The sequence below is a fragment of the Microchirus variegatus genome, assembly GCF_963457635.1.
Source record: "Microchirus variegatus genome assembly, chromosome: 2".
In the NCBI taxonomy this organism is placed as follows: Eukaryota; Metazoa; Chordata; class Actinopteri; order Pleuronectiformes; family Soleidae; genus Microchirus; species Microchirus variegatus.
This window is the reverse complement of record NC_139803.1, coordinates 8,895,882-9,028,951: the sequence shown is the minus strand read 5'-3', so window position 1 is coordinate 9,028,951 and position 133,070 is coordinate 8,895,882. Positions and strand designations below refer to the sequence as shown.

Here is a 133,070-nt window from a genome sequence, read left to right as displayed (position 1 = left end):
TGTCTGTGGAGGAGTCGTACACTGTCGGGGTAATGAGGCCCCAGAGGTTGCCGGAGAGGTCAGAGGTCGATGGCGTCAGCGGCGCGCGATGAGAGTGTTTGTGAGTGAGGAACACTTAACCTGAACCTCCAGTGTAGATTACTGTCATTGTTTTGGCGTACACGTCCCTCAGGTTTGTTTTCTCAGTCAAACGTGTGTTTTTTTTTCCCCCTCCTCTGATACGAGGAAACACTGTTTGACAGAAATAATCGCCGTCTAATCACGTGTGTGGTCCGTGTTTCGGCCGCACAGCGACGAGGATATGATACGCACGTATCTCTGCTCACATAGCTGACATAGCTCACTCTGCTCTCAGGCAGATACACGGGGGAAATACCTGTTTCTGCTGAGGGTCCTCTTGTTTTTCTGACCATTCACATATTTGTCATGTCTTTCTATTATTCATGCGAGAGTATGTGCGTAAGTACATAAGTGTTATCTTCATCTTTGTGAGGTGACCTCCATCGTTGCAGTGACATCATCCCTCTCTGCACAAATATGATGATTATGGCTGTTTGATCTGTTGAATAACTAACCTGTCCTACACTGAGAGAACCTCATTAGTTCCACATTAACTCCTAATTTGAACACTCCCAAATGCTGTGTTATGATCCAGCTGTGATAATGGAAATAAATAGCTTATCTTATCAAACCAAAGCAAAGTCAAAACAAACTTAAATTATACATGTGTCATTTATTAAACGAAGACCTTTAAAGCAAATTTTCTTATAATAATTTGAAATTACTATTAAGTTGATGGGTCTAAGGAGATTGTTTAACCTCAGGGCGAAGCCTCATCATCATGATCTCTCTCATTTATATGATAATAAGTTTATTCACGACGTAATAGAAAAAGAACCACTTCACCAAACGTTTTTTTTTTTTCACTTACTGCTGCATTTCTGTGCAAATGTGTTCATAAATAATATTCTGTCCATAACGTCATCTCCATGGGGAGGTTAATGAGTAGAATATGAGGGTTAAAACGTGTTGTGGGGGAGCCGTGAGTCGTCTTTCAGCTCAAAGGTTGTAAATACGCTGTATGAAAGTGTGAGTGAATGCAAACAAACTGCTCTTTTTTGCTCAGGTTTGATCGATTTTTAAAGTATCACTCCTCGTCTATCTGGATATTTGAAACCAGCTCGTGAATATTGTTCGATTAACTCCTGTTACGCGATCTCAGATATGCTGAATGAGTAAACCTTACAGTGTAAACATTATAGCTGTTATTTTAGAGCAGCTGTAAATGCACACTCTCTCTGCAGTTTTTAACCAAAAGTCCAGGGTTATAAAATCATATTTTCCATCAGAAAATGCATGTTGGATGCATGGATTCAGTGTGTGTATGTATGTGATCTGAAGTGGAAAACCTTCACTGCTGCTGCTGCTACTGTGTGTTGTTGTCGTTGTTGTGCTTCACAAACCTCACACAGAAAAGCAGTCAGCTCAGCAATTAACTGGCAATAAATCTGGATCACTTAATGATGGTGACTCACTGTGTGTGCGTGTGTGTGTGTGTGTGTGTGTGTTAAATATTGTGCAGCACTGCTTTGCTTTAACAAGTCTGGAAGTAGTTTTGGCTTCAGTCCCAGTCTCTCTCCTTTTTCTTCTCTCCGTCATCTCTCTCTTTTGTCTCCTCTGTTCATTCAAACTGTGATATATTTATATATATATATATATATGTGTATATATATATATATACACATATATATATATATATATATATATATACATATATATATATATATATATATATATATATACATATATATATATATATATATATATATATATATATTATTCCATGCCTATATTCCACCTCTTAATGGACCTGTTTGTTTTATTCTCGTCTGCGTGATGCTGTCTGTCTCTGTAAACCTCATTAATTATGAATTCTTTGTATATCTGGCGTTCCTTTTGCACTTGAACCCTTGAGTTATGTCCTTAAGTTTATTTTATCATTTCTTCTTTAAAGGGGAAATAAGTAGTTTATAGTGCCATCTAGAGGAGAGGCTTAAATTTACAACAAAGACCTGCTGCTCTGCTCACCCCCTCCCTTCCCTGAGCGCTACGGTATCCGCAGCTGGTCAAATGTCGTCCTCGTTGTCTTTCTCCGTGTCAGCAGATGAGGTTCGTGAGGCGAGGGAGAGGGCGAGCTACCACGGCCGTAGAAGACGAAGCGGAAAGAGAGGAGGCGGGACTTCCGCTACAAGTAAAGAGACGCTTGTTTTGTTCTCTCGCGTTTGTCCTTACAGGCTCCGGTAGAAACATGGCGTCTCGCTGCAAACAGTGGCTATGCAACCGCGGTCCGCGGTCATGTTATTTTACATGACTTTTTGAAACACTACGAAAATGAAACAAAAACTATTATACAGCGACTAGACAATGCAGGAGCACATAATATGTATAAAAAAGTGGATTTTGGGTTATATAAACCCATAAATACTACACATTGTACCTTTAAAGCGGCACTAATGTCTATTTTGTTAATTATTATTATATAGGCAATAAGGCAGGGTGTCTATGTTGTTATTGACAGCACTTTAAACTAAAATAAAAAATCAATGACTCTGTCCATCACAATCATTGAAGCTTCGCTATCACATTTTTAATCAAATATTTTCCAGCCCTATTTTTTGTATTTAAAGGACCAGTATGTGAGAAATAGTGACACCTAATGGTCAGAGTGCAGATTGTAATGAACCCTTGACCCTTGCTTAAAAAAACTAAATGACAAAACCAAAACACTTTCCATTTATTTTACACTTTATCCTAAACAGACATGATGTTTCTACAAATATTGAGTTAACCAGTATATTAGAGGATCGTAATAGTGGTTTATTTGTAATAAAAATACCTCTCGGCTGAGCCCTCACATGAGTCTCTAGTACTTTGCGTTTATTTGTATTTGTTGTGTTTGTTTCACGCTGAAGTGCATGTGTGTGGTCCTGCAACTCTACACTAGCTCCAAGAAGAAAGTCATGAGAAAGGAAGTCGTGTTTTTTTTTTTTTTGCTTATTTGAACAACTTAAAACCCTCACAATATGTATATTTCGCTCCTAAGTGCCGTTTAAAAATGAGACGCTCAGCAGCAGGAGCTCCTATCAGCGTGTGATCTGCACTCTGGTGACCTGTGGAGTTTCCTCCTCGTCCATTAGCTATTGTTTCCCCTCCTCGCAGTCCTGCTCCAGGTCTTCCTAATTCCATACCACAGTCTGGACCCCGTGGCCCTCTCTGCACTCTCTTTCAGTCCAATACTTTTATACCTCAGGGCTGTGTCTGCTTCACTTTCCTCTGCTTCATCATCATCATCTCCCCTCGTCTTCTGATTGGCTGTGACCTTTGCTTTGTGTGCTCTTGCCCTCACTGATAACCATCTCCTGCCGAAGGTGAAGCCCGTCTTGTGAGGAGGTGGTGGACAATGTCAACACAGGCTGGACAAGGAAGGTTGTGTTGTTGTTGTCGTTGGCGAGACGGACGCTCCCATTTCGCTCCTCCTGACCCACTTTCCTCCTTTTCTGGGTCTCACAGGAGCTGAATTCCTTGACGGCTTGTGCAGAAATATCCATATTACACACTGGTACGATCTCTGCGCTCCGTGATGTTGCTGTTTTCGGTGATGTGATGACACATGAGGAGCATGTGGGTGCTAAAAATATGAGAAATATGTATTATTTCTTCACTCTGCTGTGTCAAAATCAAACGTCAGACGGGGAAAATATTTATATCCGCTCGGGTCGTTCTCTCCATCTTCCACTGAAAAAATCTAAACTTTTTTAGTACTTTTAGTTTCTCTTTTAGTCTGCATTGTTCCATAACCTCAAACTTCCTCGTCTCCTTCCTTTGTTGAGTCTTTCTTCTGCTTAATCACCTGTCAATCAAGATTCTCTCTGATGTGTTAAAGTCAAGGGTCAAACGTCGTGTTTGACAGCTTTATTTGTCTCACACAAATCTGCTCATGATGCTTTTTATGTTATATATATATAGATATATGTATGCTGTTTTCAGTTGAATCTAAAGAGTGTGATCTTGGGTAAACTCATGAACAGATGTTGTAATCTGAATCCTTTTTGGCGAAAGTGAGCAGCATATGGAATTGCTATGCGATCCATACGTTTGTGTGTGAGATAGTATGAGCTGGGAATTTAGGTCACATTCAATGGTTCATAGGAAGATGGCTTTCTGCCTTGATTCGTCATTTGTTTTAAATTTGAAGAGAGGTGACATATTGTAGAGCAGAAGGAAAGGCGGAGTTATGTTTTGCGTGTGCTTGGCCTGAATGACTGAGTGTTGCTGAAAATAGAAGACAGTGGCAGGGATGAAGAGGAGTAAAAAAAAAATGAGAAGGAGCAGGAGGACGAGAACAGGGGAAGGGAGGATACTCTGTTGCTATGCAGACATTAGAGTACGGAAGATGGGATTATCATGTGATCTGTTAAATCATTGATTCTTCCTCTCAACTCCCAAATGCAGACATTGGAAGCACATGGAGCTATTGACTTTTTACAGTATAATGATGAAGGAGAGTCTTTTGGTGGAGAACATTATAAGATCAATAAAGAAGTCGGGATGAACTGAATATATTATATAATTAATTAGTGTCATTGTGTTTTAGGAATACATAAACTTCAGGGTTATATAGCGTGTGTTTTGTGTGTATTTTTAAATATCTTTAAATTAAATAATTATGGGCAATGGCTTTAGAGCAGTGGTTCTCCAATAGTTTATACCAATATTGAGCTCTCAAAGAGTCTGTGTGTCATTTGTTCATTCTTTTTTCAAAATAAAACAAAAACTGAAAAAATGCATAATCATAATTTTTTAATTTCCAATATTATGCTCTAATGAAAAATGAAATAAACCGATAACGAGTGTTTCCCGTTTTTTCCCCATCTAATGCAAGTTATGGGACACAACATTTGCATAAACCTGGGGTTAGTGACCTGTGATCGACAACAAAAATCAACAAAAAATTAAATTTTTATGCTTTTTGCTGGAAGTAAGAGGGTAACTCATTTTATTTTGAAAATCAAATATACAGTTTATCCTTTTTTTGTTAATTTTGAAAAACAAATGAATGAACGATATACGGATATCAAAGTTACGTTTAAATACGGTTGTGTAAATAGGCCAAGCAAAAACTTTTCACAGTAGGCAGATTTAATCCCAATAAGATCATTTACTCTCTCCTCATCCTCATCCTCATCCTCACATATACTTCACACGCTGGTGTAGAGAAATTAGATTAAGATGGAGCGAGCGATAAGGTAAAAATTCCTCTTTAGCTTCAGAAAACCTCAGGTAGAAGCATGAGAAACTCCACCATCTCCTCCTCTGTCATCTCCAAACATCTCCAAAGTCTGTTTTTGTAGCCACCGTAAAATGTGATTACTCTCCCTGTGGAGACTCCCGTGGTCTGCCGTGTGTGTGTGTGTTTGCTCTGAAAGATCAGATCTCAGATCTGTGTCCATGTCCACCACGTTTCATCTCGCTGCTTTGATTGGCCGTTTAAGCCCTGGAATGTGTGAGGTTGGTATTTTGATTGGCCAATGCTGTGAGACCGTTTTCCCGCGGTGTTTGCTCTCTCTCTCTCTCCTTCGGCTCAGAGTGGAGGTCGAACCTCCAGGGCCGGCTTACCCCTCTGCAGATCATAGTCGTCAACACAGAACTGACCCCGGATCAAAGTCGAGCCACTGTTTTCCCACAGAAGTGATTTCTGACATGTGGCCCCTTTTCTTCTCCACATCCCTGCCCATCTTTACTGTGGAGCAGTCACTGTAAGAGTGGTAGAATTAGTTTGCTAAGACATTCGGGGAATTCATATGATCTTTGTACATGCTTTATAGCGTCTGGGTTCTCTCGTCTCCTGCCGCTGCTTCCTTCCATCTCCAGTCTGTTTTCTTCGTCTTCTGCTTCTTCTCTTAGCGATGATGAACTCTCCGACTCGCGATCTGAGCCCGCACACCTGCTTTCAATACCTTACGCTTTTCTTTAAAGGGAACGTTGACATCATTGCTCACAAATCACTGTCACGAGCCTCGCAGATGCACATTCTTGCCAACTGGTGGATTTGCACGACTCCAACTGCATAAATCAGGTTGTTTCGAGTGATTTCAGCAGTTGTTACTCTGGAATCAATAATTACACTTGAAGAAATAACAAGTTAATGACTGGAGACGAAACCACAACCATTGATTGGTTCATGAAATAATTGCAAATGAATGGTTAAAACAGCTTTATACATGTGTAAGGTTATATATGAAGCGCATTTAAGAATCTGAACTCCCATTTAGAAGGCTTGAGATTTGACCGTTGTGAAGATAACATAAGAAAAGATAAGATAGTCCTTTATTAATCCAGCAGTGGGGAGATTTACATCACAGCAGCAAAGACAGTAAAGATGGAGGTCTGTCCAGCCTCTTCCTGTCTGCATCTGAGATGCTAATCCCCCTAAAAAGATGGCTGATGCCACGACGGAGTCATAGAAGGTCTTGTAGATTGCTTCCTGCACTCGTCTCGGTTTTGCAAGTGGAAATCCACAGAAAAGCTATTGTATTTATCGTCTATATTCCTGTAAATGGGAAGATAATTTAGAAACTTGACATCATATTCTATTGAAGAAGAACTGGAATGGAACCGTGTGCCCTCTGGTGGCTATTCAGTATATTGTTACTTCCTGGTTAGCTCCAATAATTATTTGTTTTTGAATTCAGAAAGATGCGTTTCAATATTTTCAATATTTTCTATTGTCTATATGCTTGTGAAAATAGGCATCACTCCTTTAAAACATTCTTTATTTGTTATATTTTCCCTCTCGGCGTTGCTGACTGACAGTAGCAGCCATGGCTCTCTCTCTCCCTTGTATTGCAGGGTTAGGGTTAACATACATACATCACCACCACCCTCCACACATCGTTATTGGACACCAGGCCTTTGCCCTGCGTGCAACTCCCATGCCCCTAAATAACCCTTCCCTTCAGAATAGTTTCCTATACGTTTAATGAGAAATCAGTCAAACGTATAGCAAGGTGGGTGAAGGCTGGATTTTTTTACCTTCTCCCACGATCAATGACCCAGACGAGCACATTAGTGAAGTGGTATTGGGTGTCCAGATAACTCCAGGATCGTGCTGACTGCTCAGGGATGTCGGGCGTGTCTCAGCAGGGCTGAAATGTTGAATCAGGTATCTGCTCATGCATGGATCCATGCTGACCTGGAACTCAACACCACAAACAAACAGGAGGACGTCCAACGACGGTGTCGGGGGGGCCAGACGGCAGCTGAGGAGCATTCCTGGGATGACACCACTTTCACTTTAGGAGTTAAACAGCAGTCGCATATTCAGATTGTGAGGAGCACGTTATAAGAAAAAGCAGTTTATTTTATGATGTGCAGGAGGCTGCAGGGACACCATGGAAACCTTAGACCCAGAGCTACCAGTTTTCGGTCTCTGAACCCTCTTTGTTTAATGTCATTGCTTCTTTAATAAGATTTAAAACAGTCAAAAACAGGGAGTGAAGTATTGTTTTTAGTGCCTCTGTTTGTGCTTCCACACTTGCACTTGCTAATATGACCAACAGAGGCCGGCAGAGGCTTGTTGCGTGAATGGGGGGAAGTCTGCCATCTCTGATTGCCTTGTTGTTGATTATGGAGTTGAAGGTTGCTCATTTAGTGCATAATTTGCTCAATTCAAGTTCAGTATCACCTCACTTCCCTTTGAAAATGAAAGTGCAAATTGATTCAAGGCCACTTTTGTGATTTTACAGCCCTCTACGGTAATAAAAAACTAAAGTGACACTGGTTTGGTTTGGTGTAAATACCGCAACTATAATTAACACAGTTTATAGTGTCACATTTTTATCAATAATAGTTGAGCATCGGCTTCTCTGAGACGGTCAGAGTGGGGGCCCAATCAAGGCAAAATAAAGAATATTATCAAGTAATTTGCTGATGAAATCCCAATATTTCTGTTGAGACAATTTGTTGAGTTTTAAGGTCAGATTTGTGAGGAGAGAGACGCCAAGAAAAGATTTTACAACACAGGCTCAGTTTCACACACACACTGTTTCTGTGTGTGAGTGTGTGTGAGTGTGTGTGTGTGTGTGAGTGTGTGTGAGTGTGTATCAGGGGATTGAAAGAGATCCTTGTTTGGGTGAGTGGGTGGGTTTGGGTCATGGAGAATGTGTGTGTGTGTGTGAGGGGAAGAGAGAGAGAGTGTGTTGCACATGGGGAGTGAGTGAGGGGGAAACCGCCTCTCACATCTGGCTCTCCTTGTCAGAGTTCCAGCTTCCTCCTAATGAAGAAGTTGTGATGAAAATAATCCTGCACCTTCACACACACACACACACACATACAGAGGGAGATGAGGGGATTATAAAGAGGAAATACCGGCTGTATCAGTGAGATCAGGAACAAGAATCAGTGGCTAAAACTCCAGTCAGGCAGACGCTGCTGCAGGGACGCCAGTGACGCAGCGCAGAGGAGCTTCAGACCAGGTGAAGCGGTGACGACCACTGCGGCAGCTGAGCCGGGACAGCCGCTCTGCTCCTCCTTCTCCTCACACTGGATTATAACCGAGAACGCCGCTGAAGGAGGGGGGGGAATAAGGTGTGCGTTTGGCTGGCGGTAACCGCTGGTTTCAGTGCGGGGAAATGCGTCCCCAGGCGCCGCCGCAATGACAACCCGGCGCAAGTCTGCCAGGCTACAGCTGCGGCGGTCGATCAGCGAGCAGCTGCGGGACTCCACGTCCCGAGCTTGGGATCTGCTGTGGAGGAATGTCCGGGAGCGACGGCTGTCAGGTCAGAGAGCCAAAACTTACTTTAGTTACTTACATTATTATAGTCTGTAATTACATCAGGACTTAATTTATAGGGATCTTTGGTGTATTTTTAATTTTTACGCGTCCCTGTGTGAGGTCATAATTTATTAATTATTCATAAACAGAAGTTTGATGACTATAATTAGAAGCGTATGAAAGACAAAAAGCGCTATAGAGACTGCTGTGTTGGCTCGTGCGCGCAGAGGCATGCGCGCTGCGCGCTCACTGATATTTTTGGGAAGGTCATTGTCAAATTTAGTGCTCACAACAGCGCGGGCATGTGCACTGGACACAGTCCCAGGCTTTACCCTGCAGCAGGGTTCTTGTCCCGGTTCCATTCATTCATTCAGATTAAGATTTCCTATAATATCTGGTTTAAAAAGTGTGGATGGAGTCAGTTTTCTGTGCGCATCCATCTCTTACCAGTGCGTCAGAGAAGCAGCAGGAGGAGGAGGAGGAGGATTTTGGGGGAAAGTGAGGAAAGAGAAGAGACAGATATGCAGAGAGAGATGCAGCTGTCTACTCACTTTAATATAATTACCAAGATGCCCACCACCACTTAGACAAATTAAGACTCTAACATTTCCAAACGCACAATCCACCATTGAGCTCCGAGTACAGGAAACTGTTTCAAGTTATTTCCAGTGTTGTAATTTGTGATGACTGTTGCTTTGGTGATGCTTTTTTACACACAATTACCACAGGACACCTGCTGCCCTCGCTAATCCTAGTGCCCCCAAACCCCGTTAAACTCACAGCTCCATCACCTCTCACTGACTGCTTAACCCATCAGCTCAGAAGGCACAGGGTTCAACATCTGGAGATGGGGTCTGGATCCTTAAAGTGTGCACATCTGGCCATGTTGAATTTAGTCAACTGTAATAGTTAATTCACGGTAGATATTCAAATGTGTGATATCGGTATCGATTTCGGACACAAAAAATCAGACTGATACCACTTTTGTGTGTCCGATACTGATATCACAACCTCAAGTATCTACCGATATTGGTCATTTTTTCCACTTTTTTGTGTCCGATACCAATACCGATATCACAAACTTGAGTATCAGCAGATATTAGTCCGATACAGTCAGTTTTTCCACTTTTTTGTGTCTGATACCGATATCACAACCTCGAGTATCTACCGATATTGGTCCGATACTGTCAGTTTTTCCACTTTTTTGTGTCCGATACCAATACCAATATCACAAACTACAGTCATTTTTTGACCATTTATGAACGTATGAAACTGTTCACAACACATTTGTGCTGAGTCGTGTCAAAGACACAATTTTTCTCACCAAAAGAGGAACGTAACAGCCCAAACATGACTCAGCTAAAATGCTTCTGCTGATTTTTATTGACATTTTTACAGTTTGTGAATATAGTGAATCATTATCAATCATCATTTTTATCTGTCCTATATCGGATCAGGTGATTTTTATCAGTATTGGACCGATACTGATTCCCATCCCTAGTCCCATCCACAGTTGGCATGTGTGTGTGTGTGTTGAAAGAGAGAGAGAGTTGATGATAGCACCTGGATTTAGCTCCAATCTCACATATTTTTAATTCAGCAAGCGGTGGGGGTCGGATCTCTCATGTGTGGGGGTTGTGGATTTTAGTTGCTGTGTCTGTGGTTGTTAGAAAGCAGAGATGTGGGCATTTACCCACATCTCTGCTGAGTCACCTTCTTCCAATACGTCACTGTGTTACTGAGGAAATATCTTCCACTGCCTTTGTGAAAATACTCCACTATCACTGTAAATGAAACCTGATGAATTATATGCAGAGCCGTGCGTCTCAGGGTTTACATCTCCTCGTGCTTTCATAGATCATTCACCAGATTGAGATGTGTCATTGTGGTTTAAGCTTGTACAAGAGGCTGCTTCATGCTTTTCTGTGTAGGATTAAAGGTCCAGTGTGTGACATTTAACAGGGCTTATGCAGGCATGCATGTCTTGAATATATATATAAGTATTTTCTGGATAAACAGCATCCCTCTGGTATGTGAAAGCCACCGTTGTTCCCTGATGAGAAGCTCTCTGTTTTGTATAATCTGTAGTCTCACCACTTTAAGAAATGTGCATTGGATTTTGTCTATTAGTTTTTTTGGTTTCGTAGTTGACCAATCTTTGACAGTCATGACTCGGACGTTTGGAAATACCCTGAACGTGGAGTTTAGATTAGTTCCAAAATGAAAACTAATTTTGTAATGCTCAGAGATCTTTGTTTAGTGCTTAATATTATTTTCTTCTGTCAGAGATTGCCTGAAGAGGGCAGTCTCCTCAAATCAGGTCATATAACGGTTTAATATTTCACATCTCTGCCTTTGTTTGACTGAGCACTGAATAACCAGCAGACTCAAAGCTTCTGTGTAATCCCGCTCTTCTGTAACATCTAGTTTGTGTGTGTGATATGAGAGATGCTACTGACCTCAGACTGACTTTGCTATGACCTACTTTCCAACTGCCCTTAAAATGAATTAAAATGACCTCCTATATCCTCGACTCCTTGAAAATCACTCATCTCCTAAACTAGGTCAAAGTATAAACCTGCCTCCTCCTCCTTTCACTGCATTCCATAGATTTATCTCCTAACTCACTAAGTGTATGGCAGCGTTCAGTCATAGCACAGATGTTTTTCCACATCTGTTATGATGCGTTGTCACGTGTGACGCTTGACGCCATGAGTTCGGAGAGCGTTTCTCAATGACGTTTACAGTCCTACGCAGGCATGAGCCACAATAGCGACGGTCAAACGTACAGTACATTCCTCTCCCACTCCCACTTACTCTCTATTGTTCTGCCCTTTCCCTTTATCCACTTTTTCCACGACCCGTCCTCGCTCGTCTTTCCCACACTCTCACAGATACACGAACGCAGATGCACGCCCTAGGCATGTACCAAGTGGTCAGGAAGTTGGGCGCTGTTCATGAAACTTGCTCGCCATTGGCTAAAAATGAGGAGGGAAGGAAGCAAGCGTGTGAGTCTTCCTCTCTTCTACAGATGTGAAGTGAGTGGAAAGAATAAGTTTTCTGCACCAGGTGGTGCATGTGATGAAGCCCTGTGTGTTTGTTTGAGTGTGATGATGAGCAGAGGGGGAGGAGGCAGCCGGGTGTGGAGCTGACTCGGCTTCCAGTGAGGGCATGTTAGAGGCAGGAATTCACACAAGGAGTGTTCACAAACAAACTTCATCAGGGAACGAGGGAGGAAGACTCGTTCATTAGTGAGGATTGTATCGTACTGTAATGTTAGGGAGTTGTTGTGGACAGCAGTGTGAGCGTCATGGACAGTGTGGACACAGCAAGTGCTGCAGGGACTGAAGGGGCAGTGAATTCCAGTCTGGACAATGCAAACACAGTAGGAGCAGGCAAAGATAAAGACGTTATCTGTCGTATGGACGATATACAGAGTGCTCAGGAGGACAGTAGTGTGGATCAAAGAGCCAAGGGCGGCAGTAATGACGGTGAGAGTGACTGTGACGGTGACAGCACCAATGAGGGCACCTGCCTGGAGGCCATGACGCCTGACTGTCAGGACCACTACCTGAGGCTGGGCGACAGCCCCCGACGGCGCTCTGCCCTGCGCCTCTCGCGCATCATTGCTCGGCAGCTTCTGCTGCGGCGACTGGCACAAGGTAGAAATGCATATTATTGTGTTTATATAGCAAAGAGGCTGTTTATGACCTGAATTTGACTTGATTAGTCTCTTCTATATCCAACTATACATCCATCTGTCTATCTTCTTATCCACCTACCCTCCTATCTTCTTACCTACTTACTTACCTACCTTCTTAACCACCTATCCTCCTATGTTATTACCTACTTACCTTCCTATATTCTTTCCTCTCTACCCTCCTACCTTCCCATCTTCTTACCTACTTCCTATCTTCTTACCTACCTACCTACCTACCTACCTACCTACCTACCTACCTACCTACCTACCTACCTACCTACCTACCTACCTACCTTCCCATCTTCTTACCTACCTAGTGACTGAGACACTCTCATGCTTTTGTTGTAAGTTTTATTATTTATTTAATTAGTTAAATTACCAACCATTGCCTTACAAACTTTACAGATACTAATTTCAAACAATGTAAGATAATACCTTCCATCTTAGGAAGGAAGGATTATTTACCATCTCTGTCTCTGACTGAGCATTATTTTTTTCTTTACCACTATAATTGAATACTATATGACTTCTCAAAGTAAAATACTGTGTTTATATCTTCTGTTTCAACACTTTATTGGCAAGAGCTCGCACACATGAAGTTGTCAGAACTCCTACTTCTTTTCTCTGTTGGACATAATATGAGGAGAAGAATGTGAAAGAAATCACAACAAGCCCTGCAGGAGTTGTGGTATTATTGTTTTTGACTTGTGTCTCCAAGCAAAACCTCATCAGCTTTGTATCCCATAGTTGACTTCCTCAACTTCCTGTCACATGATGCGTGTTTCCCGGGGCGTAAACGGAACATCCGAGTGTTCATGAAACACAGCAGAGGAGTGTGGGTGTGATTCTGGCCTAGAATATTAACTACTTAATCTCTTATCTTCCTTTGGTTGGAGACTTTTTTGTGTTATTGTAATAGAAGAAATTGTATTGTTTGCTTTTCCTCTTGAATAACCACGATGAAACATGTAAAGTCTTGTGGCAGGCATGTGCTGCCTCCTCACAAATTTCACAGTGATGGAGACGAGACAGTTATGGCAGGTGTGGAATGTGAATAGAGGAGCAAGTTTATGCCTGTGCTGTGTGATTGTATCACTTATTTAACTTTCACTCACACTCTCCTCCTCCTCCTCTTCTCCTGCTGTTATTTCATCCACACCCAGGTTTGCACAGTTCTTCTTCTTCTAAGGACTCATTTGGACAACCTAAACTAACTTTAACCACAACCACAATTTAACCTCAGTCCTAGACTTAACTAGTCCATCAGAAATGAGGTTGATGATGTCTGCCGATGGCTGACAATTAAAAGCTATATTCAATATGATTAACTTAAAATTACATTTTAAACCTGTGATTCCCAACACCAAAAGGCAAAATAACACAGTTATACAACTGACTAATGAATGATGCCGCATGTAGATAAACATAAAGGTCATATTTGCCCCTAAGGAAGCGAAGGAGACAAAAACTTATTCAAGTTTTAGTAGAAATTGCAACTTAGGAACACAAAAAAGTCACAACAATAAACATACATCATATAAAACAACTGAAAAGATTGTCTTAATAACAGTGTCTTCAGCTGTCTTTTTCCAGTCTTTGAATCAGGCCACATCTGTCTGTCTGATGAATTCTTCCTTTGGCTGAGGACCAACTTTGTCCCCAATTTGCTGGAGGGAAATTTTGGAAAGTTGCTGGACATTAAGCTCCTGGGAAATTAAAGCTGCTGGAATATTTGGTGGAAATGGGGCCAAATGTGTCACGTTAAGGACTCAAAACACTCATAATACAAGGTGAAAAACCCCTGTTATATCTTGTTGATCAACACTATTCTTCCATAATGAAATGCATAAAGTAGACATTTTGACTTGTATTAGTAGGGAAATTGTATGTGATTCTGTTTGCATTGTTCACATAGTACCTGCTATATTGTAAACATAATCAGTGTGTATGGAATCAGGAAACAACCATGTTAGTGTTGGTTTCAGTGTCGACTTAAGCTCTCTGAAAGCTTAATCTGGAATAAAAAAAATTTCATTCAACCATCAATGAACACTCAAGTCAAAAAGTGGAAAAATAACCTCTTAATTTAACCATATTCATGTTAGAATTCAACAAAAATGTCAAAGTATTACTGTCACGTGTTACTTTAACATCCTCTGCTGGAGAAATCGCAGCATAACAAGACACAGACCTAATCCAATCATATGTATCGTCAATCATATATAAAATCCCAGTGATGTTAGTTATTAAGGTCAATTGTTAAGTTACTCTTAAACTCCCAGAGTCTGTGTTTGAGGGAAAAACAGGATTGTGGACTACACGAGACAGCACATGCTGCAACATCCTCTAACATCCTCCCTCTGTCTCTCACATCACTTCCTCTGACTTTTCCACAACCTTTTTTTTTCTTTGTGACCTTTAAGCATGAAGAACTGAGTACTTGAGCTTATGTGGGAATATGGCTGCTTTCCAGACTTCCTGTGTGAGTGTGTGTGTGAGTGTGTGTGTGTGTGTGTGTGTCCGTGTGTGTCCGTGTGTCCATGTCTACACAGTCTTTTAACTGTTATCTCTTCAAGTTATCTAACTGTTTCTGACAGAAAGGACTCAGTCAAACAAATAAGTTTCAAACACGACGTAATGACGGTGAAATTAACTTAATAATACGTCTGATAAACACTGTCATTATTCTTTAGCGCGGGCCTCCGACCACAATTACGCCAGCTTTGTTCTCGTCCGAGCACTTCCTGTTGCTGTTCTTAGCTCACATGCCGCTCTGGACACATGGGAAATCCAAGAGCAGAGCAGGAACTGATGTCATCCGAGGCACTTTAGGGTCCTTGAGAGCCAGAACTTACACACAGACAAAATATGAGGGGGAAAAAGGGTTGTCAGAGAGTCAAGGTTGGGTTTATCTAGTCAAATGAAAGACGTGGTCATGAAAAAGAAAGGATAGTAGGGTATTTGTGTTACATGTTCACCTTACAACCCCTTTATTCCACACATGGACGTCCACATTCACATACACAGTGATGCACATACCAACTGTGGACCTTCCCTGCTGATGTTCCAGTTGTTGTCATATTATATCCTACACAGCGTGACTGAAAGAGACCCGAAGCAAAAGCCCAGTGTGCAGCAGCTCGGATTAGTTTCTGTCTGACTGTGTGTGTGTGTTGTGGTCCACTCATAATAATAATAGTGGTGTTTGTGTACTAATTAATCTCTTGATTAAATTCTGCACAGACAGAACAGTGGCGCTTTGTTCCCACAGTGACCCAGGATTTGCCGCTTTGGCACAAACATAAAGACACAGTGGCATTTTACACACACACACAAACAACAATGTTCTTATGCTGTAACGTAATCCAGGAAAGTCCATTTGTAGATTAGGGTGTACAGTATGGGTTTACAGTTTATTATAATCCATCTATGCATCAGATTGTATTACCAGTCTGTACCAGCGCTTAATCTTAATCATTCAGCAACAAAAACAGTGAAAAGACCAAACCCAACTGTGTCTTAACTCATTTTTAAAGACTCTGTGGCTCTCAAAAAATAATAATTATTATTCATTAATGCATCCCAATTTAATCCTTTGTACAATTTGTACATTTCAGAATCAGAATTTGTGATTCAAATTCTGATCTGTGACAGAAATCTGGAATAGTTTGTGTCGTCGACGTTGTGCTGTGTTTAGAAAAAATGTGATGTGATGAGGTTTGGCTTCCTCCCTGTGGTTTTCTCACAGCTCTGTCCCTCCCCAGCTGTGTCTGCCTGTCTCATCCCCCTTTTTTTTTGCATTTCTCTGACTCACTGGGGGCAACATCTGGATTTGGTTGGTTTTTGCTTCAGTCGTAACATTATGGAAGAGGACGAGGGCAGTTGAGATGAAGCATTAACGTCATGGGTGAGAGTGAGCAGCAGCAGGATGTGGATGTGGAGTTATGTTGGATCTGGGGATGTAGAAGCAAAGAAAGCAGGTGAATGAACGTGTGAGGATTTAAGGAATAGGTGAGAGAGAGAGAGAGCTGTAAAAATAAAGAGATATTGTATGTGGAAAGTGCACGAGAGGAGGCTGTGGAGGGAAAATTAGAGGGAAGAGAAACCCTGCATGGGGCAGGCTGCTGAAGGGAGGCACAGTTGTAAACACAAGGATCTGAGAGAGCTGATGGAGAGCTGGCTTTGTAGAGAATGGATGTGCGACTGGGATGCAGAGGAAACTTCAGTCTGAGTAAAGGACATAGACGCAGCAGCAGCAGCGTGTCCTCGTCTGCACCATGAGGGCTTCAAGTAAGTTCTCTCTTCTCTCCGCGTGTGCCTTTTCCTCGTGAAATTCCTCGTCTATTTTCGGCCTCTCGGAGAAAACAAAAATGTATTTTTGGCGTTTGAAACCATTGATGATGATTTTTAGACGGTGCAGCTATGCAGGGAATGTTGTAATTGCCGGACTGTGGCGACGCGGGATCGTTTCCTGTCACCGTTCTCATCTGTGATGGTGAAAGTGGAGGCTTTTATTTTTGAAACATTTTTATTACCGTGCTGAACTTTGTCCCCTGTGTTTCTGCGGTGTCGCTCCCATTCACTGCCACTGCAGCACCTTTTTAACCCAATGAATGAGAGCAGTGAAAGTGAGTGTTTTTAAAGAGCAGCGACTGAATGTGTTATATAATAACTTTGTGTGCAAGTTGATATTTTCTCTTATTCTTTATCCCAATAATAGCTTTTCTTTCAAAGTCAAAAATGACTTCTTAAGTCAAATAAAAGAGGATTATGGTTGTATAATTTTAGCTTCATGTGAATATGTTGCTCCTCTCTGATATTACAATTTGGTTTGAGGACAACAGGCTGTTCATAAAGCTGATAGTTTGAATTTTGGGGATCACTATTTGACATAATTCACTATTTTTCTGGTGAAGATCATTCACATATAATGAAAAAAATGGCTGAAAATAAATTTTTTATGGCTTCATTCAAATGGCAGCTCTACAACAGCATTATAATCAGTGTTGTGTCAAGTAAACACTACTTATATACGACATACATTCATATGCAAGTGGAAAAAAGTCGTAAAACAAAATGCCCGTAAAACATGTCAAGATGCCGGCGCCGGCAGCAGCTAATGGGGGCGTGGTGCCGCGTTCAAGGCCTGTTAAATTTATATTTGCATCTGTGTCGTTTCAAAGTGCAGGTTTTTTTTTTTACTTTGACAGACAATGTTTGACTCATTTCCAGGTTTTTGGGAACTCATCATTCCTCTGACTTCCCAGAGGAAGTTTAATTCCCTTCCACAAATTCTAAAAATGATACATTGGGGGAATAATATGTTTTTTGGGTTGTTTTTGTCCTTCACTCTTAATTTAGTGTTTTCATGTTAGAACCACAAATACCCACCATCTACTTTATGTGTGTAATCATGTATTAACTGCTTTATTTGTTTGATTTACAGAGATTGAGGCCAAGGAGGCTTGCGATTGGCTTAGAGCTGCAGGATTTCCACAATATGCCCAGCTTTATCAAGGTAACACACTCATATTGAGCGAGAGTTATTTTGCTGCCTTGCTTCCATTGTTTCTCCCTCGCTGTCTTATTTTTTCCATCCTCTTTCTCTCTCTCTCTCATCCCTCCGTCTTCGTATCCCTGTCGTCTCGGCCGCTGCGTTCTATTTCCAGTCCTCAGTTCCTGTCCAAAGGGAGGGGTCATGAGAAAGGCCTTGTTATCACTGCTGGGACTCTCACAGCTTCTCTCTCTCTTTCTCTGTCTTCCACCTTTCTTCCGTTAACTCCGTTTTCACCTCGCCCACCACTTTTCTTCTTCCTTCAGCATGTTCTGAGCTTTTCTTTCTTTCGTTCTTCTTACTCTGACTTCTCTCTGTGTCTTTCTGGACAAATCTACAGCCATTCATTCATTCATTCATTCATGTGATGACCATCATGCCATTGAAGCACAAACAGGAAATGGCCCCAGTAATCTCCAAAGTAGCTCTTAAAATCTAGCAGTTACACACACACACACACACACACACACACACACACACACACACACACACACACACACACACACACACACACACACACACACACACACACACACCACTGCTCAGAGAAAGTGCCATGAGCTCCAGTAATGTCGGGTTACAGATGCCGGGCCTCTGCGACTCTGTGGCGGCTGTATCTCCACTCTGCCACTAGATACACAGAGGATCGCCAAAATAAAAGGCTTGAGTCATTTTTTTTGGTGTTTGTGAAAAAAAAAAAATGTTTGTTTATGTGTTCTGTAAACTGCAGATGCAGATGACAGGTGTTGTTCACTGCAGCGCAGCATCGGTTGTGTCATAAACGTCACACTATATTATTAGATAGATGGAAAACACAGTATCTCATTGACTTTGTTTCTTCTTTTTCTTCTTCTCTAAATATTCTACAGATTCCCAGTTTCCAATTGACATTTCTTCAGTGAAAAGGGACCATGACTTCTTGGACCGGGATCTGGTGGAGCCCTTATGCCGGTGAGGACACTGGCAGAACCTCTATCTATCGTCCTATGGTTCCATCATCCCATCGACCTGTGGTTCTATCTATCATTCTACCTATCGTTCTTTCATTCTATCGTTCTATCTATCGTCCTCGTGTTCTATCAATCTAGCGATCTATCATTCTAGCGACCTATGGTTCTGTCGCTCTAACTATCTATCTATCTATCGTTCTATCGTTCTACCTATTGATAATTCTATCGATCTATCTATTGTCCTATTGTTCAATCAATCTATTGACCTGGTTCTATCTATCTATTGCTCTATCTATTGTTCTATCATTCCATTGTTCTATCAACTGTTCTATCTTTCTATCCATCTATCTCCCATCGTTCTATCGTCCTATGGTTCCATCATTCTAGTGACCTGTGGTTCTATATGTCGTTCTATCTATCTATCTATCTATCTATCTATCTATCTATCTATCTATCTATCTATCTATCTATCTATCTATCTATCTATCTATCTATCTATCTATCTATCTATCTATCTATCTATCTATCTATCGATCGATCGTTCTATCGATCGTTCTATCTATCTATCTATCTATCTATCTATCTATCTATCTATCTATCTATCTATCTATCTATCTATCTATCTATCTATCTATCTATCTATCTATCTATCTATCTATCTATCTATCTATCTATCTATCTATCTATCTATCTACAAAATACATCACACATTTCTCACATAATGTAAATTTAAACACTCACACTCACACACACATACAGAGACCGGCTCATCCCCGTGGCTTGCTGCTAACCACTAATCATTAGTGTTCTGACCGTGAACCTTAATGAACTCCCTCATCCCTGTCTGACACTCAGACGGCCAGCCTTTGATCCTGTCACCTCCCTCCCCACTGCCACGCTCTGATCTCCACAGTCAAAGAGCAGAGACCCTCAGGGGGGCAGCAGGGAGGGGGATGAAGGGTGAGGGAGTTAGAGGGGGAAAGTCAGCGTACTCCACCAGATGTGTGTTTTCAGTATCTCTGCACACATCTACCATCTCACAAAAATCTCACTGAAATTCCCCCTGCTTACACCCCTTTTTTTCCTCATTCATCTCCATCTCCCCAGTGTCTATGCCAGAGCAGCGTGTGGTAATTATAGAGAGAAAACACTTCACATCCCCTTAGATTTGTCTCACAAAAACACGTCTCACTTGTTCATGTTTTCAAGAATTGCAGACATTTATACTTCACGTTGTGTAATATATAGCGTGTGTAGCACAGAAGTCTAAATTTGTAAGAACAAAATCATTGTTTGTGCCGTGCTGCATAAGAAATACAGGGTTTTTAGAGACAATAATGGCTTCCTCTGTGTACTTTCAACAGTTGACATTATAGCTTGCTGCTTTCTCCTGGTGTGTTTATGGTTTATATGTAGCAACAAGCAACCTCTGCTCTACCAGTTTGTATGACAGCTCAGAAAAGAAGGTGTATACGAGAAAAGATGTATATTATTGTGCAAATGAGAGAGGTGGCAAACCCTCAAACGTGGTGTGTAAAGATCCCATCAGCTCTCCTTATCCAGCTGCTGCTCACATCCCTTGAGATGTCGTGTCAGATGAAGTGTGGGTTCAGACTGAAGAGAGAGACACTGCCCCCAGCACTCCAGGGTATGGAAGTGAAAGATGGAGTGGGGGAGGATGAAGCCTAAAAATAAAGGATGGGAGGAGAAATTTAAGTTTTGGAGAAAACGTGATAGACATTTAGTGTCAGAATAGATGAAAGAGGTGGGAATAAAGAGAGCTTGTGTGAGCGTGAATTAGACAGGAAAGAGAAAGTGTGATAAGAGAGTGAACAGACCATCAACCTATGTGGCTTTGTTTGTGTGTTTGCAGGCGTCTAAATACTTTGAACAAGTGTGCATCAATGAAACTGGACGTCAGCCACCCCAGGAGGAAAGTAAGTTCATCTGCTTTCATTTTAGTGACTTCACAAGTAGTGCTGATCCAGGTTAGAAGGCCAGTTCTGATGAGAAAAACCTTGATTACTGTCTTAAAGTGAGTAAATCAGGACATTTTTTACACTCTTAGAAATAAGGGTTCCAAAATGGTCCTTCTACAAGGGCTGAGGTTCTTGGTAACACTAATGGTTCCAGTAAGAACCATTTAAAACACCCTTTAAAATCCCTTTCCTGAATAAAAGGTTTTGAAATGGTTCTTAGTGGAACCCTCCAAAAGGGTTCTCCTATGAGGACAAGCCAAAGAACCTTATATTGTTCTACTTAGCACTTTTATTTCTAAGAGTGTAGTACTGACTCCTTAGATTTTTTTTAGATCAAGCCCTCTGCTTGTCATTCTTGACATAATCCCACCCTTAAAGAAGTTGATACGTGGATTAAGAGAAAGAAATCAATAAAAGAACCAAAGTATGGATGGAACTCAATGGAAGTAGAAAATGCTAATTCCTGATTCGTCCACACTCAGGGCGATGACTCTGATGAAGATGACCCTCTGGCCATCAGCAAGCGGTGGACGTTCGAGTGGAGCAGCCGACGATGGTCTCGCCTGCAGGACTTCCTGTTGGACGGCACCTGCGGCGAAAGCAGCCCGACGGGCCAGGAGGAGGGGCTGCGCAGCACGGTGAGCAGCGAGAGCGTGCTGACCGACCTCAGCGAGCAGGAGATCGCGGAAATATCCTCGCTGCACAGCGAGGACTCCGCCTCGGCCATGCCCGACTCCATATCCATGGCGTCCCTGTCCGCTTCCTATCAGCCGCCGCGGGATCTTCCGCACTACAACTCCCTGCCAATCAAAAGCAGCCGGCCGGGCCAAGGGGGGCGGAGCAAAGCCAAAGAGTTCCTGCGACGGATGGAAGTTATGCGCACGTGGGGGCCGTCCACGAGGCGGAAGAGCTCAAGTCGCAGGCCGCCGTTGGTCATCAGCGAGCCTGTGTTACAAGGGGAGGAGCCTCAGGCGTTACAGGTGCTCCAGTGTACGCCCATCAACCAATTAGAACTCAGCCCTAAACAGACTGATGGCGACACTTCTCCTGTCACCATTACTGGTGATTGTAAAGACGAGTCCACAGTGATTGTGAGTCCCAGCAGTGAGTTAGCGGCGCCCGATAAGATGGAGGCGGGGCCTACGAAACCGCGCACTGCCAGCAAGAGAAGCAGCATGTACCTGGAGGACATGGAGCTGCCGTCGCAGGGAAAGAGGACCGACGGGCAGAGCCAGTTTGGCAGGAACCAGTTTCACTCGTACGAAAACCTTCTCATTCACATCCCCAAAGACCACAAACCAGGCACCTTTCCAAAAGCTCTGTCCATAGAGAGCCTGACGCCCTCCCCTGGTGACTTGAACAATAGCAATCAAACTCAAACCCACTCGTTTCCACCCAGCAACAACGGCCTGGGTGAGCCGTGGTCGGATAAACCGCTCTCCAAGCCCCCGTGTCCTGGGGCGCCGCGTGGCAGCCGGGTGAGCGTGTACGACAACGTGCCGGGCTCACACCTGTACGCCAGCACCGGCGACCTGCTGGACCTGGAGAAGGAAGACAACCTGTTCCCTCACCTGGACGACATCATACAGCACGTCAGCGGTCTGCAGCAGATCGTGGACCACTGGAGCCGCAGCGTTCTGCCAGAGGGCGAGACGGAGGGGGAGGGGGAGGAGGAGGAAGGGGAGGGCCGGACCACTCCCAGCGAAGGGGAGCGAGACGGTGTCTCCTTGAATGACACTGACTCAACAGGGACCAGCCGGGAGAGGCGGGATTCTGGAGTCGGGGCCTCGCTGACGAGACCACGGTGAGCAGCTCTGATCATGAACACAGTGCAGTTATCAAAGGACGTGTATTTTCTTTTTTGTCCAGTTTGGGACCAGGATGATGGTTGTGTCTCAGCAGTTAGTGATCACAGAAAGGACAGATGGCGATGATAATAGCAATGAGAAGCCAGAACTATGTTTTCTTTTTTCACCTTGTCTTATATTTAATTCATCCTCTCCACACCCGCAGACTACGATGGCCCAGTTTCAGAACCTCTGATCATCTCAACCAGCCGGCGTCTTCACTGCAGATCAGCAGCCAGTCAGCAGGTCAGCTCAGTCTGCTGCAGAAGTTCTCTTTGCTGAGGCTCACCGCCATCATGGAGAAATACTCCATGTCCAACAAGCACGGCTGGACATGGTGAGTACAGTAGGTTACTTACGCCTCTAAAGTTTGGAACACACCTTAGATATCAGGAGAGCCAGCTCAATAGATCTTTTTACTCCAGCTTTCAACTATAGCTCCTTTTATTCCAGCCTGTGTTGTGTTTTATTTGCATTTTTAGTTGATTTTAAAGTTAAAACAGGGTTTCAACCTCTTGACTCATACTTTTTTAGCAGTCACATAATTGAAGTACGTTTCTGCGAGTATTCTCATTGATACAACATGAATAAACCTCCTGTCTCACTCTCACTGCCTTGTTGTTTCCAGTCGTCCATTAAAACTCAGGAAACTGAGGCAAACACAAGCACATCCTTGTTTGGTGAACAAACAAAAAGGCCTGTTTGACTTTTTATTATCCCCAGTGGGGAAATCCTGACCAGCATCGACATGAAGCCACAGTTAACAGTGAAAGCACACGCCACGCTTTCCTCCCACACCCTTTCCTCATTTTATTTTTTTCTATCTCCTCGCCCCCAGGTCTGTGCCCAAGTTTATGAAGCGCATCAAGGTGCCGGACTACAAAGAGAAGAGTGTGTTCGGCGTTCCCCTCATCGTGCACGTCCAGCGCTGTGGTTTCCCTCTCCCTCTGTGTTTACAGCAGGCCTTCAGCCACCTCAGAGCTCACTGTCTGGACCAGGTTAGAAAACAGCGGCCATTCTCCTCCTCATCGGGGCTGACATGAAGCCTTGTTCTTTTATTGTTATCGAAATCATTCTTGTTATATTTCATCTCTCCTCTGGCTCGGTCTTTCCCCTCTCTCTCAGGTCGGACTGTTCCGCAAATCCGGCGTCAAGTCTCGCATCCAGGCTCTGAGACAGCAGTGCGAGCTGTCGCCCGACGCCGTCAGCTACGAGGATCAGTCGGCTTATGACGTGGCCGACATGGTCAAACAGTTCTTCAGAGACTTGCCTGAGCCTCTGCTAACGAGCAAGCTCGGAGAGACCTTCCTGCATATTTACCAGTGTGAGTCGCCCGTGGGCAAGTGTGAACACACACTGGGTCTTTCTGCTTTTAAGACACAAGATTATATTTGAAGAAGTGTCAGTGTACCACAGTGTGTGTGTGTGTGTGTGTGTGTGTGTGTGTGTGTGTGTGTGTATATACTGTCTCTGTATACACAATATTTTTTTAAGGAACTGAACATTCTCTTCTCACTCTGTTGATTTAATATTTTTAATGTTAATGTGTGCATTTAAAGACTACACTAAAATGTGGTGCTGTTGGATTTGGACGCATAATTCCTTAATTCCTTTCAAAATGATCTATTAAATCCATTAAAAACTAAAAAGGCCATCCAAAGATTGATGTAAATAAAACTCAAACTTAACAACAAAAATATATAATTCAGCACAGAATAACAGGAAGTATGCTCAAAACCTGTCTAGAGCAAAGTCTAGAGAAGGTAACGATTCTCTTAATCATTCAATGACATTATACACTTATAATCATTTCATTTTCTGCAAATAAACTGTCCAAAAATGTTACACACTGCACCTTTAAGGTTCATGAAGTCCATGGTTTGATTCCCTGCCTGGAAACCAGTCCTTGTTTCCGTCTGGACTGTCAGCTGTCAGATATCTTTCTTTGATCCATCATTCCTCTTCAATACCCCCTCCTTCTTTCTCCTTAGACGTCCCAAAGGAGCAGAGGCTGCAGGCCGTCAGAGCGGCCATCCTGCTGATGCCGGACGAGAACAGGGAGGTTCTGCAGATGTTGCTCTGCTTCCTGTGCGACGTCACCTCTGTGGTGGAGGAGAACCAGATGACCCCGATGAACCTGGCTGTTTGTCTGGGACCTTCGCTCTTCCACCTCAGCATCCTGAAGAACGACGCGCTGTCGCCAAGGTGGACATTAGAAAAACTGGGTTTTTATTGTGTATAAGTCTGTGTTGGCAATATATAAAGATTGCATTAATCATATTCTGTTAAATTTCTATTCCTGAAGGTCGATCCAGAGGAAATACACCACAGGGCGTCCAGATCAGAAAGACCTGAATGAGAACTTGGCTGCAACTCAGGGTCTGGCACACATGATCACAGAGTGCCAGCATCTGTTTCAGGTCAGGATTTTCCCATTTAATTTGCAGCAGTTTGTTGTTGTTTGTGTGATAAAGTCTGATAAAGATAAATGATAAATAACAGAAGTTGTAGAATACATTTTGTTTCAAACAAACACTGATGTGTGGTCTGATTTAACACCAGATCCCAGAGGAGATGGTGACGCAGTCCCGTAACTCCTACATGGAGGCTGAGCTGATGGTGCCCCCGCTGGACGAGCTGTGCAAGTCTCACGAGGAGGACGTGGACGAGTGTGAGGAGGAGGAGGAGGACGAGGAAGGCTCCTACCATGCTCACATAGAACGCCTGGTGCAGAAACTGCTGAAAGAAGCCAAAGATAAGAGCAAAGGCTGGGTGTCGCGCTCCGCTACTGACAACACGGAGCTGGCCTTTAAAAAGGTAATAGACACAGAATGTGGAATAGAACATGATTTATTTTAGTAAGAGAATCTTCATGACATTTTTACACAAAATTACCTTTTTACAGACAGTAAACAAGTAATTTATGTGTGTGTACATTCAAACAGTTTGGATCATGAAATCAAGAGAAGAGGAAGTATTATACAGTTTAGGAAAATGCTTAAAAATACTATATATATACTATAATTGTATAGTAGTAGTATAGTATAGTATAGTATACTATAGTATAGTACAGTACAGTACAGTATAGTATATTATAGTATGTTATAGTATAGTATGTTATAGTATATTATGTTATAGTATAGTACAGTATAGTATAGTATGTTATAGTATAGTATAGTATGTTGTATTATGTTATAGTACAGTACAGTATAGTATGTTATGTTATAATATGTTATAGTACAGTACAGTATGGTATGTTTTGTTATGTTATAGTATAGTACAGTACAGTATATTATAGTATGTTATGTTATAGTATAGTTATAGTATAATATGGTATAGTTATAGTGTAGTATGTTTGTTTTTATTGAAGTTCAATTTACGTAGGAAAAGAATAATCAGGTTAGGACTGAATAAACATGGACTTCATCCTTTTTTTGTTGCATTGTTATTTTATGTGTTTTTTTGTTATGATGGTCAAAATAAACATTAATAAATCCATTCAAATTATACATAATACAAAAGATGAAGCTCTTTATGGTATGATGACCACATGTCGGTTTCTCAGGTGGGAGACGGTAACCCTCTAAGACGGTGGCGAGTGTCCACCGAAGTGCCCGCGGCGCCCGGCGAGGTGCTGCAGCGGCTGCTGAGAGAGCGCCCCCTGTGGCACGCCGACCAAGACAAGGAGAAGGTTCTGGAGATACTGGACAAGCAGACAGACGTGTACCAGTACTCCTGTCAAAACATGGCGCCTCAACCCGACTGTGACTATGTGGTACTAAGGTCAGGATCACACAAATAAAACATAAACTACTAATAGTTTAAACAAAACAGGAAAACTAAAAGCCTTTTAGTGTCTTTGAGAGTGCCTTCTTATTTAAACAAGTAAAATTAAATAAATAACTAAATAATATATCACATTGCTTCATCATATCTGACAAATCTTGCATGTTTTCCCCCCCCAGATCGTGGCGTACAGACCTGTGCAGAGGCTGCTGCGCGCTGGTCTGCGTCTCCATCGAACACGACGACAGCCCCCGTATGGGAGCCGTGCGGGGGGTCGTGCTGGAGTCGCAGTACCTCCTGGAGCCCTGCGGGACGGAGAGGACCAGGCTCACGCATGTCTCCAGAGTGGACCTGAGGTGTGGAGGGCAGAAGTGTTCTCATCATGTGGATGTTGTCATCCACAGCTGCTGTTTATTAATGTGTTCTCTGTTGTCGTTACAGGGGGAAATCTCCAGAATGGTACAACAAAGCTTATGGTCACCTGTGCGTGAACGAAGCCCAGAGGATCCGCTCCTCTTTTTCTTTACAGGCGCTGGATCACACGAGCACTGAGGCCAAGGTGTGAACCCACAAACTGAGACTGAGGGAGGGGAGGGGGGAGATCATCCACTGACTTTGGTGTCTTCATGCTGCTGAGCCTCTGTACTGAGTTACACAGAGAGGAGCATCTTTTCTTTTGTAATGTACTGTAAGTCTGTGTCATCATCGTTAAAAACAACAGGTCACTAATTAATTTCGTTCCATAGAGCAAACAGTTGCTCTCTTATGTCATTTCATGGGATTGGCTCTGAATTATATGCATTTTTAAAGTTTATACAGTCAGTATTTGAGATTATTTATTACTCCAAAACACCCGATATCTTGCAAAAGTAGAAAATAGTTCATTATTTTGAGAAACCTAAAGAACCACATTCATCTCAGATGTTTTCCTGAAACAGCTAGGTTTACAAAACACAACCTTTATTTTGTGATTACAGCTTAGATTAAACGCCACTTTTGACAGATTATGTAAACTGCACTTAATAACTCTACAGATTGACTGTAAAGACACTTATCGGTGCTCTAAAAGCAAAGCTCTTTCCATAGAAAAATGCCCAAACACTAGTACATTACTGGTACATGACAGCACTACAGTTGTTCACGTTGTGATAAAGTGCGCTAGTATTTGGGAAAATCGCAAAAGTACACAAGGGATCCGGATCACAGGAAGCAGAGTTTTTGGATGTCACTGTTTGACATAGTTCTATTTTCAGTGTTAATCTTATCTAAATTAAGTGTTATTATTATTATTATTATTATTATTGTCATTATATTTCTGTATTATGGCATCACTGTTTTTTTAATACAATGTCTAAGACATGTGACCATTTCACTGCTTCTGGGAAGCTTGTTGTTGAAACTTTGCATGCGTGGGTGCGAGCGTGGATGTACGCGTGTATCTGTGTTTTTAGATATACGACGTACAGCGACGTGTACAGTATGTATATATACATATATGTGTGTATATATATATATATATATATAATGTAGAGTATGTATGACGCTTTCTGTGCCAGCAGATCCAGACTTCATAGCTTTTCAGAGTGTTATTATCATATTGATATTGCTGAAAATGTGAACTTTCAAAAACACACAGCGGCCGACTCGAGCAGAGGCTTCTTTTTTTTTGTTATGTTTGTTTGTTGTTGTTGTTTTTTGTTCCAGCAGTGAGCCGCGTCGTTGCTACGGTGTTGCTATGATACAGTTTCTCGACTGGTGCCGCCACAATCCTTTGTGGATGCTGCTTTGCTGGAGAACAGAGTGAGCGAACAGGTGTGTGTGTGTGTGTGTGTGTGTGTGTGTGAGAGAGAGAGAGAGAGAGAGACTTTGACATGAGCCCTCGGCTTGAATGGAGAGGAGTTGATGATTTTGTGCTTGACAAAGTGACAGGAAATAGAATCATTGTAAACAAGAAAATAAAAAAAGCTTTAAAAAGTGCAACATAGACACATGGTCTTTTTTTTTATTGTTACAATGCTACTTAATATCATAATACCAACCTTAATATGGTGATATCATCTTATCTCTCAGGCAATTTCCAGCATTACAGTCATATTATGTTATTTTCATAGTAATATCTAGGTCAGGTGAATTGCTATTGTCTGACATAATTTTAATACTATTTTATAAAGTTGAAATTCATCTTCCTTTTATGTCCCACACACATCTTAACATTCTGATTCATTCTGTCTCTAGAAATAAGACGTTATAATATGCTTCCATTGTTTTGGATTAAAACGGATAAACTACATAACTGATGTTCTCCCATAAGCTGTTTAAAGACAGACTATAATACTAATAATGATTCTTAGTTATAGTCATGAACACTGAGTAATATTTTTATAATAACACCACCTACGGTTGAATGAATCACACTTTTAGATGTATTTAATGAGCATGTTTAGTGTTTTTATGACAGTTTTTCATGTGCTACCATGCCATTTTTTTATTTCAATGTTGTTTTTATATTTTGCTGTCTATTTTCAACACTTTCACTTTTTGATGGAATATCATGACAAACATTGTCATTTTTTAATTTCACAGTTGAGCTTCTTCATGATTGTCCCCTTGGTGACCGGGTAGTTCTTTTATGAACAAATTTTAATGAGACGTAAGTAGAAAATAACTGGTGATCATCACTTTTCTGGGGTTTTCTGGTGTTTAAATCAAACATTGCACTATGGTAAACACTGGATGTCCTTCACTCTTTTGTCCACCGAGTGGTGCTGTTGCTCCTCTGGAGTCTGAAGGTCATGAATGAATGAATGAATGTGGAAAAGTGTGCCATGGAATATATTTTTAGATAATTGAGTGAATGAGAAGTCATCAAAGCGTCAGGGGGTTCTCTCCGAGGACGGTTAAACTCTTCTGTCTCTGTGTCGTCCTCCACTCAGACGACCAATGGGCTAAAACTAAACCAGTGCAGCTCAGATCAATACTCAATCACATTTACCTACTTAGCCGTGTGAGATGGGGACTCTGGCAGAGGACGATGAAGGTGTTTGGACTCTGCCTGTCGCCTGTAAGCTGTTAGGTTTGTAACAACGCAGAGACGACCGTAAGACTGCGTTAACGTCTCCCTCATTTAACATGTCAGTGGTTTTAATGAGAAGTGGTGCACACTGGGCCCCATGAATGTCAATGATCCTGTGCACCGCGGGGACACTTCATCTCCACTACTGCGCGGGTTGTGACAAACAAGGGGACATGATGTTACTAATGACTCTGTGGAGAAAAGAAAGAGGCTTTGTGGTCGGGCGAAGACGACCATTGATTTTCTTCCCCCAACTCTGTACGATATAGATGTTAACAGTGGTCACTGTAAAGAGTGGATGTGTGATCATCAGTGTCCTTTCATAAACTGATGAGTGGTCCTGCAAAATCCTTTGAGGGTGACCTCTTCTGGAGAAAACAGGAAGAACATGTCGAAGAAATGTATGTCTATGTTTTCATTTAGACTGTTTTTCCCCCCAGAAATACAAGTATATTAATGTATAGATAATGAGAGTCAGTGCACCAGGACTATCACAGGGATATGAGATCCATGGGGATACGATAGGATGCCATGCCATAGTATAGCATACCATAGAATAACATACGATACTATACTATACCATAGCATACAATAGAATACCATACCATTCCATAACATATCATAGCATAGCATACCACACCATAGAATAACACACCATAGCATAATATGCAAAGTATGGTAATCTATATTATAGATTACCATACTTTACCATACCATAGGATACTATACCATAACATACCATAGAATACCATAACATACTATAGAATACAATAATTAACCATACCATAACATACCATAGAATACAATAATTTACCATACCATAGAATACCATAACATGCCATAGAATACCATACAAGAGCATAGCATACCATAGAATACTATAGAATACCATAGAATACTATAGAATACCATAGAATACTATAGAATACCATAGCATAGCATAGAATGCCATGCGATAATAATGCATTTTTTTCTGTTTATTGTGTTAAAATATGGGGATTCTGAATCATGTGTTTGAGGGGATGAGCTGGTGTTCACTGTTGGATGAGACATCTGCTCTTCAAAGGTGAAGATATTGATGATATTTAGAGTTTGACTTAAAATTGTTGGTGCAATTATCACAGATCACTTCCTGTTCCTTGACAGAGTTATTGAGTGAGTCGTAGAAAAACCTCCTGGTCCTAGAAGAGACCAAATGAGAGCAATATCATTGACATTATATGGAGACGTCTTTTTGAAGGACGTCGTTATTATTGAAGCTGCAGCACAGAGACAGAAGGGTGTGTGTGTGTGGGGGGGGGGATGTGTGTGTGTGTGTGTGTGTGTGTGTGTGTGTGTGTATCCACCGTCTTCATCCAGACAACCCTGATAAGGTCATAAATGAATAAATTATCCGATAAATGAATTATTGATAAGACTACAGTATGGTGTGTGTACTGCCTGGTATTAATACTAAAAAAAATATGTGAAATAAAGAAAGCCACATTTCCTGATTAGTTTAGCAAATGGAGTTTAAAAACAAACATCGTTAGATGAGGTTTAAGGACATAGATATAGCTATGACTCAGCATTATTACAGTTCAACTGTACATATTCCATGACTGTGCAGTTATACTTTCCTTTACTTTCCCCATTTTCCCACATTAAACTCAACAAAGTAGTGCATTTGCATTTGTAGATGTTGTTAAGGACTTTAAAGTTGCATAAATTAAATGTATAGTTGCTGAAAGTCAACATTTATTTATACTCCTTTCTGGCTAAAGTTTTTTATTTTAATTTATAAGCAAATTTAAAATAAGGGATTAAGTTGACAGATCTGAACGAAGCTTAGCTCCATAATTCAAATGTAAAATTACAGAAGAAGCACACATTGGGATTACAGTATCAATCTGGGTTCAAGGACGGGGTATATTTTTAAGCTGTATATAAAAACACTTCAAATTAGATAATTATACTGAGTCATAAATGACTGTTTACTTGTTGTGCAGAGGAATCGTCTCCCGTGGTCCATGGTCATCACTTTATGTATTCTTATGTAATCTAAGAGGCCTATAATTTCTCCCGTGTGCAGCTTTAAAAATGAACGCCTTCTTCACACGGATCAGCAAAAGTGCACATTGTGCCAACAGCCACATTCTACTGTGTGTCGTGGCCTCAGGGTGAAACACCTTAAGTTTTTCATCAGACTCAAGAGCCTGTTTTCATCTCACCTGGTGATTTTTTTTTTGATTCAGGGTTCAGGAGCTCAGTCAAAGAGCCGAGTCCTTGATCTCAGAGAGTGACCCCCCCCCCCGACCATCTTTGTCAAAGAACTGGCTCCTTCATCTCCCGTGTGACAAATGGAGTGGCATCGCTGATGGATAATGAAAAATTGAGGGGAAAAGAGACAGGTTTTCTTTAGTTTTTCTGGGTTAAAGAGAAAAAGTGTTGCTCCCTTCATATAGATTTAATCATCCTTAAATCGTGCGTCCTGTGCAGTTCCACCCGTGTGGACGTAATATAACTGAGTGACTGTGACAGGGAATGTGACCCACTTGTTGAAACTACTTATTCCCATGATTGGAGACAAAGGAGCGACAGAGAAAATGTCGTCTAAAGCCATCAGAGGGTGGACTTTCTTGAGGGTTTTTGAAGAATATGTGGCTTTGAATTCTGCACAGGGCCACACGGTTGGTGTAGTGGTTAACACTCTTTGCCCTTGCAGCAAGATGGTTGCCCTTCTTACGGTCGGAACAAGGGTCTTTCTGCATGGAGTTTGCATGTTATCCTCCGGGTTCTCCAGCCTACAGTCCAAAAAACATGCAATATGGGGATTAGGTAAATTAGACACTGTCCAGGGTGTGACCCCGCCTATCGCCCTATGTCAGCTGACTCCTGTTACCTTATTGTGGAGGATGAAGCGGTACAAAATGGATGGAATTCTGCACATTTAACCCCCAATAGAAGGAAATGACACGTAGGACCACAACGACTTTTTGTAGTTTATTATAAAGTCAAATTTTGGCAGGATGGTAGAGATGGTGGTTGTTTTTTGAACAATATATTTATTGACATTTTCTGATATATACACACAATTACATCAATATGTAGACCTGTGTCTAATTAACGATAACAACACACATCACAAATGTCAACTTCTCAGCCCATAAAACATTTTGTTCATAATTTAATGACCTCATATAATGGGTTATGTGAACTGTTATAATAAGGTTTACACCTCGTTCCTCTTCATCATCATCTGCTAAATCAATACTTTTAACCCCAAAAACATACATAAAGCATGCACATCTCTGACTATTTGTTCACTTTTATTATACCATTTTCACACCTACAGGCATTTTAGAGCTGCACGAGCACAGGAAGCTGCTGCAGAAAACCAAAACACAACCATGGAGGGAGAGAACATGGCCAAAGGCTGTGAGGCCGTAATGACCACTGTGCTGTGGAGGGTCGAAGAATACGTGAGTGGAAACAAACAGGATGAATTGTGTTTTTTTTAAAGAAACAAAACAATGTGATAAGAACAGACGTGAGATGTAATATGAAATTCACAAAGGTTTGTTATCAACTTCTCTCTCTACCGTACGTGCACTATCATGGCCTCGTACATGGATGCACACAGGCCCACGCACGGCCATCTTGGCGATGACTCACGTCTGTCTGTGAAAACAGGAAGCCATTACCTGTGTCTCTATCACTGTCTGAGGTCAGTGCTTCATCTGATTTCCAGTTGTCCCTAGTAACAATGGTGCAGAGCAGAGCTGAACTGTGCTGTGCAGACAAAAAGGGGGAAAAACATCTGTCTGTAAAAATATCCTGAACAAACTAACTGATCAAATAAGAGATAGTAGTAGATTTTTGCACAGAGAGAGAGAGAGAGAGAGAAAAAGCCAGCTCCACTTTCCCTCAGTTTGCACTCATCACCTGACAGGTGTCACCTCTGTTGCACTGTCGCTGCCTGATCCTGTTCCCTTCTTATGCTCTGGCTCTGTGATCATCAGCCCACACATGACACTGGCACTACCTTCACACATCCTTCTCCACAGCAGTGTACACAGAACACAACAGAGAGGAAAGAGAGAGAGGGGGGGGGGGTGACTGTCTGTCTGTGAGTGAGTGCAGCATCCTCTCCTGGATGAGAGAAAGAGAAAGACACAGAGGGAGGAGAGGGAGGTGAGGAGGGGGGGGAGGAAAAAAAGAGCAGAACAATGTTAGTTCTTTTACCCAATCACCAAGGACATTCCAGTTAAGACCTCTCTCGCTGCTAAAGGAGTCTTTTGTGGAATCACGACAAAGCCGCAGAATCGAGGCCTTTGTCTGGAAACAATGGGGAGTGTGTTTGTGTGTGTGTGTGTGTGTGAGAGAGAGAGAGAGCCTGCCATTGTGTGTGTGTGTGTGTGTGTGTGTGTGTGTGTGTGTGTGTGTGTGTGTGTGACCTCTTTAGGACCTTTACTACAGGATAAAACATTGACCTTGTCAGGACCAGTGGTCCTCATTGGTGATAGGTTATGGAACATGCTTTGGTTTCAAGTGAATGAAAGTCAGTGAGAGAGTCCTTATAAGAATAGCTGTACAAACCTATGTGTTTGGATGTGTTTGTGTGTGTGTGTGTGTCAGAAAGTGTGCCAGTGTGCTGTGTAAGAGAATGTCTCTTTCGTTCCCTTTGTGCCGACGATTGGGTCGAGAGAAAACACGAGATGGCCTCTGCTCGTCTGTACAATTCTCTAATGATCTCTTGTGTGAACATGCGCCGCACACAAACACACACACCCACACACACACACACACACACACACACACACACACACACACACACACACACACACACACACACACACACACACACACACACACACACACACACACACACACACACACACACAGGGTGTGCAGCATTCATAGTCAGGACATATTTAATTCTCTGGCCACTTACCCTAACCTTAACCATCACAAACCTACACCTAATTCTAACCCTAACTCTAAAACCAGGTCTTTAAAGATACTAAAATGTCCTCACTCCCTCTGGTTTCTTCATCTTTCTTGGTCCTCACAAAGCTACACACACATACACAGACACACACACTCAGAAACTGTCATGTCTCCCCTCCTCCTCCTCATCACCCCCCTGTCAACAGTGGCCATCTCGAGAAGTAAGGAGCGAGACATCAGAGAGACACACACTGCCATTTCTTATATGAAAACACATTTTGACAGAAACACACACACAGACACACACACAGACGAGCGTGACAAATCATCGTCTGTGACGTCCTTTCCTAATGGAAACCCTGGCCCTCCAGATGTGTCCACATACGAGTGGTGAAACAGACTTTTGTGTGTGTGTGTGTGTGCATACAGGTAGAGATCGAGCCGCAGGAGGAAAGTGTGGCTGCATGAGTGAGTATATGTGTTTATGAGAGACACCAGGTGGACCTGTGTGTGTGTGTGTGTATGTGTGTGTGTGTTTACACAGTCAAACCTGGAGTGTATCACCTAAAGATAATGTGTAAGAAGCCATAACCAAAGGGGTCAGCGTGCAAAAACTCCACAGATGACAAAGATTTTGTCATGAACATGTTCACACAAAATAAATTCCATCTAAATTTTAAATAAAAAAATAAACATTTATTATATACTTATTTTTTTGGGGGTTTTGTATTTTATTTTATTTTATTTTATTATTTAAAATCTCACATACGCCCTGGAGTAAGTCCAAAGAGTGCTGTAAAGGATGAGTGCCTATACTTTTGAAAAGTTGCTGCACATTTCTGCTGTCAAACCCCAGCTTTAGTCTTTTATGATCTTTATGTATTTGTATTTCTTTGCATACTTATTTGAACACATATTTTATGTCAGGACCATTCAATTAGAAATCATTTATCTGGGCCACACATTTCATGCAGCCAGTAATTAAACAGCAGGTGAGGACACATTTAACCTGTCCCTAAATAAAAAAAATAAACACGTTTATCATCTCGGCTGCATCTCAGAGTGCATAAAATCAAACGTGTGCACAGTAATAGCATTTGTTTCTCTTTGAAATAAGACAAATGTGTGTCATATACGACCCACAAACATCGCACAGTGCCTTTAACAGAATACAGAAACTAGAAAATCTGGCTTTATGTGGATTTATGTTTTGTACTCGTGAAAATAATCACAATTTATTAATCCGCCAATCAGTGTTTCAGTGGATGAATGTTCCACTCAATCACAGATAATTGGCCCACGCCTGTGCAGGTGGAGTGGGCGGAGCCTGATCTACTCTACTGTTTTTTTTGTGTATGTTTGACAGGAGTTCTTGACAAAGAGAAGAGTGGTGCACTGCATCTTTTGACAGAATGTGGATTTATGACGATACAGAACTGAAATACAAAACCCAGGAGTGAAACAGACCTCATGATCAGGTAGAGAAATAACACATCTGTGTTTGACAGGAATATGTGTAAGAAACTGGGATTATGTGCTGTGTAAAACAGGAGGATGATAAAGGAGAGGAAGAGAGAGAAGAGGGAAAAGTAAAGAGGAATGAGGAAACAACGGTTAGCAGGGTTATTATTAGGGGTGGGGGAAAGTTTCTATTTTGAAAAAACAATCAAAACACCAGTTTGTGTTATTTTTGTACAGTTTATTTTTGTAACTTCTGGGCGAAAAAGGCAGCTAGCCTCAGCTTTTATTTATGCAAGTTATATTTTGTACAGTCAGTAAGTATTATTTGTTTTGAATGAATAAATGTTAACTTTTTTTTTTTTTTTGCCTTTGTGTGATCACATTATCACGTTATCTGATATAAACTGTATTGTTTTGATGCCATAATTTGCCTTAACACACTGCACTGTATCAATTCTTGAATCGAGAATCGAATCGGTTGAATCGAGAATTGATTTTGGATTTTCGAATCCTGATCCTAAGAATCGGAATCGAATCGTGAGCCACCCAAAGATTCACATCCCTAGTTATTATAGTTAAGGAAAACTAACTAAACTATATTTTTTGAAACTATAAGGACAAGGATTGAGGAACACTGCAACTCCAACCTGCACATTTTTAATTAAAATACCATCTTTTGTTGGGTTTTTATGACACACAATACTTATTATGCCATCCATTCATCTTCTACCGCTTTATCCTCCACATGAGGGTCACTGTGCCAATCTCAGCTGACATAGGGCGATAGGCGTGGGGTCACAGCCTGCACAGGGACACACATGGAGACAAACCAACACCTATGTGTCCAATTTACCTACCTCGTACTAAACAACTGTGTGGCCTCTTTTTGCATCTTGCATCTGGCAAAAAAAAAATCCATATTACGAAAAACTAAACAAAAAAATAAGCATTTGCAAAAAATACAAACCAGCAAACCCACTCGAAAAACTAATTAAAACTAACTAATTTCAAAAACCACAAAGTCAAACCCATTATAACCTTGGCTTGTGCCTGTATAAACAGACTGTGTGTGACAAGCACGCTCTTTAATCTGCATGAATTCACTCAAGTACCCCTGCACTGCACCCAAAACATGTCCCCCCCCCTCTCTCTCTCTTATGTTTATTCATCCTTTTTAATCTTTAATTTCACTCTGATTCTTCATTATTACAATAACATAGCAGATAAAACATAACATGATTTTTAAAGTCAAATTAAAGGTGCAGATGTTTGGGAGGTGCTGTTCTCTGTCATATATGGATGGATCCACGTTCTTCTGCTTCAGCAGCCTTCCAGAAAATCCCCCCCCCCCCTTACACAGTGCGCATGCGCGGCTATAGCGCACCACGGCAGACAGGGGGCGTCATGATGGCGCTGTGCGCTCGACGACTGACCGCACTGACTGCAACCTGCCAGAGAGAGAGAGAGAGAGAGAGGGAGGCAGCTCAGTCAGACCTCCATCCTTTTTCCACCCTTATGAATCCATACGTTTTCCGGAGGATAGGATGGTGATATAAGCGGATTTTTTTTTGTGTGTGCAAAAATACTAAACTATTTCCCTGTTTTTCTTGTTGTTTCCCACCCTCCCACCCTGCGCACATCGATGGTATTTGTGCGGCAGCTTGCAGAGCAGGTGTGAGAGACAGCGGCGGCCGCTCCTCTCCTCCCTTTTTCTGAGGGGAAATGTCGAGCGAGAAGCCGGCGGCTTCAGCACCACCGGGCTCTGCTTCTTTGCTCACGGACACGGAGCCGCATCTTCCGCCGGGCTCCTCCTCCTCCTCCGCCGCCGCCGCTCAGGAGCAGCAGCAGCAGCAGCTGCAGGTCACCGCAGGATCCAGCTCCGGCGCCGCCGCCGCCACCACCACCGGGGAAAGGATGGTGTCTGCAGCCGGCTCTATGGTCCTCCCGGCCGGGGTGATCAACCCCGCCGTCCCGATCAGGAATATCCAGATGAAATTCGCCGTGCTGGTGGGCCTGATCCAGGTCGGCGAGGTTAGCAACCGGGACATCGTGGAGACCGTGCTGAACCTGGTGAGTGGGGAGCAGGGAGCAGGTTCCACGCAGAGGTTAGAAAACACAGAAAAGGCAGAATCACTGCGCCCTCAGCCGCCGCGCTATGTTTTATTTACGAGGCTTCTTCTTCTTCTTCTTCTTCTACGTCTTCACTCTCCTGGCTTTTTCAGAGGATGATGTCATGTGTTTGTTCACGGCGGAGATCCATGTTTTCTTTCCCCTTTTATTAAAATTCCCTGTGTTTTACTGGAGGATGAGATAAAGCAGTGATGTTGGAGCATGTGACCCCACCAAGGCACGCAGGGTTAGACCATAATCACCGGCCATTGTTGACTAAATGACTCCGCTTGCGGTGCAACAACAAGGGAGAGAGAGAGAGGGGGGAGAAATAAACACGCATTTACATGGAAGCAGCAGTGAATAATCAGAGGAAAGTGTTTGACCTCGTTCCGTTATCACTGTGATGATGATGGTGATGTTGTTTCTGGAACACGGAGCGGTCACAATGTTGCGCACAACACGCGACATCCACGCGAAACGTTTGTTGTCCTCTCGCGTTGTGTCACACATCAGTCAGGACAAAGGCCGACGAGCTTTACGCGGAATCAGTCGACATATTATTACATGTGTATGAGAATTACGCACGGGCCTATTGTTGAGGGCAGGCCGCTGCAGCCCGTGCGCAGAGGTGGAGATGCTTGTAGGGCTATAGATATTTATTTATATACACTTATACATATATAAATGCATGTGTATGTGTAAGATGTGTAGCTGTGGAACGGTCAGTGCTTTGTAGCAGGGCTGCTTTTATCTATGGATCATATACATGCGCTGCATCTTTACGCGTCTGCATCAGAGGTTGTGTCGGTGATGTTGGGCCTAGGATTTAATCCTAAAGCCGGGGGATTTTTGTGTGTTTTTGTGTGTGAGAGTGTGTTTTTGACGTGACTTGTGTTTCCCGTTACGAAACAGATGAACATAATTTACAGCACAGACACAGGTCTGGAGAGCCTTATAGGAGGATATGATGATGATGATGTGTGTGTGTGGATGCTGCCCCCCTTCCCTTCCCTTCCCGCCCCCCATGCATCAGGCGATGGCGTTTACTGCATGATATTAAATACCTGCCACACAGAAAAGGATGGAGGGAGGGAGGGTTGATGTTCCTGATGATTATTAATTTTCTTTAAGGTAGAGGATGATAATTCATTCCCAGCTGCAGTGCTTGCATGTTGGCCTATTTTACTCACTGGACAGTCTCAACCATTTCCCCCTCAGTCAGACTGATGTGCTCTCCGGATTCGGGTCGCCCCTCATCCCCCTTTATCGATTATTGGTACTACACAGAGGAGCAGGGGGTCTCTGCCGCCGCACACCGACCTTGTCTACCTGCCTTTTATACGCCATCATCATCGCCTCCTCCTCCTCCTCCTCCTCCTCGCCATGGCTTCACAGGAAGTGTGATAACTATCCATCCTCTGGAGAAGGAGGCCGCCGAGCAGGGCAGCGCCATGCATTTAAAAGCAGGTGGAAAAGAGGAGGAGGAGGAGGAGAAGGGGTTGTGAGGGAAGGTGGGGGAGGAGAAGAGAGAGTGGAGGAGGATGAGGTGGTAGGATGCTGCAGTGGCTATGTGCTCAGAAATCACCAGCTGATGCAGCGGAAGAGGTAAAGGACTTGGGGAACGGTGTAAACGTCACTTCAGAGCCTGAAATGTTCTCTCTCTCTTACTTATTTAAGAGCATTTATTTTTAAATAACCCCCGGAATTAAAGCACTATGTGTTTTTCTTTGCGTTCACCTCTTGCACCAAACCAAATTGAACAATCACTGCTCGTCAATAAGCTAAGTCTGCTGGGGGAATTGGGCCTCCTTTAATTAAAAGAGTTGAAACAAAGAGGTGTGGAGGCAGGGAAACCTCAGTGGTCATGCTGCCGCTGTACAATGAGTCCACCGTGACCCAGAAGCTGATCTATTATTCCAGTCGATGTGGGAAGAGACCACAGCGGCCACATTCTCCGTCCAACGCTGGCCGGTATTGATCCGATTCCCCGCTGTGGCTTTGGAAGAAACAGATGGTTTGTTGGCTGGATCAGATCTGCTCCCTGGACTATAAGGCATGATCCTGGCCGTTGGCAAGTGATGAACCATAGTGTGTGTGTGTGTGTGTGTGTGTGTGTGTGTGTGCATGAAGGACAATGGAAATAAGCTTGGGCCAGAACTGGTGGCTGCACTGATGCTGATACTGTGGCAAACTGAGGTTAATAATAGTAATGTTTAAATAAACATGAAGCAGGAGATAAACGTGTACATTTTGTCATCTGTGTGTGTGTGTGTGTGTGTGTTGGGGGTTGCTGGTGGTGATGTGCTAAGCTATTAACATCAACAAGGCATCACAGTTGTCAAGGCAACACTGCTCTTTGACTGCCTGCCTCCAGACTCTCCACCACCTGCTGTTGCTGCTCTTCACTTCCGGGCTTCTGTTACTGTACTCTCTCTGTGCCACAGCGCTTATCTCTCACTCTCTATCGCCGTGCCTTTGTTTGTCCTATTCCGTGTTTCCTACTTTTTTTTACTCTTTTTTTTTTCTAATGTTTGAGGAAGTCACAGAGGAACTGAACACCAGTAGCTAGATTTTAGTGGGATCACCAGTGGGAACAGACCATTTATTTACACAATATTTTCTCATTTAGTCTTTGAAGACCACTCAAAAATGTCTAATTTGTCCGTATATTTTTTTGATTAGTTGATAACACCCCAAGATGGGTTAGTAACCCTAACCCTAACCCTTGTATTTATTGACCGAATACTGCTTCACGGTGTCTTTCTCAGCCTCTTCCCACACGTGGAGCAATGTTAGGTTTTAAAAAAGAAAAAATCACTTTAACACCAGAGATAAATACCAATCATCGTATAAATGGAGGCCAAACAAACTTTCAAACATCCAAACTTTCGTGATTATAGTTCAGGTTTGGGACGATGCTTTTGCGGCACATAGTACATTCTGATTTGATTGATTGATCCTTTATTTAGCCGTAGGAATGTCCCATTGAGATACAAGAGCTCTTCTTCCAGGAAGTCCTGGTCAAGGTAGCAGCACAGATATTAAAACGAGTCAATTTCAGATATAAAACGTTAAAAGGAGGTTATTAAAAGAGCATAAAAAAGAAAGAAAGAAAGAGTGATATAATAAAGTAAAAGTGCAGAAGTGTAGAGGCCCTACAAAGAAGAGCCTTTAATCTGAACCCCTCAAAAAGGTGATGGAAAACAACAACAGGTTTCTTTTTAATGACGGTAACATAAAATAATCCCCAATTCTGTTAAAGTTAATAGTGAAATCACTTCTACACAAAGGCTGTGGTTTGTTGTGGTGATGAACATGTGTGTGATCGTCTCTCTGAACTGTATCGTCCCGTCCTCTTAGAATTGAGAGTTCTATTTCAAATGCACTGTACAGTGCAGTGCTGTCAGTCCGTCTGGCTGAGCACCATCACCAGCTGTGCTTATTTACACACAGCTTTATGTCGTTGCTTTTTTCCCCTTTATTTTTGGGGGATCAGAACTGTTTATCTGGCAGCGAGGTCTGGTCTGATCTGGTACAGTCTGTCGTTTCCCCCTCTGAAAAACCCTTTTAGAGGTCCCACTGAGTCTTTGTTGGCCAAACGTCTCGTTATCCTCGTCCACGCGTTTCACAATCGCCAAGGTCATGTCACGTCCCAAATATAGACACGTGCTATCCATTGTTTTTATTTTAATATGATGTATTTAACACTTTAAAAGGAATAGCCCCCTCCCCTCTCTCCCTCCTCTTCCTCATTTCAACACACATTGTGTAACTATTTGTTATTCTGCCCTGAGGTGAGTTTAAATGTCAGTGCAACGCTGTTTAATTCCACTGTTAAACCAGCGCTATGGCGACGGCAAAGCAGGAGGATTCACGCTCAAACTGCGTTATCTGCACTTGGAACACAACGCACTGCACAATTCTGTTGTTTTACCTTTCGTTTGTGTTGTTTTCGTGAGCTTATTAAGACGAAACTATGAATCAATTCATTGTTTCACACTCTAAAGATGTTCTAATCTAGTATTTAATGACATTTTTTTTTCGACTTGTCAATTAACCTAGGGAAAATAAAGAGGAGAATAATCAATAATGAAAATATTTGTTGTTCCTGGTACTGGTGTGTACATATAAGTCTCATTATAGAGTATACTCTCTGCACAGATATTACATGAAACCTTAACTTATTATGTCAATTTATATCCAATTTCTCCTCCAGTGTGCAGTAAAATAGTATTTGAGTCTTAGTTTTATAATTTTTTTAGCCCTAAATATGATTTTAGCTGTATTATAACTATATATTCTGTGTTATTCTGTGGGGAGGAGAAGGGTGGAAACATTAGCCTGAGGCCAACACACTGAGGGCAACATTGTTTTGGTGACGCCGTGAAATTTCCAGACAACCCGTCTCAGACAGACGATGCACACTTCACTGAGCGATCGGGCTCCACTCTGTGAAATCATGTCGGGGAGGAGATTATCTGTGGTGAGGCTGCAGAGGAGCTGCTACTGACCCGTGGAATAAATAATAAATAAATAAATAAGTGGCATTCTGGAGGACAGAGGGTGTGGTTTCCTTCAGCAAGGTCACCCATGACTTTGCGATCTATCACGCAGCTGGGCTGTCTTCACCTCTGCATGAGCCTGAGGGAGAGAGGGGGACAGGGATTGTTGGAAAAGGATGATGAAGCGTCCAGAAAGTCTCTGATTGTCATTCAGGTGCTGTTGTCCTTCTCTACGGCGTCACAGGTCCAGCTGTATGGTGTTCTGTGGGGGTTTGATGAGCTCCCAGCTTCCTGTGGAGCGTCATCCTGCTCTCGGTGTCACTGTTATCCTCCCATCTGCTGCCAGGCAGAGTCCTGTAGGTGCACCATACAGTAGGACGTGTGTTTGGTTAGGAATTGCTTTTTTTAATTGTCAAAATGACCACAAAAACTGAGTTTTGATGATAAGAGACTGTTGTGGTATGATAACCTTCAAAAAAATATCAGGTTCAATCAGTATTTTGATTACAGCTCTAAAATATGAATTCCTTTGGTCATTAAAAATCCCACCTGCCCGGAGGGGGAGGAACTCATGTTACTAGGCATGCACGATGTTGGACTTTTTGTCGCTATATCAGGAATTATTGGGCCGATAATCGACATATATACATCTTCCTTTTGCCCAAATGCAGAGCTCATTTAGTCTCTTCTGTAGTCAAATTAACATATTTTGCACATGTGGATATAAAACATCTTTATTGTGCAAAATAAACATGTTTAACTGTATTTATATTAGTTTATGATGCACTTTTTCAATTGCACATAATTACTAAGTAAGTAAGTAAGTAAGTAAATTATATAATAGTTCTGTGCATTGCATATCATATAGAACATATTAAATATATAATATCTTGACTAGTAAACTGTTATAAATAACATGGGTGATTATAATAATGTGAATTTATGTTTTTTTTAACCCCCTCTTTTGTGTTTTTGGTTCCTTCCTGCCTGTGTTGTCATGGTGGGACAGATTTCGCTGACGGAGTGAACCACCTATTTCACCTTTTTCAGCCTACTATTTTAGTCATTAGTCAGATTGGCGGCTCTCAGCATCTTTTCAGATAGCCGATAATTCACGCTAAAGCCAATATCTGCTGATACCGATATTGTGCATCCCTACATGTTACTCGATTCCTGCCGTTTTGTTATGGGTTGACAGAGAATAACCACTGCTGTGCAACCACGAGACTTGATTGGAACTTATTTGTGGGTTAAAAGCTGTGTTGTGCTTACTGACGCAGCTTCCTGTTACTTAGCCCTCAGTCGGAATGCGAGCCAATGTCGGGGTTCACCATTCCAAATTGTACCGTCACGAGCCGAGCTGAACTGCACTGTAAGGCTCGGTGAAAACCTCAGTGTAGTGGGAAAGAGTGATATTTTGAGGTTTAATGGGTCATTTTTCTTCATCAGTCCCTTGTGTCACTCTGGGATTAGCTTCTGCAGGCTCTCACTAGTACATGGTAAATGTTCCGTGTGGTTTTCGTGTTCTGAGGCACGCTGGACAATTCGTCCCTTAGTATGAGAAATATGTGTTTTCGTCCTCGAATTCTCGTGAAAACCTTTAACCCTTTGACAACTCAGCCTCAAATTGTCCGTCTGGACTTTTTTTTGCTTAATTTAACCATAAAAGGGTCAGAAAATGTCCCTTTCGCCAATTCCAGAATAACTTTCAATATCTGTCAGTTATTTACAATTTAATACTGTTTTAACAATTCAAACACCAGATTTTGCGTGTTGAGTTTTTGTCTCAATGTCCAAAAACTTATGTACAGGTGTTTTTCCAACTCTCTCCTCTCTTGTAACAAAGTCTCTGATTCGCCGGCTTCCTGCAACAGCGCGAGTGAAAATACCGTAATAACCACATGTTGGTTTGGACGTGCAACTTCTCAGCTTTCAGAAACCCTTGGAGTTTTTCCAATCGCACAAACCGGCGCGTAATTACGATAATGCAAATTGCGGCTTGCATTGAGGAGTTTTGGGCTTAAATTAGAAAGTAACTTGTCTGAACTGTGTGTGTGTGTGACTTGTAAAGCATCTTGGGTAATTTGTTCACATCTCTGCATCTCCGAGAGAGAGAGAGAGAGAGAGAGAGCCTCAACTCTGCTCCACTTCTCTAAATTCCTCCTCATCCATCGTCAGCTGCTATTTCCAGGTGCTGGGATTTCTCAGAGGGATGAGTTGTGTCAGGTTTCAGGTGAGGGCACCTTCTGGGAATGGGAGAAAACAGAAGAAGAAGAAGGAGAAGAAATGGTTCTGTTCTTGCTTGACACATTTTTTCTTCTTCTCCATCACCTCCTCCTCCTCCCTCTCCCTCGTCTTTATCTTTGTCGAGCAACATCCATCTCTTTAACCTCTCGGTGTAATCCCAGTCCTCCCTGGTTGGGATGAAAAGATGATCCCTGTTGTAAGGAGGTAATGGAGCCGTCTGTTGTTCCCTTTATCCTCCTTTCTCACTGTAACCCTCCACTCAACTCCATATTTTTACCTGAATCAGTGACTCTTTTCTGTAGTTCTATATATTAATACGTATGGACATCGCATCACAGCGATGAACCTGTGTGTGAATGAATTGTGGAGAGTGGAGTAAGACGACACCTGCGGGGGCTTTTCTCTGCCCTACATTCTCATATGAAAATGTTTTTGACCTGAAATGAAATATTATATCGGCCATTTTCTTCATCTTGCTTTAAGAAATCTGTTTGCGTTCATGCAGAAATGATATATATGTAAATGTAGGTTATGTTAAACCATTATTCCTGCCCATATACTGACATTATAATTATGCTAATTGATTTTCAGAATCTATGTTTAAATAAGGCCTTTTTGTAATATTTAATCAAGTTTTTTTAGTAAAAAAAATTACCCTCAAATCTCTCAATAATTGTTGCTAAAAACTAAACAAAGCAGTGGAATTAAGCACTTGACAAGAGTATTTAAACTGCATTCTGCTGATCATTGTTGGATTTTTTACTCAATAAATGAACTATTACATTACTTTCCTATTATTCTACTAGGTTTTGGTATAGGTATAGGAGTCCAGTGTTGATAATTCTTCTCTTATTCTTATTTTCTCCATCTGTGCTCCTGTGTGTCTGCTGGGGCAGGCTATTGTGGTCTGGAGTGATTTATTTTTAATCGTTCAAGTGTGAAAGGATGGATCGATTGGTCATATCTGCAGAATCTTCAATCTTGGTTTATCACATTTGGATTAAAAACACAGCTCTGGTAGGCATTTTGTGAGGACATTTTTGACCTTGTGAGGACATTATTTGGCCTTTTAGACAACTTTAACTGGCTTTTTCTTAGGATTAAGGTTGGTTTTAGGGAGTGTATTATGTCTGAGAGTCCACACACAGACTGTAAAACCAGCATGTGTGTGAGTGAGAGTCTAGCACCCATGCAAAGCACCGATCTCCAACCTGTTACAAGCTGCTTTGTTTAAATTAGCTGCAGTTTGTGTCCCGGTGAGCGTCGACACGCCCGTGAGCTGATAAACGACTGTTCCTGCAAAAACCTTTTTCTTCAGTCTCCTACATCTTCATCTGCACATTCGTTTTCTCCAGAAACATCTCACACACACACACACACAGTGCTCCCTTCCTTCTTGTAGCCCACATTATTGCCTGGCAGGCGTGATTTTATATTCATGCTGGCCTACTTCGCCTCTGTCCCTTGGCTCCTCACACACACACACACATCTGCTTCACTGTGAAGTATAGCTAACTGTGTAGCTATTCATCATGCTGTACTGCAGTGGCTGAAGGTTGTGTTGTGTTTTATGTGTGTGTGTAACGTCAGTCTTTGTGTTATTTTAGACATCTTGCAGCTTGCATCTCAGCATTGTTAATACGCTGTTTTTTAACATGCAGTAAACTGTAAATTACTGCCAGATATTTAAAGTTATTCTGGAAAAATTTATAATTTTATGGTTTAACTTAGTCCAGACCGTGGACATTTTGAGGCTTAGGTGTGAAACGGTGAACACTACATTAAAGTGGTTTGTGGATCCACGCTGAGCGAACATTGTGTCAGGACTGCATGTTCTCTCCATCCGCCAAACAAGCCTTAACTGTGGAATAGCAGATGAGAGTTATGATCCCTCTCAAGGATTTGGTCTCATAAATCCACTTCAGTCTGTGTCAGGCGGCTGCAAGACCGACCGCAGAGTTAAACAAGGATGTTTGGACTTCCTGGCTGGGCTTTTTCAAAAGATGACACGGACTGATCGGAGAAGGGAACGGGCCTTGGTTACTGCTCTGTGTGTGTGTTGTTCTCCGAAGACAAGTCGTTAAACAGAGCAGACAGTGACACAGTCGGCTCCTTCACTGTGCTCCTTCGCTTTTTACTTGGACGTGGTCATGTCTCATCTATCTCTGCAGCAGCATTGGACCTAGCCAGTCTTCTTAAAGCACCTTAAAGGGGGATATTTGAGTAAAAGTTAGGGATGGCACGATACTGATATCAAACACTTGAGTATCTACCGATATTATGATGATTTCCAGTCAGTTTAGACCATTTCTGAATGTTTGTGCTGAGTCATAATTCTCCAGCTGTGTCACAAATATACACAAACATGACTCAGCTAAAATGGTTTTGCTGGATTTTTCGATTGTATTGGAAAGTATGTGACCAGAAAAAGACTTTTTATAATATTACTTCAGTAAAAGTACAGTATAATGTGCAAGTATAAGTATTAAAGTGAGGAGTTACCTTCAACTGGAAGGTTGTGGGTTCAATTCCTGGCTCTGTTGATCTACACGAGTCCTTGAGCAAAGACACTTAACCCTCATGTTTAAGCGTGTAAATGGGTGCAAACTCTATATAAATACAGACCATAATACCAGATTTTATCTGGTAGTAACAAAGATTTAACTCCATAATAACGTTCTGTACGAGTGCTGGCTGTCGTTTAGTCGTGTCAGCATATTTAACTACAGTACCTCCATGTTAAAAAAGTGACTGCTGACTGTTTACCGTTGTACGAACAGAGCCAGAGGCAGGAAGAATAAAAAAAAAAACACCTTGATTTTATCCTGGCAGGATGTTCTGGGAAAATGTCAGAGATGCAATAAAAGTGAGCGTGACAGTTTTCAGAGCAGTGTTTGTGTCGAGGTGTTCATCAATCAAAAAAAAGAGAGGTCGCATTGTCAAAATATCAACAGCAGCTTTTCAAAAACGCAGCTCGGTTTGTGGGTTTTACCGAAGACGAGGTCAAATGAGTTTGGAGGTCTTAAAAAAGACGGAATATAAAAGGGGAATTTAAGTGATAAGTGAGAAAAATGTGCTGGTCATATACGGGCTTGGACAGAAATCAGGTTTTTAGAGCGATGATGAATAATAATGTTTATTTTTAATATTGATTATGTGTCACTGGTTAGAAATAAACATTTTCTTACACTGAAGAATCTTAAATGGCGATTAATTTAGTCGTTGATTAGAAATCCATCACTGTTGCAAATACACAACCAAAAGGTTAAAAATATTGTTTTTTTGCCCCTTGAAAATCACAAATTTCTGCCTTTTAATCATGAATCTCACCTTTTCCTGATTTCATCTTTATAATAAAAGTAATAATAATAATTGAAAATTATCACAATAAAGCTCTAGGACAAGTTTGTTCAAATACCATTGGTGCAAAATCACCAAAAATCGTTGTTCAATCCAAGATGGCGGCCTTCCTGTTGGGTTTAGAGCATATGTCATCATCGACTTTTTTGACCGCCGCAACCTAATAAACATGCATGCCAAGTTTCGTTCACGTACGTTAAACTTGTCACCAGATGACCTGACGGAAGGTCAGTTTTTAGCCCCTCCCACTTCCGATTTCGAGTTTAAAGGCATGGGAAAGCCCTCAAAAACACGATTCATTCATAATAATAACTTTATTCATGTAGAACCTTTTTAAAAACAGAGTTTACAGTGTGATTTCAAACAAAAGGAATAAAAAGTACAAAACAAATAATGTAATAAAAGAAAATATATAAAAATACTGTAAAATGGGTGACTCAGCGAGCCTTATCTCTTCAGACAGGTCGCTCCAAAGTCGACTGGCCCTGATGGCAAAGGTCAAATCTTATCAAATCTAAAATGAACAGGGACCCAGTGAAAGTCGTTATGGAGCGGGCTGATGTGACGGTGTCTTTGGCACCGTGTCACCACACCTGAGGAGAGGTTTTCTCACAGTTGTGCAGCCAGTACCTGTCAGCAGCAGCAGCAGCAGCAGCAGCAGCAGCAGCAGCAGCAGCAGCAGCAGCAGCAGCAGCAGCAGCAGCAGCAGCAGCAGCAGCAGCAGCAGCAGCAGCAGCAGCAGCAGCAGTGACTCACTGTGCAGAACCACCTGACATCACACTGCTCTCCTTCACGTCCCCCCTGCTGTGCTCAGGCTCAGTTTCCTGAAAAAAAAATGGGTTGAAATCCAGATTATGGCCTGTAATCAGGCCAATGTATGGAGGTAAAAGTGTCTCCTCCTCACCTGATCAGGTTAACACAGAGTCAGTCATGCAAGGAGATGAAAGAATGAGTCACTGCTGTTTTAAAACATTATGAAACTGATGATGGTCTATATTTAAATTCAGAATATACTCGTTAACCTTCCTCCTCCATCATCTGATGTGGCAAAAGCTCTTTCTTTTTAAATTAGAATCTTGTAATCCTTTGTGAAATCAAAGTTGGTTTTGTTTTCCAAGGTCACACACGAGCTGCAACACTTATTACAAGTGTTGATGTGAGCATTTGATAGGAAGCAGTCGTTTGAGAAGCCTTTATTTTTCAGTATATATCTTGATAAATGTCTACATTTACAGGAAGGCTTGGGTGGTGTTGTTTATTGCGTCAGTTGAAATGCAGCCTGCTGTTGCACACTTTTTTAGAGTCTGACAACTCTTTATCATCAGATAAAACTTTATTTTGATTTTAACCCTTAGAACACAGAGCATTTCAGCTGCTTTCCCCCCCATTACTAATGTTAACGTTAAAAATTAACAACTAAGAAAGTAGGCTGAAGTGTTGTTCGTTGTTTCGTTACCTTTTGTTAACTCTAATGACTTTGGTGTGGAGGATTTCGTGATGAATAATACATATTTGTTGCATTTTGATCATGAACTTGTTCACCAGTAACCAATTTAAAGTCACACTCTGCGACTTCAGACCCATTTGTTATCCATTAGCATCCGTGAAACCGTCTTCCAGGACAACGACGCTGCCGTTTGTGAATTATACCAATTAAATAGAAGCTGCATGATAAATAATTAATGTATTATATATTATTCGCCCCCTCAGGGTTTTACAAATAAGGCAAACTTCAGTGGAAACGGTATCAGAATGAACTGGGGGAGTGCAAACTTCAAATGACTCCTTCAAGGTGCAGCTTCCAAAGCTTTTGAAGACTACTTCATGTCCACTGCTGTGTCTTCTGTACTTCAAACGAGTGCGTCCTCTGAACTGTCCCCGCGTGGACAACGCAGTCTGCAGAAGAAACAGAATCATGTTTTAAATACGATTGAAAGGATAATAACACAGAGAGCCAAGTTTGTCTGACTTTACTGGACTGTGTTGTCCAATATGTGGTCTTTTTTTTGGACAATAACATGCTCCACTAACGTTTTCAACCCTGCATACTGTGTGTGTGTGTGTGTGTGTGCGCGCGCGCACGCGTGTGTGATTTGTGATCCTGTCTCATGATGATGGATTACTGCGTCTCATTGGTGCTGCACGCTGCCCCTTTATCCTGCATCAGTTGTGACTCAAAGCAACAGAGCTCGCCATTGTGCGACTGGTGAACACACACACACACACACACACACAAGTGTGTTTATCTATTGCAGAATATATAATCAACCGGACAGAACAAACAGATTAGTGATACTGAATTGGACTGAGCAGCAAAGGCTCTACTCATTTATGATGTACTGTATATATGTAGATACACAGTTGGAATAATGAAGGGTTTGATTTAGTTTTAGTTCTAGGCTTAGGACAAAAACACATTTTAGTTTTAGTTATGTTATTTAGTAATCTGAGATGCAGCTCCCATGCTGCTTCAGGTTTGTTATTCTTTTTCATTTTTAATGTTTGTCTCCACGTTGTTTACAAAGAGTTTTGTCTTCTGAAAACATCGTACATGAAATTTATCACTCTTTCTAAAAAAAAAATACCATCATTTCTGCCGTTTTCCTCACGTATCCTCCTCTACCATCCATCCGGGTAGATTAACCTGATCTCTGTACCTCGCAAAGACTAGATTAGTCTCATTGGATCATCTCTCTTCTGATTCAGTTTCACTAGTTTTTGTCACATCAACTTTATTTTTATTTACTTAACGTCTCATTTTTAAATCAGGGAAAAAGGGTCATAATCAAACCTTTTTTCATCATAGTTTTCATTAAAGAAATTGACGCCGTACAGTTAAATACGCCTCTATTCTCTACTGAATGCCAGGAATAATCCGTATGGAGTCGCACGTTCCTCCAATCAACATGAAGCCCAGCATCGACTCTGAGAGAAGCTGAGCTTCCCTGGAAGTGAAATTTTTGAGTCTCACCTATTCTGTGTCGTCGCCCTACAGTTTTGTTGATCCATGTGACCTCGAAATGACAATAAAGACGCTTACCTTCCTTCCTTCAAGTGGTTTTAACACGTAGGCTGCTCCGGGAATATTAAAATCACGTAAGATGGTCCGTCATCCGTGATAAACCGCAGATTCTGAACAAACTATCACGTTTTACTGCACATTTAGTCCTGAAATGTAAATACAACACATTTTACGTTGAAATCCTCGAGATCTGTGTCTCTCTGCTGCCCTACTTTCATTCCTGATACGCCCACTCATGTTTGGAGGCCCTGCAGGAGTTCACTTCCTGTCAGCTTCTTTTGAAACGAGCGTGTTTGAGCGGAGACAGGAGAGCGGAGACCAGGAGGTTGTTAAAAGCACCTTATCTCAGCCTCCGAGTCCTTCCTTCCAAGGGTCCCCGTGACATAACACACAAGGACGCCCTCGTTCCTGCTCATCTTGAGGAAAGAAAGATGGAAAAACATATGAAGAGAGAGCAAAAATTGAGCTGCCTCTTGTCCTCAATAACACCTTGACACCTCACTCCTACACTTCACCATTCAACTTCTGCTTTCTCCCGCTGCCGTGGCTCTTAAAAATTCGGCACCACGTCTCATTTGTTTTGTGCCGTCCTGTGAACGATGGCCTCTCCGTCACCGCCTCTCACCGGTGTCGTTTTTCTTTTTTTGCCCCTTCAGTTCGTCTCATTCCCTCTGTGCGGTGACAATTTAGATGTTGTTGTTCTCTCACTCGGCTCCTCTGGACCTCTTTGTTCCCAGCTGACAGAAGTTGTTGCCTTTTTGGACTGTTTTCAATTTAAAAACAGAAATTGTGCGTTGGGGTTCCTACACAATAAGTCGTAACAGTTGCTGACCTGGTGAAGCGTAGACCTCTGCCTGATAAATGCGTAGCTGCTGTCGTCATCTCCTTGATTGATTAATGGCATAATATTGTTGAAATGGCACCTAATTCTATTTAATTAAATGTAAAACAAAGGGAAACATTTGGAGTTTATAGACTATTATGGCATTATTTCATTATTTCAGCCAACTTGAGATCAAATTGTGCCGTTTGTGGCCCCTGAACTAAGTGAGAAGAACATTTTTATGAATACAAAATTGTTATTTTTTACCATAAGAGTTAGGATTTTTTTCTGAAAATGTACTATTTTTGGAGGAAAAATTACAATATCTCATCATATTACATTGCCAGATTCTTGAATATAGAGCTCTAGTAGAGTACGTGCATGTGAATGACAATAAATGCAGCTTCCGCTGTATGACTGACATCCATGACAATCGCTGCTATTAATAGAACAGTCAACGTCAAAGCTCTACGTATATAATTAGCTCTTATTGTCGTCCTCTTCTGAAAAGAAAATCTTACGTGAGGCGACCGGTTGAACTAAATTTGAAAGGTCTGAGTCGGTGTCGTGTCACGTCGGGAAAGACGCAAATTTATTCATGGGGAATTTATTCAGTCGTTTGTTATGTTAGCTCGGAGGCATGATTCGTAGAAATCCGTTAATGCACTTTTACTACAATACTGTTTTTCCTGCAGTGGATACACACTTAACGACACACAATTAATAGAAATGGTAAAGATTACACTAGATGACCACCAGAGTCCAGTCAGTTTTGATTCTGCCTCTTTGTTTTCATATTTCAAACATAAAAAACTATTAGAATCATTGACCATATTAGTATTTTTTACTCAGTGTAAACCACTACAGCAACCGTGTGTGGCCCCCTGGTGGTCATAAGAGGGTTAAATGTCAATTTTTGGTGTTTGTGTGACAGGGGAAAAAAACAATTTTTTTTGTTTGTTGTCCAAAAGCATGTGACGAGGCTTAAGCGCTCGATCCGCCGCTAAGCCTCTTTGTCCAATCAGGTGGTGGACGTTTTTAAATGACTGTTTGGATGTGGTCAGAGTTGTGCTGATCACCTGCCTGCAATCCCACAATCCCTGCAGTGCAGTGCACATGCCAGTGTTTGTGTTTCGTCTGAACAATACGCTTCTGTTCTGCAGTGTCACCGTGGAGCTGCTCTCACAGTGTGCGACACTCACATTTTTTGCTGCCTCAGATATTGTTATTATTAATAGTGATGTTGTTTCAGTTGTAGTTTGGTTTGACGATTGCATTTTTGTCATTCTCCCGAAGCATACACACTGACGGTGACTCAGTTTGTGACCTCTGACTCTGACCTCACTCTCTCTGGTTATCTTTCTAATCCCGGAGGCTGCATCCTTGAAATATAACATTATTACATGACTGTGCATAGACCCTGTCCTTGACAGGATGCATCCCCTCTGAATCTTCTTCTTCTTCTTTCGCCTCCCACTCTCCCGTAAACAACCTTTTTTTTTTTTTTTAAATCCTCTCATATGCAAATGCAGTGCTGCCTCATTATTATGATTATTGGATTATTTTGGGACAGTTCACCGTCTTCTGTTCTCCTTTGTGTGCACTCGTTGTGTTATTAATGTAATTGCTGCTGCTGCTGTAAGCGTGCATGAGTGAGTTAGTGATGAACCGACACAAATGACTAAGAACTACGAGACCTTTTTTTTGCGATGAATTGGTAGAAAGCTTTTGCCATTTGGATGCTGAGTGTACGGGAGTGTGCGGTTTGTTTTAAGCTTGCACAGCACAGGACATGCTTTGAGTGAGATGACGGAGGCGTGGAAAAGGCACACTTTAATTGGTTTGTGATGAAGTGGAGAGAGAGACGGATCTCAGCAGGTGTTACTGACTTATCTCACCTTCACTCACTCCCCTTTAATCCAGCTCTCTCCACTCCTTTGGTTTATGGCAGTGGTTAAAAACCTGACAAGTCAATCCACTGGAACGCTCCTTTTTCTTTGATGTGTGCTGATGCTGATGTTCATGGTGCTTTCATACTTTTTTGGGGGGGGGGAAGAGAATGTGCCCAGGGTGCAGCCGAGAACACAAACGTCTGCTTCCAACTGAAGAGTTTTACACTTTCTTGCTAAATTGGTGCCAGTGGATGGCTGATTAATTGGAATTTTTCATCTTTCCCGACACGGCAGCATCGACAGGATCACTCAAGCTGATTGAAAGTGAAACCGTCTTTGCCCATAGGCCACACTTTTTATGCACACATTTTCATTTTGCCTTGAACAAATTCAGCCCCCCCCCCCACGTTGATGACTCACTCTTTAGTTCAATACGTTTGGCTGGTGCATTAAGATACTGTATATTCTTAGCGTTGACCTGATTTGCAAGAGGAAAACATTTACAAAGCCAACAAGGAGTCTGAATTCATTTTCTTTGCATTTATGCAAATCAGAATATGAAATAAATGACACTTGGGATGTTGGTGAGTACAAAAAAAAAAACTGTAGTCCAGCTTATTTTTCTCACGTTCTTTGAATGGGCTCCGTGTTTGTGTGTGTGAGTAATGAGAGCTGTCAGAGGGAAGTAAGTTTGCTGTGTGTGTGTGTGTGGAGCTGACAAATCAGCTCGTAATTAAGTGCCATCTGCACTCTTGTGATCCATATATTATGATAAGAATACGCCGCTTGTTCTTCTTGTTTTTCTTGTTTTTGTTGCCCTTTGGTGATTTTTAATCCTTTGATAGTTGTTGTTGTCGTCGTTGATGAAAATCTATGCAACACAACGTCTCCGTCTAATCACAGGAAGTGCTTGGATGTACAGTAAGATACATCGGTTTCCCGTAATGCATTAGATTGCTGTCATACATCCAGGTAGAGGGGTGTAATTATTGGAAAATTGTGTTTCAATTACAGTTTTGGCCCCAAACAAAATGATTATCGCTAAAGGGAGGCTTTTATTCTGAAAATAGCATTCAGTGGAATCCCTGTGAGCAAAGATATAAACAACATAATAATAAAAAACAATAATTTATACTTATTTTAAGGTAAATTCAAAAGGTTAATTCAAAATGTCATGTTTTTGTTACGTTCCATTTGCATTAACTTATGTTATTTTTAGCTGTATAATACTGTTTGACATGATTTGCATGTAGGTGATAATCAATTAATGTGTGTTTTTTAAATAATGAAAACGATAGTTTCTGATTTTTCAGATTTGTAAATGTGGAATATGTTCTGGTTCCTTTGCTCCGTACAACAAAGAAAAAGAGATAAAACTTAGCCTTGATAATAAAAATATCCTCCAAGTAAGTCATGATAAGATGAAGTCAGGATTATGAGATAAAAGGTCCAAATGATAATTTAATCGAGACAATAATCCACATGTTCATCGATTAAGGCTGCAACTAACAATTATTTTCATAGAGTGCAGCAAACTTTTTCTGCGTGTAACCAAAAATATCTCCCATTGTCAGAGTAAGTATTTCTTTTGTATTCTAACCTAATTATTCTGTGGTAGTTGTGATAATGACGTGCACTGAGGAGGCGGAGGCCCTTTCAACTGCTGGTTGCACTTAAGGCCGTGATTATAACCTAATTGATCTAATTGATTCGTCACCTTATCCATAATGAACGTAACGTCGCCTGCAGTATGGATCTGTAATGTGCTCTCTGTCTTACCGACTGCACGTTTTATGATGTGATGACTCATTTAGTTTGAGGATTACTCACAAATCTGAGCGGCCGTCAACATTTTGGCCTTGCATTGTTGGTGCATTAGTGTTATTATTATTATATTATATTATTATAGTTCATATTTCAAATTTAACACACAAAATCTGGTGTTTTTCTTCATTGTTAATTGTTAATATACTATTTTAACATGCAGTAACTGCCAGATATTGAAAGTTATTCTGGAAAAATAGGTTAAAATAATTTCAAAAATATATATATTTTGCCGCTTAAGTGATCAAGGGTTAAATTCGAGCCTATAGACGAGCACAAAAACCTGCTTCTGCTTACCTAAACAACCCTGAGCGTACAGTTTATTCCCTCGTGAGGTTTTATATAATCACTGCATTTTTGCAGTTGTCTAATGTGTGGGTGCACACGTGTTTGCAGTGCACCTCACTTCTCCTCCTCTAAAGTCTACACTTCACGCTGAACTCCATCCTCTTGCTTGTTTTACTCTCTCGTGGCTGATTGTGTTGGTTTTTGCTGACTCTCACTCGCTCACGTCTTTTGTTTGATTGTGACATTGGGGGGTTGTGTCTGCCATCTGTGCAGACACTGGTACAAAGGCCCATGGGAAATGCAGTCCCAGGGGCGCCGCCCCCCCCTTCCCTCTTCACCAGTGTGTCTGCAGGCTACAGTCACTCAACATGTCAGTTCAGATCACAGTCACAGAGCCAGAAATACAGACTCAGTCATACGCTGCAGCCTGTACACGAACCTAGATTCTACTCTTATTTCTTCAGCCAGTGATTATTCCACCGATTATTCAGGTTTAAAAAAATGTCAAAACATGTCAATTTTGTGGAAAAAGTCCACTTAATATGACAAAGACTGAATTAATGTTCAGCTTGCTTGTTGTCTCTGACCAGAATTTGACCAAATTCAGTAGAAAGTGATGTAAAATGTATTATAATAATTAACAATAATAATAATACAATTGTTTCAGTGCCTTAAATGAATAATCTTTGCTTTAAATACTTTCATCGCCCTTGTGATGTGAGGCCAGAGCTCACATCAATCCTCATCCTAAAGCCTTGAAATACACAGCGATTACAAGAATTTAACCCTGAGTCTGAATTAACTGAATTCTGTTTACCAAAAAATAAATAAAAATGAGGCCGTGCAGGAACGAGAATGTGGATTGTTGAGCATTTTGCGGCCCCCATATTTTATGAGATGACTTTGCGGCTCTGATAAGAAAAGTACATTAAAGGTACATTCAACCTCTTTCTCGCTCCATCTCTTACGCAAACACTTCCTAATCCCTGTTTTCTCTTCTGTTCGTCGTGCTTCCCTCCCGTCCCCCTTTTGCAGTTTACACCGTTCATTCTCTTTGTTTGTTTTTCGTCCTTTTCGTCTCTCTCCGGATCCCCCCTTTATTTCTCCCCTCTCTCTCTCTCTCTCTCTCGCTCAGCTTCAATTTTCGCTCTCCTGTGCTCGGCTGAGCCCTCTCGGCGAAGCGTTAAGTGTATAATCTGTGATCTCATGTCTAGATGGGCCTCTCGTCTCCTCTCTGGCTCGGCACACAAAGGGACTGAATAGCCACGACTCACTCAGGGGACACAAATGAGTAATGAGCCCACCCCAACCACACACACACACATGCTCGCACCTCTCCAGCAGCACACTCCCAGAGGCTTTGAAGTTGCATATTGATGACGCCGGCTCCAAAGGCTCGGTCTGAATGTGCAGAGGCAGAGAAGACGGCTATTGACCGTCCACTCGTCTCTCTCTGACCTGTCATCTCTGATGACTGTAACGTGCAACAGGTGCCTCTTTTGCCAGCTTTCAGGGCCTTGATAGTCATCCAATATTCAGCAGTCAGTCAGTCACAGCAATCAGCTGGCGTAATTGCTCGTTTGATGCAGCATCACAGCTTTACATAATGGGCTGCTGCGTCGGGTCTGCCACAGATCGATCGCTATTAAATAAGAATAATTAGAATAATCGCGCTAATAATTTGTAATTGATGCCGCACTTCTCACTAATTCAAAAACAAAAACAACATTCGCGTGGTTACAGTAAGGAGAAGGAGAACGCGAGTCACGATTTTCCGGCTTAAAGTTCAGATAATGATAAAGTTTAAACACAACTACATTACACGTTATATATTTCACCAATTACCAGGGATGTGCAATTTATTTCCTAACTGCTGACGGACGCTCGGTCAATCATTAATGACTGGATAACGAGATTCAGGTTAGAGTTATCGTGTGTAAAGAGCAGTATAACACAGTGAGGATGTTGTCATCCCTGAACCTTCTGTCTCTGTCTGTCACGGTTGACTATCACCTGACTTTCATGGCTCACTTATGGTTTCTCAAACTGTGGCACGTGTGCCGCAAGTGGTACGCAAGCTTCCTCCGGTGGTACTTGGAGGAAAAGCCAATTGTAGCTTGACTATGCCGTTTAATCGGCCTATAGTGTCCCAGTATACAAGAACTATTGGGGAATTGTCCACCTCTATGCCCTCTTTCAACTTGTTGTTATTATTCAGCCGTTTCTAGTTTAGATTGTGGCTTTACTGTTAGTATGTCGGGCACTGTTCGGAGTCTTCCATTCATGACATTTCTAAATGTTCAATTCCTGAAGCTGACAGAGCATCAGTCTGAGCTACAGTCCAGCAAATGTACTGCTCTGAAATTGGCCGTGTTATGGCCACATGTGCAGAGCAGAGAGCCCAGGAAAGGCTCTTTATTGCCATTATATATATATATATATATATGTATATATATATATATATATATGTGTGTGTGTATATATATATATATATATATATATATATATATGTATATGTAACTGAAATTGCACAACGATATTACAAGGTCAGACGGAGGAGGGGTTGAGCGACTGCTACAATGGAACAACCTGACTGACTGTGTCTCCCATTCATACCTGCTTCAATGTAGACTCCCTATTGCATTATTAAGGTGTGAGTCAGACTGTGAGAGATTCTATTTTAGCTGCACTGACTGTTAACATATTCTTTTAAAGTCTGGTTTTAGTTGGACAAAGACAGAAAACAGCAATAGTTATTTTTTCTCCGATCATAAAGTCATTTACAGGATGTTACAGGAGATGTCTGTATCTATCCTATCCAGCCTTATATCCATCTACACATATATACATATATACTCTTTGTATGTACTTTTGCATGGTTACGTTGTAATCGAAGAGTAAACTCATATTCCATGTCATAGTAAAAAAAATGTTCTGCTGCTGCTTCATTGACACATGATGGTGTAATGGGACGTTCAAGAAGCATGTTGTTATCTTTAGCAGCGCTTTTCACACTGGCCCCAACACCTGTAACATCTGTAAAAGTTGTGACATATCACCTGGTGAGAAAATAATACTAACTGTATTGCACGGTCAGATGTCTGCTCATCTCTGACCATCACTACTTACACTAACCAAACTGCACAGTGGGAAGAATTCATATTTTTCAATCATCAAATGATGATGTTAATAACTCCATTGATTAATAATTCAGCTCGATGAAGCTTTTAAAAAAAACAAAACAAAAAAAAACAATTTCATGCTTGTTACTTAGCAACCTGGCCCAAAACCTTTTTGCTGCAGCTGAGGTGGCGATTGTGAGCCGAGCTGCTCTCTGCACGTTTCTGTCAGCATCTGTAGATGTAGAGACTGATGTATTACACACCATCACCTCCATCGTGTCCTTGTCTTTGCAGGCGTCCTTCACTTGTCTTTGAACCTGCAGCTATTTAATGTATTAAAATGCAGAAAGCCGTTTGAAGGGGAAAGGCTTTAAAATCCAAAGTACATTACCTGCTTTAAATGACACGGGCGTGAAGTAGAAAAAGAGCTGTATTTGGTACCTTCAGCTAAGTGTCCTGAAATTCAACTTTTTTGAACGATTATGGCACGGTTCTGCTCGGCTCGACTCTACTCAGTTTATTATGCTTTTCCATCAGGGATAATATCTGGTAGCTTCTCCAAGCGAGCTGAGCCGACACTAAAATGTGACGTCACAACACTGATAGTGTCGTCAGTGGAAGAGTCATGAGTGCGACGTCCAACACAAGAACCAAACAGAACAATGCTGAACTGTACACTCTTAGAAATAAAAGAGTGTAAGTAGGACCATAGAAGGTTCTTCGGCTTGTCCTCATAGGAGAACCCTTTTGGAGCGTTCCACCAAGAACCCTTTTATAACCCTTTATTCAGGAAAGGGGTTTTAAAGGGTTCTCTGGATCAAAATAGTTCTTATTGGAACCATTAGTCGATTGTTTTCTCGAAAACGTTGCTCATTGTTTGTCAAACCAGGAAATTACGATGTTCTCAAATGTCCACAAACCAAAATGATTCAGTTTTAATGATTTCTTTGTTATATGGAGCAAAGAAATTGAGAAAATATTCACATTTAAGAAGCTAAAACAATCAGAAATCTTGATTTGTTTTAATCATGAAAAAAGCTTCAAACCGATTAAATAATAATCAAGTTATTGTTTCAACTCTTAACATAATGGTCTATTGCTCTATCATTCACACTTGGTTTGAAGGATCACTGTAATTTCCAACAAAACATTTGGTTTCTCATCTGAAGAACAAGCTTTTTGGGGTTATTCTGATGCTATTTTGTTACTTTTTTTTTTTTTTGAATCTTTGTCAAATAATTGTCTTGATTTCAGAAATTGTGATTTTTCATTATTTTGTGCCTCACTGAGCAGCCCTAGTATCTGTGATGTTGTCCCTGCTTCTCTTCTGTTGCTCAGGTGTGACAACTTCCTGGAGACGCCTCTGTTGACACGCTGCTGTGAAATGGTCTTTTGTCCTCCGAGTAACTCGAGGCTTTTTGTCCCGAGCAGTATGGCTGGTGAGAAAGGGTCAGCTGGACAGAGGAAGTGTTTGTTTTTTCAGCCTCTTATGTGAGCTGGTTTTGGCTGGATGAGGTGGCCCCGGTCAAATAAGCTCTTTTTTTGCGGTGTGAATACGGCTTTGGCACTGACCCCTGCGGCACCCTCCTTCCCTCTCACCCTCTCCAACACATCCAGAACGTTGCCAAGATGAACACCAGCTTCCTTCAGGGTGTGAATGAGCAGAAACACTGCAAAGCTGCTCAGGACAGAATTAGGAGCAGGAGAGGAGAGGCTGCACAGAAAGTCTGCGTCCACACAACAGATTGTTTTTGTGCGATACAAAGCCTGACGGACACATTTTTGCTCAAGCTGATAAATAATGCACAATATGAGGAGGCTTAGTCATCAGTGAGGAGTCCACTGAGATATTATAGGCTGTTACTCAAAGTAGAAACATAAAATACTCAATAGGTTTCATTTCTATTAATAATAATAAACAGAAGGGCAAATTCTCCAGAAAGAAATCAGCAGAAAAACACAACCCAGCCTGGATTAATGAGGCTTTTTTGTACTTTAACTCAACTGAATTTGTATCAAACGCTATATTATACATAATTATGACACAAATGTTGAATTTAAGAAGTAGGAGATTGGTTTGCACCAACGTTTCAGTGATCGAATGTGAGTAAATGTACTTTTGAGTGTGCTTAAATTCAGCTGAAGAGAATGTCGTTAATTACTGTGACTGTTGGCCTGTTGTTTTGATGTAGGAGCTCAAAGGGCTGGTTCTCTAAAACTGGCACATTTCATGTCATTGCACTGTTTTTGTTTGTAATTATTCTTATTCTTAAGAAAAACAAAACAGCAAAGCTTTAATACAACAACATCCGTCGACGTGTTGATACACGACAGTGGTCACGATGATGCTCGTCTCCGAGAAGACGGTGAGGTCAGCGCCTCACAGGAGACGCCGTGTCACTGCTAAGCTCTTTTATCCTGAGGCCTCTGACATCGTCAGTGTCCTTTACCACCAGCAAAGATCTTCTGGTATTAAAGCGTCCTTGTGTGTGTGTGTGTGTGCTCAGTGATGTGATTACAGCTCTCCCAGTAACATCAGAACGGAGGTTAAAAAGAGAGATCGGAGGTCACGGGTTTATGCAAAAGGAATCATGTCCCCGTCGTAAAACCTAATTAGTTACCTTTTGTCCGTGTGCTCGGCAGCGGCGACGGCGACACTCCAGTGCTCGCCGGTGATCGCCCTCATTGCCGTTTATGCATCATGTTTATTTATACGTCAATTAAAAGCCCGAGTGGAGCAAAGGATGGGCACAGAGATGCTGAGAGCACTTATCATTTTTTATGGAAGTCGCATTAAATGGAGGGAATAAATTAGATTTCTGTCTGAATGTCCTTCCCCGTGTTTGTTTCCCTGATGTTCTTGGTCCAGCCCAGTTCTTGGCAGCGTCTCCCAGGTTTAGTTTAGCCTCTTCCTTTTTTCCAGATGCTGCTTTTGCTGGAGGAGAGATAATACCCCTCTTCCTCCTCCTCCTCCTCCCTCCTTTTCTGTCTATTGTTGGTCACAAGACTCAATTTGTTGCCGTTGTTTGCATCACCCTCCTCAGCCTGCTGTGATGCTCTGTGCATGGGTGGGAAGTGTAAGCAAGGAGAGAGAGAGAAATTCAAACTTAGATATTTCATCTCCTCTTAAACCAAGCATCTCCAAAATGGCAGGTTGTGTACGTATTGTAGGACACAGCGGGTTCTATAATGGGAAGCCTCAGAGGAGAAGGGAGAAAGTCGATGTAGAATGAATTCATTCTTGCCTCTTTTATTCCGCACCTTGTTCAGCGGTCCACTCTAATCTGAGCGCTAATGCGTTCACAGAGAGCACTGGATCAATCCATTTTTACCAAGAGAGAGAAAGTGAGAAATGAGAGTGTGTTTAACGACTGAGAGGACGATCGGATGAGAAGGGATTTGTCGTCTCAATGACGGAGACGCAAATCTAAAACCCTGATGAGTCACATGCTGACATTGTCGCAGCAGGAGAAAGAAAGAAAGAAAGAAGGGTGTCGTGGCTTTAAAATGACCCGACCTTTAACCTTAAAGGTCAAACTGGAGCTGAGAACAAGTCTGTCAAGTTGTGCAGCATGTCATGTTTTTATAAAAACCAGAAGAAACCATGTTTGTGTCCGAGTATTCCTAAAAAGTGAGGAGCACGAGGTCAGTCTCCATGACGACTGCTGTCAATCACACCAGAGCCTAATCCTGAAGTAGTAACTTGCTTTAACAGAGCCGTCATTTACGAAAGGGACCTCATATTGTACTGAAGAAGACCTAAATGTTGACATTTTGCACAGTGGTATCTGGTTTATTTTAGATTATTTATTTGGTCTATTTATTTTGTATCTTTTTAAAATTATTTTGTTTATTCTGTTATTTTATTCCATGATTTATGACTGACTGTCATCTCTGTTATGCTGTGCATTGTTTTGCATCTGCTCCCAAGACGCAATCTGCAGGAACAATAGTACAATAACAATAGTAATAGAGTCATTTTCTGTCAGATTTCTGATCAGCATTTTATTGTTTCTGACCATATGTGGCCATTCAAGAGAGTACATGTTTATGGAAGTTCCACATATGGCTTTACTCGGGGGAACTATGTCCATAACATGAACTAAAACTCCGGAGTTTCTTTAACCTCTGCATGTTTGCAATAACAAACCTGTGTGTTTTTGTTCTCTGCCGTGTGGCCCTGAACTGAATCAGAAAATTCTATGGTGCTTCATAGTAATAATGGTTAAGTATGAAATCTCCCAAGGCTGTGCGTATGTATGAATAGTATAGTAAAAGTTTCATAAAAAGGTCTTCAAACCTGAAAGTGAATAACATGATTGTAATTATATACATGCATGAATGTGTTTCAAGGTTTTTCTCTCTCCTTTACATTCTCTTACTGACTCTGTTTGGATTCTACATTCATTTCATTCTTTCAAAACACAGCCACAGTCATCCAGACACAGATTATCACATTCCTTTGTCTCAATTTTAACGTGTAATCTCACAGCTTTTTGTCTCCGTGCATTCCAATTCAGTGACCTCAGTGGTTTTGTTGGTTGTTATGGATACCGTTTATTTTCCTGGAGAGTGACTATGCTGGTGTGATGACTGACTGAGTGTTACAGTGATACTAAGACTGTACTTTCACCAGTAATTACAGCGCGTTGGCCATTAAACGGCAGAGCGTTTGCACTCGACTTTGAAAGAGTTGTGCGTCGTCTCTGACTAATGCTGTCGGAAATGACAGAGACTGAGAGGTGTGTTAATCATTACCTGTGTGTGTCAAAATGATTGTAGTTCACAGAGGAGAGTGCTGCATTTCACACATTGGGCACAGAGAGAGAAGAGTGGGTTGTGTGTGTGTGTGTGTGTGTGTGTGTGTGTGTGTGTGTGTGTGTGTCCAGATGAAGGACGTTTATTTGTTGCTGTATGTGCGGCCCCTGGCAGAAGAAACTCATGTTGGACCAAAATCAGCATCCATCAGAAGCCAGGCTTACCTCTCTGAGAGACAAAAGGTTAAATGCTTTACTAAATCATTCTCTTTTTGTTCCCCCCTTCCTTTTTTTCCCTTCATGTCAACCTGGTTCCCTTCCCAAATGATGTCCTCTATCATCTCCATCCTCCGTCCTCCTCCGTCTCCAGCTGGTGGGCGGCGAGTTTGACCTGGAGATGAACTTCATCATCCAGGAGGCGGAGAGCATCGGCTGCATGGTGGAGCTGCTGTCCCACTGCGAGGTGACGTGCCAGGCCGAGATCTGGAGCATGTTCACCGCCATCCTGCGCAAGAGCGTGCGCAACCTGCAGACCAGCACCGAGGTGGGCCTCATTCAGCAGGTGCTGCTCAAGATGAGCACCGTGGACGACATGATCGCAGGTGAGCATGATGAGCAGGTAGTTATATAGATATGATATGATGGGCACATAATGACAAAAGAAAGGAACGTAGATATTTACAGTGTCAGTATACATTCATTATGACTCAGAAAACTGTAGATCACTTAAAAAGACTTAATAATCCTAAAAAATGTGGGTTAATCTCCAACAATTACCAGGGGAAATGTCTAAAATCCCTGTATTCTAACAGAGGAGTCTGGTGTATTTAGCGACAGCGCAGCTGGAGAACCTGGAGAAAACCCACGTACACAGGGACAGAACATGCAAACTCCATGCAGAAAGGAAACTAATCCATTTATCATCTGGATAAAACACCTCTTGATAGATTTAGCTCTTTTACAACCCTTAAAATAGTATTTATATGCTGTATTTAACCGGGTAAAAAAATAAAAAATAAAAAAAGCCTCGTTGAGATTCAAAAATCTCTTTTTCCAAGAGTGGAGTCAAGGTCACTCTTATATCAGAAATAGATATTTATGATGTTCAATACAAATAAAGACAAGTTTAATTGCAGCTGTTACTGCTATAATAATATTATACGCTCAGTCTGATTAGTGGAACGACTTCAGCCAGGTACTGATTTTCCATCAAAGAGGAATCGGCTCCGATGTGTGGGCTGTGTGGAGGAGGAAAAACTATTTAAAGTGCATTGTCCTTACTTTACCTCCTAACCTCATGCTACCTCATACAAGTGGTGTAGAAGTTAAATAAAAAGGAGCAGAGACTACACTGCATTACCAATCATTTAAAAAGAAGAAGAATGATGCTTTTGGAGTGTGTTCCCCTCTCCATGTCCTCTCTGTCCTACAGTACTGTACCTGCCACTCCTGGATGATGTTTAACACCTTCTACGATCTCTCACTACTCGCCTAAATGGCTTTATTGCTCGTACACGGCCCTCCGTTTCCGAGCCGTGATTTCCAAGTCTTTCCCAAAACTATTTAAAATGACCTACATGGATTGATCGCACCAAAAAACAGAGCTGGATTCTGGGTTCTGAATCTGGGACATTGTGCACTGCACTCGCCTTCTGCTTCATTCCCTGTCGCTGGTTTCTGGCTAATTAAATATTGTAGGAAGACTCTATTCATATCCAGCCAGCGTAAGAGAAAAGAAGAAGAAGAGATTGCCTCACTCTGAAGAGGCCTCACTGCATCTGTGCCACACACGAATCTGAAGTGCGAGTCGTAGTGTGGTCTCTTAACAAGCTGCATAAATATTCACAGGGAAATATTTTTGGATGCCTTGTTTTTTTTTTTGTCGGTTTGTGACATGCAGTCGCTAAACAAGAGCATATTTTGTTGCAGCCTGCTGTTACAGAGCTTCTTACTGCTCAGCATTAAGACTGCACTGTGTGATGTACTGTATGTTTGATCATTTTTATGTATGTGACATGGATTAGGAGGAGGAGCTGTTTGTGAATGAATGGTCTGATTCTGGCCACAATCACTCGTAGGGCTGCAGCGAATGATTATTTTCATAATTGAGCAATCGTTTGGTCCATAAACTGTCGGGAAAATGTTGGAAAATATTGATCATTCTTTGTCAGACCTGGAAATGATGATGTCTTGTTTTTGTCCACAAACCAAAATGACTCAGTTTGAACGATTTCTTTCATCATATGGAGCAAAGAAACCAGAAAATATTCCCATTAAAGAACCTGAAAAAATCAGGGGACTGGTTTAAATCTTTAACAATCACTTAAATTGTTAAAGATTTAACAATTTAAATCTTAAATCTGCAAAATTATAAAAGGAGATCATATGACAAAGATGTGAGGTCTACAGATGTTTACAGATGTTTACAGATGCCGCACAGTTGTAGCATCCTGTTTTTTTTAACCCTAGAACACTATCGCTCAAATTTAAAACACCATCACTAACGCCGGGTGATTCTAACCCAAGTACTTGTCATCAAAATATATCAAAACAGGACAATACATGACAAATTTGAGTAGTGTTCTTTTATTTTAAACTGTGTCATGTCTAACTAAATGAAAGAAAAGCATCATGAGGGGACCATATAAAAATGCTCCAAAATTACTGGAAAATTATGTATTTGGGAACAAAAAATTTCAAAAAAAATGTAAAATAATGAAGATGAAAACTTGGTTTTCATGAAAATCACATAAATGTATTTGCTCAGGTGAAAACCATCCTGCAGTGGTGTTCTAGTGTTAAATGGCTGTGTCATAAAAGTGATATCACGGTCGTATCCGACAAAAAAAAAAGATTTAACTCTCAATAGAAACAGTTATTTTCCAATTTGTCAGTTTCTAATTCCACATTCATGCTGTGTGAACGTGTCATGGTCGCCTGTGTCGGCTGTAGAGTATTTAACTCTGACGTCTCAGTGTGTTTTGTGTCACTTTACCTGATGTGTATGTATTGAGAGCTTTTACATGCTGATGTACACTACACTGACTGTATCGTAGCGCTGAGCACAGCTCTTTTTGTCTGCTTCAAGGATCTGTTCATTTTGTGCACAGTGGGGAAAAAAACGACTGAGTGCTTTAAATGTAATAACACGATTGACATGCATTTTTTTTTTTCTTCAAATGAAATAATGCTGACTCACTTCTGTGTGTCTTGTGTGTCGTCTCAGACCTGCTGGTGGACATGCTGGGAGTCATGGCCAGCTACAGCATCACAGTCAAGGAGCTGAAGCTGCTCTTCAGTATGCTGAGAGGAGACAACGGCATCTGGGTAAGTTAGTGGACACCAGAAATGTAGTGTTCTGTCTTTAAAAGTGTTTCTGCGTCATGGAAAACCAACCTTTTTTGAGACCGAGGGCAACCATATGATCATTTTAAATGATGAATATTATGCATTCAATTACATAAACAATATCAATGATATTTTACTGAGTGATCACATGGATACATGCAGTTATCAGTGTTTACTGTGCATGTATTTATTGTGGCTATTGTAACTGCGATCCATTCTACAAATTTTAATTATTAGTTGTCGGGACTAAAATGTATTTGACACAGGATTAACTCTGCAGTTTGTTTGTGTGTCATTAGTCTGGATGGGATTAATCAGGCGTGTGTTAATAGAGCAGATTCATATAATGTGTGTGTGTGTGGATTGATTTGGGATCGACTGTCAAAACAAAGGCAGTTGTGCTCATGTTTAACTCTTTTTTTTTTTCCTGTATTGTGATTGGCTTAATTATTGCACAGGAGGTTCCATTTGTTAGAGTAGTGAGTAATGGCCTCATCAGCTGCCATGGTAACGCTTCAAATCAGCGTGTGGGGATGAAAAGGCTGTTGTCTTTTTTTTTAGCAGCAGATATTCTCGCTGTATCTTTAGCTTCTATGATCACATTCCTCAGCTGTGGAGGAAACGTCTTTTATTTCTCTCTCCGTCTTCGCTGTCACACAGTTTTCACCGCTTGATCCCAGTTGACCGCGTCATTCATGACTTACTCTGGTGCTTTATTCATCTGCGGTCAATAGGCGTCGGACAGAAGTGCAAACGTGCATGTTTGCTTATTCTAGCACAGAGTAAAAACCATTTTCAACACATTAATGTTTATCTTACCTTATAGTTTATTTTACTTCACGTTTATCTCTTCGATTTCATTCATAACACCTTTATTTGCTCATTTTGATCACTGAAAATGAGGTGAAGCAATTTGTAATCGATTAAAGTTTGTTTTTGTTGCTGTTGAAGTGAAATAGTTTTAGCATATATAGCTGTTTGAGATTAATTAAATTAATTAATCCTCAATGTTGTCAGGTTAACTGAAACTTGTAGTTGTGCGATTCCTCCTCGTCCACTCGCTCAGTCGATACCCGCCTTGTGTTCCTTCTCGTCAATCTCCGCTCTACTCGACCGCCATCAGCGACCTTTGGTCACCGATCACTGGTGCACACTAAGACCATCATCCCTCGCTTCAGCCCTCCCCTCTGTCACCCCTATTCCCCTTGCCGTCTTTTCCAATTTCTCCTCCCCAGCTGCCCTGCTCCAGCGACAGATCAATACAAGGGTTACCATGGTATTGATGAGGTGTCGTGTGGGGGGGTGGGTTGTGATTGAGGGGTTATTGATCCAGTGAGGTTGTGGTAGAGATGTGATGTCACACCATGTTTCTCCCTCCCAACCTCCTCCCTGTCTCTAATATGCAGCAACTGTCACATAATAATAACAACAATCGTCTTTTTCTCTTTCTCTTTTTCCTTCTCAGCCACGACATGCGATCAAGCTCTTGTCCGTGTTGAACCAGATGCCTCAGAAAAATGGTCCTGACACCTTCTTCAACTTCCCAGGACGCAGTGCAGCGGTGAGACACACAACTTTGTTCTTTTCACTCAGGACGTCTCAATTATTATTTTTTTTAATTTTTTTAGCCGAACATTGAAAAAAGAAGTAAGTGTTGACCGCTCTCATGTGTGCTTTTCCTCCCTCAGGCCATAGCGTTGCCACCCATTGCCAAATGGCCTTACCAGAACGGCTTCACTATCAACACTTGGTTCAGACAGGATCCGCTCAACAACATCAACGTGGACAAAGACAAACCGTATCTCTACTGGTGAGCACAACGCCAATCATCTGAATTACTATATTACTCTAGCCTTCAACTCGCTCTTTTTTATTCCACCCTGTGTTGTGTTTTATTTGCATTTTTAGTTTATTTTAAAGTTCAAACAGAGTTTTAACCTCCTGACTTTAGCCTTTTCCTATTTTATTCCACCCTTGTGTCTTATTTCAAGTTTATTATTACTAAACTTATATAATATTGGCTCTACATGAAGTACTAAAAAAGGCTTTGGAAAACCAAAATATTTTTTTATTATTAAGTCATTATTTACTTAGGAACACGATGATAAACTCCCTTTTAAGGAAGAGATTTTAACAGAACCAAAGTCGTGTGTGTATGAACATCTGCCTCGACTGGTTGGAGTTAGGAGAAAGGAGAGAAGGGAAGAGGGTTAGTGAAGGAGAGGTGGGTGAAAAGAGGAATGGAAAGGAGAATTCATTTCATTTTTCTTGACACACTGACAACAACGCTGTTAAATCGAGGTAAAGGACCAAAAACATCGCCTTGAAACTTTGGGTATTTGTGTCCGTCCTTTTACAATCACAGAGAAAAATGCAGTCAATGTTTCTTTTGAAGTCCTTTCTGGTTAAAATAAGAATAAGCAAACAGAAGTGAAGAGAAACGATGAAGGTTAAAGGAGAGCGTGCTGCTGTACTCAATCACACTACGAGGAAGCACTCGACACACGACTGCTTTAACTGTAAAGGTAATGAGAATTTCACCTGCTGATGGACTCTAGAAAGTCAAATTCTTGCTTTGCTTCAGGGCTTTTTAACCACAATTAGAAAATAATAATGTTTTACATTAAATTGGGCTATAACTAACTATTATGGTCTTAAACTATACACGTCTTATGTTACAGACTGAAGAAAACATCAGATCTGCACAAATAAGTCATATTAAATATGTTTTCTGCACAAAAATTAGAACAATGATATAAAATGTGTGTGTGTTAATGGTTTCTTACAAGGTGATAGGTGTGTATTTATGAAGCACTTTATGCCACATTGGCTCTTTCACGCAGCAGATCTACAGTCTATGCAGCACATAATATTTTGTCACACATCATTCACACCAGTTCACCGACACAGCTGTCGGAAGCAATTTAGAGTCGAGTGTTTTTGCCCAAGGACATTTTTTTTTTTTTTTTTGCACATATAGGTATCAAAGCGCTCACCTTTTTTCGGTTCAAGGCCGATCCGATGATCCATTCCACAGATTTGAAATGATCGCAGCAGCTGTAGGGAATTCTAATAACTCCTCCTCCTCGAGAATCGTTTACAAATAATCCAATATTACGTTTCTCGGGATGATAAATATTTAACTCGTGCAGACAGAACTTTACTAATGGATTATAATCTGAGATGTCTGGGTGCTGGTCGTACAGCTCTGGACCTCAGTGGTCCAGGCTGTTAGCCACAATGAAGCCTCATTAGCTTTGACCTTTCATTTAATTGAACTCCTTTACTTCGCTGTTCGTCTTCTCTTACCCCCCCTCATCTGATGCATTACTGCCATTTTTTTTACCTGAATATAAAAAGAGGAAGTCGTTGTCATACGTCCATATATATATATATATATATATATATATATATATATATATATATATATATTCTCTTGTAGCCATTGCTGGAGACATGCTCAATCGTCGAAAGACGTTAGCGCGTAAACCCTGTTTCCTTAGTGACCATTTGTCAGGTTGTCATGGTAAGCAAAGAGCCAGAGAGAGATGGGGGGTGCACCTCCTCCTCTTCTTCTTCTTTGGCTCAGGTCTTATCATCCCTCCACAGCTGCGACTCCGTGTACCTGTGTGAGACAGAGAGCGTCCTCGGCTGCACGAAGGCGACGATAACGCTCTCCTAACGTATCTCAGAGATTCACTTTAGTGGGATTTATGTCCGCCTTCTGCTCTGTGTGTGATCCTCGTGGGGGAAAGTGAAGTGCATCTTGTTTCATGAGGGCTACACATCCAGTATGTGGGAAGAGGAAAACCTATAGGAAAGGAAGGGAGGTAAAGGGATTTATAGCGTGATCCAGGACCCCCCGCTGCTGCTGCTGCTGCTGCAGAGAGAATGATGTTGTTGTTGTGACGGATGTTGGCTCAAACAGTCATATGTAGGCGGTAAAGGTGTCTTGTTGGTTTTTTGGTGACAAGATATAGTTTTATTTGTGAAGAAATTATGAACTTGACCTCTTGTAGTAGTTTACAGAATCAAAAATGTTGACTGCATTTAACAGTCTCAAGGATCAGTCTCACTTAAATATACTTAGCTGCACAGAAGCATGGGCAAATAAGGGGTCGTCCATGAGGAAGTCTCAACCATCCATCTTCTACCCAGTGTTGCCAGATCAGATTGACAGTTTCCAGCATTTTAGAACCCGCCCAATCTGGTAAAAACCAGCCCAAACCACAAAGTTGCCAGACACCCGTGTAAACCCGTAAACATAACACACATCCAGAGCTTCATATCTGCATCGAATAAACACACATAAATGATCGACAAATAGGTTTTTTGGCAAATTGGAACCAAGAAGAGTGCAGTTAATCAACCATAGCATCCTAGTGCTAGTCCCAGATTAGTAATAATCTCATCTGCATGTAAAAAGGTGCACTTTTAAGCCGTGTAGGTCGAATAAATGTCATTATTTACACCACAAATTACCTGTGTGAGGACGACAAAAACTTGTCAAATGTGGACAAAAGCAGCCCTGGTGTTATTCACCCATGAATCCCCATAGTGCATGTTTTTGGACTGCGGGAGGAAGCCGGAGAACCCGGGGAAAACTCACTCTTAAAATTATATGAACTTTATTTTAATCTTCCTCTCTCTCTGTGGTTCCCCTTCAGTTTCCGCACCAGTAAAGGAATCGGTTACTCCGCTCACTTCGTGGGGAACTGTCTCATCGTGACGTCGTTGAAGTCCAAAGGAAAAGGTTTCCAGCACTGTGTGAAGTACGATTTCCAGCCGCGCAAGGTAAGCACACGAGGCCGATGGAGATGTTTATCCTTTGCTTACTTTTTAGACGAGACGGCATCTGGAGATTGTGTGGCCGCTGCTGCTGCTGCTCTCTTCCTCTATCTCTGCTTTGCGCTCAGTAGGAGTGTTATTGAGTCAAGATAAGGTCTGTCAATTAAGGCCTAAACACTGGCCCTGTACTGCATGGTCAGCATTTCTGCACATGCACACACACACTCACACACACACACACACATTTGATGAGAACGCCTTCCACAGTAACTGCTGACCCAGTGGAATCTTCTGAACTGCCTAACAAAGTTCCCAGTGGTCTCATTTGATCAATTTATAAGTCACCGTGTCGCACGGCCTCGCTGTGCATGTGTCGATGTGTTTATGTGCACAAGAGCCTCCCTGTAAGTACGACTTATTATCCATTGACCAGCTATACTTTACTGTACTGTAAGTGTGCGTCTGGAACATTTGAGCCACAGTTGCCTCCTCCCTCCTCTTCATTTTAAAACTCCCTTCAGGCAAACGTGTGTTTATTTTAACCAGGGAAGACTTTAATCAAGTCACACAGACGCATGCACAGTATTAATGCTGCTGTAGCTTTGGGAAACCCACTCTTCACTGTTATAGAGTGATTTTACAATGGATTTTAATCCACACTTTTCTTTCATAAAGACATAAAAAAAAGAATATGGATTATTGCACAGCCGGGGGTTTTATATCTCAACATACAAATATTCAGAAATGGTAAACAGTAGATCAGTAAGGCTAAAACAACATGCTACCATCTTGGATGCTTCTTTGATTTGTGCCTTTTCTGTTCCATATAAGGACTTTTGTTAATTCGGCACCTTTTGCATGGAATAATGTTGCAGAAAGTGGAAACTGATTTCATTTTTTATTCAATTTTAATTCCATTGAACGCTTTCAAATCCAAACTTGAGAGTTCTGGAGGTTCTGACTCCACAACATGCACACATGTTTTCTGCTGTAACTGTTGACTTCCGTGTTCCGTATTTGCTGCTGCCTATCTTGAAAAAGAGGTTCTTAATATCAGTGGGATTAAGTAATAATAATAATAATTTTTGATTGTGTTTCTGTGTGTTTTTTTCCCTCAGTGGTACATGATCAGCATCGTCCACATCTACAACCGCTGGAGGAACTCTGAGATCCGTTGCTATGTCAACGGTCAGCTGGTCTCCTACGGTGACATGGCCTGGCACGTCAACACCAATGATGTAAGAGAGCACTCATACGTCGTCTCGTTGTTAAAGTGATGATGATGTTGGTTGTTTTATTTCTCTTCTCCGTGGCTTGTGCAGCAGCCTCAGAGAGAGACGGATCCACTATGAGTCTGCTGTTTCCTCCACGTTTTCTCTCCCACTGTGATACTGGCAAACGTTTGAGCTCTGTCCTCTGTATTCGTTAGCTGCAGCACATTTGCCCTTGGGCCTCCCTCCAGCACAACTTGCTCACAACTCCAAACTTCCAACTTTTCGATTTAGCAGGGGACAGGTAGTGTGACCTCTCAGTGGCAGGCAGCACAGCCTTCATTTTACTTCCTGGCTGGCTTTTTTTTAACTGCATTTACTGAAGGCTGGTTTTATGCTTATGTCTTAAAAGCTCATGAGTAAATATTATTTTACTACTTGATGAGCAGAAATGTCAGTGATGAACGACAAGTCGACGAGTGTGATTATAGGTGACGGCAAAGTAGAGTGATCACTGTCAGCTGGAAAATAAAAAATGTATTTCTGTTTTCTGAGGTGAATCAATGAAGTTTGTGCACCTGTAATTTATACGGAAGAGTGTTAGGGCCACATGTAAAACAAAACATTTAAAGAACAAAATAAGACAGCATGAATTCTGAGATTAATCTGTTTTTTTTCCCCTCAGAATTCTGAAATTCAGAAGTCTTGGAATTTGGACCTTTAATCTCAGAATTTTGACTTTTTTTCCTTGGAATTCTGACTTAAATCTCAGAATTCATGCTGTTTTTTTCTGTCCCAATACTTTTCCATAAATGTACAAGTTCAGCAAAGCTTTAAATTATTTCGTGTCACATTTGAGAATAAACTGAGTAACTTTGGTTTATAATAATCCATCTCCCAGAAATGTCTCTCTAAAGAAAATTACTTCTTTTTTTTTTGCCTTCCTTCATGTTAAATTATTCATGGATCATTTTAAATGAACACGCTCTGAAAATGTTAATGAAATAAATGTTTAATCCGTGTTTCTTCATAGTTCTCGTCTATTCTTTTCGCAGAGCTACGACAAGTGTTTCCTGGGCTCGTCAGAGACGGCGGACGCTAACAGGGTGTTTTGCGGTCAGCTGGGAGCCATTTACGTCTTCAGCGAAGCGCTCAACCCGGCTCAGATCTTTGCCATTCACCAGCTCGGCCCGGGATACAAGGTGAGACGGAGTCTGTGTCGTCATCCTTAGACTGTTCTCTGTGTGTGAATACCAGTGCAAACCGAGGACTACCTTGTCAGTGTTACTTTTTGCTGCAGGTTCATATTAAAAACTTGCCGTCAATCATTCTGTGAGAGTGTACCACGGTTGCACGGTAGTTGTTTTATAGGTTTGAGTTTATCCCGTCACTCTCACCACACTCTCTGCCAAGTGTCCTCGGTGTTTCGTCACAAATTCCCCAGCAAATTTTCTCAGACATATCATCCAACCGCTGCTTCTTTTTTCTTTTTTTTTTACTTGAGTTACAGTTTTTAGGTCAGTCAGATTTGCTTTCCTAACACAACATTGTAAAACTATGTGTCCACAATTATTTACCCTTAGAACATAGAGGATTTCAGCTGCTTTTTTCCATTACTATGTTATTAAAACGTACAGTATATACAGAGGCTATAAGAATATGCAATATAGAGTGTCTTATATCCTTTTTTTTTAGCACAACCTATAGTCAAAATTTCATTTTCACCAACTATATAAACAAACCTGAGCCAAATGTTTAAAGTCGGATTGAATTTGCTCGTTTTTATAACAAAAATACAAGAAAAACAGTCATTTTGCGACTTATGCTCAATTATTGCCACTTTATTTCACTGTGTGATACAAAATGAATCATAACTTAGACTCAACAACACATAAGAAGACGAAAAACCCACATTTTTAAAGCCTGAATATGTGACCTATAAACACACACACACCCAGGAAGTCCATATAAGGACCTGTGTGTTATCCGTGCCCCTTGAGCACTTAGGGTTAATCTGAACCATTTATCAGTTGTTTTTTTTTGCCCTTTTAATTGTTTAAAGTTTAACCAGAAGAGATTTTAGTTAAGTGTTGTATATTATTATTTTCAATAGATGGCTCTAACTGAAGAAGACAGATTGAACAGCCAATCAGAAAAAGGTTCATGTTTCCTGTAGTGAGACGTTAAACAAAATAAAGTTAAAAAGCGAGCCATGTGTCTATTACTAATAGGTAATAGGTAATAGTGGATTACATCATGGTTATGTAATAGGTGCACGGACGTGTTTCTTTCAGGAAATATCACAGTGATTCATTCATGTGTATTTTTAGATGCACATTCACAGATTTAGTCAAAAACCAGCCTTGCACGTTGCAAAATCCTTTAATAATATTAAACTACAGGAAGTCATGAAAACAGTCAACTATTCCACTATCATTAACCACTTCCTGGAAAGTCCCATGTTGAAGTATCGATGCTCGTTTCGCCGTCAAACCGTCGTCTGAACTCACAACTCCTGCTGCAATTACAATGAATCAAATGAGGCTTAACGGTTAAGTCGGTAATAAAGCGCTGATAACTTGAGAAAATCCTCCGTCCTCGACGCTGCAGCACCTCGCCAGCGGCGATGCTCCTTATTTTTGGCTGACTTAAACGCCTCGGGCAGCTTGTTTATGAAGCCGTCTGGATGCTCTCGGTAAAATGACAGTGCACAGACGTCAGGGGCTGCTGCTGCTGCTGTTGTGTGGTTTTTTTTGAACAGCTGCTGGTATTTCAACAACTCCTGGAAAAGGTTAGAATGGAATGTGCTCTAATTTACCTGATAAGGTGACGCTAATAGAGACATAATGTCAGCATGCAGAGCGCTAATAAATTGTCGTAAATGGATCATACCTTTTTCTTTTTCCCTCCTGAAACTCGTACAATATACGGTGCAATAAAACCGAATTGTCCTCACATGTCCTTCCCCTGCTGATCACATGCTCGTGATTTGATCCGTCTGTCTGTCACAGCTCACAGTTTCTCAGGACAGATCAGTCAAATGATTGCTTCTCTAACTTGGCGCAGAATGGGCTCAGATGCCCAGAAGAGGCCATTAAATGGCTCGGTTGTTTCAAAGCTGCAGGGCCTCGGCGCTGGAGATGTAATGATGAGTGCTCTGGGTTCTTTCTTTTTTTTATTCGGTTGAGTTAAGGAGAACGCCAGCGGAACTTAAGCTTCTCTGTGAATGTGAATGTGAACGCTTGTTCTCGTGACTTCACTCTATAGAAGATGGAGTTTGAGGAGAGCTGTATCAGTGTATTACTGTACAGATATGTATGTATTTGTGTTACTTGCGATAGAGAATCTCTTGGTTTCAGTCGCCGTCTGTGACTCTGCTGTCTGAGTAGAGAATAAAAGGCAGACAGGAAACTCTGCTCACTCTGCTAAACAAGCCTTCAGCACAAGGTTGTTCCACGTCTTCTAACCCGATGTGACTCATGATGGCACCCGGCACGCTTTGTGCTCTGAATGTCTGTGTCTGTGTGCAGTGCAGGATTCCCATTCTCTTTATTTTTTGCATTATGTTACGCATTTTCCTCAAGTTGCAACAGATAGTGACATCATGTGGACAAGATATATCGTCTGAAATGATAATAATATGGGGATTACTGTTTTAAAGATGTGCAAAATAATATTATCATGTATTTAAATGAGGCCCTCCTTGCTGCAGCAGTGAGCAGGATTCAGTGTCACATGACCATTAGTGGACCTACATGATCACATGCTGCACAAAGTACAAACCTGAATCTTTACCCAGAGCTCAATCTTTCTACACTGTAGTTTAGTTATAAGTCTTTGAATTTTGACTTAAATGCTAAAAAGTTTTTTTTACTAAAACACTGTCAATAAAAAAACAACCTGTAATCCAACGACATAGGCTGAATTGTAAGGACATTAACATCTGGGGTTTTCAAAATAAAGTGCAAAAGGAGTGCACGTTCTTAAGCCTAATAAATGGACTTTGAGCAATGGTATAAAAACTACTGCGTAAGAATGAAAAGGTTGTGTTCAGCACACTGATATCTCCTCGTGTACTTGATTTAAGACTTTTTTACTATAAGTTGTAGAAAATTTCAAGTTAAAAATCCCCGTATTGGCACTTTAATCATAAAAATGTTTCGATGTTTTTTAAAGCAGCACCCCTGGTGGCTATTCAGTATATTTTTACTTCCTGGTTGGCCTCATCTGGCAAACTTGTTAACTACATCAGTTGTGTGCACATGTCTTGTATATCAATCTTCACAGTAGTTTTACTCAAAGAACTCGTAGTAGAAGTGAAGTTGACCTAAACACTGGCCTCAGATCTCTCGACAGAATTTCTTTAATTTCAAGTTATTATTCATTTAAATGTTCAGATTGTATTCATGCACAGAGGCACACGCTGAGCTAAACTGAATAAATGTGAGTGTGTTGCTGCTGCTGCTGCTGCCGCTGCCGCTGCCGCTGCCGCTGCCGCTGCCGCTGCTGCTGCTGCTGCTGCTGCTGCGAGCCACAGTCGTATCTGCTGCTGTCAGGTTTGAGACGAGCACGAGCTGTTTTGTGATTGTGAGGACACGTGTATGTGTGTGTTCGTGTGTTTGTGTGTTCGTGTGTGTGTCCCAGCAGTGTCGAGATTTCCATTTTTTTCTTTTTTTACTCCACCATACATCTTTTAATACGGTATACTTACGGAGTCAGCAAAGCTCTTTTACACGTGCAGCGACCTGCCTCACACACACACACACACACACACACACACACACACACACACACACACACACACACACACACACACACACACACACACACACACACACACACACTTCATAAACGCACCACAATAAATACGCTTACACTGCAAAAAAAAATGTGCATCTTAATCAGCGCATTAATTTTACATTCAGACTATTCAGTCTTTTCTTTTTCATGCCGAGGGCCCACTAACCTTCGTAAAAAAATGAAATAATTTGTTTCTGTGTGTGATTTATTATCCCGGCACACGGCTACTGTACTATTACTTTGTCTTTTTTAAACACATTATCTTTTTAACGCTGGGTCATCGGCCTCTTTATATAACCAGAGTCATTTGTTTTGCAGTCAGTAAATGCAAACTTAGACGAAGGTTATGATGCCATTATTTGTGGAATTGTGAATTATGTACAAAAAAGTGTGCGTAGGTGTTGAAGGAAAGTGTGTTTCTGAGTCAGGAGAAAAGTTGAGGCGAAGACGATGATGTTTGGCTACAGAAAGCCTGCTGTTTTCAGACGTCTCCATTGTCTTCTTTGTGCTCTTAGTGTGAAATGCACTTCTGTCAATTCAAACTGCTCAGGGCAACAATTTCTACTGTAGACCGTAGATGAAAGGTTTCAAACAAGACACGCCTGCAGGTCTGTGAGCAGCCGGGGGAGCTGAGCCGGGCACCGGGGGACCCGCCTGTTTGGGAGGTGGTGGTGGGAAAGGGAGGGCACACCTTGCCGGAAGAAAGTGCAAATAGTAGCAGAGCAGCATGCTTGGCCGTTCATTTTCTGGGCTGTTTGTGCACGTCAGCATCGCTGCAGGATATAATTACGGCTCCGCGGACGGACAAATTTAGACGTAGCTGCACATGCACGCAGAGAGCAACTTGTTATATGGCCTCAATTTATTTTTTACTTATCATTTTTTAATAAAGACAACCAAGACGATTTTGAGCCTTACAGTCTCTTATCCCAGCTGTGTGAGTTAGAATACTGAATATTACATTAACCCTAACCCGTACTTCACTTTATATATACTTTATATATTATATATTGTACACGCAAGACATGTTATGCAAAAAGACACAAAGAGACGTACAAAGCATGGATTTAATTGGTTCAGAATTTAATGTAGTCAAACTGGTTTGCCAGATGAGGCCAACCTGGAAGTGAAAATATACTGAATAGCCACCAGGGGTGCTCCTTTTAAAAACAAAAAACACATTTGTATGATTAAAAAGTGCAAATATGGGACTTTTATCTAAAAATTGGTGTTAGTACATTGAATAGTAATAACACACAACTCCTTATATGGACATCCTGGGGCATGTGTGATTATAGGTTAAATAAATTAGCTGGTTTTTTTTTCATCTTATATGTTGTCGAGTCAAAGTTCATTTCATATCACATTTTCAGTAGTGATATAAAGTAGTATAATTGAGCAAAAATCACAGAAAAAAATCACAGAATCAGTACTTTTTGCTCAGGTGTCTTTATATAGTTGATGAAAATGAAAAAATATGTTTCATCAGATGGATACAAGACACTCTATCCACACAAACAATCCCTCAGTCAGGTCTGGTAGTTTTGCTTGACAGATGAAGGACCCAGCATATAAATAATGCTACACATCAACACAGTTCAAGACGAACAGAGGAAAAAATAAGCACATTATAAATCAACAAGAGCCTGAAAGTGACGCAGTGCAGGTTCAAGATTGAAAATGATGATTACAGTCAATGTCTGTAATTCAGCCTTTTTTTGATTTAATATCACATCAATAATTAGCAGCTCCAGGAGAAGGTGTAACGCAAGACATTTCATTTCACTGATGCGTCAGTTTGTGTCTGAAGTACTTTGTTTTTTGTTGTTGTTGTTGTTGGCCGGTGACAGAAAGAGAAGATAAATTTGAGACTCTGAGTGTTTCTCTCCCACACATCTGCTCCCTCCCTCTTTCTCTCTCCATCTTTTATTCTGGCGTAATTGAATTAGCGCTGTGTTCATTAAGACAATGCTGTGTTGTTTACACAGGACACATGCTGCAATTAAGCACTCACCATTTTGGGTGTTATGTTTACCCGTGCTCGCTCTCTTCCGCTACTTTTGGATGAGTCTGTTGTCATTTTTTTTTGTTGTTGTTTTTTTTCCCTCCCTTACAGAGCACTTTCAAGTTTAAGTCAGAGAGCGACATCCACCTGGCTGAGCATCACAAGCAGGTGCTGTACGATGGAAAGCTGGCCAGCTCCATCTCCTTCACCTACAACGCCAAGGCGACAGATGCACAGCTGTGCCTGGAGTCGTCGCCCAGGGAAAACCCGTCCATCTTTGTCCACTCGCCACATGCGCTCATGCTGCAGGTCAGTGTCACTGGATCCTCCGCATTCTGAGTGGCTGTTCATCATTACCTCTGACTCACCGACGCTGATGCCGATCTGATTTGTTAACGATTGCAGTAAAAGTGAAAACGCTCCAGTCTGTCACAGCTTATTATGGGATGTATAAATATACAGTAGATGTAAGGAACATGGACACCAGTTGCTCTTTCACTCTCTCAAATAAATCCCAGTGACATGGCATTCAGGCTCTTTTGACATTTAGTGAAAGGCTCTTTAAACTAAGAAAATATGGCTTTACAGTGAGTTGTTAAGTTGACTCTCTGTTTTGCTTAGGGTGGTCTTTTTTTTTGTCTCCTTTTGTGCACCTCGACTCAGGAAGAGTGCCAAAAAAAAAGCACCAGCAAAGGGCAGCAAATGAGTCCTGTTGTATTATACTGACATGCTTTTCAGTCAGATCGGGTCATTCAAGAGTGACAGCAGTTGAAAATTAAGATTTAATTATGAGTATTAGAGCCACATGTAAATAATGTAAACAAAAAAAAAATAATGAAGGACGTTAAAGACAGAATACTGAGAAAAAAGTCATAATTTTTACATTAATCTCAGAATTCATGTTGGGTTTTTTGTTTTTGTTCTTTTTTTACATGTGGCCCGAAAAAGTCAGAATTCTGATATAAAGTCTGACTTTTTTCTCACAATTATGACTTCAATCTCATAATTATGACTTTAAACTGCATGAATTCTGAGATTAAAGTCAGAATTCTGATTTAGAAAATTGAGCGTTTGACAATAAAATAACTTTAAAATTATACTTTCCCCCTCTTAGAAATCTCATAAATGAATTTTACAGCATTACGGTGATGAGGAGAATCTTTCAATTACTGAGAAAAGATGAAAGTGTGGATGTTATGAAAAGACATTCATTTACAACAGCACAGTCGTTTTAATTGACTCATGCAAAACATTTTATTCAGAGTATACTGTCAGGTCCGAAACTTACATGAGAGTAACAATCACAAATGCATCATCACTACTGAGGTACTTTTATTTCTGGGTTGTTTCCGTGTCATCCCTAACATGTTCCTCCCTGTTCCCACAGGATGTGAAGGCAATAGTTACCCACTCGATCCACAGTGCCATCCACTCTATAGGAGGCATCCAGGTGCTGTTTCCTCTCTTTGCTCAGCTGGATTACAAACAGCTCAACGACAGCAGCGTGGACACCACAGTCTGGTCAGTGTTATATATATATATATATATATGAACACACATACGACCAACTGATCAAAGCAGACCAGGATCTTAATGCAGCTTTAGAATCAGGAATATTAGAAATAAATGGTGGTGAAATGGTGATTGTGTTGTGTTGCAGTGCCACTCTGCTGGCGTTCCTCATGGAGCTGTTGAAGAGCTCAGTGGCCATGCAGGAGCAAATGCTGGGAGGAAAAGGCTTCCTGGTGATTGGGTACCTGCTTGAGAAGGTGGGTTTTTTTTACTGATGGGCCGATATCACAAACTCGAGTATCTACAGATACCGATATTAATCCGATACGAGTCATTTTATACCGTTTATGAATGTATGAAGCTGTGATTTTACAGGATCTGTGATTTTGGACTGATACTGGTTCCCATTCAAACATTTATAAATAGATGTGGGAAGAAAATGACAGTGATTGAATGAATTTGTGTCACGTTCTGTAAATTTATTCCACCACTTTTATCGCTTTATTATTCAATCACTGACACGTTTGGCATTTTGTCACATTGTCACAGTGATTGCTGGTTATTTCATGTGTCTGTGCTTGTCCGTTACGTTAAGTTATGACTGTTTATTCACCTCTGATATTCCTCTTCTTTATCGCAGTCGTCGCGGGTTCACATCACGAGGGCCGTGCTCGAGCAGTTCCTGTCCTTCGCCAAGTATCTGGACGGTTTACCTCACGGAGCGCCACTCCTCAAACAGCTCTGCGACCATGTCCTCTTTAACGCCGCCATCTGGATACACACCCCTGCCAAGGTCTGTTTATATGTGTGTGTGTGTGTGTGTGTGTGTGTGTGTGTGTGTGTGTGTGTGTGTGTGTGTGTGTGTGTGTGTGTGTGTGTGTTAAAGTCAAGTGAAAGAAAGAAAAAAGAAAACAGCATGAATTCTGAGATTTCTGAGAAAAAAGTCTGAATTCTGACTTTTTTTACGTGACCCGAAAAAAGAAAAGTCAGAATTCTAAGATTAAAGTCTGACTTTTTTTTTTCAGAATTCTGACTTTTTCTCAGAATTTTGATTTAAAACAGCATGAATTCTGAGATTAAAGTCAGAATCTCAGAATTCATGCTGTTTAAAGTCATAATTATTTTTATGTGGCCCTAATATTCTTTACGTGTGTGTGTGTGTGTGTGTGTGTGTGTGTGTGTGTGTGTGTGTGTGTGTGTGTGTGTGTGTGTGTGTGTGTGACTGTCCAAAAAAGGAGATGGTGATAGGTTTGAATTGCCCTTTTCAATAACAACAATAACAACTGCAGTGTGCATGTGGAGAATCACATCATCCATGGAGAGGATGGAGCACATAGACAGGATGTGATGAGATGTAGTGCAGTTTTTTGTTTTTTTTAGATTTTCCTGCAGGGTAAATCATCTTTTTGCCTCCTTCATTTTCACAATGAGACGAAAAGGCACGAATGTCAGAATCCAACATGATTTGGGTTAGGTTGTCCACTTGTCTTTGGCTTCACATAAAAAAAACACAATATAATTTATAAATATAAGCAAAAGACAGTAGTGAAAAAGATGCACTTAAATAACAAAAGCAGAGATTTTTACGCTTCTTTTATGACCTGTCACTTAGCAACATCAGTGGTTTCCCTTTAATTTGACCTGACACATGGACATGTGGACTCTGAATGGAAAAGAAACCTCAGTTAACCGTGACATGAAGCAGTTCAAGTGTCTTAACTACTGTCTTTTTTGCATAAGAGGACATTAAATGTTTTTGGCAGTTAACATTACAACAATTACACAGTGTAATAATGAATAAATAGCATCGAAGAGGTCAGTTAATGTCCTGAATAGCAATGGAATCAAAAATCTGCAAGCTTCTCTGGAATTTTCTTGTACATCTCCGCGTTCCACTGAGCTTTATTATGTTTCTCCTCTCATGGTGTTATCATTACCGCTATTATTCGCTAGAATAACCTTGCTCCGTAGTTAATGGAAACTCATCTCTCACAACATCTTTTCTCTCTTAAAAAAAATAAAATAAATGAAGCTCTGGTTTTCTTCTGTCTGAACGTGTTGCAGATCTCATGTGCAAATAAACAACACACGCTCAACGCATGAAATGCAATGTAATGAAGGTGATTTAATCCCGCTGAGTGTGTTCTTCCTTCTCCATGAGCCGTGGTGTTGTGTGTGTTGTTGTGGTCGGGGCTGCAGCACTCTGCTAATTTCACCCGCTTAAACAGAGCTACCTCATTATGTCAGGTCCTCGGTGTCATGGTCACTGTAATGAGCTCAGAGGTTTGTGCTGCACATTGGATTCTGTGCACAGGCGACGGAGAGGAGGACCGCTTCAAGAGGTAGAGAGAGAAAAACACAAAGCAGCAGAGAAAAAACAGGAGAAAGAAGAAAATGAGCAATCGGGAGTGCACTCTCCTTAAATGTCAGCACTGTGCACAGAGCTCCTCACATGCTTCTGACGCCTCCAGGCGATGAAACATCAAAAATAACACACAAAAAAAGCAAAAGAAAATGGTGGTTTCTTTCTTTCTTTTCATTCCCCCTGTGGCTACATTTTCACAATGAAGCTGGATTTTTGTTTGAACGGCGTGAACACGAACAGATTATTTGTTTCTCTCCGCAGTAAACGTCTGACAATTTGTCGACTTTGGAAATGTTCGAGATCAAAATCCCATTTGCAATGAGCGAAGGTTGCAATTTAGGACAAACTCTATGTAGCATAGGGTTTATAGAATATTTTACTGTAGTAATGTTCTTTCCACACTACTACAGTATCGTATCAATGAATATTATGCCTTAATAACACAGGTGCAGCTGTCCCTCTACACGTACCTGTCGTCGGAGTTCATCGGCACCGCCACCATCTACACCACCATCCGCCGCGTCGGCACCGTCCTGCAGCTGATGCACACGCTCAAGTATTACTACTGGGCCATCAACCCGCTGGAGTGCAGTGGAATCTCCCCCAAAGGTCTTGGTGAGTTTGCACACACACAATGAAGACATTCCCCCCACCCCACTGTCATGTTAAAATGCATAAAATCAACAATCTCTCTCCTCTTTCTTGTTCCTTCTTTGTTCTGTCCGTCACTTCTTCTGCACACTTTTTTACGCCTTGTGACTCAGCGTTTTTCAACAGCATCATCATTGAGAGATTTTAGCTCTGCATTTTATCACCGACACAAAAGTGTTGTTGTGGTTGTTGTTGTCCGTCTCTAACGCGCTGACTAAAACCGACATTGCAGACGACTGGAGGTGAGAAAATAAGCGAGGCTTTTACTTTAATGACATCATTATTTCTTGTCCTTTTTTGTTGTGTGCACAACTGAAGGAAGCAGTTTCAGTGAGAGTTCCTCTGATGCATGTGCGATTATTCCTCATTTTTAAGTCTTATATATAACACAAGTAGAACATTTCTTTAGCCCAATAATATATCATATTTACATTTTAATACACATTAAATTATTTGTCCGCCATTGTGAGACATTGCACAAGACATCGTGCATATAAAATGAAATAAATTTGAAGTGACTTGCCATCGACTTTCATTAAATCAGCAGCTCTTTGAAAAGTCGCCGTTGTCCTTCCATTAGTGTAATTTACAGGCGTGACTGACCTTTACTAAAGCAAAGATGTTACCTAAAGAAAGGCTTCTATTATTAATGCATATGAGTTTAGCATTTTTGCTTGTGAATGTTTCTTGGCTTTGTGTATGTGATGTATTCACATCGAGGAGGTCAAACGCAAGAGGATCGTCGCTGAAATCGAGACAAAGACCAGAAATGTTTTTAAGTCAGTGTATAAATATAATATTTCCAACTCTACGCAATAATTATTACCTTTTCAAACCTTTATTGTGTGCCTGCTAAGTAATACACATGGTTCTCAGTTCTTGAATAACCATGGCGACAAAATTCACAAAGAGCTGCGAAAAATGTTCACATACACATGAATGGGAAACAGTCGAAAAAATGATCACAACGAAGCTCACTTTGGAGCCTCACAGTGTCGTCATACTGTAACGTAAAGATGTGGTTAAAACTTTAAACGGGTCACAAGACTTGGGACTTTTCTCACCTCAGTCATAGTTTTGATATCTATTATGGTTTTTAAACAATCACAGTTTACGTGTTTTGCTTTTTTTTGGACATTTTCAGATTTTTTTTAATGAGTGAAGCCCAGGAAAAATAATTACAAAAACCTCTAAACAAACTCTTCTCCTTTCCACAATTTCCAACCTACACAGACAATTTTTACATAAAAACCTTGCTATGGTTGTTGTCTAACCCTGTGTGTTGTTTTCATTCTCATATGACACAGTTTTTATTAAAATCTACAAGCGTAGAGAGTTCTGGTCAAATCTCCCATTGACCCAATGTTAAAACTCTGCTTTGGAGGTTTTTTTTTTAAAGAAATGAAGACGAGGATGATATTAAAACTGTAATTTCTCTCTCAATTCACACCCGTTTTTCACAAATTTAAATGTGGGAGCTCCTGGAAGCCTTGTGACGCTCACAAACCCGAAATCTCTGTCATCAGCCGTTCTTGAAATTCGACAACTTTAAAACATGTTGCTTCCTCTGTTTTTCACCTGTTTTAAAGCATCAATCCATCCAAATTGAGTAGTTCTATCTACAGTTCTTAAAGAGATTAAGCCTCAAATCAATTTCAGTTAGGTTAAAGCATAAAACCGACCTAAATCAGACCCTAAATCAATAATCAATGAGTTATCGGCTCTGAATGTGTTTGCAAATTAGCAGAAAGCCCTCGGGTACAGTCAGGTATAAGAGAAGGTGTTCATAATCAAGGAAGAGCAGTGACCACTCCTGAGCAGATTCTGTGTTTTCTCCTGTAAATAACTCATAATAACGATATTTATTTGACTCATTTAGGTGTTCCGAGTGACTAAATAAGTCAATCTTTAACGTTTTTGATTCGAAATCTGTGATTTCAAAGTCCGTGATGACTGAGAATGCGGTCAAAAGAAAACACTACCCGCGCGTTGGAAGGAAAAACATTGCAATTAAGTGAAGAATCATCTTTGGAATGAAAGACGGAGCAGAGGACGGTGTTAACACAGCCCTTGTTTCCACACATCAGAGTTTCAGAAAGGTCAGAAAATGCCTTTCGCTTTAATAAAGCTCTTCCCCCTGCTGATTACACTTTATACCACGTTGCCATGACAACAGACGGTTTGGATTGGCAGTTCCAAGAGAGTCATTTTGGGGGGGGGGGGGGATTTCTAATCAAGAGGCTGCCGGGCTTTCTTTGTGTTTGATGGTATTAACTGTGAATGCTGTGCCTTAAATATATATATTATAAAAAATAATATACATATAAGATAAAAAAGAATTCAACTGGGTCTCAGTTTGAAGTAATAAGGTTTTCTTATTTGTTTGTACCAGTGTATTTTTATCCTACAAAAACTGGTTAGAATAAGAAATAATTTATATTCTCTTTGTCCTCCATATTTTTTACAAATAATTCCATTTGATGTCGGCAGAAAACTGCTTCCAGGGAAACACTTGAGGTCTTTTGTACACTGCGTTTGAACTCGGCTAAATTATGATTCAAAATGAAGAAAGCATTTATGTCGTCAGGATTTTATTTATTTATTTACTTATTTATTAATCTTTTTCTCAAAAGGTTTTCTTGAGCTCACCTTGGTGACAATAGTTTTTTTTTGTTCCACATTTTTTCAGTTTTAACGATTATTTTTTGGTTAAATGGAGCAAATAAACCAGGGAATATTCACATTTAAGAAGCTGTAAAATCACAAAGCCTGTTTTTATTATTAAAACTCAATAATCTATGATGAAAATAGTTAACAATATGTAGATTGATGCGTATTAGCCTTACCTGCACCACAGAGGTCAGGTCAGACTCGCACAAAACAAAAGTTCATCAAAGAAAATGTGTTTTTTGCAGTATCTTAATGCACTGATCCAGGTTAGCAGGTACATAAAGATCACATGGAGAAGTAAATGAATTCCAAGGAGGAAACCATAATAACTGCAGCTGACCCCTGGGAGGCAATTTAGATGATTATAAGCCTTATCAAAAACCCTCTCTTCACAAACAACTCCTCACAGGAAATTGTTCACCTGGTGCACGTGTGCACTCGTTTGACACCGCCGCGTAACCGTGATGGATGGCGACTGTCGCCGCCGCGTCCACACCAACGTGTATCGCTGTGACAGATACGATGATGAATTGTGTGCTCGGTGCGTCACGTTTGGAAGACGGCGAGGCGGCCGAAACATGTCGGCGCTCGCTCGACTCGGTGCCAGCGGAGCCTGAAGTTTCCAAAAACTCCAACTTTTTTCTGTGTCTCTCAGCTGCTCTGGGTCAGATATCAAGGTGCATTTTATTTGGCCACCAATGAAACACCGCTCACTTCTTAAAGCTTGTGTATAAAATGAGGCCGATTTCAGACGCCCTGACACAGCAAACGCACACAAGCCCAACATCATAAACGTTTATCGTCGACCGTATAAATCTGACAAACCTCTGTTGGGCACTTAGGACGCTGATGAGAGTCGAGCGTTTGTTTGTTAATGACATCTGTAGAAGGAGCAGCAGAGGAAGGAGAATCGGCGAGGACAAAGTCAACTTTAATGGCTCCCAGTGGCCTCTGGGAAACTCATCAGCTCGCACAAATGAATAAAACAACATTATTTGAATAAAAGTGCCCTGGAAATGTTCGAGCTGTCAGTTTTTTAGGGAACATTTTCAAACTAAGGTGCTGCTGTCTTTACCTTTTTGCCTCTTTGCCGCGACTCTGCAGAGGTAGAGGTGTTTGTTTGTTTGTGTGGAGCCTCAGAGTTTTTCTGCAGAATGTCAGGGATAAGAAAACAAAGGTAATAGTGAAGGAGAGAGAACATGAATGTGAACATGAAAAGGTAACGGAGGACGGTGGCATTTTACGGGCACACAACAAGAATGGCACAAGATGTCGGAACCTTTAAGAAAGAGGCGAGCTCGATTATTTCTCTGTCGTGCACCGCGTATTCAGTGCCAGTAGAAACAACATATCTCGAGTATGGATAATTTTGCATTATGAATAAGGCCTGCAACCTGATATTTATTTAATTATCTGTGTTTAGTTGTTTGGGCTGTGCAGTGTCCAAAGTGGTGAATAATATTCACTATTTAACAGTTAAGAGGCTTGAAATTACAAGCTGTATTTAAATAATCAAACTCAAACTCAGATTATGCATTTATTCATTCATCTTCTCACGCTTTATCCTCCGCATGAGGGTTGCTGGTGCCAATCCCAGCTGACATACAGTAGGGCAAAAGGTGTTGTGCATCACAGGGTCAAATATAGAGACAGACAACCATCTATTATCATCACGGTCAACTTAGAGTGTCAAAAAAATCTCCAAATCTGCATGTTTTTGGACTGTGGGAGGTAGAACGAGTGGTCTTTCAACTTTGGGCTTTGGGCACTTAACCCCACATTGCTCGTGACGGCTGTGCCGGGCAACGTGAGAATGGGTATGAAAGATGAGTGAATGGTGTTAATGGTCATCAAGACGAGAAAAGTCTATATAAATACAGACCATTTACCATTTAGAACATGCAAACTCCATGTAGAAAGGAGTGCTAAACTCAGATTATATTATAATCAAAATAGCGATGTAGCCTGAAAATCAACTCGTAATGTCTGGCTGATCAAATTGCCCAAATAAATTGACGACCACTCTCATTCCACTTCACTGTATTCTTCTTATTAAAGTGTGTCTTATGTGTTTCTGTTCTCTTCATGAAGCCTAATAACGCCTGATCTCAGTAAACCACAGTGGTGTGACTCCCTACTGATTCATCAGTCTGATCAGTATCTAGTGTGAAAAATGGATTAATGATTCTTTTGTTTTTGCTTTGTGTTTTGTTCAGACGGACCACGGCCGTCTCAGAAGGAGATCATCTCGCTCAGAGCCTTCATGCTGCTCTTCCTCAAACAACTCATCCTGAAGGTAGAAGCGGAAGAAACCGATTATTTACAGCCTTTACAGTTTTATCTAAAATAATTGTGTGGAGAATCGTGTTATAGCTTATTCCCGTAGCTTCACTGAAGGCATCTAAGGTTAATGTGATGTCATTTGTTGTAGGACCGAGGCGTGAAGGAGGACGAGCTGCAGAGCATTCTCAACTACCTACTGACCATGCACGAGGTGAATATTCTAGCCGAGTCTGAGTCTGAGCAAAGCAGCGACAGACACGGAGAGAGAGACAGTGAGGGAGCGGTTGAGTGGAGCTGGTGGCGAAATGGCCATTTTAATTTGTGGGCTGGAGTTATGGTCCACTTAAACGAGCGAGAGTGTGAGTCAGCGTCGCTGCTGTGACAGCATGAAAAATGGTGCAACAATGGAGTGAACAGAATGTACTCCCCCTGTAACAATTACATCTATTCTTGCTCTATAATGCCACATTCTCCTCCGCAGTCTCCCCACCTCCCCCCTCTCATGTCCACCACTACATCTCTCTCTTTGTCGTCTTAACTCTCTATTCATCCGTCCTCCTTTTGTTCACCTGAACACCTTTAACTCCTTCTTTTTTTTTTTGCCTCTCCAGGACGAGAACATACACGACGTGCTGCAGCTGCTGGTGGCTCTTATGTCCGAGCACCCGGCGTCCATGATCCCAGCGTTTGATCAGAGAAATGGAATAAGGTGAATTCTGGACGCTCAAGACTTCTTTCTCTTGTTTATTTAACCCTTTAAGGTACTACTCAACCATTTGGTCGACCACACTTTAAGTCACTATAGCTCATTGAAAAATGCATCAAGCTGAGCTCACTAACACTTAATGTGACTTGTTGTGAATGATGCACTTTATGCAAACCATGTTTATTATGAACAGACGTCTCAATCGTTTGGGAGAGGCCTGTATCTGAAATACTGTAGGGTCTAATTAAAAAAAAAAATATATATATATTGATTTTTAAATATAAAAATATATTGCAAAGAAATAATTTTTCCTTCCTATCCTTTTTCTTGGTGTGTACCTCAAAGGGTTAACAGGATTTTACTTATAATTGAAACTACTCAAGCAACAACTTGAATTAATTAAAAAAAAAAAAGCCCTTGGTTATAATTCCACTGTATATGCACAATATCCTCATTTTATGCTGATGTATGTTGTTGCTAATGTGTAAAAAGCAGCAAATTCACTTAAGATTGAATTGCAATTCCTGTTTGTTCACATTTTATTTTAGAACCCTTTTACCCTTTATATTATATTATGGGAACACATATTCACAATTAAATGAGGTGCTACATGCATATAAGTTGCATACTAGCCCTTTATTAGTAAATATTAAGCATGTATTAACACCTTATGGAGGAAAAATCTAAATTCATGTTGTAATAAAGTTAGAATAAGGTGTTAATACGTGCTTAATGATTACTAATAAAGGGCTAGTATGCGACTTATATATGTTAATAAGCACCTAGTTAATTAGTTCCCTAATCTAAAGTGTTACCTATATTATTTTGGTATTCCCCCAACAGGACTCTCTTTTTGATAGCTATGGTAACTACTCCTCCCATGCTGTTTACTCCTCACAATAATCTGATGTGGTAGCATCTCCCTTTTTCCGCTGACGTGTTTCATGATGTTTTTCACAGAGTGATCTGCAAACTCCTGGCGTCAAAGAGCGAGAGCATCCGCGTTCAAGCCCTCAAAGTCCTCGGCTATTTCCTCAAGCATCTCGGTCACAAGTGAGCACCTCTTTTGTCTCTTTCTGTCTCATGAAATGAGGGAAGATCAAACATTAAAAGCCTTGCGCTGCGTCCATCTGAACTCAAACGCTGTTTGGGAGATGGAGAGGCGACACAGTTAGGTGTGAGGGGGGAAAAACACAGCGCAGTAATAACGGGGAACGACAGCAGTGGCGTCTCCAGTGAGCTTTAGAAGGACTGTTTGTTTGTGTGTGTGTGTGTGTGTGTGTGTGTGTGAGGAGATAATGTCCTCATCATCACATCCAAGCGGAATAATAATTCTGACAGCATGCTCTGGCAGGGAGGGAGGAGGAGGGGTGGGACCTTGATGAGCAGCGATGAATGCTGGGGGATTTATTCATCCCATGTGACGTGAACGTCTCTCACTGCACATCATGAGAGGAAGCTGCCGCGCTGCACCTGAGCCCCACACCACCATTAGTCATTACTTAGGCTTGATGTTGGCTTTTTTTCAGACATGTGTGAAGGCTCCTTTTTTAATTTAGCTGTCATTTCCAAAGTGTTTATTCAAATGCATTAAAATGTCCTGGTTTTCCCAGCGAATGGCATTTAATTATGTTTTTTTTCACAAAAACAACTCGATTTTGTTCGATTATACTGTGTCTGTGTGTCAATGTTGAATTAAATAGACACCTTTTATTTTGAAGTAGTACATCAAGAGATCTTTAGTCAATAATTTATAACCAGTCAATATTGAATGAGACTGAAAGGAGCAGAGTTTGATCTTAAATGAGCCAGACCAGTAAAATAAAAGCATAATAACCTGTAAACAACAAAAACTCCAATTGTTTCCCTTTGTTTTACAATACAATATGTACATTTTTTACAAAATGGGAAATTTTTTGAAGAAACCAAGTGAAATTTTAACAATATTATGCCTATACTGCAAAAAATGAAATATGCACTTGTGTAATTGACTTAAATTAATTGTATTTATCTATTCACACCTTTTTTGGACTTATTTACTTATTTATGCTGAAGATACTTAAGATTATTTGACTTGAGTGCCATTTTCTTGCTGCACTGGCAGATAATCTTACTTGAAACAAGTCATTTTCCCCTAATAGTGGTTATATTTTCTTGTTTTATTAGCGGCAGTTTACCATTTACACGTGTGCATTACAACTCCCATATCACAGTGGATTCATAAAGGGACAAACATTTAGTCACAAGTGTCTGGAATGGAAAAAAGACATAGTATTTCACATCCTGCGGGCCAGATTTGAACCCAGGCCCAAGGGCTGGTTCTGGCCCGTGGGCCGTATGTTTGACACCCCTGATATACTCAGAGAAATAGAAGTATTATGCAGCTGTGCTCGAGTGTGATTGAGTATCAGCCGTGCATCACATCCACCACAAATGAGATGTCAGGGATTAGAGTCATGGATTAGATCTCTGCTCACCAAGTTAAACCACTCATGAGTGGAAGATTATTAGCTGTCTGTGTGTCTTTGTGAGTAAAAAAGAAAACAATTGTCATTAATTTGACAGTTCTAATACCTCAAAACTGAGACATGTGAAGATGAAATGTCCTCGATCTGACAGCTTCTGTCCTCCGTCGCAGATTAAGATTCAGTGACATAATACATTTGTCAGCGTGCTACTATCCCGTACAGTATGATCATTTTCAAACTCAAAAATTCAATTTTTCTGCTTCAAAGGTCATTGCGTTGGATCCAAGTCATCCCTGATTCCTGATCCTCTCAACTTCCACAGTCAGAGTAAACTAATTAGCTGTCATATGTTTTTTTTTTCTCAGCGAGCCCTGCAGCGCTGCACTTTTCTGCTTCATTTTCCTTCTTGGTATTTATATCTCTGTGGTCCCCGTCGTGGTGATTGACAGGGCCGTATGTCATCAGGACCAGTGACAGTTGATGACCGCCTTAATTGTCATATGTTCTGTAATGAATGACAATGTCTCTCTGTGTGTGTGTGTGTGTGTGTGTGTTTGTGTGTGTGTGTGTGTGTGTGTGTGTGTGTGTGTGTGTGTGTGTGTGTGTGTGTGTGTGTGTGTGTGTGTGTGTGTGTGTGTGTGTGTGTGTGTGTGTGTGTGTTTGTTTGTTTCTCGTCAGGAGGAAGGTGGAGATCATGCACACTCACAGTCTGTTCACGCTGCTCGGGGAGAGGCTGATGATGCACACCAACACCGTCTCCATCACCACCTACAACACCCTGTATGAGGTAGGTGATTGTTTGGCAGCAGCTCTTTCACACTCTCTGCTTCACTCGCAGTGCCCTGTTGGTCCGTTTTTAAATTGTCTCTGTGTTTAATTAAAGGCTGTGGCTCTTTCTTCTCTCTGTGGATGTTTGAGCTGCAAATAATGATTTTTTTTTTGGTGTGGAAAATGTTGAAAAATATGTATCTGTGTTTCCCAAAGCACAAAATGATGACACTGTCACCTGTCTTGTTTGTCCACAAACCAAAATTATTCAGTTTTAATGACTTTTTTTGTCATGTGGAGCAAAGAAGCTAGGAAATATTCACATTTAATAAATACCAGAGAGCTTGTTTTACTTTACTTTACTTTCAATATCAAATTTTCTACACAGATACCAATATCACAACCTTGAGTATAAGGCTGTACAATATGACCTTCTTTAGAATAATCAGTCAATCGTGATAAATATGATAAATGCAAGGTGATTAAGATAAGATAGTCCTTTATTCGACTTACAATGGGGAATCACAGCAGCAAAGACAATTAAGATAACAATAGTAAAGAATAAACATGCATTTCACACTGATATTGTCCAATGTAGACAAAAAATTTAATTAAATTATCTGAATATATACAATATGGGCTTGATATTTACACTATAAACAGATATTGTGCATGTATGTTGCATGTGGAGTTTTCAGAAAACCTGCAAATTGTGGTTTTAGGCTCTTTGATGAACTGAAAACAACAGGTTCACAACATTTTTACATCTGTTTTACCTCAAAGTTTGTTGTTTGTGCAACGCCACAAACTGAATATAATCCGCGCTTCTCCCTGTGCAGATTCTGACGGAGCAGGTCTGCACTCAGGTTGTCCACAAACCCCACCCTGAGCCGGACTCCACTGTGAAGATCCAGAATCCCAGTAAGACGGACAACATTTGTGTTTTATTTTAATGTGAGAGAACAAACAACAAAGGATTCTGACACTTGCTCTCTCAACACAGTGATTCTCAAAGTCGTGGCGACCCTCTTAAAGAACTCCTCTCCCAGTGCCGAGCTGATGGAGGTCAGGAGACTCTTTCTGTCCGACATGATAAAACTCTTCAGCAACAGCCGTGAAAACCGGCGGTAAGAGCGATTGGTTCTCACTGTCATTGTTTTGTGTTTTCATATCACCGTGACTCACATTAATGTGTGTGTGTGTGTTGTGTCTTGTGCCAGCTGTCTGCTGCAGTGCTCTGTGTGGCAGGACTGGATGTTCTCCCTCGGATACATCAATCCAAAGAACCCAGAGGAGCAGAAAATCACAGAGATGGTCTACAACATATTTAGGATCCTGCTCTACCACGCCATCAAATACGAATGGGGAGGGTGGCGAGTCTGGGTCGATACCCTGTCTATCGCACACTCCAAGGTGAGAATGGAATATGTGTTTTTATTTATCCCTGTAACACCTGTGTTGCTTATTTTAACCATAGTAGGGCCAGAAATGATTATAATAAGGGCTTTTGCCCATTTTTCCAGAATATCTTTCAATATCTGACAGTTATTTACAATTGACTGCATGTTAAATTAGTGTTTTAACAATTTAAAATGAAGAAAAACACTGTAGTTGTACACAAACTCCAGATTTTGCTTGTTACATGTTGGCTTTTGATGTGCAACTTCTCAGCTTTCAGAAACAGTTGGAATTTCTCAGTTTAATTACTCTAATGCAAACGTGTCGTTTTATGGATTACTGTTGAAAATATTGACAAACATAAGGTACTGATTTCTCATATCTGGGTGATTTTGAGTTGTAATTGTTGAATATTTGCAAATCCACTCCAAAATGTTGTATTTTTTGGTCTATTTTTACCGGTAAGTCCAAGACCAACAAGGTCAAGAATGATTTATTCTAGTTATTCAACAGCTGATTGCATCATTTTTCACATGTCAAGGTTGGAAATGTAACGTGAGGAGATGTAATAGATGATGGTCTAACAGAGCTGTTTGGCTGCTGTCCGAGTTTTATTTGGTTCACATGATCTACGAGCCCTGTGAGAATCACCTGATGTGTCTGATGTGGAGGTTAACTGTTGCTGCTGCTTGTCTTCTGATCACATTACCGATTATACACCCATCATCTGTCACAGGTGACCTACGAGGCCCATAAGGAATACTTAGCCAAGATGTATGAAGAGTACCAGCGTCAGGAGGAGGAAAACATGAAGAAGGGCAAGAAAGGCTCCGTGTCCACCATCTCCGGGCTTTCAGCGACAGCCGTCCCCGTCGTCAACGGCAACCTGGAGATCGACGACAACTCCCAGACGCAGACGCCCGAGAGCGAGGCTGAGTATAGCGAGGGGGCCGGAGGAGACTCGAGAAACCTCCTCGCCGAAGGCGCCGTGAAGCGACCCAACGGAGAAGCTCTGACGCCAGGGGAGCAGAGCGCTGGACCAGGCGTGAGAGTGGAGGTCCACGACCTGCTGGTAGACATTAAAGCTGAGAAGGTGGAGGCCACAGAAGTGAAGCTGGACGACCTCGACTTGTCTCCAGAAGGCCTCGGCGGAGGTGGAGGAGGCGGAGGTGGCATGGAGAACGGACCTCTGGTGGAGGTGGACTCGCTCCTGGACAGCGCCTACTGCGCCGTGGTTCAGAACATGAACGGGAATCTGGCGCCCAAAGATGACACGTCGACGTCAGGCCTCGGGCTGTCAGGCGTCAGCCTGGAGGACGACGGGAACATGGGTCCACTCATCACGCTGGCTGATGAGAAGGACAGCGTCCCAAGCAACAATGGGTTTCTCTTCAGCAAGGTTAGGATGTTCTGTGATGAAAAATAATCACTTATTCTCCTTCTCCTTTCGCCAAAAGAGAATAAGTTGTAGCTGAAAGGTTTTCCTAATGTTTGGAGGTTTTACAATATCTTATTACACCATTCATCTCTTTCAGGTCGATGAGAAGCTGCTTCCAGCTCTGGCTGCCACCGATCCCCTCATACTGTCGAGTCCGGACCAGCCCACTCCATCTGGCCCGGTCCCAGCTCACTCCAGCAGCACCAGTGCCAGCGATGACCTCAGCCTGCTGGCGCACATGACGAGCTGCGGCTCTGATTTACAGAGCCAGAGTCACGACGCGTCTGGGGAGCTTCCAGAGGATGGGCCCTTCAAGATCCAGAGCCCGCTCGCCGACATCAGCACCATCGCTGAGGCCGAGAGCCAAGCGCAGATGCAGGCGGCGTCCAGGTCAGAGTTCCCCGAGGGAGAGAGCACGGCCGGGGCCGAGGGAGAGGACGGCGGTCTGAAGACGGGCGGAGACACGGCCAGCACCACCTCTGATACTGAGAGGTCGGACGACGGGAAAGACAAGGACACCAAAAAGATCCAAACGACTGCAACTACTCAGGTGTGTTTATGTGTGGTTTTACTGTTACTTTACTGAGTCTGCAAGTATGTTGCTGGGTTGCTGACTTTAATTGGATTAATTAATTGTGATAAATTAAACTAAATTAGAGTAAAAATGATACTGGAATATCCCCATTTAGATTTAGTGGGTTAAAGAATTGAACAGTGACATACTTTTGGCCACTGCAGTCCCAGTGTGTGTTTAATAGTGTAAAATTGTCAGCCACGGACAGTTTGTGTCAGCAGAAATGTCCAGTGTCTACCCACACATGAGCAAAGTTTCCCTATTAGGTCACTGAATACAAAACCAGAACTCTTTCTTGTCATAAAATAGACTGAATATGTTCCAAGTTTTCTGTGTTAAAACCTAATCTCCCTCCTCCTCCTCCTCCCGTCACAGGCCCTTCACGGTCGCACCGCCGCGCAGTTGGAGCGCGACCTGCGCGTGGACCTGGGATTCAGGGGCATGCCCATGACAGAGGAGCAGCGGCGGCAGTTCAGCCCCGGCCCGCGCACGACTATGTTCCGCATCCCGGAATTCAAGTGGTCGCCCATGCACCAGAGGCTGCTCACTGACCTGCTGTTTGCCCTGGAAACTGACGTACACGTGTGGAGGAGGTGGGTCTGATGCTGTCATAGTATAATCTTTAGTTTAATGTGGCTTAAGATTATACTCTCTGTTTCCCATTCTCCTTTTAAAAATCCTGTTTTCCTGTTTATTTCAGCCACTCCACCAAGTCCGTGATGGATTTCGTGAACAGCAACGAGAACATCATCTTCGTCCACAACACCATCCACCTCATCTCTCAGATGGTGGACAACATCATCATTGCCTGTGGAGGCATCCTGCCGCTGTTGTCTGCCGCCACCTCCCCTTCTGTAAGTGGCTCCACTACGCCCCTCTGTGGTAGGAAGGAGAACTGCAGGAACACAAAAACCCTGATTGTGTTCTAACATGATTTATTAGATTAAAGCCTTTTTTAAATTATTAAGTCATGACAGATTTAAAAAAAACTAATTATATATATGTATATATAAAATATTTTAAGCAATTAAAGTTTTTAATCTGGCTTCCTCTCATCTCTATACATAACTATCAATCTCACTCTAATCTTTTTTAACCTTTATTTGATTACTTTGTTCTAACTCCTTTAATTATTAACAATACCTTTAATTTAATCGGCTTTCTTTCTTTGTTTTTTCCTTTTCTTCTCCGTGTATTCTCTTGTGTTTTTTCCTCGTTCCTTTTCCGTCTGTGTGTCGTCTCTTCTTCTTCTTTTGCATGTACAGAGTTCTAAGAACAGTGCCAGCACTGTAAGTTGTGCTTTCTTCTTCCTTTTTCCTACTCCACTAATCCGTTGTTCTGGTTTATTTATTTATTTATTTATTTGTTTATTTACCATTGTGACCGACACTAACCCCTTTGCCTGTCATACGACATACATTTTTGTTTCCATGGACATGTGCATCGATAACTCTGTAGTCTCATCGATGCAATATTCTAACATTGTTAGAATATTATACCAATAAGGGGAATAAAAAAAGGAGGTTGGTCTTTAATAATAACAAGATGATGTTTAGAGGTAAAACTAGAGCATGAGAAAAGGTTTGCCTCTGCTAAGCCTGTCCCCTTTGTATCAACACTAAAGAAGGTGGGAGGAGCCAGACCTCAGAGGGGGTCAAAGGGAGAGGAGGTGACCCCTGTTCCTGGGGGGGGAGGCACGGGGTCAGAGGTGCGTAAAGAAAAAAAAGAGCCTGAGACTCTCACCATCACCTGAAGAGCTTAAGAGCACCAACCCCGAGCCCCCTCTGTTGCCACCGTGTGTGTCTGTTATCCCCACTCCCCCACCACACACACACACCTGAATGTCTGTGCTCACTGGTGTGGACGAGCCTCCAGATGCTTGCACTTTGTCAGTTCTCCACATCTCTGCACTTCCTGCTCGCTGGAGCAGAGACACGGCAAACTACACAGTCGCTGTGGGGTTTTGTGCTGCCTTCAGATTGAAGTTCAGTAGATATCACAAAGGTGTTGTGACTAAATATGTTATAACGACCTACTCTTGCCTGTCTCCACACTGCTACTGTCACAATCCCACTGTTCCCATTATCTGTGTCTGTCACTTCCTGTGCATTGTGTAGCGCACATTTCTCTTTGTAAGTGTGTATTTCAGCATGACACGCAAGATTGTGTTGCCTCGTGTTGTTGGTAAGAGGATGCTTAAGTGTTTAAAATCCTTGTTTTAACTGGTGGAGTGTGTGTGTGTGTGTGTGTGTGTGTGTGTGTGTGTGTGTGTGTGTGTGTGTGTGTGTGTACACATTTGTCCTCTCTCCCCTTCTCACTCAGACGGAGTTGGAGAACATCGAGGCGACGCAGGGCATGTCCTCGGAGACGGCGGTCACGTTCCTCTCGCGCCTCATGGCCATGGTCGACGTGCTTGTGTTCGCCAGCTCGCTGAACTTCAGCGAGATCGAGGCGGAGAAGAACATGTCGTCTGGAGGACTGATGAGGCAGTGTCTGCGTCTGGGTGTGTGCCGCCTTCGGTTATTCTTTTAATCTATTGACTTTTCTGCAGAATCATAATCATTTTTACTTTTCTTTTCTAACTTTGTAAAAACCCAGATAAGTTAAATAATGTTCATCGAAGCAAAGCAGCAATTTTAACGACTAGAAATAACAAATTCTGCATTTTGTTCCTGAATAAAACACCTGATTTAGCACTACAGGGATGCATAGAATATCCCATCCTTTCAGCCACTCCAAATTTCCCTTTTGTGTGTCATATAATCCTTCTATTCAGCATGACATATTGAATTTATTGTTATTATTAGTAGTACTATTACTAAGTATTATTGTTATCATTGTTGCTGTTATTATTATAGTATCCAAAAGTATTTGGAAGAATTGATTAATTGGCTAATTATTATATGAATAATTTTTCAAGCAAAAATACCAAATATTGTATGTTTGCAGGGTTTAAATGGCATATAAGTCGATTAAGATGAGCTAAAATCACATAAAATGACACTCTATGTCCGCCAGTGTGCTGCGTGGCGGTGAGGAACTGTCTGGAGTGCAGGCAGAGGCAGCGAGACCGCAGCTGCAAGTCGTCTTTAACCAGCAGCAAGTCCCAGGACAGCCTCCACAGTGCCTCCACCAACAGCAAGGTAACACACACACGTACACATGCACACACACATATACACGTGCACATACACGCACACACACAACACTTGACACACCTGACAAATAGAGACACACATTATAGATTACACACCACATTTGACCTTCTGTCGTCCATTTTTAGCAGGATCCAGACAGACTGTTGCAGGATGTCGACATCAATCGCCTCCGAGCCGTTGTTTTCAGAGATGTGGTGAGCGCGCACACACACACACACACACATTTTTATATTATTTGTGTGGTTGTAAAGACTAAATCATCGCGTTTGTCTTGTTGTAGGACGACAGTAAGCAAGCTCAGTTCCTGGCGCTGGCTGTCGTCTACTTCATCTCGGTCCTCATGGTGTCCAAGTACCGAGACATCCTGGAACCGCAGCGGGAGATTGGCAGGTCCACCAGCCTATCAGGGAGAAGCATCCGCCACGAGATCAACTCCCCGACCAGCACAGGTGATTAACAGCTGCAGTATTCTCAGTATTAATAGGGTAATCTCGGGTAACTGGTGACTCATTACTGTAGCGGTGGTGTAGCTAAACGCAGGCTTCTGTGGGACAACAAAACCTTTGTGAAGAATATTACGCACACTGAGGAAGAAAGCGAAAAAGCAGAGAAAGAGACAATTGGAATGACTTGCCAGGGAAATTAAAGCTCAAAGAAACAGAAAATTAGATTATGAAAATAGACAATTTGTTCATTATTTAGTGATTAGCCCGTTGTAAACTAATTTTACTCTTCGTTCATGCAGAGCACCCATCCACAGCCTTCTCGGACAAACAGACCCCCACCCCTGTGGACGACTCTCCCAGGGCCGGCCTCCCCCACACAGACTCTGGCATCGGCGACGAGGGCCATGTGGCCGGCTCTCTGAACGGCTCGGAGATGGGTCTGGGGCTCGGCCTGGGCCTGGTCGGGAGAGAGACAGACAGAGACCGAGACAGAGACATGGGAGGAGGCGTAGGAGGGGGAGGGAGCACAGATCTGTTGTGTAGCCTGTCTGATGTCAGGAGGTCACAGGAGAGCCTTCTGGATTCTCCACACAACCCCAGCTCCACCTCCAGCCAAGCCCCACCCTCGTCCATCTCCAGCATCAGTCAAACAAACAAAGGCATCAATGTCAAGGTGGGTCCATATATATAGCTAGATAGCATAGATTACTGCTCAAATACAACACGTTTGCGACATAAGACATATTAAAGCCTACATTAAAAACAGATTGGAACAATTTTAGAAGGTCAACACAGCCGCTGTTGCTCTCTCTGAAACACAGGAGATCCTGAAGAGCTTGGTGGCCGCTCCGGTCGACGGTGGCGACCTGGGCCAGGAGTCTGGGCCGACACCTTATCACCCGGACCCTGCTCTGAAGACGCACCCCATGCTGCCCATGCAGTTCCACAGCTTTGACAGGTCAGTCACAGCTACTGTTGCACCTATAAGAGACATGGAAACACACAGAGATGTCTTACTGATGTGTCTCCTGTCGTTACAGGAGCGTCATGGTGCCGGTCAAAAAGCCGCCGCCGGGCAGCCTGTCCGTCAACACGGTGGGCACGCCCACCACCAGCGGAGCGGCCAACGTGGGCAGCACGCCGAACATATTTGCCGCCGCGACGGCGACTCCCAAGAGCATGATCAACACAACAGGTGGGAGGAAAACAAGAGTGAAGGCCCACTCACAGATGATGATTCTGTTTCTAGTGCAGGAGAGGACAGCAGTGGGTGAAAGGCCTCGCTTTATCCAAACTTTTCCATTCTATTCCCCGCTGTTCTTTTGTCAGAACCCGTATTTGATAGCCTGACCTGTTTTTAAAAAGACTTTAGCCTTGAAGTCGCTCTCAGCAAAGGATGAAATCATCTTTGACACCAACAAGACAGATCATTTGGTGAAATCTACAAACAGAAAATATGAATGCTCTGTTTATTTCTTTATTTCTACGCGGTTATTTTTAAGATCTGAATGAAAAGCACTCCAGCTGACAGTCTGAGGAGGATTTGTAAACCAAGGCCTATGTCAGCCTGTCAGACATGTTGTACTGTGTCATACTGCACATACATAACAGACAGACAGGGAAATTATTTGTTTCCTGGACTGGATTCTAGTGTATTGATTGCAAAGCTATTTTCAGAGGTGATATAACCAGAGGACAAATACTTACACAACTGCCTGTTATTCCCAGTCTTACACGAAAGCTCGCCTTGTTTCTCGCTCATTTCTCACTCCTTGCTTCCGTCCAGGTGCGACAGACTCCGCCTCCTCGTCCTCGTCCTCCTCCTCGTCGTTCGTCAACGGCGCGACGAGTAAGAATCTGCCTGCGGTGCAGACGGTGGCGCCCATGCCAGAGGACACGATGGAGAATATGAGGTCCGCGCTCTCAGCAGCTCTTAAATGGCTTCAATCACTTACTTTCCCTCACACTCTTTATTTTTTCCCCTCGTCCTTATGGCTCTTGTTGTCTTGGGTGCCTGTCCCTCTTTTTCCATTATATATCCTTATTTCATTTTGCACTTTTGGTCATTAGTCGTCCATGCTCACGGACATTGATGTTATTGTAGAATAAAGGTAGATTATCTGCAACTTGCAAACAACTTGCACTCTTTTTTTGCTGATATTATTACTCAATATTATGATCTAAGATTATAAGGAGTAATTAGAGAGGATGACACAATTAAAAGACACAGAAATAGCAATAACACTAAAAAGATGTCTTTTTAAAGCTGATATCAACTCATAATAATCTGACATCAAGCAAAAACAAAGCTATTTATGTCCACATTTACATAAAAGTGCTCCCACATCTTCTCCACACGTCTCATCCCTCACACAGCCCCTTTGTTTTAATGTCACATTTCATAGAACACTGTAAAAATTAATTTAGTTCAGTGATTCCATAAACCCATGAGTCAAAGATAGTGAACTCCTCATGTTTTTTTGTATGTTTCCATACTGTTTGAAGGTGTTGACGTTCACGATTAAAGTAAAGTAAAGAGATAATTTGCTGAATGAGACACTGAAGCAGTTTGTATCTGTCAATGTTAGCCAGTATGTGATGATGTGTGCAGCTACGTGTGCTGAAGCAGGTGCGGCGGCGGCGTGTGCACGTGTTTCTTAATCAGTGTGCATGTCTGTATATGTGTGTGTGTGTGTGTGTGGTTTGTATTGCAGTGCCTATTGTGAGGTGGCGCAGTGTGCGCTGCGCAGCGGTCAGACGCCCCCTGAGCTCAAGTCTTTTAGCTCTCTGGCAGGCTTCCAGGCAACCCCCCGAGATGCAGGACAGTGTTTTAGGCAAGGAGATACTCGTCCTATTCCCCCCCCCCATACCCCCACACCCCCCATGCCCCCACCTCCACCACACACACACACACACACACTCTACTAAAACTAAATGTACTCACAATGCCATGCAAGAAGGGACAGAGCCCCCTCCTCCTCCTCCACAGCCCTTAACATCACTTTTGTTTCTGTCCATTTACAGAGACACTCAACTCTGTCACTTCTGGCATGGCTGTCCCCCCTCACACTAACCCCCCCCCTACGTCCACCTCTGTTTGCTTAAAAGTGACCTTTAACCTCCTGGTGCTCTGATCAGCTTTAAACTACATTGTACACACAAGTACGTTCAGAAATCACAAGGAGATGCACTTCACGGCTCCATATTTGAGTCATTTCATAACTGGAAAAGCAAGAATTTCACTCTACACGTGATCTTACACATAAAGACATTAATATAAAGATAGAAACCAAATAAAGGACTCATTAGATCAGCATTAAGTCTTTAAACTGATACTAACTATACCAAACCATTCCATACTCTTTGATTCTCTTCAGTTTTGTGTCCATTTCAGAATTTTCTTTCACCTCGTCTCAGCATGCCTTTCTCCTCTCACTCCCTGCGCCTCCTCTTGACCTTCTTGCATGACTTGCCGTAAAGTCCACACACATATACTACTGTTCAAAAGTTTGGGGTCACCTATACAATTTTTGTGTGTTTTGCATTAAAAGTCACACTTTTATTCATGGAAAGAGTTGCAAAATGAATAGAAAATATAGTCAAAGAACCAGCAGACCATTGCACAAGGGTTTTCTAATCATCCAATAGCCTTCTAATGCAATTAGCAAACACAATGTACCATTAGAACACTGGAAATGGGCCTCTATACAATTATGTACATATTCCATTAAGAACCAGACGTTTGCAGCTAGAATGATCGTTTACCAAAATCAAAATAAGGACATATCTAAGTGAGCCCAAACTTTTGAACGGTAGTGTATAAACCCGCTCTTCTCCCCTCATCTCTATGTTGCATCACTGAACCTTTACTCCTCGTCGTTTTCATCTCTGCTTCTCGTCACACAGCATCACCACAAAGCTGGAGCGAGCCCTGGAGAAGGTGGCCCCGCTGCTGCGGGAGATCTTTGTGGACTTTGCGCCCTTTCTGTCGCGGACGCTGCTGGGTAGCCATGGGCAGGAACTGCTCATAGAAGGTACAGGTGCTGTACACGGCTCCTTTTTCTCTAACTGGCGTCTTCTCTGTGGAGTCTTCCCCATTAAACTGTCCGTCACCGCAGTGTTTGGGTATGAGAACGAGTGGAATAGAAGAGACTGGTGTGTAATAAAGCTGGGTTTGGGAGTGAATGAACGTCTTTGCTGCTTCACTCATTCATCAAGGTACGATGTCACCTGTTTTACAGTAATTATCTAGCCTTGTAAATGAGATTATATTCAGCTTTATTATGAATCCTCCTCCCTCTGCTCACCCGCTTCTTGGTGTCTTGGTTTTGTGATCCACCGTCTCTATGTTTGATCTCTCTCTCCTTCTCCTCCTCCTCTCCTCCTCTAGCTTTTCCTCAATTGTTTGTTCCTGTCTTTTCTGTCGCATGTTTATTAATTATAATAAACCTGACTATTGATATGATGATACTGATGATATTTCTGTGAGAACTAGTAAGAAATTAGAAATGGTGTGAATGTGTGTTTTGGCATTAGTGACGTCTCATTTTTTTATAGATTGACTTAAGTCGAAGTCGTTTGATGACGTCGTCGCATTGACGCAGCAAGTTCTCTGTAACATTAACAGTCACATGTGTTGTAAAGAATCAACGGGCCTTCTCAAAGACGTTTAAACTAAACAAAACAAAGGCTAAAACCTTGGATTTTTTTTTAACTATAAAGTGTGTTACAAATAAAATCTATTATTGTTTGTTTGTCTGTCTGTTAGTGACCAACATAACTCGGAAAGTCACAGATGGATTCGGATGAAATTTTCAGGAAAATGTCCGCAATGGGACCAGGAACAAGTGATTACGTGCGTGCGTGTGTGTGTGTGTGTGTTGAAAAGCTGACTGTGCTGTGTCTTTCCTCTGCAGGTCTGGTGTGCATGAAGTCGAGCACGTCTGTGGTGGAGCTTGTGATGTTGCTCTGTTCTCAGGTCTGTTTCTCTTGTTTTTAAACTCTCTGATACTCACTTTTTCCTTAAAAGCCTTAAAAAATGTCCGTGTTCTATATATAAAATAAAAGTTTGAGTTTCCTTTCACTGTCCCCGCAGTAATTGGCAAAGCTGTTGAGTTATCGATCCGTCCTCTGTGGCGGGGTCAACATTGCAGATGGAATATAATCTCGCTGCATCATCATCACAGTTTCCCTCATCAACATCAAGGCCACAGAAACCTTTGCTTTTCATGTCACTCGCACGCCCTCAGCATTTTTCTTCTTCGTCCTTTTAAACTTTAAAGCATCCACTGCATCTTGAACTTGGATTCAAAGCCGTTATATCTGTATTTTCCCTTTAAAAGAGCAATAGTAGAGAAGCACTTACCACTACAAAGCTTTCCCCTGATGCCAAAGGTGACCAGTGAAGTTTCCTCCTCCCCAACTCTTCTTCATCTTCAACTGTTCTCTCCTCCAGCATCTTCTCTCCATCCATATCCATGAGACATCTGTGCTTCTCTGGACCATTTCAACACTGTCCTCTGTGCTTTAATCATCTACCCCCCTCTCTTCCACTCCTTTCACCACTCCCTTTCCCGTTTCCTCCTCTCTCCTGGGCCGGCTGCTCGTCAGCATGTATAGTATTACCCCCTGGCTCCAGCCCTTTGTCTGGCATTAGAGGCTTCGGAGAGCGAACCCTAGCCCCAGATATTGATCCTGTGGATGAGGCGGATGTAACACGAGCTGCTCCCATGTGTCCTTGGCAGCCCTAAGAGCCAGTTGGAGCTAATGGAGCTCTTATAGTTTTTTTTTAGGCTTTCAGCAACACTCTCCACTCTCATATGCACAAACACTTGCATAACCTTAGACAAATGTGCTCTTATTGACACATAGGGAGCTCCTAATCTGTCTTTAGCCTTACTTTCAGCAGATTTATGCTGTTGTAGCTTTTCACAGGAGATAGTAAAAGCAAAAAACATATTTCCCTTTGAAACAGCAGATCATCTGCCTTGTGTCTTCTCCTGTTACACCTCATGTCCTCACCGTCCATGACCCCTCTCTGTGGTCTTTTCCTCCTGCTCCATGTTCACCATCCTTTGTCCAAACCATCTCAACCTAACCTCTCTTTCCAAAACCCGTATCCACATCTGTCTCTGTGTTAATTCCGTTGTGTCCTCTTCACTCCTCAGGAATGGCAGAACTCCATTCAGAAGAACGCCGGCCTGGCCTTCATCGAGCTCATCAACGAGGGAAGGTAATCCATCACCGTGACTGATCCCCGTGATTTCGCCGCGCTAAATGCAAATAACGTTATCAGTGCTTAACAACTAATGATAGAGCCCTAATGAGAACCTCGCAGGGATAAGTGCACGTTGCCATGTGTGTTCAGTTGGAAGTCAAACCATTAGAGTGCAATTAAGTTTACTGCTGATTTGTGCTGCTCTATTTTCAGTGCCTGTAATCTTGTTTTGAATCCAAAGTGTTTACTGAAGTGTTGGCACAAAACATCATTCAAATACAGAGAAGACAAACACAAAGAGTGTATATTATTTACTCTGCAGCCATAGAATTAGCAAAAGGTTGCAAAACATGGATTATTTCACTAATTCATTATGTTTTCCTGTCACCAGGCTCCTGTGTCACGCCATGAAGGATCATATTGTTCGTGTGGCCAACGAAGCAGAGTTCATCCTGAACAGACAGAGAGCGGAGGACGTTCACAAACATGCTGAGTTTGAGGTAAATTAATATGTGAAGCAATATGTGCTTATGGATTTTACTGATCATGCTCTTTTTACGCTTTGGGGAAAAGCAAATTTATAAATAAAAGTATGAAATGCAATAAATCATCAGCCAGTTTGTTTGTTCTGTAAATTTAAGTGAAGAAAATGTGTTATTTTGTTTTTGTTTTGCGAGTTTACGGAGTATATATCTATACATCTATATACTATATATATATATATATATATATATAATATGATTATAAACAATATAACATTGCATTATAAAGCATAAGAAAGCGTCTTAATGTGATTTTTTTTTCTTTTTTGCTTACTCAGTAAGCCCACATAAATCCCTGCAGCTTTTAAAAAATTATGTTTCTCTTTATTTTCTTTCTTTCTTTCTTTAGAAGTAAACACTTATTTATTTAAGGGATCGAGGCGATAAATGGAAGTGGTTTAATATTTTGTCCACTTAATGTAAATAAATATGCGTCATGTCCTTTATGTCTACGCCAAAATGCGATATTGAACCAAACAAACTTGTATTTGAAATGTGAAGAGAGACATTCCCAGCACTTAAATGAAGTCATTTGTACATAAAATCCATGAAATGTCATGGATAAAATGTTTATACATTTTATGGATCAAATAGGTTTTGTCCCTCTAGATTACATTAATTGGAGTGGAGAAAATGGCTCTTTTAATAATATAGGTAGGTTTTTTACGAGTGAAAATGTATGTTATTAACAATAAAACTGCACTTAAACATTAAAACCTTGAACAAAATGAACACTTTAAAATGGTTCTCCATTTGCAAGCTTTATTCTTTTTATCTATATTTATTCTATATCATTAATGCTGTTTTATTTCCTCCCGTTTAACTCTTGACCATCCAACTCTCCTCCAGTCCAACTGCGCTCAGTACGCCGCAGACCGCAGGGAAGAGGAGAAAATGTGTGATCACCTGATCAGCGCCGCCAAGCACAGAGATCACGTGACGGCGAACCAGCTGAAACAGAAGATCCTCAACATCCTGACCAATAAGCACGGCGCGTGGGGGACGATGTCGCAGAGGTGAGAGGAGCTGCGGGGACGTTTTTTTAGATTAGCATTTATACAGGATGTGGTTTGACAGGGAGGCATTACTCTGACTCTGAGTGCTCCTGTGGAGCCAGTCTTACATGTAATGAGGAAGCGTTTCAGTGTGTGTGTGTGTGGTGATTGTTATGAAGTCAGCAGCAGCCATCTGTCATGTATGGTCAACGTCACCGTGACATATTACTACTGTATGTTTGTGTAAATACAGACACATTACAGTACACTGATCTGATGATGTGCCTCCAGGCGACAGTTGATTTGATTTAAGAACGTGTGTGTGTGAGACATGCGACATCTGAAGCCCGTCGTCCTCGTGTCATTCCTCATCGTAATGAAGCAGAATTGTTTACTGCTAATGAACTCAGCTCCTGCTCTCAGATAAGAAAGAAGTCAAAAAAATCAGAGTTGGATTTCGTCTGCAGATCTCCGGGCCTCATGGTGCTGTCGCGTCACAACCGTATCTATTTTATTGTCCATTTTTAGGACAGTAGGAAATGAGTTTTAGTGGTTACTGTGATGGAGCTCAGGTTAGATGACAGATGGAACATTAAGTTAAAAGACTTTATTGTGGACAGCCGGGACAACGCCTGACATCTGAACAGTGAAGATGCATGTAGTTTCTAAGCCTTGATTCCTTGGTATCTAGTGAGGGAACATTGAAAGACTCCTTCCATCCATTTTCTACCACTTTATCCTCCACAGGATCTCAGCTGACATCAACCATTCACGATTTAGAGTGTCCAATTTACTTTAATCCCCATATTGCATGTTTTTGGAATGTGGGAGAAAAACCCATGTTCACACGGGGAGAACATGCAAACTCAATGCAGAATACTGCTAATATTGTACACCAGGTCTGGTTATAAGAATATGTGAGTAATTCAACTTAAAGTTGGCTGAAGATTACCATAAATGTCCACTGAAATCATTCCTCCTTTCTTTCTTTTCATTCCTCCAGCCAATTACACGACTTCTGGCGTCTGGACTACTGGGAGGACGACCTGAGGAGGAGACGGAGATTTGTGCGAAACGCCTTTGGATCCACTCACGCAGACGTGGCACTTAAAGCCCTGGAGGATTACGGTGCCTGATATTTACTAACAACATCATCATCGTGCTCGGTCTGTGTCTGATTCTTTTTTTTGCTCACATATGTCCTTCATATCCACACAAAAACTACAGGTACAGAGGAGGAAGAGGAGGAGGGGGGCGTGAAGTCGAAAAAGCAATTCCGCAGCCAGTCGGTCGTCGCCCAGAACCCAGAGGCGGAGCTGATGCTGGAGGGAGACGATGACGCCGTCAGCCTGCTTCAGGAGAAAGAGATTGATAACCTTGCAGGTAAAATGGACACATACACACACACACGCCTTACACACATGATGACACTACAGTACAATTAAAAACTGTCTATGACTCTTGTTTGTAGTTCGTTTTCGTCGAAGACTTTTTACCTCCAAAGGCAAGTTTGGCGTCTGAGAGTTTAACAGCTTCGTTTAACCTCGCTGCCGACTCTTAGATGATGATTATTTACTGACAGAAATCAGTCTAAACACTTCATTTAATCATGGATGAACCAAATAAATAATCAACCATAGCTCATGTGCCTTTAAATTGTCTGTATGTGATGATTTGAGACGTCCAGTGCTGTGAATAAGTCACTTTTCCCACCTAAAATCTTCACTGTCCCCCCTCCTTCAGGACCCGTGGTTTTGAGTACTCCAGCTCAGTTGGTCGCTCCAGTGGTGGTGGCTCGAGGCACTCTGTCCATCACCACCACTGAGATCTACTTCGAGGTGGATGAAGAGGATTCTGCGTTCAGGAATATGGACGCGAAGGTTTGTATGTTTGTTTTCGTCTCAGGGACAAAAAAAGATTTCGATGCCAGCGTTTGTGAAATGTGACAGACGGCGTTCTTTCTTCAGGTGCTCGCCTACTCCGAGGGTCTGCACGGCAAGTGGATGTTCAGCGAGATCCGAGCGGTGTTCTCCAGACGTTACCTGCTGCAGAACACGGGACTGGAGGTCTTCATGGCCAACAGAAGTGAGTCATTATTACGTACATTTTAAACAGTGACACAATGATTTCTCCTCTCATGTACGCACACACTGCTGCGAGCTCTGAGGCAGAGGTTCTCGTTACTGATAGCACAAATTGATTTTGTTTCCGCCAACGCTTTGATTAGCTCATCAAACTGCCAGCAGCAGTGTAACAGTGTAGTTCAGCCCAGGTGAGTGTTATTGATCCATGAAATTATACAATCATTATAGCTTGAAAATTGGAAGAGGGATGCAGGACAGCATAATAATAATGATACACTCACAATTCCACTGCGATGTGAGATTATTTATTATGTTTGTTTTTAACTAGATTCAAGACTAATACAGATTTGCTTTAAACGCATTGCAGCGATTTGATAAAACAAGCTCTCTAATTTTTCAGCTTCTTAAATGTGAATATTTTCTGGGTTTTTTTTTTTGCTCCATTTGACAAAGAAATCATTAAAACTGAATTGTTTTGGATTGTGGACAAAATAAGACAGATCAATATTTTTCAACATTTTCTGACATATTGCAGACCAAACAAGCAATCAATGATGAAAATAAGTGTTAGTTGCTGCCCTAGATGGTTCGGTGCACACGTCCTGATCAAGGCACCAGTCATTTTGCCACATTTATGGATTAAAACGTGCCGAATTATAGCTGTGGCAGACAGAAAAAACCTGTCAGATTACACTGAGTGAAACAGTTGAGAGGTGTAGCTGATTACAGTTTATCAAATACTGTGGATTGTGAATAATTAGACATAATTATCCAAATTATGATCATAATTAAATGTGAATGATGGTAAGAAGCACTAAGTATAATACTGTCATACAGTTACATTGCCATTCCTTGTAATAGAAGCTTTAAAAAATAAAAATAAATCCTTGAATAAAGCCCTTGAAATGAGTTTACCAGTAGCTGTTAATGTGAGAATAGGTTTAGTTGACATGTTCATTATAATCATGTTGCCTCTTCCTCTCTGCAGCATCTGTGATGTTTAACTTCCCCGACCAAGCCACGGTCAAGAGAGTGGTTTACAGTCTGCCACGAGTGGGAGTGGGAACAAGTTATGGCCTCCCACAGGCCAGGTAGGCGTCATCCACCTCTGCTCTGTTTTCACAATTTTGAACAGGAATTCAGTGTCTTTACATGTTTTTTTGCAGGCGGATTTCCTTGGCCACACCTCGTCAGCTCTTCAAGTCATCCAACATGACGCAGCGCTGGCAGAGGAGAGAGATTTCCAACTTTGAGTACCTCATGTTCCTCAACACCATTGCAGGTGAATCTTAACATCTATCTGTAAAGCAAGATACATCTGTATGTCTGTGTGTGTGTCTGTCTGGTCTGTCTGTCTGTCTGTGACAGACAAATCTCGCTGACCGTTTGTCAGATTGCCCTAAGATTTTGGATATGGGTTGAGCATGAACCGATGGTGCGCATCCTCTATTTTCAGATTTTTTTGGAGAAATTAAATTTTCTCTGATTTATCATGCTGCACCAGGCAGGTAGCATCAGCAAAAAAAGTATGTCGGAATTATTTGAAAATCACCCTCCCAATAGTCATCGACACCCTGAACAAGGATCCGTTGGAAATATTCGTACATCTTAAGGAATAATTTAAATGAATTTTTGAAAATCAGGAAATGATCCATTTGCCCTGATACACTTTAATAGTGAGCTGAATGTAGTCTCAAAAACAAAAAGTATCTCGAAATGACTTGAAAGTCACCATCATAGCTGTGGCCACATACCACGCCTTCCTGGAGCCCCAGAGGTTTGTTTTTTCCCACTTTTAACACATTATTCACACTATTTGGGGTGGATAGTTGCTTGAATAAGCCATGTTCATGGATGAATTTTGCTCATGTTCACTCGTTTTCGAAGCACCATTATTTACCCAGTCCTGTTGGCCCACGACCCCTATAGCTGTGGCCACATACCACGCCTTCCTGGAGCCCTAGGGGTTTGTTTTTTCCCACTTTTAACACATTATTCACACTATTTGGGGTGGTTAGTTGCTTGAATAAGCCATGTTCATGGATGAATTTTGCTAATTTTCACGCGTTTTCGAAGCGCCATTATTTACCCAGTCCTGTTGGCCCACGACCCCTATAGCTGTGGCCACATACCACGCCTTCCTGGAGCCCTAGGGGTTTGTTTTTTCCCACTTTTAACACATTATTCACACTATTTGGGGTGGTTAGTTGCTTGAATAAGCCATGTTCATGGATGAATTTTGCTAATTTTCACGCGTTTTCGAAGCGCCATTATTTACCCAGTCCTGTTGGCCCACGACCCCTATAGCTGTGGCCACATACCACGCCTTCCTGGAGCCCTAGGGGTTTGTTTTTTCCCACTTTTAACACATTATTCACACTATTTGGGGTGGTTAGTTGCTTGAATAAGCCATGTTCATGGATGAATTTTGCTAATTTTCACGCGTTTTCGAAGCGCCATTATTTAGCCAGTCCTGTTGGCCCATGACCCCCTATAGCTGTGGCCACATACCATGCCTTCCTGGAGCCCCAGGTTTTTTGTTTTTTTTTCCACTTTTAACACATTATTCACACTATTTGGGGTGGATAGTTGCTTGACTAAGCCATGTTCATGGATGAATTTTGCTCATGTTCACTGGTTTTCGAAGCACCATTATTTACCCAGTCCTGTTGGCCCGTGACACCCTATAACTGTGGCCACATACCACGCCTTCCTGCAGCCCCAGGGGCTTGTTTTTTCCCACGTTTAACACATTATTCACACTATTTGGGTTGGATAGTTGCTTGAATAAGCCATGTTCATGGATGAATTTTGCTCATTTTCACTCGTTTTTGAAGTGCCATTATTTAGCCAGTCCTGTTGACCCACGATCCCCTATAGCTGTGACCACATACCACACCTTCCTGGAGCCCCAGATGTTTGTTTTACCCACTTTTAACACATTATTCACACTATTTTGGGTGGTTAGTTGCTTGAATAAGCCATGTTCATGGATGAATTTAGCTCATTTTCACTGATTTTTGAAGCGCCATTATTTAGCCAGACCTGTTGGCCCATGACCCCCTCTAGCTGTGGCCACATACCACACCTTCCTGGACCCCCAGGGGTTTGATTTTTCCCACTTTTAACACATTATTCACACTATTTGGGGTGGTTAGTTGCTTGAATAAGCCATGTTCATGGATGATTTTTGCTAATTTTCACTCATTTTGGAAGCGCCATTATTTACCCAGTCCTGTTGGCCTGTGACCCCCTATAGCTGTGGCCACATACCACGCCTTCCTGCAGCCCCAGGTGTTTGTTTTTTCCCACTTTTAACACATTATTCACACTATTTGGGGTGGATAGTTGCTTGAATAAGCCATGTTCATGAATGAATTTTGCTCATGTTCACTCGTTTTCGAAGCGCCATTATTTAGCCAGTCCTGTTGGCCCATGACCCCCTATAGCTGTTGCCACATACCACGCCTTTCTGGACCCCCAGGGGTTTATTTTTTCCCACTTTTAACACATTATTCACACTATTTGGGGTGGTTAGTTGCTTAAATAAGCCATGTTCATGGATGAATTTTGCTCATTTTCACTCGTTTTCGAAGCGCCATTATTTACCCAGTCCTGTTGGCCTGTGACCCCCTATAGCTGTGGCCACATACCACGCCTTCCTGCAGCCCCAGGGGTTTGTTTTTTCCCACTTTTAACACATTATTCACACTATTTGGGGTGGATAGTTGCTTGAATAAGCCATGTTCATGGATGAATTTTGCTCATGTTCACTCGTTTTCGAAGCGCCATTATTTAGCCAGTCCTGTTGGCCCATGACCCCCTATAGCTGTTGCCACATACCACGCCTTCCTGGAGCCCCAGGGGTTTATTTTTTCCCACTTTTAACACATTATTCACACTATTTGGGGTGGATAGTTGCTTGACTAAGTCATGTTCATGGATGAATTTTGCTCATGTTCACTCGTTTTCGAAGCGCCATTATTTAGCCAGTCCGGTTGACCCACGATCCCCTATAGCTGTGGCCACATACCACGCCGTCCTGGAGCCCCAGAGGTTTGTTTTTTCCCACTTTTAACACATTATTCACACCATTTGGGGTGGATAGTTGCTTAAATAAGCAAAGTTCATGGATGAATTTTGCTCATGTTCATGCGTTTTGGAAGCGCCATTATTTACCCAGTCCTGTTGGCCGTGACCCCCTATAGCTGTGGCCACATACCACGCCTACCTGAAGCCCCAGAGGTTTGTTTTTTCCCACTTTTAACACATTATTCACACTATTTTGGGTGGTTAGTTGCTTGAATAAGCCATGTTCATGGATGAATTTTGCTAATTTTCACTCATTTTCGAAGCGCCATTATTTAGCCAGTCCTGTTGGCCCATGACCACCTCTAGCTGTGGCCACATACCACACCTTCCTGGACCCCCAGGGGTTTGATTTTTCCCACTTTTAACACATTATTCACACTATTTGGGGTGGTTAGTTGCTTGAATAAGCCATGTTCATGGATGAATTTTGCTCATTTTCACTCATTTTGGAAGCGCCATTATTTAGCCAGTCCTGTTGGCCCATGACCCCCTCTAGCTGTGGCCACATACCACACCTTCTGGACCCCCAGGGTTTTGATTTTTCCCACTTTTAACACATTATTCACACTATTTGGGGTGGTTAGTTGCTTGAATAAGCCATGTTCACGGATGAATTTTGCTCATGTTCATGCGTTTTGGAAGCGCAATTATTTAGCCAGTCCTGTTGGCCCATGACCCCCTATAGCTGTGACCACATACCACACCTTCCTGGAGCCCCAGAGGTTTGTTTTTTCCCACTTTTAACACATTATTCACACTATTTTGGGTGGTTAGTTGCTTGAATAAGCCATGTTCATGGATGAATTTTGCTCATTTTCACTCATTTTGGAAGCGCCATTATTTAGCCAGTCCTGTTGGCCCATGACCCCCTCTAGCTGTGGCCACATACCACACCTTCCTGGACCCCCAGGGTTTTGATTTTTCCCACTTTTAACACATTATTCACACTATTTGGGGTGGTTAGTTGCTTGAATAAGCCATGTTCACGGATGAATTTTGCTCATGTTCATGCGTTTTGGAAGCGCAATTATTTAGCCAGTCCTGTTGGCCCATGACCCCCTATAGCTGTGACCACATACCACACCTTCCTGGAGCCCCAGAGGTTTGTTTTTTCCCACTTTTAACACATTATTCACACTATTTTGGGTGGTTAGTTGCTTGAATAAGCCATGTTCATGGATGAATTTTGCTCATTTTCACTCATTTTGGAAGCGCCATTATTTAGCCAGTCCTGTTGGCCCATGACCCCCTATAGCTGTGGCCACATACCACACCTTCCTGGACCCCCAGGGGTTTGATTTTTCCCACTTTTAACACATTATTCACACTATTTGGGGTGGTTAGTTGCTTGAATAAGCCATGTTCACGGATGAATTTTGCTCATGTTCATGCGTTTTGGAAGCGCAATTATTTACCCAGTCCTGTTGGCCCATGACCCCCTATAGCTGTGGCCACATACCACACCTTCCTGGAGCCCCAGACGTTTGTTTTTTTTCCCCCACTTTTAACACATTATTCACACTATTTGGGGTGGATAGTTGCTTGAATAAGCCATGTTCAAGTCAGCATCACACTGAACTAGGATCAGTTGAAATATTTGCATATCTCTTAAGGAATAATTTTAATGAATTTTTGAAAATCAGGAAATGATCCATTTGCCCTGATACACTTTGACAGTGACCTGACTTTTGACTCAAAAACAAAAAGTATCTCGGAATAACTTGACATTTTACACAGTAATAGTCAGCGTCGCCCTGAACGAGGATCCATATTTGCAAACCTCTGAGCTGACTTTATTCAAAAAAACATTTGGCACATTTGTGTTGTGCTTAATGAGGTTACACAGTGTTTGTATTATTTTAGCCTTTATGTTCCTTATCATGCATTTCCATAACTGAACATCAGCGCCTACTATAGGAATACATACTTACTACAGGCACTGCACTAGTCTCAATAATTCATGACATAGTCAAACATGTTTTTTCCAAGGACCACACCTTTAAAGTAGCTGCAGGAACACATCCTCCTTTCCATCTCTGCTGTGTGATAGCTTCACTAAAAATCTTGCTGCTCTGACAGCTCCTGTTGTGCTGTGTTTGTTTAAAAATAACTGCAAAGGGCAGAAATTGCAAACTCACTGTGTTTGTGTTTTCTCTCTCCTTGTGTGCTCGATGGGTGACCTACGAAGTAAAATGAGTCTTGAATTGGCGATAATTACTGAGGCTTGACATCCCATATGCACTGAAAACATAGTTTTTAATACACAGCTAGATAAAGGTATATAAGCCCCAGTTTAACAGTTCTCCTGGTACAATTAATAGGTGATTAACTCTCTATAAATGCCCACTTTACAGTGTTTTCCTTGTGTCTGTGCAGGGAGGACCTACAACGATCTGAACCAGTATCCAATCTTCCCGTGGGTCTTGACCAACTACGACTCAGAGGAGCTCGATCTCACTCTGCCTGGCAACTTCAGAGACCTCTCAAAGGTTTGACGACATGGATGCACACAGAGAGTATTTTATCTGCACTTTAAAAATCCCCAAAAAACTGTACTGTATTTTTGGTCTGGTTTCCTGTAGCCGATCGGTGCGCTGAATCCCAAGCGGGCGGCATTTTACGCCGAACACTACGAGACGTGGGACGATGACAGCACGCCGTCGCACCACTACACCACCCTGTACTCCACTGCTCATTCCACCCTGATGTGGATGCTCAGAATAGTAAGAAATCCACTTAAGACATTAACTTAGTTTGTTTGAGTACATGCTGGACACCTAATTTGTCCACTCTTGTGTCTTCAGGAGCCGTTCACTACGTTTTTCCTCAACGCAAATGACAACAAGTTTGACCATCCGGAGAGAGCCTTCGCCGGCATCGGCCGCTCCTGGAGGAACTGCCAGAGGGACACGGCTGATGTCAAGGTAACTAATCCTTCTACTGAAGTTACCTCGAGTGTGTTAACAGTTTTTATTTAACGTTTTTTTATTTGCTGTGTCCATCAGGAGCTGATCCCAGAGTTCTACTATCTGCCCGAAATGTTTGTCAACAGTAACGAGTATGAGCTCGGCGTGCGTGAAGACAGCGTTCCCGTGTGTGACATTGAACTTCCCGCCTGGGCCAAGAAACCCGAAGATTTCGTCCGCATTAACCGGATGGTGAGAAACAATCGCACAGTTGTCTTTTTCTGGAATATGGGACAAAAAATGAGTAAAGTAAAGCCAATAATGTTTCTCTCCAGGCTTTGGAGAGCGAGTTCGTGTCGTGTCAGCTTCACCAGTGGATTGACCTAATATTTGGCTACAAGCAGCGAGGGCCAGAGGCCGTCCGGTCTCTCAATGTCTTCAACTTCTTGTCGTACGAGGGAGCGGTCGTCCTGGACAACTTAGAAGCTGCACAGCGTGAGGTCGGTTTAACAACAAATCCTTACTTTCCTATTTTTAAACTTTTAGTCTACTTTTCATTCTAAATGTTATTATATAGTTTCAGAATTCATTTGATCAGAAGTCGCTGTGTTGTGTAACATCACGTCTCTCTGATCGCAGGTTATTGAGATGCAGATCCAGATGTACGGTCAGATCCCCTCGCAGCTGCTGATCGAGCCACACCCGCCGCGCTCCTCTGCCATGCACCTGGTGAGAAAACCAATTTTATCTTGTTTATTTTGTTATTAATTAAGGATAAATGTTGTTGTTGTTTGAGAAAAGGTTCAGGTTCAGGGATTTGGATGTAAAGATCTTGAAATTTGGATATATTTGTATCCCGTACACCAGTTAATCTACGTAATAGGCAGCACGAGGCCTCAGTGTCTCCACATGTCCACTCAAACCAAAACAACCAGTGCCTCCATCTCCTCCCGAGGCCCTGAGCCCCTCCCCCCTCAGTGTGTGCACCTGCTCTGACCCTGTGCTCCCACTAATCTACCTTTTCCCTTCCCTCCCTCGGTCTCATCTGTTCTGTCTCTTCCTCGACCTCCGTGGCCATTCCTCCCCCTCCTCTCCTCTCCTCTCCTCCTACCCTTCCTTCCTTGCCCCGCCCCCTCTCTCCTCCTCCTCTTCTCTTTCTCTCTGTCTGTCTCACCAGTGTTTCCTTCCCCAGAGCCCTTTGATGTTTAAGGATCAGATGCAGCAGGACGTCATCATGGTGCTCAAGTTCCCGTCCAACTCTCCCGTCACGCACGTCGCCGCCAACACACTGCCGCACCTAAGCATACCGGCCGCCGTCACCGTCACGTGCAGCCGGCTGTTTGCGGTCAATCGCTGGCACAACACAGTCGGTGAGCGCTGGTGTTGTGTTGATTTGTTTATCACCTTTTTATGAGATAACTTGTGATTTAAGCACTTTTCTTAAATCAAAATATGGCTCCACTGGTAACACAGTAACACAGAGGTCATCAGGATGTTGGTTAATCAATAAGAAACAATCATTTTAATGATCGGTTCGTCCTTTAGGTCATTTATCAAATGATTCGCTGTGGGATTTGTCATTTTAAGCGACATACAATTAAGATAAGTTAATGAAAGCCTTACGTTCTATTTGCTCTTTGTTGTTTTTGTATTATATTAGTTAGTAATATTGTGTAAACACCCTGTACCTTGACATAGAAGTATTTCTAATTAAAACCTCAATTAACCCCACGTTAATGGACTCATTAGCACAGCAGGCTACGTTTTAATGAACTGCCAAAGCGATAATTGAGGTTCATGATGCTAATGACTTGTTTAGGTGCTTATTTTTTATTTTCTAACAGAAGTCGGATGTAGTTTAATATTGACTTGTTCAATGATTGATGCATGTATATAACATTTGACCCTGTGACCCCTAAGGCCTTCGAGGAGCTCCAGGATACTCGCTGGAACAGGCTCATCATCTTCCCATCGAGATGGACCCTCTCATAGGTCAGTGCATACAAATCCCCTCAGCAGATTTCCTTTTATATTAAATAATAATAATAAAAATAATATAATACTGTAGACATCAAAGTTAGAGCTCCATTCCAGCTTTTACGCCCTCGTTAACCTCCGTTCAAACCCCCGCAGCAAACAACTCAGGCGTGAACAAGCGTCAGATCACAGACCTGGTCGACCAGAGCATCCAAATCAACACGCACTGTTTTGTGGTCACTGCTGACAATCGCTACATCCTGGTCTGCGGATTCTGGGACAAGAGCTTCCGCGTTTACTCCACCGAAACTGGTAATGTTATTGTGTTATTTATGAAAACTTGTTGGATTAACTCTTTCATTTTTGATTGGAAGATATAATATGTAAATATTCGGCAAGAAAATATATTTTAAAAAAACACAAAAAAAACTTTTATTTATACATTTTTGAGTAGAATGCTGAAATCCATAGAGATTTGTGTTAAAGGTAAAAGACATCTGGTTCTTAGCTGCTGTTTTACATAGGGTTTGCCTTTGAAAATCACCATAAATGATAAGTGTTAAATAGTGTTAAATGTTCTTCATCCTCCTCTGCACTCAGTAAAATACCAGTGCATCTGCTGCTCCTGCAAATATTTCACAATAAAAGCCTTTTTGAAAAGGGAAACAGAAACACAAGAGGACTTGTTGTGACATAGGAGCTGACATTTACCAGCTTTAGTGAGGTGTCAAATCAGGCTTTTCACTGGCAGAGAGGGAAGAAAGGGGGAGTCGCTCAGTGTCGCAATTTTTTAAAAAGAGCTGATCTCAATCAGCAATTGAGCCGAAACGCTCCCATCATGCTGTTATCTGACATCAAACTAGGTTTTTTGTTATTGTTTTGATTGAGAGTGAGCGATAGAGCTGCAGAAATTGAGAGTTTAATCATCGATGCAGCATTAGGGCATGTATTAATCCAGAGAATGAATCTGGTGACACACTTGTCCCTTCACGTTTGTTTGAACTGTCTTCCTCCCTCCCTCCCTCCTCTCCACAGGAAAGCTGACCCAGATCGTTTTCGGCCACTGGGACGTGGTGACGTGTCTGGCCAGGTCCGAGTCCTACATCGGAGGAGACTGCTACATCGTGTCCGGATCCAGAGACGCCACTCTTCTCCTGTGGTACTGGAGCGGACGACACCATATCATAGGAGACAACCCTAACAACAGTGAGTGGTTAGGACTTTAGTTAACACGACACACTAAACCCAGATGGTTGTGTTCATGCATCTCTGTATCTTCTCCTCTTCTAGGTGACTATCCTGCTCCCAGGGCAGTACTGACAGGACATGACCACGAGGTGGTGTGTGTGTCCGTCTGTGCAGAGCTGGGGCTCGTCATCAGTGGAGCGAAAGGTTTGAGCGTCTTTGTCATGTCTGCGCTAAAGAGAGAGAGATTATAAATGTTAGATTTTAAATGAATAAAGTGCCCATTGGACTGGAGAGAGAAGAGGAATGAAGGTCAGAGGTAGAGTATTTAATACCTGGGGAGAAGAGAGGTGATGTGTGACAGCAGCAAAAGTGAAAAGGAACGTCTACTTTAAGACTTTATTGAGGCCAGAGATGATGTATGGCTTAGTGACAGCGGCACTGTCTCAAAGAAAGGAGGCGGCAGAGCTGAAGATACCGGAGATTTACGTCAGGATGGACAGGATTAGACACGAGCATATTCGAGGGACAGCTCAGGTTGAACGTTTTTTGGAGATAAACGACGAGAGAGGCGAGGATAAGACGGTGCGGAGAGAGAGAGTAGTTTTTTTAAAGAGCACAGACACTGTGGTGACTGATTCATGTCTTACTTCTCCACATCTCCCTCCTCAGAGGGTCCGTGTCTGGTCCACACCATCACCGGGGACCTGCTCCGGGCTCTGGAGGGGCCAGAGCTCTGCCAGAGGCCCCGGCTCATCTCGGTGTCCAGCGAGGGCCACTGCATCATTTACTACGAGAGAGGCCGATTCTGCAACTTCAGCATCAACGGGAAACTGCTGGCACAAATGGAGGTCAACGATTCCACGCGGGTGAGTCGATGCATAATAATAGCACTCATAATAACATAGGAGTGCATCGTTTTTCTTATTTGACAATAAAAAAATTGTTTTTATTTGATTTTATCCTCAATTTAAACTCTTTTTCTCTCTCTTCCAGGCAATTTTGTTGAGCAGCGATGGACAGAACTTGGTGACGGGAGGCGATAACGGCGTTGTAGAAGTGTGGCAGGCGTGCGACTTTAAACAGCTTTACATCTACCCGGGCTGTGACGCTGGCATCCGTGCCATGGACCTCTCACATGACCAGAGGTAAAAAAAACAGACAGTTTTAAGACTGTATTTTTATCTAAAACTCCCCTAAAACCCTGTATGTGACTTCCTCTGTGCTCTTCACCCAGGACTCTGATCACTGGAATGGCGTCTGGGAGCATTGTGGCGTTTAACATAGACTTCAACCGCTGGCACTACGAACACCAGAACAGGTACTGAGGTGGACAGCTTTGAGGAAAGAGGATAATGGAGAGGAGGAAAAAGAACAAAAGGGACACGGAGACGATGCAAGTACTGGATCTTAGGCTCTATTCTGTTAAGAAGTTTACTTGATTTGAGGAAATTGCGGCAGCGCTGCCGGGAGAGTTGGGAAAATAACCTCCTCCATCCACATGTGAAAGAACACACCCGTGTGTAACCACAGACGACACATAAACACCCAGAAGACACGCGCCCAAATATCTGCTTTTAAACTAGACTGCAGAGCGGAGAAAAGCAAGTGGAGAAGGCCTTGTAGAGGTCGGTCACACTCGTCACACTCACAGAGGACCGACACAGTTGCTGTTCGCTTTAACGCTTCACAGGTAATGAAAACCTTACAGTTTTTTGCTTTCCCTTTTTCTTTTTTTCGTTGTTTTTAAAATCTTTGTTTTTAAGTTTGAGTAGAGAATTAAACGGGTGGACGACGATGAATTTAAACTCCTTCGACGTGTCCAAGCGGATTTAGAAACCACCACCCACCATTCAAACATCGGTGCTATTGGCTTGAGTTTAAATTCCCTCTTGAAAAATAATGCCTGGGGTATGATTTTATCTTCTTTTTTTATATATAATTATGATTTTATTTATTTCTTTCACCCACAGCAGGGTTAGGTCGATTTGTTTTCTTTTATTTGTTATGTAAATAAGGCTCTGCTTCATTCCAGAGTCTAACATTTTTGTTCTTTCATGACACAAAACTGCGCTTATCACCTTTAATTTATTAATGACTTGCTGTATGTAAAATATTGTGTAATAATTATTATTCTAATGTTGACAAGGCTGATGGTAATAACGGCAGTGTCACGGACGGTGATTGTTTTTGCCAGCGATGGTAACGATGGGGTCTTACCGGCGCCGCCATGGACGACAACCACACAACTTAAAAAAAAACAACATGATTTCCTTTGTATATTTGGTGATTGTTTTGTCAAATATGTACATATAGTCTTGGTTCGCGGCTCGGTGGGAGACTTAATCAGCTGAATAAGACTGCAAAGGAAAACCTTCACTTATCCACACTTGTTGATTATTTAAACAAAAAAAAGGAAGAAGAGAGAGAATCAAATCAATGTAAGAGTTTGTTTTGTATTTGCACTTTGCACCAATCACATATCATTATTTATTAGCTTGGTTCTTTCTGGTCGGCTGCCATTTTGTTTAGGTCCATTCTTCTTCTTCTTTTTTTTATTGTTATTTCTTTTCACCCGACGAGATTATTTGTGCATTGATGTTTGTATTTAAAAAAACGTTGAGCTCATGTGTGATTATTAAGTTTTACAACCTCACCGTTGTAAGCAATATCATGATTCTGTAGCTGATAGCGGCGAAGGCAGGAGAGGAGAGAGGAGGAGGCGTGAGACGTTACTGTATGTGTGAAGCCATCTTGATCAAATCCACACATGCACATACTCTATCACAGGTTATGTATCCAAAAAAAAAGGTTAAATATTTTTGGATCTATGAAACCCTTAAAAAAAACTATTGTATTCATGTTTTATTGCAAAGATGTAAAATATGACATGTGTGAGCTGAATAAAAAAAAAAATCATGATAAGAAAAATAAAATATGCAAAGAATTTCATGGCTTTGACTTTTTTTTCAGGGAGCGGCCAAGACACGGAACAAGGGCCTTTCTGCATGGAGTTTGCATGTTAAGGATAAAGCGGTAGAAGATGCATGGACTTTTGTTGTTTTTCACTCTTATTTTGCTTTTCTTTTTCTAGAGATCGTGAGACATCCTTTCCGTGGTGTTGCAGCATCTCACATATGACTTGAAATACTAAGATCTGAATGTGTGGCCCCGTAAACATCTCACGGTATTTTTTATTTATGTTGTGACAGCAGTTGCACAGAGCGCTCACGCCTCGGGTCACTGCCGTGCGAGCTGACAGCAGAGGCAGGAGAGGAGAGGATAATCCGTTACGCTGGCAGACGCCGTCTTTCAGGCGCACAATTGAATCTTGTAGTTTCTGACACTTTTGACCCGCGCTGTCTGCTGCTGCTCGAGTCCACGTCGCCTGCCTTTGTGTCTTTTGTGCAACCTGGCAACCTGTCATGAAGCGGTTTGGCATTTGTACACTTTTTTTATTCAAGGTATTTCTCTCTTTTTGTCTTTTTTTTAAGCCTTATTCAACAAGTTTCGATATAAGCATGCATTTCTAGTACAAAGTGATGACGTTCATTATTATTAGTGTGTAGTGTAATCTACAGATATTATACGATATTGTGGTACAAAGATGGCAGTTTGTATATGATGTGCACAATAAAAGAAGGCTTTTACAAAAAACAGTTACAAACTCTGAAAGTATTCAGTTACAGGCACATCCCCAAAAACTATATTATATTTTCACCTGTGCTGACACCTGACTTTCTAGTCCATGGTGAATATGATATGCTTGCATGGAGTAAAAGCCATGATGTCAGCTCTTTTCTAGCTGGTGTTTGTGTGTCACAGTGAGGAATGAAGAGGCTGTCCATCTGTGCAATCTAAGCCCATCTCTCCCTCTCTCAGGTGGACAGCGAGGAGAAGGTGGACCTCTGTGACGAGATGCTACAGATCTCCATGTTGGTGAAGGAGCTGCCTCCCTCGCTGCTGCAGTCGGGGACCGAGGACGAGGACGAGATGATGTTCTTGAGCCTGTGAAGGGAGATGATGAGCAGCGTCAGCAGGAACACCAGCAGCCCGAGGAAGAGCCACACGTACACGTAGACGTTGCCGGGACGTCCCGGCAGTGAGGCGGCGGCCGACGTGGAGGCCAGGGTCGGCGAGAAGAGCAGGAAGGTCCCATTCTCGGTCTCGTTGTGGTCGAGCACAGCGACCTCCATCCCTGACATCCTGGCTGAGGCTCTGCAGAGAACGGACACACGGTTAACTTCCAACACTTTAACATTATTTAAAGGCACCAACTTAGTGACTGTGACTAGAGAGCATTTATTTTCATTTAAAGCCAAAATTTACTGCATTAGACAAGAGTTTCAAATGAGATTCAAAGGTATTTAGGTATTTAGATAGAGATGTGATTTAAAATGTGTATTTTGTATGTTCTTTTAAACTGATTTACGTTTTTAAATCCCGCTTTAATTCATCTTAGTTGGACTGTTCCAGAATTGAAGCCCTGAGATTGAAACACACACACGAACCATTCATTTGTGTGATCTCTATATCATGCGTTATTTATTAATCCGATTGCCCTTATAGATATTGGTTGAATATAGCTTTTACAGTAACTTAAATATTGTAAACGTAATGAACAATATAATGTATATAGTGCAAAATACTGTCTTATTCAGAGCAGGGTCAATGCTTGTATTATTACAGAGAGAAGTTCACATTAGAGAGGTTTTGACAGAGATGAGCAGCAGCAGCAGCAGCAGGGGGAGTGCTTGCCTCACTAAATGCCTGCCAGACTCGGTTCCTCGCCCCGAAGCCGTCTGTTCATAAATGAAGGCACAACCTTATCTGATGAAATTAAACTCCTCATAATCAGCTTTCACAAAGACAGCAGCGAGCCGAGCCTCTTCCTCCTCCACTGCATATTAAGAGTGATAATAATGTTCCACTGCAAAATTACTGCAACGAGTGAGGCTCCTCTTGTATTTCGGTCAAACTCAGCCTCGTGTCTTCACTTGATGTGCGGGAAAAAGACATTTCAAAGGCAAGGAATAACTGACCATGACCAGAATGAAAGAAAGAGGTCAGCAAGCACACACACACACACTCTCACTGGGCCTCACAGCAGTTTGTCCTAACTCCTGTCTCACCCTGTCATCTCTCTGCTTTCCACTTTATGGTTATGTCTTTCACAGGAACAGTAACAGTATATTAAAACAGCACAGAAACTACTGTAGCTCTCACAGAGAGCTGGTGAGCTGTTGTAGGTTTTGGGCTCCGTTCCCTTTAATTGGACGTGAAATGTGATTTGGGGCGGTTTAATTTTTATTTTTGTGGGATTTGCACTCGAGCACAGTTGTGCCTCTTTATCTGTAGGGGATGTTGTGCAAGTGGAGAAAAAAAAAACATGATGCAAGGGCTTTTGCTCAGGGACCGTCATTAAGTCAGTGCAGCTCTGCAGCTTCCATGTGGTTCTGCTGATTAGAATCCTGTGACAAACACACACTTATTTAAACTTCTTAGTAAAATACCATTTTGTAACTCCAAATTTGGACAATGCACATTCTTCATGTGCTGTCAACTCTGGAAATCAAATTAATGGTATATTAGGTTTATTTGACTTGTAAGTTGTGTTTTATCTACTATCAAGTGTAGTTTTAGCAAGTTTTATCATAATTTATTGTGCTATTATTTATCATGTGACAATCATCAGCTCCTTTGATCTCACATTCCTGGCAAAAAATGCACATTTATCTTCCTCCATTTCATCATCTTACCCACCGTCCTCCTCTCTCCCTCCCACTCTCCTCGGCTCTGTATAGGTTGCACAGACGTTAATGATTTGTTGTTTTTGAAATCGGTGATGAAGACCGTTCATTGTGAGCATGAAGTGGCTGATAATTGGGCTTAATGATGCTTTTTGTATCCAGGCAACGCGGTACATTTGTTCCCTCTTTTTTATTTTTTCTCTAATCTGCTTTAAGAGGGCCGGCCGTGCATTCTCACTGAGGCTGAGGAGGTCAGACGTACACACACACACCTACGGATAATAAATACCACTGGTTACTTTCTTTAGGAATATACGTGCAAGTGTTATAGAGAGAGAAAATTGTGTTTTACCAAAAATATCTTGAATTCTGGCATCATTTATTCGAGAAAGTAATTAATTATAGAGCCAAATCACAGAGCTCTGAGTTTTTGTTGGCTGTGAGGATTGCATTACTGCAAACTGAGGCTGTGTCTGCTGGGCAGCAAACGGCGTTTTAACATCTCGTCTCTGCAGCCATTAGGGCATCGTCTCAACACTGCACATGAATAAGTGAGCAAACTGTCAGTTTGTGTGCCGTTTGTGCTCTCGGTGGTCATTAAACTACACTCAGCTGACGCATTGTAAGGTTTCTCAAAACGCCCTTGGTCCATTGCTGCACCCAAGCCTCCACCTTTCTAAATATGAGATCAACAGGCTCAAAAGTCAGAAATGTTATCCAGTTCCTTTTTAATCAAGAGAAAGAGCCACAGGGCTTTTCACTATACTCTGCATTCAGGTCCTTTTCCGAGTGTGACACTGCAGAGAAACCTTAAAACACAGATCATGTTGCCTCAGGCCGTACCTAACCCAACAGGCTACCCAGCTCCTAGTACAGGCGTTGGTCGTCTCCCACCTCGACTATACTCCAACGCCCTGTTCTCGACCTGTGCTGTGAAAGCTCTACAGATGGTCTGGTCTTCAATCAGCCTTAAAGGGCACATGTCAGCCCTCATGGAGGTCCACATCAAATTAAAATAATTGATGCTACAAAGTGCTCCATGGGTCTGCTCTCACCTACTCCGGGCGTCCCTGTCTGTCCTCTTGAAGACCCAGCTCTTCCAAGAGCATCTTCTGTCCTATAGCTCTTACTTTGCCCTCCTTATCTATTTCAGCACTTCCACTTCTGCACTCTCGCCCTCTGTCAGTCCACTGTTCCTATATCTCGTGGATTTCTTTCCCAGACTTCTTCCGTGTAGATTATTCCTCTTTCATAAATCGTTTTGGATTACAGCATCTGCTGAAGTCCAGCCCTGCTGCGTTCTCTACTTTCTTGCTTGCATCATAACAACATAAGGAGTTTTCCTGTCCTTCCACTTGCCGAAGAGTTTGACCCTGTCTCGTCCTGACACCCAGCAGGAGTTCTTTGTTGTACTTGACAACTTCAGACTGAAGTGTGACTCGACTGCTGAGTTTTTCTTTCTCTTCTCTGACATTAGATGTAATTTCTTTTTCTCTTTCGTCATTCTCGGTGGTGTTTAATCCACCGCTCCCCGCCAAGTGCACATCCAGCTGATCCTTGCCTCCCTGCTGCTTCCCCTCCTCTTCCTTTAATGGCGTCGCTTTGCTGAGACTGAGGAAATAAACTGTTTTTTTATCTCTCCCCCTGTGCTGTATAATCTCATTTGTTCTTGAGTCTCTGTTACAAGAGCCGGGTGTAATTTGCAGCTTGTGCTACACCCTAATTATCTGGTATCTCGAGGTGTTGGAGATTTTTTTTGTCTGTGTGTTTCCAGAGAGACTGTTTCCACTTTATTATTTTTGTTCCAGGAGCTGTGGGGGTCTTTAATGCTCTGCCACTGGAGCTGACATCAACAGACACACCGTCAGCTGAGCCTGACACAGTTTTTAAGGTTAAGTGGAAAGAATCTACAGCACCCGCTGGTTCTTATTACTGTCAGTGTCCATCCCGCTGAAGAAAAGAAGTCTCTGCAGCTTCATTAGCCTCAGCTGCTTCTACTCTTCCCTCGTAGGAGATAAGGTCTTTTGAAAGCATGAAAGGCCTCTCTGTTGGACGGCTGAGGCAGGATAACTGAAGGTGGCCTGACTGGTCTTTGTCACTTGAGAGTGGGCATCATCACAGCCTGGGTTTCCTTAGAGGATGTCTTGACATTCAGCTTCTCAGTAATATCCAAGGTCTCACACTTTGGAACCACTTTTTGAGCTGCATTTTGCTATTTTTCGAGTTTTTCAGTCTTCAGAACTGCCTTATTTCTTTGTGGCAGAATTCAGCAGAGATTCTGGTCCATATTTTTTAACGATAGCATCGTGCAGGTGGTGCCATTTTGTCAGCTGCACGTCCATAATAATACAAACCCTCTGTTTCACCACACACCAAAGGAGATACATGTTCAAGAAATCTGTTGGAGATGATTTGAGCTGTGTGACATTATCTGAAATTAGCCATCAGAAGGCTGTGACATTTACTGGAGCTAAGAAAACATCCACCAAACCATTACACCGTCATCAGCCTGAATCATCGACACATTCTTCTCACCAGGCAGCCAAAAGCAAATGTCTCTCCACAAGTTCCCTTGTTTTTTCTTTGTTTCTACACCATCCTTGCTCCATCTTGTCCCGATCAAACTTCTCCTCGAGTCAAGTCACTCGTCACAGTCTCGTCGCCTCCTGAGACTCCTCTCGCTTCCTCTGCTCCACTTTCTCAGTCTGCTCCTCATCACCCTATAATAAAATGTCCCTTTTCTAATGCTCACAGTAGTGATTCTGCTCAGGGCCAAACACAGACAGCTTTATCACCTCACTGCTGCTTCTGTGATGACAGAAAACAGACCTGTCTGGGCATGCGGCCACGTCAGATTTATTTACCGAAGCTCAAACAGAGAGTCTGGTGTCTGCTCAGCTTTGCTGTGATGTCTTCACTTTATGCATAATGGACAATGGCCAAACGTGTGGCAAAATGTCATGGCATTTAGGCCACATGCGTGTGTGTGTGTGTGTGTGTTCGCTGTCTCATACTTTATTCATAACACGCAGCAAACTCCCATGCACAGATTGACAGCAGATAAGAGTGCAAGCCTGAATTTTAAACACGTTTAAATTCTCATTCAGAGTCAGAAGAAGCTGAAAACAGAGCAACATGAATACCAAATCACCTCTGCAGATGCACATGCACATGCCACAGATAACCCACATAGAGGTCAGAGATATCCCAGAATCTGAAATTCTCACTCAACTTACTATTTCCCCTGCCTGTTTTGATTGTTCCAGTGCAGGCAATGCATGGAATTGACGGTCGAATGAGCCCCGCAAAAGAATAAAGTAATGGTTTTATTCAATGGAGCCTTTAAATTTGGAGTGACAGGATCTCACTGCACACCTGAGTGCACTCCAAGCAACACCAGCGGCCCCCGAGCTGCCCGTCTGATTCTCTCAGAGCATGAAAGGGGGGAAAAAAGATTTCATTAAGCCAAATAACAAGGGTGTTGCAAAGGTCCTCTTATAACTGGCAGGAAGGGCAACATGATTTAAAAGCAGAGCGGACTGTGAGAAATTGGGATCATTATGAAAATTAAGAATCGCAAGGGGTTTTTTGATCAGTGGCCAGTGTAGATAATGAGCTCTTTGCTTTGATGTCTGAGTGTGTGTGTGTGTGTGTACTGTCATGCTGTTTTTTGTGGCTGTGTGGCAGCTCATTTTTACTCTGTTTACAAGCACTGAATAATAAATCTAAATATTGGAATAGAAACACGCTCTAAGGGCAATATCCAAATATCGCATGAGCTGCAATGTGACGAGTAAACAAATGATGTTCTCTCGATAAGACACAAACAAGCTCGTCTGGTGCCACAGAAGTCGCCTCATCAGTTAGTGTGTGTGTGTGTGTGTGTGTGTGTGTGTACGTGAATGCAAATGAAATGTAAAAAAAAAATTAAATAAATCCCAATTATAATTGTGACTCAGATCTGATGTGTGTGTGTGTTTTTTTTAAGCACAGCATCCAACCCCTTTGTATTTATTATGACAGGCAGGGTGAGTCACACACATCATTTATAACACACACACACACACACACAGAGAAATAAGGCTGTTGTTCTCATTAACATGTCACCAACGTTCATCTTTCATCTCCTCTCGTTCTCAGCGAACAACGACTGCACTCATTACTCTTAACTGCCACACTGAAGCCTGAGTGAAGTTGATGAATGAAAGTGTTATTCCGTCCCCCAACCCCTTTTTTTTTTACTATTAACCTTGTTAACTGGACTCAACTGCTGACAAGTGTTGAATCATTTATGTATTTTATGCCTCCTTTATTTCACTATTCCATTTGTTTTCTCATAAATCACTGACTAAAGTTTCCAGAAACAGGTGAGTGATGCCTCTTTCTTTGGGTTTAGCCTTGACCTCTTTCTGACAGATCACATTAACACCATCTCTCTGCCCTGTCTTTCCTCTTAAGGACAAACATTTGCATAAAGAATACATTAAAAAAACATAGTTACAGACCTTTTTTAGGGGGTTGTGAGGGCTGCGTCCCCTCGCTTGTGCTCACGTCGTGCAGAAATCCATCTTCGTGTTTGCTCTTTCCAGCCGAGCAAAAACAGATCTGCTGCCCCTGAGATTCTCTCTGTGAGCCTCCCTCCCTCTCTCTCTCTCTCTCTCTCTCTCTCTCTCACACACACAAACACACACACACACACACTCCCTCTTTCTATCATTCACTGTGACCCCACACACACACACACAACAATGGCACTAGAGCAGCAGACACTGTGGGATGTGGATCCTTTCTGTGAACCATGCAAACACAAATGGCCTGAATGAGGGCGACACACTTTAACTAATGAATAACATAATAATGTTTTTGTCTGTGATGGAGATGGTGATGAAGAGGGAAAAGGGGAGGAGGAGGAGGAGGAGGAGGGGACTCCTCCTGTCTCCTCCCTCTCACTCATCTGCTGCTCATCACCTTTGACTGATCATTATCATCAAGTCTGTTCTGCATGGGTGTTTTATACATATATATTATCTCAATTTAAAGGAAAAACTATTGTTGTTTAATGATGTAACCATGTAAGTGTGCAAATAAGGGATAAACTGGGGATAAAATGTGACCAATAAATGGATCTCTGTGACAGTGTCACACCTTTGTTCTCCTTTATGTGTTTTGTTGGAGAGACACAGCCTCACTGCTCTGCTCTCCACAAACTGCGTCAGTAGACAGTCTCCAGCAGTGAGCAATAACCCACTGACGGCAAACTGAGCTGTTCAGGCGCGACCCCCAAACCAGCAGATAAATTAGAAAAGGAACAACTCTCACTCTCCTCCCTTCTTATATTTCCTCTTACGAGTACATATCTTGTTATCAGCAGCTGAACAAATCTGCTCCGTGAAACATTTGTGGGGTGACCGGATGATGAAATACATTTCTTATGAAACAACTGCAGTCTTTTAACATAAAATACTATAATAATGCTATAGTTTATACAGTTTCCCATGTTCACGATTGCAGGACACACAGTGGCGCTATGTCAATGGCACTGGATAAAAAACGCCCATGTCACAACTTCAAAATAAGTTTAACCTTTTATTAATGAAAGAAAAAGGATCATGTCATAATATTGTGCACCATTTTAATGCCATGCGTAAAGGGGGCCAGTATGTGGTGAGTGGCCCCCTCCCCTCCTCCCTGCTGTGACGCACCACTGCGCACCTCACCTGGCGCACCTGACCAGCTGATCATACTGATTGCTGGGCGGTGTCATGCGCACTTATACATACAGGTGTGGTCATGTGTTGTTCCTTTCTCCCCTTGTGTAGCATGGTTTGCCCATTTGTTTTCGCGCTTTGTTCAGCTCCTCCTTTGCATGCGCAAAATGCGCGTATTGGTAACTGCACTCCACTTGTTGCTCGATGGCCCGGTGGTGGCTGTGTCGTTTCCTACCCGGTACCCGGAAAGTAAGTCAGCGTTTCCTTACCCTTCTGTCTGTTGTTGGTGCGCTTTGTGCTGCAGTGGTTGAGCCATATCTTTGAAGGCTTCATCCTCCTGTTTCCTATGGTTGGAGTGTGATGTAAGTGAGTGAGATTGTTAATTACTCAATGTACAATTGTCAACCATTTCAATTAAATGACATGGATCTATGCCTATGTGTTGTCAGAGGCTCCATACCCTGGACTTGGCTGCTGTTTTGGCCTCTGTTTCCTCCTCCTGGTCCCGGTTGGAGCTCGCGCCTGTGGCACAGCTTGTATATTTGCCCCATGTGAAATTTATTTTTAAAGGACATCTGTTTGTTTTAAATCTGCTGTTAATTTTGCTTTTCTGTGTATTTTGTTGTAAATTTAAATTGGTTTGCTTTGTGCAGATTGTTTGACTTTTATTAATCATTTGTTGCTTTTTTTATTATTGCAATTGATTATTTCCTTTGAATATTACTTTTTAATTTGAAGTCTGCTTTGTTGTTTCATTTGGCAGTTGGTTTTGTTTGAATATTGTGCAGTTCCATGTTAATGTTGTTTGGTGTCTCCTGGCATGACTGTGCAGTGTGGTGGTCAGCCCCATCTCTGTCTTTGTTGTGTCTTTTGAAATGGTTTTGTGTCTTTTAGTCTTTTTGTTAAAACATTTGGAAAATATTGTTAATAAATTCCTCCATTTTCCCCAAAAACCTGAAGATTC

The 133,070-nt window shown here is 41.9% G+C and overlaps 3 protein-coding genes across 4 annotated transcripts; 2 read left to right on the top strand and 1 right to left on the bottom strand.

The window, feature by feature from the left end:
* The first annotated feature begins 12,362 nt into the window (after positions 1-12,362).
* LOC310924272 (stAR-related lipid transfer protein 13-like) lies at positions 12,363-27,592 on the top strand. Its single transcript, XM_083885950.1, has 14 exons — positions 12,363-12,495; positions 17,980-18,051; positions 18,957-19,038; positions 20,911-20,974; positions 21,499-22,820; positions 23,030-23,200; positions 23,702-23,861; positions 23,989-24,187; positions 24,855-25,068; positions 25,169-25,283; positions 25,426-25,680; positions 26,429-26,646; positions 26,829-27,005; positions 27,091-27,592. The coding sequence occupies exons 1-14, from the start codon at positions 12,378-12,380 to the stop codon at positions 27,212-27,214; spliced, it is 3,291 nt and encodes a 1,096-aa protein (XP_083742076.1). The 5' UTR covers positions 12,363-12,377; the 3' UTR covers positions 27,215-27,592.
* A 10,242-nt stretch (positions 27,593-37,834) lies between these two features.
* On the top strand, positions 37,835-121,976 carry nbeaa (neurobeachin a; the record flags this gene model as incomplete). 2 transcript variants are annotated; one of them, XM_083910161.1, is made up of 62 exons in its annotated part: positions 37,835-38,182; positions 64,432-64,663; positions 67,288-67,388; positions 68,875-68,970; positions 69,098-69,219; positions 72,077-72,203; positions 73,316-73,435; positions 74,464-74,610; positions 80,325-80,522; positions 81,601-81,734; positions 81,874-81,982; positions 82,366-82,518; positions 84,537-84,705; positions 89,628-89,707; positions 89,843-89,905; positions 90,306-90,403; positions 91,361-91,453; positions 93,547-93,655; positions 94,476-94,557; positions 94,640-94,763; positions 94,857-95,049; positions 95,771-96,433; positions 96,570-97,022; positions 97,422-97,639; positions 97,747-97,900; positions 98,312-98,335; positions 98,671-98,754; positions 99,369-99,549; positions 100,065-100,189; positions 100,330-100,398; positions 100,485-100,653; positions 100,950-101,323; positions 101,472-101,608; positions 101,691-101,845; positions 102,437-102,563; positions 103,365-103,484; positions 104,557-104,690; positions 105,567-105,628; positions 106,818-106,882; positions 107,259-107,367; positions 108,259-108,425; positions 109,408-109,532; positions 109,632-109,787; positions 109,876-109,908; positions 110,148-110,284; positions 110,372-110,489; positions 111,477-111,579; positions 111,655-111,770; positions 116,957-117,069; positions 117,163-117,303; positions 117,385-117,504; positions 117,586-117,738; positions 117,822-117,986; positions 118,126-118,215; positions 118,664-118,856; positions 119,407-119,478; positions 119,620-119,775; positions 120,499-120,669; positions 120,754-120,855; positions 121,321-121,517; positions 121,645-121,796; positions 121,886-121,976. In XM_083910161.1, 62 exons carry the CDS (start codon positions 37,835-37,837, stop codon positions 121,974-121,976), a joined length of 9,192 nt encoding a protein of 3,063 aa, XP_083766287.1. The 2 variants fall into 2 exon arrangements, with proteins under 2 accessions (XP_083766287.1, XP_083766288.1); XM_083910162.1 differs by lacking the exon at positions 109,876-109,908 and having other exon boundaries at positions 109,638-109,787.
* A 2,550-nt stretch (positions 121,977-124,526) lies between these two features.
* sertm1 (serine rich and transmembrane domain containing 1) lies at positions 124,527-124,853 on the bottom strand (the record flags this gene model as incomplete). Its single annotated transcript, XM_083909969.1, has 1 exon — positions 124,527-124,853. The coding sequence occupies one exon, from the start codon at positions 124,851-124,853 to the stop codon at positions 124,527-124,529; it is 327 nt and encodes a 108-aa protein (XP_083766095.1).
* Positions 124,854-133,070: the final 8,217 nt, after the last annotated feature.

What these genes read in the sequence shown, in the direction of transcription:
- LOC310924272 (XM_083885950.1), top strand. Translation starts at nt 12,378, where the DNA reads ATGACGCCTGACTGTCAGGACCACTACCTGAGGCTGGGCGACAGCCCC. An exon ending in AACAAGCACGGCTGGACATG is followed by an intron (nt 23,201 to 23,701) that starts GTGAGTACAGTA and finishes CCTCGCCCCCAG; the next exon opens with GTCTGTGCCCAAGTTTATGA. An exon ending in CTTCCTGCATATTTACCAGT is followed by an intron (nt 24,188 to 24,854) that starts GTGAGTCGCCCG and finishes CTTTCTCCTTAG; the next exon opens with ACGTCCCAAAGGAGCAGAGG.